General features: G+C 40.2%; 3 protein-coding genes across 5 annotated transcripts; 2 read left to right on the top strand and 1 right to left on the bottom strand.

Annotated features, from left to right (window-relative positions):
- Positions 1-61,631: 61,631 nt before the first annotated feature.
- Positions 61,632-70,704, top strand: LDHB (lactate dehydrogenase B). The gene is made up of 8 exons (XM_030469347.1): positions 61,632-61,753; positions 62,593-62,724; positions 64,412-64,529; positions 65,042-65,215; positions 67,347-67,520; positions 68,662-68,779; positions 69,455-69,578; positions 70,355-70,704. The coding sequence occupies exons 2-8, from the start codon at positions 62,599-62,601 to the stop codon at positions 70,520-70,522; spliced, it is 1,002 nt and encodes a 333-aa protein (XP_030325207.1). The 5' UTR covers positions 61,632-61,753; positions 62,593-62,598; the 3' UTR covers positions 70,523-70,704.
- Positions 70,705-82,817: 12,113 nt separating this feature from the next.
- On the top strand, positions 82,818-120,156 carry GYS2 (glycogen synthase 2). Of its 3 annotated transcripts, XM_030459168.1 has the most exons (17): positions 82,818-82,974; positions 83,115-83,339; positions 90,155-90,336; positions 93,330-93,521; positions 94,326-94,511; positions 102,534-102,678; positions 107,389-107,506; positions 107,909-108,029; positions 108,246-108,352; positions 110,520-110,579; positions 111,151-111,229; positions 111,857-111,970; positions 114,060-114,186; positions 115,217-115,312; positions 116,747-116,910; positions 118,095-118,175; positions 119,230-120,156. In XM_030459168.1, the coding sequence occupies exons 2-17, from the start codon at positions 83,219-83,221 to the stop codon at positions 119,449-119,451; spliced, it is 2,115 nt and encodes a 704-aa protein (XP_030315028.1). In that variant the 5' UTR covers positions 82,818-82,974; positions 83,115-83,218; the 3' UTR covers positions 119,452-120,156. The 3 variants fall into 3 exon arrangements, with proteins under 3 accessions (XP_030315028.1, XP_008488437.1, XP_030315036.1); XM_008490215.2 differs by having other exon boundaries at positions 82,818-83,339; XM_030459176.1 differs by lacking the exons at positions 82,818-82,974; positions 90,155-90,336 and having other exon boundaries at positions 83,270-83,339.
- Positions 120,157-123,592: 3,436 nt separating this feature from the next.
- Positions 123,593-129,326, bottom strand: SPX (spexin hormone). Its single transcript, XM_030444940.1, has 6 exons — positions 129,321-129,326; positions 128,315-128,395; positions 128,130-128,187; positions 126,626-126,688; positions 125,894-125,980; positions 123,593-123,651 (listed from the first exon to the last, which is right to left on the bottom strand). The coding sequence occupies exons 1-6, from the start codon at positions 129,324-129,326 to the stop codon at positions 123,593-123,595; spliced, it is 354 nt and encodes a 117-aa protein (XP_030300800.1).
- Positions 129,327-139,223: the final 9,897 nt, after the last annotated feature.

Below are 139,223 nucleotides of genomic sequence, written 5' to 3'. Positions count from 1 at the left end.
ATATTAATAATGCTTCTCAGCCCTATCTCTCTGAATTATGTTTCCTACTTCCCCTTAAGAATTCTCTGAGCTTGGACACACACACACAAAAAAAGATTTCTCATGTGATAACTGGATAGTAAATACAAAATATGTTCCTACATTACTTATTGGATAGCATTGGGAGATTTAGCCTGCAGAGATGAGATCAGTGCTGTCCAAGAGAAATACCCACTAAGACTGAGGCACTCACAGTCAGGACACATCACCAGGGGGCTTGAATAAAAAGAAATATTTAAAAATATGTTTTTGGTAGGTTTCTGGATGAGGACACTCCCTTCAGACAACTGATGAGTTATCATTTAGCAGTGAAGGGAGTACACTTGGACCATCAAGACATGTCTCTGAGGATAATTTGTAAAAATTAGGGTATCTTATTACAGGAGTTATTTTGCTTCCTACAGTTTTTAAATTTGGGCTTCTTAGCAAGGATGAGAATGACAACTTTTGTGGGGGTCAAAGTGAAATGGTATTTCTTGGGTTTTATGGTCTGAGGTCTAAGTCTGAGGTAAAGATCATTATATTGAGAAATGGCACTGGTTCAGTGTCTTCCTCACCCAGGGAACATCACTGCTCTCCTCAACTGTTAGGTCTTTGATTCTGGTTGATCCAGGTTGGTTTGTCAAAAAGAGGTTGCTTCTGCTGATTGTCATGGTTTTCAGATTCAGTAAAGAGGCAGGACATAAAGAAATAATTGGAGGGTTGCAACACTCAGGACAAGAAACTTGGCTGAGTCTGAGCAAGAGCAAGTGATAATTGTTAGCCCCTTGGGTGGTCAGCTCTGCATCTCCCAGTATTTCAGAAATATATTTAATAAAAAAAAATGTTCCATGCTCAGCCTTAGCTAGTGTTTCAAATTAAGTTATAAACAGATACTATTCCTGGACGATTAGATTAAGTTGTTTCTGATGTTCTGGTTTTTTCCATATACAAAATCTCACCGTATTCTCTAAATCTTTTGTGTTAAATTAAGTGACTAATAAGATTTCTGAACTGAAACTCTGCTTATAGTCAGCCCCTTTATGCTGTCTGTATATCAACCTGTTAAATGGAATATAGGTCTGAATATTCTTGAAATACTTGATTTAACCTAATTTTAAAGACACAAGTATCCTTCAGTTTATATTATTATTAAGTCTGTAATTATCAGTTATGTGGGGTTTTTTCCTTCCGGAACAATAATCTGTTCAAATATAAATTCTGATCTTCTGGTTGATGATAAAAAGTAAAAGGCAATGAGGAAAGATTAAGTTTACATTTTGATCAGTGACTCAAATTCAGTGAAATTTCTTATGATACTGCATCATGTTTTTGTGAGGGTTTGTAGTAAACCATGTGACTCAGGTCAAGTTTTACAGTGTGTCCTTTTTCAGGGATTTAAAAAAAAAAAAAGAAAGTCCTTCACAATCCATTTTATTATGGTATGTCCTGAGGAATGATTACAAAAAAACCTATAGTTGGGCAAGACTACATTTACCACTGAGGTCCAGCTCAGCACTTCAGCTTCTGCTCAATTTTGAAGGACAGCTGAGCCATCACTGAGTGCATAAAGCTAAGTCTAATATCAAAACTATGTTTATTTTTTGCTTGAAAAAAAAAGTTTCACCAGAGGCCAGAAAATCCCTGAAAAGAAGCATTATTATGGAGTAAGAGATTGCCATCTTTCCCATAGAGGCATGGGTATGAAACAGTGACCCAACCTCACACTGTAAATCTTTATTGTCTGCAGGCCAGGGTTAACTTGCACAGAACTTCAAGATAATGCTCAGATGCTTTGTTCAGTCACAGCCTTAGTTATGAATGTCAGGACAAGAGAGAAAACATATATATCTCCCTTAAGACATTCAGAGAATTAATTAGGAGTAGTAAAATGACCACATGAAGCCACAAAGCATCTGACACCAGTAGAGCTACATGACCTGTTCTTGTACCCTTTCTGTAAATGCAGACTCCAGGCAAAATGGCCATTTTTTTTCCCCTTTTTTATACTCTCCCTCTTTTTTTCCCCCCTCGATTCAGTTCCATTCACCCCTGTTTATTTAAACTGCGAAACAGTGCAACCCAAATCATGCACAAACCCCTGAAACTTTTCATCACAGTAGTTTAAAACCTTTCATGTTTATAAGTAATGGAAAATCCTACAATTATAATGCAAAGGACTACACTGGACAATTCTTTCAGGGAGAGCTGGAGAAAGTCCAGAGCTAATCTTCTTCAGTCATATCAATTCCTAGAGTAAAGCAGTAGGCACAAAACCAGAGAAATGTGAAGTTAAGATGTCTAAAATTAAGATTTTTCTGGCCATGCACTGAGTAGCCAGTGGAGCAGTCTTCAAAGCAGAAACTTTATTGGAGGTTTTTAAAGTGAGACCATACACAGATATGTACAAGCACAATAATTCAGCATGGAAAGATGGAGACTGAGTCAACCCTATCTTTCTCATTTCAGATATCAACATCTGAACACTCACTCGTGGAGATGCTGCTAGCAACGTCCGCAAAATTGAGGATCATCTTAAGTGAGTAACAACACCTTGCACAGTGCTTGAAATTCACTGCAAATCACACAGCTACAAGCTAGTGATAAATCCTTGTGTCTTTCCAACAGAATACATCTGTGTATATGAATACATTCTTTCCTATTGCACTTCAGGCGCAGGTCTATTAATTCATCAGTAAATTCCTTGAACTTAAGTTCCTCTTGTATACATTATCAAATCAAAGGAGAAAAGCTTCCTTGGTATTTGTATAAATAGGTGTGTGTATATATATGTGTGTGTATATATATATACACACACCAAGGTAATTGTTTGCACTTTCAGATTTGAAAGTAGGCATTCTACAGGTTATTGCTACTTTGGTTTTCTAGCCAAAGATTCCATTTAAACCTTAGTCTCTAGCCACACACAAATTATATATATATATATATATGTGTGTGTGTATATATGTGTATATATTTATATATGTGTATATATGTATGTGCACATATATATATATATATCAGGATACCAGGAATCCTTATGTCTCAGAGACCACCTCATGTATTTTAGAGACGAAAAGGCCATCACTGTGATGGACTTCTCTCCTGTCCAGGGCCTCAACAAACCACACTGACCTCTGAGCAAAGCTACCAGTTCCATCTGCTCTGGCAGACATTAAGGAAGGTCCAACACAGCAGAAGATGCATTTTTTTTTGTTCTGGAGAACAAGATGTGAAGAAGGAATTTTCCTCCTTATTAGGACAACCTAACAGTGATTAATCTGACATGATGTCACAGGAGAAGCACTGGTTTTGAGATTGATTTTTGTTTGTAACTCCTCACAATGTGTTGGTTTAGATTTCTGTCAAGTGTTTCAGAGAGTCTCAAATGACCACTTTCCTCTTATTAGTTTTCAACTTGACTTACATATGTATGCAGTGGTGGAGAAGGACTGGTCCATGCCAGTGTGCCATCTGGACAGAAAATGAGGCAGGATAGTTGCAAAGTGAAATTTATTTTTATTTTATTTATTTTATTTTTTCTTCCCCCATTAGATTTTCAGGCATTTCCTATGGGTACTTCAGAAACGCTCGTTGGAGTATTATACAGGAGAAATAAACTGTAATGGAAAAATGTGTTTTTGCAAGCCTGGGTGTTTATGTTTTGTTCCTGAGCTTCTTTTGTGAAAAAGAAAGGATTTATTTTTTTTTAGTAGAGACAGATTTCAGACCACCCTTTGAAAAACTTGCTTATAGAACTTTGGCACACTAAATCATCAAGAGGCTGTGGTGGTGCAACTCATTCAAATTGCTGAAAGTAGGGACCCATCTGCCCAGCAGCATCAGCCACAAAAGAGGCCACAAATGTACCTTTCAAGGGGCAAAATATTTATCAGGAAAGCCACAGCAGGTCTATTCAATGGCTTCAGATGGTTTTGAAGGCTGACTCTGACTCTCAGTTCCCACTCTTGGCCTTGGGGAGCTCCACAGGCACTCAGAGCCAGAGATGATGCTGTACGGAGAGCACATGGCAGAGGGGATGTGCTTCCAGGCATGGAAAGCTGTAGCAACCACACAGCTACGTGCCTCCCCCCTCACATCAGGCAGGGACTCACTTCCAGCTGGGTCACACGCCGTGGCCAGGCGAACTTTATTGCAGCAGCCAGGAGCAGCCCCGGATCTCCTTGGTCTCCAAAGCACGTGTGCCTCATCTTCCCTGGGGGAGGTTTGCTTGAAGCTGCCAGAGCACAGTTCAAAGTCCTGTGAAAGGCAAAAGCAGATTGCTGATTCTCTTCCATGGCTTCTGCTTTTGCTAACCAGTTAATTACTGCACATAAAGGGTCTTGCACACTCCCTGAATCAGAAAAGCTGCTTGTGTCCTCTGACTGACCAGCATTGATCTGTGTATCTGTAACAAACACTGGAGAGTGAAAACTGCACCAGTCCTTATGGTGTCAGCTGTTCCAGAATGGTGGAGCTTTTGAGGACTTGACAGAAGACAAGAAATTACAGTAGTCAACAAGTTGGCATTTACTGGAGTTAATCTGTAATCTGATCAGTCATTAATATCAGAAGACCAAGTCATCTAACCTCCCAGAAAACCATTCTAAGCATTTAACTATTGAATCACCCTTGGGAACCTCATGGCTTTTGTTCAAATGCAGATATTGGTGCCATTTTCTTTCCATAACTCACTTCCTGGCAACATTATATTATCGAATAATTCAAAGATTGCCAACATTGCAAGTACTAGAGAATTCTACAGGATATGTCACCACATCTCTCTTCTGGAAAGTCTAAAGGAAGCAACTGTTTTCTCCCCATTCTTTTTCTATCTGATTAAATCTTCTGTGGGAACTGACTCTGAAAAACTAGAAGTGGAACAGATTAGAAAAAAACTTCACCCAAAATTGTTGAGATCCATTTATAGTATGATCTAAGCTTGTATGCTATCAGTTTCATCCCTCACTCTTTTGGGTCTAGTGTCAATTTTGTATCAGTCTTAGGTAGGCTGAGACATATGTTCCATTCAAAAATGAAAAAAATCAATAAAAAAATAACGCAAAGGCAGCAGCAAAGGGCTGCTGGGCAAAGGAAAGAGCAAAATCAAGAAAGGTAGAAAACAAAACAAAGCAAACATCTTCAGCACACATGGAGTATTGTAGAGAGCCAAGTCCAGGAATACCAGAGACCAAACTACTCGAGCAGACTTGAGGGAACATGTTGTCCAAGGGAAGAGAACCAGGCTCCTCCAGGGAACCAGGCTAGTGTGGGAATACACTGAAGAAGTCAAGGGATGGCAGGCTTTTAAGGAAAGCAGAAGTGAATGTCAGCTGTTCATTGCTTTAAAAATATCTCTTACTGAATGGATGATTCTTTTTGGTAAAGTAAAAGTGCTTTATTTCAGATCAAAGACTTCTGAAAGGGAGGTCTGCAAGTACTGGATTCCACTTGCTGGGCTGGGTTGGGCAAGATAACACACAGGTAGCTAATAAAGCATGAACTACAGATTATTGTCTGCCAAAATGTATAAATGTGAACAGAATTTAAACACTGGAGATGCCACTGAGATAGACAGAAACACCTAAGCACCTCTGAAACCCTAAACAGTTCAGCAGTTTCTGTACCTTTGCTTAAGTCCCCTCCGAATTTGGAGAACTCTCAAGGAAGACTCTGAAGTTAAATACATATGTTTAAGAGTCCAGAGTTCAGGCAGAAAGAACAGAGTGAAAAGTGTCAGGGTCTCCAGAGCACAAATCTGTCCAGCAGCAGAGCTTTCCTCATCCTGAAGCAGCCCTGCTCAGGTAGTGTGGGTCTGTGCCCTCCAGCCCCAGAGAGTGATTAAACCCTAAACTTCCCAACAAACACAAGCATCTTTGTTTAGACATTTCAAAGCAACCTCCAGTGGAAAAGAAATTGTCAGTAAGGTTCTATCTGACCTTTCCATATAGCAGCAATGTACTTTTGTGTCATAGGTTTCTGGTAAAAAAAGGAAGATTATGTTGTGACAGGAACTCAATTAATAGTGAATAAAAAAACATAAGTAACCAAGTAAATGAACAAGATTTGTTTTTACCTATTTTATACCCCATGTTTCAGTACTACTTTTAAAAACATTGTCTTCATTTTGATAGAGACAGAACTTCAGACACTGGAGGACAGACAGTGTTTGAAATGACAGATGTTAAAACTGTACAGTGAAAATAAATTTAAATATGCCATTTGGACCACCTGTGTGCATTTCTTAGATCTGTCCTTCCTGTGAGTCTGCAAAGAGCCTTCAAAATATTGTGACTGCAGGGAGCTCATATCAAAAAAGTATCAAGTAGAGAGCAGAGGTTTTGGTTAGCTAAAATTTGTGATTAGTTATCATATAAACTGACCATAACCTGAATTTTTCTAATATAACTCCTGAGTGGGACAATGTGGTTTTTTGAAGACTTTAGGTTTTCCAGATGCAGTTCACACATATTTTACAAGCATTATTCATACTAACTATGCTGCATTTCCAGAAGACAGAACAAATACACATTTTCATTTTATAAATAAAGCAGAATTTGTTTCTGATTCAGTGGTGTAGTAAGTCCAGTGTAGTTACAGCAGGCACAAATCGTCACTGACTCCTTATGCCATGGGTGCTGCCCTGAAGTTTACACTGAGGTTTGCTGGCTCTGGACCTCAAAAATGGGAGTCCAGAGAATGGGAGAATATATGAAAGCAGTGCTGGACAATGGCTCAGTACTGAACAGGGATTTTTTGAGCTCACCATGCTATCTGCCACCAAGATCCATCCAACCTGGCCTTGAACACTTCCAAGGATGAGGTTGTCAATGTACCACCACTGGAAATGCTCCAGGCCAGGCTGGATGGGGCTTTGAGAACCCTGGCCTAGCAGGAGGTCTCTCTACCAATGCAAGGTGGTCTTTGGGTCCCTTCCAACCCAAGCCATTCTGTGATTCTAAGATGCAGCCAAAGTAGCTCAGTCCAGCTCAGTCTTGCTCAGAAAAGCAGTGAGAGGACAGATCCCTGTATATCTGCAATCATAAGCCAGGTTCCCCTGGTGCATAAAGGAAAGAGCATACAGTTACATAATTACATGTATTACTTGAAGTCAGGGAAAGAAAAATTACTTCTTTCAGCTGAGCAAAGGCCCAATAATCACTTGAGAAATAAAATGTCAAGGAAGAAGAATCTCCAGGGTACTGAGCATTCCCAGAGGAGCGAGAGACACATTTCTTCTCAGGAGATTTTTCCCACCGAGTGAAAGCAAGGCCATCACACAGTTTACATAACATTTAAAGCAGAAGAGCCAGGATTGCAATGCAAAATCTCATCAATATCAAAAGCAGACTGCAGTGCCCACATCCCCCTCTAATGTACATTGATGTATTACATGGGAGAAATTGGAAAACTTGATAAGGTTGTAATAACTTCATTCACAGGAATTGGTTTCCTGCTGAATTCTCCTCTAGAACCAAGGTACAGAAAAGAGAGGTTCTCTAGTGCTTTGTCCACCAGCCAAAACTGGATTTTTCACAAAAATTGAGAAATACTGGGATACTCAAAATAGATGCCTTAATTTTCTATAACTTTTTTTACTGAATGCTAAACTCCAACATTCTAAGAAGGAAGATGATTCGTTGTTTTCTCTGCATCATAAAGTGAAGCTGTGGAAAATTACTTTTCTTTCTTCAGCCTAGTTCTAAGTTTTTGTTACCCCCAATGTTACCACAGTGCTTCATGGTGACCCAGAACTGTCACTGTTTTCTGGTGATCATTCTGGTAAACTAAAAGATCAGAGATGTAATTGAATTGAAAGAAATATTAAAAATAAAATACTACTGAGAAGCCACAGTCTGAGAAAAGACAGAGGAGATAAGATTTGAATTCCATGTATTATGTCTTTCACTATTCAGGTCTCCAGGATCACAGGGTTTGGGTTTATTTCTCTCTGGGATAGGAATGTCTGATCACATCCAGAATGCTCTTCTTTTGCACATTCAATTGTGTCTTGAAATTTGGCTTTTTGTTTCTTTAGATCTAAAGACTTAACCCAGTTTTAATGTCATGGAAAGACACCACTGTGAAACTTTTCATACTTGTGTTTCTACCTGAAAGGAATCACAGAAGTTGAGACATAGATATTTTACATTTGTCTTTCTCTTAATGACATCTTTCATTTCATTCATGCCAAATCTTGCTGGAAATGTGTTTATCACACCAACCAAAACAGCCAAGCTATTTCTGACAGACTATAAAATAGGATGAAATTATAGCAATAGGAACCAATTTTTATTAGTGATCAAGGCTGATTATTAGGCTGGCTTAAGAAGAAACCAAACCATGGAAACCTTCAGTCTGCTGACCTCTGCTGCACCACTGCCTAGATGGAAGAGGGTGCAGAGCAGATCAGGACCCATGTGAGAAATGGAATATATTCTTCCTGATAGAACAGCCTTAAGAAATAAGCCCCTGAGACAGTAAGTCATCCTCCAGTGTTAAGAAACTATTAGATCACACTTCATTCAGAAGACAAGGAATATTGCAGCATATTTCTCATTGAACTCATCAGTAAGAAGGACCATTAGTTCACCAGATATTTTTGCAACCCGTTTGCTGAATTTCCTGGCAAGCGTATTGTTCCATAACTCAGCAGTGTCCCACATCTATGGCCATTTCTCTTCCTGCAAGATATGGGACAGCAGTCAGATGAAACTAATTTGCCTTCCTCGTGCTTTTCTCCCTGTTTTGGAAAAGGATGCAGAGTCAGTCAGAGGCAGAGGTATTAAACAAACACACCCATCATTTGGTTTGACAAAGAGAAAAATGGTGGATGGATGAACAAACTTCCTCTTCTATTAAGGGTAGCTGGGAGCACTGCATTCTTCAGTATCACTGGCCTGTCACCTTGGGGAGTTCATTTCCACATAAATCAAACATTAACCAGACAGGGTAGAACTGTTCTCACTGTTACAAAGAAGGCAGCTGGCCAGCTCAGAAGGACTAAATCTCTATTCCTCTGGGATGTATGGAAACGGTCATTAGAAGACAATATTTATTTATAAACACACTTGGCCCCGTCAATTCGGCATGAATTTATACAGGAATGGAGCTTATTAGTAAGATGAAGCTTTCCCATGACCTATAGAGAACACTGCATAGGGACCACAGATGTTCCGTATTAGAAAAGCTGGAAAATTTTTGTCAATGGCCACGAAAATCTCAGTTTGAAAATAAATAAATAAATACATAAGGAGGTCACCAGCAAAGACAAGGTTAAGGACACTGGAAAATGGGTCTCCCGGAATAACTAACCTTTATTTATTTCATTAAGTGGAACAGATACTGGCCTCAACTACATGTGTCTCTCCTGAGAGACTCTGCTAAAGTTACCAGAATTATTCTGGATTTGCAGCAGTGCAGAGCCAGGCAGACAACAGCTTCTCTGGCAGCTGGGCTGTCAGGCAGGTCAATACACACACACACACACGCACACACACACAGGGCATTCCTTGGGAGTGGATTTCACACAAGCAGTGTTAGCAAAGGGCCAGGGAAGAACTCTTTGTCTGAAGTCAATCCATACCACTTTCTGATGCAGATAGAGAAAAGTCTCTGTCCCTGTCAGATAAACTCTTAAGAACTTATTTTCAGCAGCATCACTTAAATCACAGCCCTCCTTAGTACAGAATGTGTAGCCTATTTTAAGATGGAAAGCTAGAAAACCAACACAAAACCATCACGACCTGATTCTATTTATATTTAGCAGAGCCAGGTCCTTCAGGTTGTGCATGTTGGCCTGTCTAAGCCCGTGGATCATCTCTGTTTTCACCAGCTCTGAATCTGTCCCTGACCAGATGCAAACTGTATCACAACCTGGCTGACCTGAAGCCCTGATTCAAGGGTTTTGTGTGTCTGTCCAGCTCATGCAGGGCAGTGAACTCAGGTTGATGTTGTTTGCACAGCTGCAGGTTCACTGTACACCTGTGTTCTGCCTCACATCTCCTCCTGCTTCTCAGCCGTTCCTTCTTCCACCATGACATGGAGCAAACAGACAAGCATCTCCTCATCTATCTGTATGGAAAAAGGACCTTTTTAGTCACACACGAGCTCCTAGGGCAGTCTTGCCCCCCCCCCATCTATCAGAGAATGCTGGCCTGGCTAGTTACCTTCCAGCAGAGACTTCTGAGAGACAGCCAGCATGGACTGCTGTTTTTTCCAAGCCATGGAAAAAATGGCCTTCTCATGTACTAGGCCACTCACTGATGGAGCAGGAACTAGAAAAAAAGCCCCTTCTTTTTCCTGGTAAGGACTGAGAGAGGGCCTATTAATCCACAGGAATGGGAGTGAGGCCATAGAACACCTGGGGTGGTGAAACACCTTCCCAACCCCAGTTCTGTAATGAAAATGCTACAGCAGACCCATGGCTGAAAGAACCATAGATGTGGGAATGATGTACCAAACATCATCAGATAACTGGAGTCGAAGTTCTTCTAAACCCTTACAGTGATGCAGGAGGCTTCCAGCTGTTCCTTACTTCAGAAGGCCAGGTAAGCATTCACACAAGTACAAAAGTATGGGTGCACCTCTCCTTCCAGTTTGCCTCACTTTCTATTTTTCCCCAAGCACACCACCTCCCAGATATCCCCCCTGTTGTCCACAGGAAAGAAGGAAATGATGTCCTTAGACAGATCCTAACAGAGGACTGGGCCCAGGCCACCATATTCCCATTCTTCTGGGAGCTACTGGTGCCAATATTCCCAGCAACACAGAGCTACCTGGATTGCACTCTGGTGGATTTCATGTTGGGTGAGAGCAATAGACCTGAGACCAGGGCTTTCATCCTACCCATCTACACCCCACCCCCTACCCCCTGCTTCTCAGGTGAGGCGATGGAGGAGCAGAGAACTATGAGCATCCCAAAAATTTGAGCAGGTGGACATCTAGTAAAGATTTGAAACCACTGTGCTGAAAAAAAGCAACCAAATCACATGGCAGTTTGGCATTTTTAGTATTGTTTCCCATGGTAGGATAGATATAAAATATCCATCTAATTACTGCAGCTCTGGCAGGATTTATTGCAAGGGTAATTACTGAAGAAATATTTTTTTCTTTTCCTATGAGCTTGGTATGGTTTACAGAGAGAAAAAAAAATCCCACAGGCATTTTCCTTATTTGTTCTGTTTCACTATTTGTTCTGTTTCAAATTTTCTAGGATTTTTTTAGAGTGGTTAAGAAGAAACAAAACACATGAAGTATATATAACCATTCGACTGATGAGAAATCAAGTGATTTCTGCTACTTTTCAATGCCAAAGGGAAAATTTTCATCTGGAGTGAAATTCTACCTGCAATATGGACTTTGTTGGGTATGGTATGTTCAGTCTTTGAATCTTCATTGGGATTTTAGGAAAGGAAAGTAAACCAGAATCCACGATAATTTATTATTTCCAATAATACAAGGAAGTAATCAACACTTTTAGCAGCTTTAGTATCATCACTTTCATAGCACATCACCCCTGATGATTACCAAATGTCTCACAAATAGGAACTACAAACATTTCTGTAGACAATTGAGAATCTTGTCAGTTCTTTGACTCTCCTTTGCCATCCTTCTTCCCCTCAAATTCATTTGAAATTTTCTCACTGGTTAATGAAAAATTACACACTTGTAGTGTATCATGGTCCTCACAAAATCCTACAATACGAGACAGAATCACTGAGGTTGGAGGTTGGAAATAATTTCTGCAGATTAACTAGTCTAAAGCCTGCATTTAAAGCAAGGTCAACTACAGCAGGTTGCCCAGTACTGTGTCCAGTTGGGTTCTGAATATCTCCAAGGATTCAGGCTCCACAACTTCTCTGGGAAACCTGTTTCGGAGTTCAGTCACTTTCACTATAAAAAAAAAAAAAAAACAAAACCAAAAACTAATGGGGTTTTCTTATGATTAAGAGGATTTAATTCTATTTCAGTTTGTGCCTATTGTCTCTTATCCAGTTACAGGGCATCACTGAAAAGGGTCTGGCTCCCTCTTATGCACCCTCTCCTATGGGGAGAGGGTGTATATCCATTTATATACATGGATAAGATGCCCCAAAACTTTCTCTTCTCCAGGCTGAACAGTCCCAAATCTCTCAGCCTTTCCCAATATAAAATATGCTCCAGTCTGTTGACTATATTCATGTCTCTTCACTGGACTTGCTCCAGTGTGTCCATGTAGCTCTTGTACTGAGAAGTAGAGACCTTAACCCAGCACCCAAGGTATGTTCTACCAGGGCTGAGGAGAGAAGAAGGGTAATCCCCTCAACCTGCTGGCAATGAGCTACCTAAAGCAGCCCAGAATGCTGTGGCCCAGGGCACATTGCTGGTTCCTGGTCAACTTCTCACTACCACCCTCAGCTTCTTTTCTACAGAGCTGGTCTCTAGCCAGTCAGTCCCCAGAATGAATTGGAGCATGGGGTTGTTTCTTCCCAAGGGCAGGGCTTTGCATCTCCCTTTGTTGAACTTCATGAGATTCCATTCCTTCCAACGCTCCAGCCTGTTGAGGACCCTCTGAATGGCAGCACAATGATCTGGTCTATCAACCACTCCTACCAGCTCTAAATTGTCTGCAGATCTGCTGAGGGTGACACCACTGTGCCATGTATATAAATAAATATATATAAATATAAATCTTATATAAATATATATATAAATATAAACATCCAGTTTTCAGCTCACCTCACTATCCAGCTACCTAAACCATACTTTATTGGTTTGTCTGTGTGGATGTTATGGGATAGAGTGTCATATGCTTTGCTGAGGTCAAGATACTGATCTTTTCTCATCTACTAAACAGGTCATCTCATCACAAAAGGTCATGAGGTTGGTCAGGCATGATTTCCCCTTTGTAAATCTGTGCTGACTATTCCTAATCACCCTCTTGTCCTTAATAGGTCTGGAAATTATTTCCAGGATTAGTTGCTCTGTCGCCTTCCCAGGGACTAAGGTGAGGCTAGCTGGCCAGTATTTTCTGAGGTGGTCCTTCTTGCCCCTCCTGAAGATAGAGGTGATTTTTTATTTCTTCCAGTCTTCAGGAGCTTCCACTGATTGCCACAACTTTTCAAAGATGGCCTCACAATGGCATTGACCAGATCTTGTTGGAGCAACCCATTGGGCCCTATGGACTTGTCTTTGTCCTTCTGTATTTAAAGAGTTTGTTTAAATGTCAGTGTTTCTCCTTAAAGAAGGAAAATACTGACATTTACTCATTTTTTTCATTGTTTTTTGACTCATTGCTTTGTTTTACTTCTAGAAACACTGGCACTGACTTTGTTATGTCACAGTTTGCAATTTTTGGAGTTCACCATCACCCCATTATTGGAGTCAGAGACTTCACTTCTTCCACAATCCTTTTTTCACTCTCTGCTGTATTCCACAAGGTACTCTATTTTCCAGACATGAAGAACGTGAGATAAAACCACTTTACTCTTGTTTTTTAGTTTTGACTGCAATGAGAGCCCAGGGCCTGTCTGTGTGCACTACTTACTCTTGGTGCCCTTGAAACAACCAGCAATGTTTCTTGCTCTCTGTTTTGACACTAACCACTCCAATTCTCACAGAGGTTGTTCTGTGTGGAATTAGAAACACTGACTCATCCCAATTACTCTGTGCACAGAGCTGTTTCTCCTCTTCCCATGTGAGACTCTGAGTAACCCATGAAGGGAAAAGTACTATCACAAAGCAACCTTTCTTTCCAAACGCTCTGCTGTCCCTGGATAACACGGGAACACATTTCAACTACAGTAGGGACACAGATATTTATTTTGATTTATGCTTTCCTATCTGCTTCCCCTTAGCCACAAGAAGCTGATCTCCAAGTAGATGCATCATCTCTGCGTATCTCTGCCCCAACCAGAAAGTGACCTATTTCAGAAGTCAAACTGAGATCAAATGTTACTTTTTGGTTCATGGGTAAAAAAATTTTGAATCACAAGAGGAACTAGAGGAAAAAGAGGTTCATCCTGCACACTGCTGTGTTCACAGTACGGTCGGTTCCTTTCCCACACATCTTTACTGTTTATTTGTTTTTTGATTAAGCTAACATGCATCTCAACAGCTGGATCCTTGAGAGTTTTAAAACATATCAAGAAGTGGGCTAACCAGTTAACAAGAAAACAGGACTGGGAGAAAGAAAGATTGTAACCTGTCAGATGCTGAAGCTTGTTTTTCTCCTTGTGGTTCCATGTCCTCAAGGAGGTGGTGAGGCAAATGTGTGTGGGAACATTTCACAAAGCACAGAAATGACAACAGTGTGAGCTGATCTGGTTAAAAATGTTACATCAAGAAGGAAAAGCAGAAGGCCAAGGAGACAGAGAAATAAAATGCAAAGGAGAAGGCAAAGGAGACAGATAAAGAAAAGAAAGATGAAAATGAAGATTAAAAGGAAAAGGAAAATTAAAAGGGAAACAAAAAAGAGATAAAAGGCCCCAGCCCATACTCCTTGTTTCAGATAATTACAGTTATAGCCATTGACCATAAATGAGCCAGTTACATGCTTGGGTGTGAGTCTCAGAATTTCTCCTCATGAAGCTCATGGTCAGACCTTTTAATTCAAGGTACAGAAATACCACAACAGCAGAGCCCTGCTATATTTCAGGGTATTTACACTTGAACTCTGTAACCTCAGCTGCTTGCCACATCTCCTTTCCTTGTCTGTTACACCATTAACACTTCAAGGTTTTTATGGGTTTTGTGGTGTATAAAGTCTATGAACAAAAATGATTTTCTGCACTCCAAAACCACTGGCCAAAGTAATCAAACCATAAATTTGTATTTGTGCAATATGTCGTCAAAGCATATATTAAATAACCTTGGTTTCTTTTTATGTTCCTTACAGAAATAATGAAGGACTTTGCCTTAACAAAAACGGATTAAATACAACACCTCTATGGTTTGTTGTTTGCATCACTTGTTTTATAAACCAGGTCTGAGAGTTATTTGTCTTAGATTGGTGAACCTTTAAAAAATGGGTAAAAAAAAGATAGGATCTGGCTCAGAATTAAGTAAACTCCTAGTACTTAAGCTTGATTAATACAAATCTTCTTTGTTTTTTATGTCTGCTCATGGTATGGTTACTGTTGCTGGTATCAAGTCACTTGGTAACAGGAGCTCAATCTGATTCCAACAGAAATAAAAGGAAAGAGGGCCGAGAAATACCCATGTGAAAGGCTCCACTTTATTTTGAAACACTGCACTAGCACTATCATTTGGTCTCTTTAAAGAGCAGTGGAGACAGGAAGAACATAAAAGAAAATATGGTTCTATGGATAGAGGCACAGTTATTTCCAAACAACTGAAAGATAACATTGCGAAGTGCAGTTACAAGGTTGACTTGCCTGTTAAACACAACAGGGTTGAAAAGGACATGGATAGGGATAGGGATAGGGATAGGGATAGGGATAGGGATAGGGAAGGGAGAATAAAAAGGAAAAGGAAAAGATCTTGATCTTATCCTTGAAACCTCTACCCTTTGTTGTTGATAGTAGCCAAAGGATCCAAAGATTACTATGGATAAAGAATAAAGAGACACACGTGTGCTCAGTGGTTGCATTAGCTTTGTTTTCATTTGCAAAAACTCTTTAACATAGTTCAGGAAGTTAAAAGAAATATGATTTTCAAGTTTTTTTTTCTTTTTTGATCCGGGAAAAAAAGTGGAAGAAAGGATAAAAATCAGCTTCATGCTTGGAAAGACCAAGTGACCTGGGACTAAGATAACACGCAAAAAAAATAATTATTTACAAATAACAGAAACAATATACTCAGGAAGAGAAGAATGTGTCAGGCCATAGTAAGGCTGAAGGCTCTGTCCTGCTTTCCCAAACCTATGAGTACAGGGTCCCTTGCAGGTACAAAGCTGGGGAATGCTTTGGGCCAAATCTCCCTGCAGGGACCTTCAGTCTACATGTGTGGGGACCACAACTGTTGAGTTTGCTTCTGTGGGTAATCACTGTCATCACCAGGGATCCTGGCTTTAGTTCTCACTTGACTCTCTGTTTCTTTAACACCAGCCCTTGTTCTGGCTTTGTCAGATTGAAGAGTATTTTAATGTAATCATTGACTATTTTTCTCTCAGAAACTACTTGTATGATGCCTTTTAAGGTCACACCTTAATAAATGGAACAGATTTGAGTTTTCCTGAAGCTCACCATTTTCTTTAGCACTACATCAATTTTTTGTGACACTGGTTCAATCAGCCTAGTTTTTCAGGTTTGGTGTTTTGTGGCTTTTTTTGTTTGTTTTTTTTTTTAGGAGCAATCAGTACAATGCTCTGACTTATTCCTATGTCAGGCTCAAGAACTGCTACATCCCACCACAGCTGTAGCTCCTTGCTGGTACTTACTCAATCCCCTTTTCTGTGGCTGTGGCTCATTGTTTGTCCTTTTACTGTGGTGTCGGATGCCATTCAGGTTTTGTCGTCACTGACTTCAGCATTTGGCAAGGCCTTGCAGTGTCTCCTTTATCTGCTTTTCTATTTATCCTTTCCTGCTGTGACTTTGGGCATAACTTGGTGGCCAGGAGCTTTGAGTAACAAAACATAAGGGCAGGGTGAAAGAACAAAAGGTCATATGTACTCAGTCAGAGCAAATGTACCTCTAACTTTGTAGGTTAGAGGAGGTTATGGTCAAATGTAGTATCTCTTCCTAATGGCTTAACACAAGAGATGCTTGTTGTGAGGACTTGTTATTGAAAGGTTTTGTTGAGCTGGGAGACATACCTACACTGCCAATTTATTAAGCAATAGTAGACTGGCCCTTTTCCAGAGAAAAATGTCCCAAAGTGGCTAATAAATGGTGGTGTGTAGGGAGTGGATAATGGCACAGTCCCTAAGAAAGGCCTACCAGCACCCATATTTTGCTGTCCAAAGGCCTTCTGAGGCACAGGTGTGGCCTTTCAACCCCAGTCCTACACAGATTTCTGTTCTCTATCAAATCATGTTTTAAATATACACACATTAGTAGCATCCACCAGATGCTACAGCAAAAAATGACAGCTGAAGTATATTTTTTGAAGGATCACATAATCACAGAACACTGAGGTTGGAAGGAACCTCTGGAAGTCATCTTGTCCAACCCCACTGCTCAAGCAGGGCAACACAGAGCCAGTTTCCCAGGCTTGAGTCCAGAAAGCTTTTGAACATCTCCAATGGTGGAGACTCCACAACCTCCCTGGGTACCTATTCTAAAACTTGCTCACCCCTACAGTGAAAAATTGTTTTCTAATGTGCAGACAGAACCTCCTGTGTTTCAGTCTGGGTGCATTGCCCCTGGTGCTGTCACTGGACACCATTGAAAAGAACCTGGTTCCATCCTCTTTGCAACCTTCCTTCAGGTGTTTATGTACATTAAGTTTTCCCCCTTGACCCTTCTCCTCTCTAGGCTGAACAGAACCAGATCTCTCAACCTTTCTCACATCTGTTTGTTTTGAATCTCTTCTGGCAGTGTGAGGTGAAGCCCCTTGGCTTGCATTGAAGAAACAGTAAGAATCAGGTTTTTTCCCAGCCAACACACAGCTTCTGAACATCTGTCATATGCTCCTTTGAGCTCCATTTTTCCAGGCTCAGGGGTCCTACTTCCTTTAGTCCTTCTACTGTACTGACCATCCTGGCTGTGTTTCTGAACCTTTCAGTTCTACCAGGTATTTTCTGAATTGAGAGGACCAGAACAGTACACAGAGTTCAAGATACCTGATGGACATCATGATGCTCCCTGTTTTCTTTGGTTTTTTTTTCCTAGTGATTCTTAGCATCCAGGTGCCAGGAAGTGTCTAAAGCAGAGGTCTCCAGGAAGGATGCTGCAGCCTGTTCCTGAAATGACAGTCACAAGGAGTGAGGATTTATCAAGTTATAAGTATCCTTTCCCATCAAGATTCTGAGTGGCAGATGATTAACAGAAAATTCAAACTCTCTTTTTATCTTTAAAACCCTGAGTTCAGGTTCAAATGACCCATGAAGCAAGACAGATTTCAGGTTTTCAAACCCTCACTACTGGCCTACCAACATCATTAGGTACTTACAGAATCACAGAATCATATTATCGAAGAATGTTATGTTGGAAGGGGCCTCAAGGATCATCTGGTCCAACCTTTTTACTCAAAGAGTTAAAGCCTGGATCTGATAGTTTTGAATAAAATCTACAGAGAAAATGTAATTAAACCTATGCTTTTTACTTCCATGCAAGTCAGAGTCAGGGCAAAATGACACACAGTGGATTGAGCTGACTGAATCACTTTCTGCAGCTTTCACCTGACAGTGTGGTAAGCTAAAAGGCAAAGGGTGATTTCTCTAAAAGAGCAGGAGAGAAGGGGACCTTTCTGCCCAGTTTATCAGCCTGAGCAGCTCCAGGAGGAATGGAACAGAGCAGAAGGAACAGCAGCAGGCAGGCACCAGCCTCACTGCACAGCCTGACTTCATCTCCAGAGGGCTGCAGGGCATGCTAAGGGGTCCTGTGCTACTCACTCATACCCAGGTGTTTTGGCCCCACAACCTCTTATCTCTCAAAAGACTTGCAGCAGAGGGATGGCCCTCCGTGGTTATTAAACCTGCAAATTCCCTGTCAGCTTGTAGAGCTGGATCTCTTGAGATAAAACCTAATTTACCTGGCAAATGCAATGGCAGATAATAAATCTTCAGTGTACTCTGGCTTGTTTGTTACTCACTGTAGTGCAAATGTTCTAGGAAAAAAAAGTTCAATACATCCATTAGCTAATAAAATGGCTTTTTCAGATGTATTTACAGGAAGGCTTTGTTTCCTTTGTGTGAGTTTGCTTTGACGTTATTGGAAGATGTTTTGTGGCAGATATTTACACTCAGCTGAATTCCTGTGGCATCCTCCAAGCACATTTGAGACAGGCTTGGGGCCCAGGCTGCCAGAAGACGAAAGAGCACTTTGCACAGCACCTTATCTATTTGTTGTGCTGTCTGACTGGTGTGATTACTTTTCCATGGCCGGGAGGGCTGGCTAACCCCCTCTGAACCATTAATCTCAGGACAGTTTGAACTAAGAGAGATTTTTGTAAAAACAGACCACAAAGAATGCATCAGAGAGGAGAGACTTTGCGTCTTTTACAGCTTCTTGACCTCTTCAGGGTGGATGATTTTTTTTTTTTTTCCTAATGGGAAGGATTAAACAGAATATCCTGGTGCCTCAGTGCAAGGCAGTGACCGATTTGCACAGCTGTTCTTAGTCATGTCTCTGGACAGCGTGGCTGCTTGGGCTTTGCTATTGAGCACACAAAATAAGAGCCTGACTCCTTGCTGCTTCAACTCAGTTTCTGACCAGTAGCTCAGTTTTTTCAGGTTTTCAGGTCTCTAACTCAGTCCTGACTTATGCTTTTTTTTTTTTTTTTTTTTTTTTTTTTTTTTTTTTTTTTTTTAGCTTGGTTTCACTGGAAGCATGCTGGAGAAAAAATGGAAAGAAAAGGGAAAGGAGAGATCATCTGAGAAGACTGCTATTTTCCTAGCATGTAACATTTGTCTAGTTGGTGATGAGTCGTGGTGAAAAAAATCAAGTTATTAAGTAATCATTGTACACACAGTGAAGTATGTGCAAGGATATGTATGTATGATTTATGACAATAAAATAAATGCATGTTAATGCAACATATCCTATGACCACTAGAAGCTGAAGTGCACAGGGAATGGAACAATTTATCTCAAAATGATAAAAAAAGCCTCTTGCTTTTTAAAACTGTACTTGTAACACAGGGTTACTTCTTTTGTCGATTTTATCTGCTACTGCAAAATAGAATATGGCTATTACATTGTGGGAGAAATGTACTTCTCTTACCACAGGACTCTTGGAAGTCTTCATAAATTTAAGAACTGGAGTAGTAAAGATAGGAGAACATGGAACTGGTTCTTTAACCAGGATTCATTTTGTAAGAGCAATATTCAAGTAAGTCTTCATTCATAGGTTACAATTAAGCATATATCAATGTAAGTCCCTTTCTATTCATATTCCTTTAGCTACAACATCAAACTAAGTGTTACGTGGAATAAACATGTAAGTAGTTGTGCTAGGGGAAGTGGTAACACCAGCAGATATATGTGCTGATTTAGACACAGAGAATTCATATTTTACATTGCAGTATGATTTTTGTGTGTATGTAAACCTAATTGCACTATGGTTGTTGGTGTGCTGCCTGTGCAAAGGATTGGGCTGCAAAGGTGAAGAAAACACTTATGTAGTGCAATGTTTGGATATTGGTTGAATGGCCACATTTTCATTTTCTTGATTTGGTGAATTTTCTTTTTGAAAAACCAAAGGTGTTAAGTAATGAAAGAACAGGGGATTGGTCAGGATATATATGAACGTTCATTATCTTAAATTTTTTCCATTGTAATTGAATGAATGTCTAGCAGCAGTCTTATGGCCCCAAGCTGCAGACATATAAATATTTAAGCAAACAGTAAGAGAGATCCTTATTTTATCCCCTATAATAACTTGTACTTAATGCCATTTTAAAAACCAAACCAAAAAGAAAAACCCCAAATATCAAAAAACCAAGCACAAACAAAACAAAAAAAACAGCCCAAGCACATAAACAAGAAAGGAATTTTGGTTGGGCTTTTAGGTATTAAATCTTACACCAGCTCCAAAACCGCTGCAGCATGAACCTTGCAACACGTGGATGTTAACACAAACGTGGGTACTAGTGCAAAAATGGGAAATTAACTATGAATATAAATCTTCTAGCCTTTAAATACAAAAAGAATTTTAAAAGTAAGCCTGTAGAAAGCAAGAAAAAAGACCCCTTCCCCTTACAGTCATTAGCAGTATGTAACTGTAGTTAGCAGTATCTCCTTTCTCTCCAGTTTCTGAAGCTGAGCTGTTTGTAGCTGTGTCTGGGGGAGCCACGTTCTTTTTTACTGCTGGACAATGAGCCCCTGGTTTCCATTTCACATCTAAAGACTGACAAGTGCTTCATCATCACCATCTAATAAACTGTTCATTTAGTGTCATGAACACATGATACTGTCAGCACTCTCCGCAAAATAAAAAATCCCAAACTACCAAGAAATTGTGTTGTTACCACCACCTGGTGGTGGTCTTTATAGATACGCAGCAAGCACTTTTACTGCTTAAAAACTACTTCAGAAAAAGGCTATGTGCACATGATTTACATCACCTTACCTTAGATTCGTGCCTCTTTGGTGTGGATACAAAAGGCTCACTCATTTTTCCACTTGTGTTGCTTTCAACTTGTCCTTAATGATTCAGGATACTGACAAGGTCTCAGGAAATTAGCTAAAAGCATTCTTCGAATAATTTAAAGTCAAATCTGTAAAGAGGCCAAATAAAAATGCACAAACTTTTATAGTCATTGTTGTATGTATACTTTAATGTCTATCCCTCCATGGTTATTTTGGTGGCTTTTAGTAGCCAGCACACCCTTGGTGAAAATGAATGGAGTCTCAAAGACTGAGAGCCAACTCATTTCTAAACGCCAGTAAAGAGAAATAAAAAATTTTCTCCATATGGAGGCAGCCTATTGCAGTCCTGACTCTCCTATAAACTGTCCTGGCCTCACATGATCAACATCACAGAATCAGAGGTTGGAAAAGATCTCTAAGATCACCATGTCCAACCATCAACATCCCCCACCAGAAAAACAAACAAATAAATAAAAAAAAAAAGGCAAGCAACCTTATACTTATATTTATATTTATATATCATCATGCCCACTAGATCATGTCCTGAAGTGCCTCATCTACATGATTTTAAAAACCTACAGCAATGGTGACTCCACAACCACACTGGGCAGCCCATTCCAGCACCTGACTACTTTCTCAGTAAAGAAATTCTTCCTAATATCTAGTCTAAACCTCTCCTGGTGCAACTTCAGCCTTCCGGCTCTTCCCATAACTTCCAGGAGAGGAAGTACAGCATAGCCCATCCCATAGGCTGGGATGTGATGTGACTTCAGAATAGGAGTTAGGAGTAAAGAGCATGTAGTATGCAGCCAAAGAGTAGGTTTGTAGGAAATGGGGTTTCTTCAGTTTTCCAGCACGCTCCTCAAATCCTCTCCAGCTAGGTGTTAAGTCTACAGTGTTTAAAAGAGAAGCTTTCACAGCTTCAAACACATGGCAAGGAATTCAGGCATATGCTCTCAATGAAAGATGCCAGGTTTGTCTCTCATGCCTTTATCACAAAATATCTCAAAGTCAAGTGCTTGGAAGGAAATAAGTCGATGAATCAGGATTCACTTACAGAGATGATGAGGGCATTGACCAAGAGCTCTTGTAATTCAATACCTCCAATGATTAAATCTACAATTGGATTTTATTGAGGGTGACATAATTATAATCCATCCCTATCACTAGAAGGACAAGGGAAAAAGCTTAGTAGGGAAAATACTACATAATATCATATTTTAATTCACATTTTATGGCCAGCCTTCCACAAACAAATTATCAGGTGCACTTTTTAAGGTTTGGAGCAGGAATTTCTGCCCAACCCTCTACTCCCTGACCTGCTTGTCTGCCATCACCTCCAAGTAAGAAACATTTAGGTTTCTAACCACTAGTGAGCGAAGCATATGTAGGTTTGTGGGGGTATTTTTGCCGCCAGAGGTCAGCGTACACCTCAATAAAAAGCAGCTATTCTTAGTTACTATAATCTAAATGAAGGGGAAAAGTTCTAGGCATCCCTGGACTCTGAGAGGCCACTCTTCAAGGACACATATTATCATGGTTATCACAAACAGAGCTGAAATCCTCTGAAAGGGGGGGAAGATTTTCTGTGCAAACCAGACAGTTCAGTCAGGGGTTGGGATTATTCATTAGTACATAAGAAGCTTCCCCTCCCCACTGGTGGAATGATACCTACATAACTTTATTGTGCAAATTAAATTAGGAACAAGCCTGGAGTTTAAGATCATTTTGTGATAGCCACAGAAGTGTGGTACCATCAATCTGGACTTCACTGATGTTTTTCATCCCTGCCTGGAACCATTTTTTCACATATGGTGGTTTCCTTCCTCCTCTTTGGGAACTATTTTCAAGATACTCAATACTTGCTCCCTCTTTCCCAACAAAAGTCCAAGCACAACATCTAAGCACTGTGCAATGACAGTCATAAAATGCAAACTAAATTGTATTGCTTTACAGATGAAGTCTGTAAATAAATATTTTTGAAAATATGGTGCCTTGTAATGGCACAAACTTTTCCTCATCTTTTTGGATGTTTTTTGTCTCATGAGCTTATCTCTATATATTTAAAGGTGTCAAAGACAGAGTGCCATGAGAGTTATTGGGTTTTTGCTGGAGCAGTCTGGCAGTGTAGCATGAAATATTTATTCTTTGACCTAAGCTTGTTAATTTCAAAATAGGTATATAGGCATATATTCTCTTTACACTGAGGAAAGTCTTCCTTACACAATTCCAGGAAGCTCAGAGCCCAAAGACTTTTTTTTCTGTGGGCACTCCTTTCAGACTGATGCCTTGCTTCTGCCTCAGGCACCAGCACAAGCTGCTGCACAGCTCTGTGCCCCTGCAACAGGGAGAACTCACAGCAAACAGGGCTTAGTTCTTCTGCACTGTGTACCTAGGGATGGGTCTTTACTGTTTGCAGTCTTCAGGGTTTGGAAAGCATCTTGGCAGAGCCTGGCATAAGCATATCTACCCATCAATTTTAACAAGGACTGTTATTTGGTGGTTGTTTGTTTATTCATTTATTTGTTATTTTTTTATTCCAGGACTTGCCTTGAAGGAAACAGGAGCAATAAATGAATAGCAGACATTATGAACAGAAAGAGGTCTGGCAGACTCATGACAGAAAGAAGGATCAGAGTAGTCAAGCTATTCACGTTACTAGATGATATAGCAAAGGGGGTTGAGTGCTTGTTTTACTTGTTTATTGTTATGTAATGAAGTGATAAGTAGTAGACTCAAAATTATATAGAAAAAAGACATTTCTACAAGTATCTTATTTCTTGTTTAATTCTTTACTGAGCAGATAATTAAACGATGTGTTATACAACTACAGAAACTTTTGCAACTTCCAGGTAGGTTTTAGGAGAAAAAAACTTGTAATATTTAGGTTTTGGAACAGGTAAAACTCATTACCAGGTAGGCATGTTATAGTATACTTGGCCCACTAGTATACTAAATGTTTTCTTAACTCTTCTGAAATATTTGGGATGCACTTCAGTCAGAAAAGGGCTAGTGGGCTTTATTGACCCATGTTGTGCTATTACTGACTTTGACATGGAACCTAGGAGAAAACTTTGCTACTTGCATGTGGAATGTCCTCCACAACCTATTTATTTACCAACACACAAGAAAGAGACATGCATCTGACTAAAACTGGATCAGATACTTATTCTGCCTTTATTAGCCCATGCAAGTTTTGCCAATGCCTTCTTGGGACTCAGTTTCCTGGGAGGAACAGGGTGAACTTGGCAACAACACCTGGGTGATGCTGGCAGTGGACTTTCTGCTTAGCTTTGGTGATAGAAATTCTCTAACTACATGCTACATATCTGGATGTGTGCCAGTGAACAAGAGGAAGATCCAAATTTTGCTACCAGCTCTTCCTCTTACCATTAAAATGCACAGCTAAGCATGATTCCCATCTGATAATGATGTGTTTTTTTATTTGGTCAGTAGATGTCAGTGATACGCAGTCATGCGTATGCGTGGACAAATTCTGAAACTAGAATACTTCAAGAAAAAAAAGGCAACATTTTTTTTTCTCCCTGGTGTCAAGATGCAGCAGCTGGAAAAGAGGTGAAATGAATGTACTTCAGAGGAAGAATGTTCCCGAAAAATATCTGAGATTCCTGTGACCTACTTCTGAATATGATGAAACAGCAAAACTGGGTAGTGGCAATTTCCAAAATGACATGCACAATTTCAGTGTGATTTCTGGAAAGCTTTTATTCATTCTTTATGAAAACATGCATTATCACCTCAGTTTTTCAGACTACTTCCTCCTGCATTACTTCAAGAGTTAAAAAGCGTACTATGTTTAAGTTGGTAGGCTAGTCATAAATATTTCTCTACTGAAAGCTATTTAAAAGGACTGATTAACTACATCTGTTGTGACACACATCTCCAAGAAGGGCTGGAAGGAGAATCCAGGGAATTCTCAGTCTGACCTTGGTGCCGGGTGAGGCTATGGAGCAGATCATCCTGAGTGCCATCACATGGCACATGCAAAACAGCCAGGTGATCAGGCCTCATCAACATGGGTTTATGAAAGGCAGGTCCTGTTGATAAACATCATCTCCTCCTGTGACAAGGTGAGCCACCTTGTTGATGGGGGAAATGCTATGGATGTTGTCTGCCTAGACTTTTAGTAAAGTCTTTGACAGTTTCCCACAGCACTGCCCTGGAGAAACTGTCTGTTTGTGGCTTGGATGGGTGTATGCTTTGTTGGGTAAAAACCTGGCAGGATGGCCAGGCCTAAAGAGTTGTGGTGAAGGGAGTTAAATCCAGCTGGAGGACTGTCACAAGTGGTGTTCCCCAAGGCTCACTATCAGGGTCAGTTCTCTTTAATATCTGTCTCAATGATCTAGATGAGGGGATTGAGTGCACCCTAAGTGAGTTTGCAGACAACACCAAGTTGGGTGGGAGTGTTGATCTGCCTGAAGGTAGGAAGGCTCTACAGAGGAACCTGGACAGGCTGGATTGATGAGCCATGGCCATTTGTATGACAAGGCCAAATGCCTTGGCCAAATGCCAGGTCCTGTACTTGGGTCACAACAACCTCTGCAGTGCCACGAGCTTGGGGAAGATTGTCTGGAAAGCTGCCCAGAGGAAAAGGAACAGGGAGTGCTGGTTGACACCCAGCTGAACACAAGCCAGCAGTGTGCACAGGTGGCCAGCAAGGCCAATGGAATCCCTGCTTGTGGAATATTGTGTCCAGCAGGACTAGGGAAGTGACTGTCCCCCCGTGCTCAGCATTGGTGAGGCCACCCCTGGAGTACAGTGTTCAGTTTTGGGCCCCTCATTATAAGAAAGGAATTGAGGGGCTGGACTGCATCCTAAAAGGACAACAGAGGTGTGAAAGGGTCTGTAGAACAAGTCCTATGGGAAGAGCCTGAGGAAACTGGGATTGTTTAGTTTGGAGGAGACTGAGGGGGGACCTTATTGCTCTCTACAGCTAACTGAAAGGAGGTTGTAAAAAGGTGGGGGAATCGACTCCTCCCGAGTAGCAGGGTACAGAACAAAAGGAAATGGCCTCAAGTTGTGCCAGGGGAGGTTGGGATTGGACATTAGGAAAAATGTCTTCACATTTCCCTGAGGAAAGGGCTCTCAGGCACTGGAACACGCTGCCAAAAAAAGGTATGGAGTCACCATCCCTAGAGGTATTTAAAAGATGTGTGGATGCGGATCTGAGGGACAGGGTTTAGTGGTTGACTTGGCAGTGAGCTCAGTTATCAGTTGGACTTGATAATTTTAAAGGTCTTTTCCAACCAAAAAACTATTATTTCAGCCTGATTTAAAGTACATTTTATCAACACTGTGGTTTATTTTGCTAGCACTGTAAATCAGGAGGGCAAAACAGAACACCTTATTCAGGAATAAAATGTGGCTGCACATTTAAGCCTGCAGAATCTTCACAGCTTACTGCATTGCTACACATTACAGCAAAACTCTCCAAAAATCAGCAGACCAGCCCAGAAAGTCCTAGATTAATCATTTGACATCCCCCTTTGTGCAGCAAGTGAAGCACCTGATACCAGTGAATGTCCCAAATGCCAAAGAAGTCCTTGACAGCCCACTGAGAGCCTTTGCCTGCCCAGTGGCCACAGCTGTAAGTCCCTCAACTCTGACTCTCCCTCTTACCCCCAAACACACTCTTGCACTTTTTAGGAAATGGAGGTAGAAGCATTTTAAGCTAAAGTTGAGAAAAACCCATACCCAAACCCAAAAAAGATTGGTCAAATGTTTCCAGCAAATTAATCAAGGGGAAATCATGCATTATGAATAAAAGTATAATGTATATAGATTAAAGAAGGAATTATTAGAGGGTAGGGTGTTTTTAATTGGTCATTGTGAAGGAAGAGTGTGAGATAATTACTATCTAAACTACCTTTGGCCTAAAACTCATTTGTAGGTCCCACCCCAGCTTTGGATGGGGACATGAATGCTGCACCTCTAACCACAACTTCCTCATCCAATATACATAGCCGAGGCACAAATCAAAGTAATTTTGAATCCTTTGAATCCTCTGGTGTGACCAAAGGGGCTGCCTGAATGCAGGGAACCAAGTTACAGCACCTGTAACCCTCAGCACCTAGAATTGCTGGGATATTTTTTCTCACTTGCTTTTGTTATTCATGGTTCCCTCAGGCAAAGAGAGTAAGTAAGAGGAGAAGTGTTCCTGGTAGCACCAGCTACCACTCACCATCAATACAAAGCAGCAGAAGTGAATATTTTATTATGATCCACTGTAAATTTGGTATTTGCTTTTAGGAATTGTTTCACATGACCACAATGGCCACCTGTGTTCCAGGCAACTAAGCCTGTTAATTGCATAAAGCATGCAAAGCCCAGAACATGCATTTAACCCAGCAATCCTTGAAGACCTTATGTCTGAAAATTTTCTGGTTTTTTTTTTTTTTTTTCTCCTCAGGTAATTTAATAAAAGAGAGCACAACTCACTGCAAGCCTTGTACATAAAGTGACGCTCCACAGAGTATTTCTAATGTCAGCATTAATATATACAAGAGGCCTCCCATAGCACGCAGGGGTTACTAACCATTCATTTGCACTGGAGTTATGTTGAATGCTTCCCAGCTATGAATATGCTTATCAGAAAGAAAGAGAAAGTTGATGTAAACTTGCTAATAAGTGCAATACTCTTTTTTTGGTTTATCCTTGCCTTCTACCTGACTCACTGTATTACTGAATTCCTCAGCAGCCTAAGGATGCCACATGGGAATTTTGTGTGCTTACAGATTGGAACCATGGGAGAAATTGGGACCAGAGGAAAAACATTAATTAGCACCATGCAGACTTCAGAAGCCTGACTAGGAGTAAAAGGTACTTCAAAAATCTTGAGCTGAACATCTGACAGGCAGAACACGAAGCCATAAACTGCCAGCAGTCTATGTACATCTCCATTAGTTCTTTTTTTGGCTTTATTCCAAGGAGACCTTACCACAAATGAATTGACTTTCCAATTATTATTTTTTCTAAAATCCTGGCCCACCTGAGAAAACTAAAGGAAGATCAAATTGGCCCAGAGCCCTTGCAGCTTCCAAACTTTTTCAATACACAAACCAGTAAAAAGTCAGTGAAAGTATTGACTCTTTTCCACAAGCAAGCCAACCAAACAGCCTTCCTGTGCTTGCTTTTTTTAGTTGTTGATACACCCACATACATGTCTGCACAGACAGGCATAGAGCCACAGATTCCAGTTCGAAAACCAGTTTTCCTAAAAGCATTGCTGGAAGGTAGTCATTGTCCAACCTTTCAGAAGTATAAAAAAGACATGAATCAAGGAAGCTCCTTAATAATCTGATGCAGTTATAAAATGACTTATTCTTATGAATGAAAGCATATCTTTCTCTTACCCCTTTACTTGCTGTAGTGTAAAAGTAAATACCAGCCAAGTATGCCAAGTCCTTTCCAACCTCCCCTTGCATCCTGACCTCTTTAAACACTTCAGTATGTAAAACCAGCACCCCACAGGCTGACTATGTCCAGACCCAGCAATTGTTCTTTCTGTGAGTTTTTATTTGCCTGTATTTTGTTTGTTCACCTAACTCAGAAACACCTTGGAAACACTTCATTTAGAAGAAAGAAAACAAATCTGTTAAATTGTGAGAGGATGTGAAAGGAAAGGACATACACAGAGATGAGGGAGAAAGGAAAGCTGTGCCATCAGACAGTATTCAAGCCTATTCCCCTGCCCATTTTGAAGAGCCAGCCTCTTTAAAACCCATCTTGCTTGCTAACTATAGCACAGACAAATAAGATGAAGCACTTACAAGTCAAGTGCTCATATCCTTGCCTTTTTTCTAACCACCTTCCCTATAGGAATTTTTCTTGTTTAAAGGGATTTCATCTTGTGACACCCAAATTTAAGCAGCAGCCTTGCAGAACTGGAGGCAGCTGAGTCATCCCAGAGGATGCAGGTTAGCTATAAAAAGAGGTTTTGAATTTAAGGAAAAGGAGGTTGGGGAGTGTTCTCAGTAAAGTTATGGAACAAATGATTTATGAGCAGGGAAGGTGCTGTAAGTCCCCAGCAGTACTTTTTATTTTTAATCTTCTTGGTAGTCTGATCAGTTCCTGGTGTTTGAAGTCATTAAGCAGTCTTCTGTTCTTGAAATCCTGCAATTCTGTTAAGGCTGGATGTTTTCTGTTGTCTCCCCTGGTTTGTCTCTTAATAAAATTCATCTGGGCATTCATTAGGTTTTCTCCTTTCCCTTGCAGAGGGAGGGAGTCTATGAATTGCCTCTTCAAAATGGAATCTGGGACTGTGCCCTATTTGGGTAATTCAAAGAAAGGGGGGAAAAGGGAGGTTCTACAAAAACTTTTATCCCCTTGTGAGGATTGGCAATGGTTTCATCTTAGGTGGAGTCTCCTTTTCTCTTCCTTCTCTGTCATTTTTAACTCCAGGACAGTAACCTGATTTTGATTGCAGGTGTTTATTTTTCCTTTGCCTACACAGTTGCTGGGTGGAGAAGGGGCACAAGACAAGATGATTGCTTAGTGCTGGATGTTTAAAATATAGGATTAAATTGTTGCTGTGCTTTCCCCTCATTTTGTTATATGACTCCCTGGGGTGTTTAGAGAGCATTTTCTTGTTTTTTCTGAGCTCTTGCGCAACTGCAGAAGCAGAAAAGAGGACAAAACAGGAAAGCAAACAAAAATAGAACTAGAAACCTTTTCTGGAAACCCCTTATTCTGCTACTACCTATTTTCTGCCTCTCTTCAGCACTTTTTGCAGATGTATCAATTGTATACTGCTAAACAGAAGACCCATAAGGGATAAAGATCTTTATTATCAGTAAAATAGACCCAACGAATTGAAAAGCATACTGCTTTTTTTTCCCCCCCATTTGACTCCTGCAGTGCTTTACCTTTAATGTTGTATTTGCCTGATGCAGCTAATTGCATCAGCAATTAATCCAAAGCTTTTGTCCTTTTTCTGTTTGTAAGCTAACTAACTTTGTAAGCATTTCTATGCTGAAAGTACCATACCAATGGTATATATACTTCAGCATTTTTTTTTTACAACATTTGCCCTTTGCTATTTATGCTGTGCAGTCAGCCATGTGGGTAATGAATTTTATTTTCTTTCTGCACATGGGTGACTGAATTGTTATAAAGCATGTGCGTTCCTCAGGCCTGAGCAGCTAATTTGCTGGAAATGTCCCAGTTCATTTGTGACTGTGGTGTTCAGACCCAGCAGAGCCATGCCTCATGTTCACAGGAACCTTTACCTGGTTGTGTGAAGGACTGAGGGACTGAACAGTGTAGAAATATTATGTTATTTTCTGTAGGGTTTCCCCTCAAAAATAACCCAAACAAACAAAACAAAACAATACAGAATGAGCAGACTGAGACAAAAAAACCCTGCAGCTTATCTCTTTTTTTTTTTTTTTAAATATCTTAAAATCATAGAACATTTAGGTTTGAAGAGACCTCCAAGATCATCCAGTCCAACCTTTGACCAACACCATAATCTAACTACTAAACCATGTCCCTCAGGACCAGGTCCAAATGCCTTTTAAATGCATACTAAAAGTTTAAAAGAAAGACCATTTTTTTCCCTTTTTCTAGTCTTCTGGAAATTACCGTAGCTTTGTTGCTACAGAAATAAACAGTAACAGAAGCCTCAGCACCCACATGCAACTATAAGAGCATCACATCCAGGCACAGTTCAAAAGCTCACTGGAGGCTGAGACCTGAGCAAGGTCTTTGGGGTCTTTTTACAGTGGGTAGATTGACTTTAGGTGAGACCCCTAGTTCTTTCAGAAAGAGCTGCTCATTTGTGCTGCCTCTGTTTGGAGCCACAGTAGTGTGGTGAGCAGCCCCAACCCAAACAAATTCAGCACAGCAATGAAAACCAGACTTTTCCTGCTCTGGTTTTGTAAGATAACAGCCATAGCTAATTTTTTTTATTATTATTTGGTCATTGTTATCTGGCAATACGTAATACTACATACCTCAGAAGGTGCAGTGAGGCACAAGTCATCTGTTTGCAAAGCACTCCAAGGCACTTGACTGAAAACCAGAGGAAAGTGTCACCCCTGACTACCAGTGGAGCTAGGATCTACACAAGAGCTTAGCTTTAGAAGCAATAATTTCTGTATAATGACATGCCAATCATCACTGATTATCTCTCAGAGCAGGGAGCTATCTCTATGAGGCCCATGCCCTTGGAGTGGCAATCTGACACCTATTTGCTCACAGAGGTTTTATCAGCTGTAAAGGTGATAGCAGCAGCAGCAGGGTCCTGAATGAGGTAGTAACCTTCCACTCTGAAAAATGTCAGAAGTGGCTGCTCTGAGGGATCACCAGGCCCAAAGCACATCTTGGATATCCCCCCTCTTATTTCCACGTGTGCCCAAAACTCCTACAAGCACCTAGGCAGACCAGGACCCCATTACATCAGGGACTGTCTGTAGGCAGAACAGAGGCAGCAGTGGTGCAGACAGCTTCTTATCTTGGACTGTAGGCAACAGATGGGTGTAGGTCAAATGGAAAATAGAAGGAAACAAGGACACAGTATCAGACAGTACAAGGTATGTCAGCCTGCAATCTTAACTGTTTTTCCAAGCTTTTGCTGGCATCCTTGTTTCTCTGAATGTGTTTCTCTGAATGCTCCTCAGTAAGCTGGGCAGCTCACATTGCAGCTGAGGGGCATAATTCCTGGCTTCTGTTCAGGGTGAATAAAACTAGGAGCAGGTAGACAGTCTTTGACCCACAGAGGAGAAACAATAGAAAAGGCACGGAAGGCAGCAAAAAATACTAGGAGACTTAAAAAAAGGTTCAGAATAATGGCATCTTCTCCACTTTTCTTCCCCAGATTCTCCTGTGCCTGGGCCTTTTGCTATACAGTCTCTATAAATTAGCTGAACTGTATCAAATAAATATTTTATTCTGTCATTTGTTTTTCCCTCAAACGGAGACAGCTTGTGGCCTCTGAATACTGGAATACTGGCTGCCTGCTTGAGCTGCAGAACTGCATATGCTAGAGCAGAGGCAGGGTACAGAGGGGATGCTTTTCTACACAGTCCCAGAAGAGCTGATATCATCAACCTTTCCTTGACACTTTCTGTGAGGATTAAAAAAAAAACAACAAAACAAGCCACAAACAATTTTTCTGCTTTCTTACCTTTGCTCTGAGTTTAGTAATTTTTGGAAGAAGATGCAAAATTAAGTTTGCATAAGTTTTGAATGAAAACATGTCTTTGTGTCCTGTAAAACAGTGACCTGAGAACAGGAACATGCTAACCCATCATAACCAGCTCTTCAGTTTATCTCAGCACTTAGTGTCTCCTTCTTGCTTATTCTCCTCCACAAATAAGATGTTAAAGTTGGCACAAAGCCCACCCAAATCCACATCAAGACTCTTAAAGCCAGAAACTCACTGCCCTTGCTCTCGTTGTGAGTGTCCAGCCAACTGGGCCCCCACTGCACTGTGTCAGACTGATGGCAGAAATCAGAGCTGCAAGGAGCATCATTAGTTGTTGAAATGTCATTCTAATAATCCCAAGAGACTGCAGAAGTATAACATTTAATTCAGCATACTTTTACTGTACTGTTGGAAGCTGCCATACCAATGATCAGAATTAGCCTGTCTTTGATGATAAAATGATAACATTCACTAGGATTGAAATGAGTTTTGGCGTCAGACTAGAACATGACAGATATGAGTAAACATGCTGCTTTTCTGCACATGCACTGCTCTCTGTGCTCTTTAAATTTCTTGTATGTGTATAAACACAATACTTTAAAATACACACACACACAGGTAGATATACTGGTGGACAGGGGAAATACACACTTAAATTTTCACAAAATGTTCTTTTTAGGTAATTATGCAAAGCCATTCACTGCTCAGTAGGTTGGTTTCCTTACAGAAGGGTTTGACTTGTGGGTTAGAACATACCAGTTAAGAAGACAAAGAAACAGAGTTCTGCTTCATAAATTGGCTAATTACTATGAAAACTTGCAACTTGGAAAGTCAGTCTGAACTGTTCTGCAATGAACAGTATATAAGAAAAAGTTATAAATTGAAGCTTCTGATGCCCTTGGCAGGAAAACATCTATATTAACTGCAGCTCTGCTTTAGGTTTGTTACAAAAGCCAGCTATATACTTATCAAAATTTTTAAAGCAGTGAGCACATGTATTGTGTTATGACATTCTGAATGAAATTTGGGTCTTACTGTGTCTCCAGTGTTTTAGAGGGATAGTGAAAAAGGGGGAAAGACAGTTTCCCTGGATAAGGGCACTTGCTAGATATAGGAAGGAAAAAGCAAGCTTAGACTGCCTGCATCAAAACACGTGCCAGTGTTTTATCTTAAAAGTTCATTGGAAAACCATTTGGTATCTTCATGTTCCAAAGCTTACAGAGGGCTCTGAACTCTTGCATGAAGAGCAAAATTTGCACTGAGAGCCCTGGATGAATGCAGGGATCTTCTGACCAAGCCTGGGGAGTTCCAGGGGGATTTGGCACACCCAGTTTCTCCCATTGACATCCAGTCCTGGCTGCTGCCACTCAGGAATCCACTTCACTCTTCCTGCAAGTCTTCCAGGCAGCCCCAGAGCTGAGCTTAATGCAGTCAATTCTGTTACTCACAGGCACTGTCACACTGAGCCTGCTAGCAGCCAAATGATGGGCTTCTGAAAATGTCACTCTCTTGTCTCTATCCACTGCCTGTTCTCTTTGTCTGTCATAGAATCAGCTGGGTTGGAAGGGACCTCTGAGATCATCAAGTCCAACCCTTGATCCACTGCCACTGTGGTTACCAGACCATGACACTGAGTACCACATCCAGTCTCTTTTTAAATATCTCCAGGGACAGAGAATCCACTACTTACCTGGGCAGCCTGTAGTGAAATGAGTCAACCAGGTGCTTTACCAGGTAGTGGACATGAGCTTGTGTTAAGCCCACCTGTGCCTGATTAGGGTGGGCCCTAACTGTGCATGAGCAGGACCAGGGGGCCAATAAAAGGTGAGTCCTGAAGCATAGGCTCAGTTCAGTCCTGAGCTAGCCAGCAGAGAGGTCAGTTGCTCTTGGAGCAACAGCACTGATCTGGGCTGGTCAACTCTGAGAGCCAAAGGCTTAGAGCATTGCTCGTGAGTCTCTGCTGGAACACCTGGTTGGACCTTGAAGTGCCGTTCCCTAAAAGAGGTTCGTCTTGCTACAGCAGCCCATTCCAATGTCTTATCACCCTCTTCATCAAGAAATTCTTTCTGATATCCAACCTAAACCTCCCTTGGCACAACTTGAGACTGTGCCCTCTTGTGTTGCTGAGAGTTGCCTGGGAAAAGAGACCAACCCCCACCTGGCTACACCCTCCTTTCAGGGAGTTGTAGAGAGTGATGAGGTCTCCTCTGAGCCTCCTCTTCTGCCTGAGTCCCTTCACCAGCCTAGTTGCCCTCATTTGGACCTGCTCCAGGTCCTTGCTATCTATCTTGTCACACTGCCCTTGCAGGCTGCCTCTCCTCCTCCTTCTCTGCTCCTGTGTGATTGATTTCCCCTGAATTCCCACCTTATCCATGGATTCAGGCAGAGATTAATTCACTCCACAAACAGCAGATACTGAAAGCATCTGGAGTCACTATTGAAAATCCTTTTACACCAGAGCTCCTGAGGACCAATAAAAAACTTCTGAAGCACTTCCTCTTTCCTAAATTTTATATGCACATGAGGAGGCATATCGACAAGTGGGAAAGAACCACTGCAAGGTGCAAGTTGCTACTGCCAGCCTGGAGGTACCTGGGGCAAGAGCAAATGGCAATAGCTCCCTTACAGGAATTACACCTGTTTCCACCACTGTGAAGTTGGATGGCTTGCTCCATTCTCATTCTGCAATGAAAAAAAAAAAAAACCAGTAAGTCTCTATCTCCTTATTTTAAATGCTGAGACACTATTTTTCTTCTGGCTTGGTTTCTTTAAAGTAGAGTGGGGTCATCTGCTTTCCTCAGGCTTTAGGTTACATTATTTTCTCATACAGTCACATAATATCAGGTGCTGTGGACTTTAACACATATATATTACTATTTATATCCTGTAACTTGGGGTAAAATCACAGGAGGTGGCACCATTGCCTCTTGGAGTACCTGCATTCCTTGTCCTGTGAGAACAAAGCATTATGTCCCTTGTCTTTGATTTCACTCCAAACACAATTTCTCCTTTGTTGGTCACAGAAGTGAATAACCACAGCCTGTTCAGCATGTCCCTTATTTTCATCGAAAGGAGCTTAGTCAGTTCATAAATGAGATCTTGGCTCCTAAAATCAGTTCACTAAAAGTTTAAATGCAGCCTCTGCCATAGGAATAATAATGGAAAAGATTGAAGACCTCTGGTCTTGTTATATTCAGATACCTGCTGTCAGATCTCATCATCCATGGTATAGCAGCAAAATAGGAAATGTAAGCATGCATTTTTTGTCTTGAGTGCCATCAGGAGTATCAGAATAGAGCCTTTCATCATAACAAACTAAGTAGAAATAGGCCACAGGAGTCACAAAACAGCTAAAAAGAAAAGACTACTAGAGAGTCTTATCAAGAAAAGCACTTTAGAAGAGCTAAAAGTGATTACTGCTCCCTAAAGAGAATCAAAGAGTACCTTGTTGTGGGTATATTGTCAAGCTACATCAAAGATTAGAAGTCAGGTAGTTATTGAGGGCAAAAAGACACAAGTCTGTGCCCCTATAACTGAGATGTCCAATTAAGAGCATAGGCAATGGACTGAGAAGATCTTCCATGGAACAAATCATAAATCAGATGGTATCATAAATCAGATGCCGGGGCCAGCATCATCAAAAGAGATGTATCTCTCATGTCTGCACCTCCAGCTCAGTATGTGACCTTCACACATAGCCCTAGTTAGCCTGTTTCAGTCAGGGATACCACTCAAGTCATTGCAGTCACACCTGTAAAGAGGTGCTTGCTGTGGTATGTTTCAGTCATCTTTGCATCTTACAAACTCAGCTAATACAGGGTAATCTTATACTATGACATCTGCTCTCACATTTTGAGTAGCACCACTGGAGTTATGTAGCTCTGTTTTTACATCCTGTCTGAGCAATGTATGATGTGTTAGGTCATGATATAAGGAGAGAAAACCTTGCCTGACTTCTACTGGCAGGTGTGACACTGAGCTGATAGCTTGACAATCACTCTTGGTGCACTTCTCTCCTGGAGCTGATTTCATAGCTCATGACAAGAGCTCAAGCAGGAAAATGCTTTGCTGAGAACTTTTAAAACTCCTTCAGAACTTACTTTATGGCTCTTAACATTCCATCCAAATGGTTCTTACTGAGCCAGAAAGGCCAAGCTTGCACCTGCCCTCCTCAAGCAGGTCTCAAAAGGAGATGAAGGCATCCTCACAGTAGCCAGCAGCAGGCCCGGGGCTGACACATCTGAATCTGCTTGCAAAACACTGATAAGGAAAGGCACAGCACCCTGGCAGAAAGCCCAGGCTGGGCTGGCTTTGACAGGCCACTGGGGTTAGTTCTTTGAGATTTATACTGTCAAGACCAACTCATCATGGAGGAGGAAATGAAAAGAAAAGCTGCCAAGGACAAGGTCACCATCTGTGCCAGCAGCAAAGGCAGAAAGAGGAACAATCCTCTCTTCTGTCCCAACACCATAACTATTCTGAGTAACATTATATCTGAATGTCATTAGGACACACATGGGCAAAAATTATGAGAATTAAAAGACAATAACTACTGGAATATAAAGTGGAGGCATTATAGAACAAAGTTTTCAGGAAATTACAAGTTTAAAGGTAGGGGAAACAGGAGGCTGGGCAGGAACTAATCATACTTCTAAGACCAGAATCATTATGAAAAAAAACCTGCAAGAAAGGATATGTTAGATAAATGACTCATTCGTTACTCGTTTCAGGCATGGGAAATAACAGTCTGAGAGAGAACTGGTTGGCCACTTCTCCTGCTCCACAGCAGCCTGAAATCTGAATGCCATGGCTGCAGCTCATCAAGAGAGCCCAGGTTGCTGGAGAGCTGTGATTGTCCTGAAGCTCTGGAAGTGTAGCTCCTGCACATGAGGGACTTTGAATCCTAAAATCATAGAACTGTTTGGTTAGAAAAGACCTTAAAGATCATTGAGATCTGACCCCCTGCATGGACAGGGATTCCTCCCACTAGACCAGCTTGCCCGAAGTCGTGTCCAACCTGGCCTTGAGCACTTCCAGGAAGGGGGAATCCACAGCTTCATTGGGAAACTTGTTCCATCCATGATAGAGCCCAAAACACTTGGCATAATCTGTGGTACATGAGTATCATGAAGTGAAAATCAAGAGTGATCAGGAGGTGCAGCAACAAATGCACAACTGAAATGTCAACAAGTGGCACTAAATCTGCAGTACATAAAAGAAGCAGAGCCAAGAGAGTGGGGGAAAGGTACACCTCTCCTCTCCTTCCCTCAGGAGGAGACTAAAGGATGGTGCAAGTTTCTCTGAGGTTATGGGGAATAGCTGTGTGTTGTTAGTGAGCCCCAAGGCTTGCTGGTCTAGGCAGTCACTCTCCTATCTCTGGTTCAGCTAATATTCAACCACTGAATAAACAACGCCATGCGACTCGTGTAGATTTTTATTTGATGAGGGAATCATTAGCAAGTGTATGTCTTCCCAAGGCCTCTCTTAGCTGCAAAGCCACTTGGAGGTTGTGAGAGGGATGCATTTGTATATCTTGCTTAATAAAATGTCTCCCACACCTCTTGAGTGGCCAAGAGTACTAAATAGTCCCCAATTTAGCAGTGCTTTAATTATCTGCTTATGAAGAACATAACAATCTACCACTAGCAGATACAAGAGGTTTTGATAAACAACCTGTTTCTCTTTCTTTTAATCTTTGCAGGAGGACATAAAGAAAAATGCTATGTTTCTCTTCGGTGCATTTATAGAAAAGCACAGTCTGGTAAAATTGTAAAGGCTTCATTCACTGATGTGCTCTCTATTGGTTTGCTAATACCCCTTTTGCTTCAAAAAGCAGGAAAGGAAGCTTCACCATCAGTATTTTACAAAAGAGCTGGGGTTAACAGGCATTAATACAAGTCATGACCAACTATTGAATTGCTTTGTCTGGCATCAGACAGCTTATGCCAGATAGAACTCTCTTTCTTTTCTTTAAAATCCACATTGTTTCACATATGCATGAAGTGTAATTTAAATTCTAGCTCATAATTAACACACAAACCCCTTCCTAAATTAGAAACATACCATAAAACTAATGGAGAACACTGTCCAGCCATTTAAAGGACACTCCTGGGGTTCTTCACTCACGCAATTCTTAACAATGTCCCTTCTTATTGCTGCTGCTGCTTCTAAACAAAGTCAACTGTTTCATATGGTGTGTGCTTACATGTCTGATGCCATTGCCTCTGCCTGCCATCACAGCAAAGGAAGGGTTAAGGATGCTGTCCCAGGAAGCAGCAGCACCACCACTCCCCATTAACTGGGGACAGACAGGAGAGGGGATTGATGGGGCAAGAGATGTGGCAGATTCCTGAGAGATTTCCTCCTCAGGAGCAGAAGACAGGGGCTGGCAGAGGGACTGAGGAGCCAAGAGCACTTCTAGGCAAGGCCATCCCACCCTGGCACTGAACTGAACTTGCAGCATCCCATCCCTAGGTTGGAAAAGCCTCAAAATAAGTTTTTATGCTTCTGTGGCCACATTCCTGTTTCTGAAATTACTTGCCCCTTTCTTATTTTGCTAAAGTCTGGCCTACCTCTTGGTGCTCTCCCACTGCCTCCTCTTGTACTTCAGAATCTGAATTTTTTAACTAACCCTTAAACTGAAATTTCCTTTTTTGCAGATCTCCTACGTTTGTAGGTGGAAGCCAGCAACTAAACACTTTTTCTGGTAGCAGTGAGGCTGTTTTGCAACTCACAAAGGCTTACAGGAACACGAAGCACAGGGACATGTTTATCATTCTCTAATAGCATATAAGCTATTTAAAGTGACATAATGCTTTATAGAAATTAGCTACTATAGTGGGGAAGGGACTTTAATAAGAGTTTCATGGACTTTGTCTCAACTCAGAAAGTTTCTCTTAGTCCCCGCAAGCAAAAGTCAACTATTAAAACCACCAGAGCAAAAGCTTAGTCTACATTTCATTGTCTGCACTTTAAGCAAAGGTTCTGTATAGTCTGTAATCACAGTGAGCTTCATCCTCTCTCAAATAATTATGGTGACAAGGAGAATTTTCTGGAAGATTTTATAAGACACATCCAAGCTGAGTAAAACACATGGCTATAGTTTGTGTATACCACTAATTTGTGCTGACACAATCAGAAAGATGAAGCAACACACTGTGAACATGAATTATCTCTAAGAAACTTCTGCAAGAAGCAGAATAGACATATTTGTGCTGTAGGCAAGGACTGCCATTACTATTTACTCCCACTTGTGTTTCACAGGTTTCACATGTGTTCCTTTGATAAGGATCTGCACTTAGTAATTCTGCACTGTCTGCCTAGTATGGAAAAATTCCAGGAACTTAGTCCTAAATCTGTAGGAATCAAAAAATATTATCTCAGTGGTAATTTATCAAGGTCTTGGTGTAAGGTACAAAACATAGTGTGGACAAGGATGACAGAGTAAATGAAGGCTATAGAAATGCAAGACTTCATTAAAGCTAAAGAAAAAAAAAAAAAGAAAAAAAAAGAAACAAAATTTGATCTTTCATTTTGGAACCTAAAACTAAAAATTACTCCAAAAAGCTTAAAAACATGCAGAAAAATATAAGCACTTGACAGCATGCTCTAACATGCATTTTTTCCTCCAGTAATAAAGTAATTGTTTTCAGTAAAGAACAAGAGCTATTAATGATCTCCTACACTTCTTTTTTGTACTATCTGTGGTTCCAGCCTTTATCATGCATGAATAGGAAATTGAAGTGCTAAACTAATTCTTCACTGGGAATAAAAGAAGCATGCTAGTGTAAACAAGGGTCTTTCCCTATTTAACAAACACATTCCAATTATGTACAAAATAGGACTTACACTCAGCTAACTACACATGCAATGGCAATTCAGGTTATTGACATGAAATACTATATAATAATTGCACAGCAAATCCAAAGGGGTCCTTAGTAACTTTCACCCTAAAAAGTTACAGCTTTTTAAACTTCATACATCTCCTCTGAAAGTTTTACACTTCATTATAAAAACATGCCTGCTTTTTTGACTGTTTGCTTGGGGCTTTTTTTGTTTTTTCCTGTTACTTGCCTGGTGTGTGCATCTTGGTGTGAAAATGTTACATTTCTTGTATGAGTTTGCAAAGCTCAGGCATTGCTGCTGCCCACCAGAACAGCCTTTTGTTCCCCAGTAACAGTACTGCTCTTTTTTAGCTCAGATACCAAATTCCAGAGGGTGAGAAAAGAAATCCTCTGACATCCTCCCAAAGACACTGCTGTACCAACATTGATGAATTCTGAACACCAACACAGCACAAAACCACCCAGTAGAAGCATGAAATCACATAGAAGAATGGGCATTTGCAGCTGCTTCAGTGTTTGGGGCATTTTTTAAATGCCAGGAACATAACTTCTGGAGCTGTTGTAATTTCAGCTTCTGAAATTCTGAATTTCAGCCACCACTCTACAGGGCAACAAAGCTGTAGTAGAAACTGCAGAATGTAAATCATTCCTGTGGGATTCTTTTTTTTTTTTTTTTTTCCTCAGCCTGGAATTTCCCTTTTGGTGAGTGCAAGCAGGACAATAAGACTATTAAGCAGTCTGGCTTTGTTTTGCATGCTATGGAAACCCTAATTCCCTCCTGGGAGAGGATCTCTGTAAGAGGAGAAGCTGCTATTAACATCTGTAATCAAGCAGGGCAGCCAGAGAAATAAACTGCCTCTTCAAGGAATAGCCTTGCATCCTCTGTTTTGCACTGCTCAGCCCAAGCAGCTTCTGATTCTTAACCTAAAGTCTGGCTTTAGTTACATGGAGCAAAGCCAACTCTGTCTGCATGCAGAGAAAATATTTTACTTACTAAGACAATCAGTTGTACTTTCCAAATTCTCTGCCCTTTTTTTCTTCCTGCCCTCACTGTGTTAAATCTAACAAAAATTATTGTGAAATACATATTAAGTGAAAAGCAAATCAAAAAGGTTAGGATATGAAAAACATGCCCTGCTGCAAAATCAAAGGACATGACTCGCCAAGTGTATAACAAATGTTTTGAAAAGCACTGAGTCAGGCTTAGTGGCCAAATGAAAACAAGGTCTGGGCAATACATCCAGCGTTTTTCTGACTTGCATTCAAGCCCCATGCTGGATGTTCCCAGCCCAGCTCTGACTTCAGACAAGGGTCACCAACCTGCTGCCTGCCGGGGACTACCAAAAATTATTCTTTGCCAAAGTGTCTGGTTTCATAATATTGAGTAATAAGTGGATTTTGTGTGTGGGGGGGGGATTGGGTTGTGGGGTGGTTTTTTTGTTGTTGTTGTTTTGTTGTTTGGTTTTTTTAAATTCTATTGTCTACTAAGGAATGTTGAACAGCAGCCCAGCTGGAATAATGCGATTTAGACAGTCAAATCCCTCTCCAGTCTCAGAGGAGAGGGATTCCTGCGCTTCTGCACGAGCACACCAAAGGCCACAGGGAAACAACCAACAAGTGTTCTACACCTGCCTGGTAAAAGACAAGCAGACTCCAGCCTCGGAACCAGGCCATCATTAACCACAACCTGATTCATTCATTGCTGTGTGTGATTGCATCTCTGGTGCTTGTCCTATATCTTTTTGTTTACTGTCCCCTTATTTGGACAAAAGGTGACTCCCAGCCCCATACTTCTTCTCCTGTATAAAAGCAGGAGTCACAGGGCTGGTGGAGGGATGGTTTCTACTGGGAGGCTTGCTAGCCCTGACCCTCTTGTTCTGCATATGGGTCTGATCACAGACATAGGCTGTCCCTCAGGTGGTTTTCAGAGCCAAGGGGATGCAAGGGCTAATTCATTATGTCCAGGCTCTCTCAGGCACACAACCTTGCCTCATACACCCCTTCCTCTCAAACCTAGCTTGAGTTATAAAGAGCTAAACACCTTCAGGCACTGCAAAGAGAAAAACTGAGAGAAAGCCTCAACACGTTTAAATGTGTCATCCCTCCGCAGATAAGAGAGATGCCTCACTAATGGGCCACACAGGAATCCTGGAGCTACACCTCCCTCAGCATTGCCACCTCTGAACTCACAACTTTGCCACCCATCTTAGCCCACACTTGCCTCTGAAATAGGTTTTCACTGATAACTCCTAACACAGGTGCTAAATCATCTCCCTTAGAGGAGAGGAAGTCTCTGAATGCTGCTGGGTGGGTTACTTGGAAGCTATCATCTGTTGCATCCAGTCTGTTGCATCAAACCAGGTTGCTATGGTGTTGATCCTCCTAATTATATTTTTACACTTGTCAGGCATAACCATCTAGCTGGAATTGGCACAGGAACATCAAACTCAAAAGGAGTAAAGATAAAGCCATTAAGGGACAAATACAAATTATTAATAAGCTTTCCACAATGCTGGCATGTAACAGCTGGCATGAAATGAGAAGTTCAGGTTGCTTCAGCTTAAAACAAGTGGGGTTGTGGGTTGGATTTTTTGTCAGTGTTAATACTAGCATCATAGTATAAGGAACAAATCCCTGGAAAATAAACCCTAAAATGCTAATTGGAATATCCAACTCTTAATCCAGATAATGAGGTTTTTCAGCTTGTGACCTGAGGGAAGAAAGTCTAAGGAGGATCACTCTGTCTACTCCAGCCTGGTTTAATCTTCTCCTTCCTCCTCTTTCCAACCGCTGGACCGTTCCAACCAACCTGAGAGAAGACAGAGACATGAGGTTCCCAGAAATTTCATGAGACAGGGACTGGGTAGAGGGGCAAGGCCTTGTAAAACTGCAAGCAATGGAAAAATTGATTGTCACCTTGTACTAGACACCTGAGAATCCACAGATGACACAGCCATTAGAATTGAAACCTATCACTTGTCCTATTCCTAGAAGAACTTTTTTTCTTGAAGCATAGTCCCTGTCATGTCAATCTTGGTAAAAGTTTTTATTAACATATTTTAACTGGAGCTGTTAGCCAGCTACAGCTTCCTGACCTGTGCATCCCTGTGCAGCACAGCAATCTCAGTATACAGTGCTCCACCCTTATGGCAGATCCCAGAAATCACCTTCACATTTTTCTAGGCCCTCAACACTACAGAAGTGAAGCAAATATCATGTGATAATATTGAGTAGTGGAATTAATTCTGTCTCTTGCTACTGAGACTTTATTCTGTTTTCCCAGTGCTAGTTTCTTTATCATCTCTGTGCACTGCACAAATCACAGAAAGCCCCTGACTGGGTAACACTGACCTTTAGTTTGGTAACTTGGGCACAGACCATCCATTCTTATGGAAAAGCAGGATCAAGGTGATTTAAAGATAAAAGACTGTATCTCAGTTACTAACCTCTTCTGGTCATCTGGCTTTCTGATCAGGTACTGAGTCCAGAAATAAAAAAAACAAAAATTAAAATATACTCTGACACTATTAGCTCTTTCATTTCATCCTTAAGAAAAGAAGAATTCATTTTGAATGCAAAATTCATTTTGAATTGCAAAGCCTAACACAGTATTTTCTTGGGGGGATACAAATGTCTAGAAAAAACTTTATAATAAAAGTGCTTAAAGAACAAAGGGTATTTTTTACATTTGGTTTGTCCACCCATCAGAGGCACACATACTGGTACATATATGTACTAATTAACATCTTGGATTTGCAGATAAGTGGTTTTACAAATTTTACAGCATCTCCATCATGGCACACAAGTTCACTGCAGTTCACATATCCCAAGGAAAGACAGTGATTTTGCGGTAAGTTTTTACTGGAACCAAAGGACCAAGCAGCCTTATCTTTGCTTGCTGGCTACTTACCTGATTCTCCTAGTACCCAGCACCTTGCATATCCCTCACTATTTAGTAGAGTCCTGCTCCTTGCACTAACAAGTTAGTGGTTCCTTATATATCAAACGGTATCCTTTTGTTTAAACATCCTCTGGGGAAAATTTTGCACTGGTTGATTTGTTTTGGAGATATTTTCCTGAGTGCTTTTTGCAGTGTGTGTGTTTTGTGCTTTGCATCTGCTGGACTACAAAGAAGTATTGTTTATCCCAGTTTGTACAAAATCCCATCTTCTAGCCCAAGTGTTAGAGAGTCCACATCTTCATCCATGCTGGGTCATAAAAGAGAACATTTACAATATGGTTTACAAACAGTATAAAAGAGGAGAATTTGACACCATCACTGAAACTTTAAAATTTTTAGACAGTTGTGCCACTCTCAAGAAAGAAACCAAAAAACAAGTGAAAAAAATCAGAACAGAGTATTTTAATGCTCGTGCCTTTTTTCTCCTAGTCCACTGAGTCCGTGGCCATAGCAGAACAAGAGGGTGACAAAGTCATCCCACTGGGACTGTGGCAGCTTCCAACGAGCAGAAGATGCAGTGAGTGTAACCTAGGTGTCTATATCTACTACCATTCAACTCATACTAGGCCTCATATCTGCAATAACATTTCATCTGCATAACCTGCCCGGACACATTCTGACCGTGTAGTATAACACACTTAGAGATACTCTGTTTTGTCACTTCTTCAGGGTTCTCTCTCCCCTGTCTCACCGAGGTATTTCCCCCAACCACATGCTGCCATGGGCATGATTTCACCTCACTAAACCTCACCCTGCCTAAGGGCAGAAGCTATTTTTTTTCCAATTTACTTCTAGAAGCCAATCCATCTTAGAAGTGCTGAATGAGGTACAGCAAAGCTGCTTATCCACTACACAGACAGATGGCAGATGGGTGTGAAAACATGAAGTGAGGATGAATTCACCTTGCTGAACATATGTTCATGCTGAAGGCCCTCACATTCAGGCTCAGGTCTTATCAGGCAATCCAGATGTTCTGGGACCCCCTACATTCTAGCTGAGGTTAGATGGTGTGAACATGAACAAGATCTAAGAGCTGTCTCCTCCAGTGCAGAGCATTCCCAAGTGCTAGTTCTCCACATGGGATTATCTCTCTCAGGCCACTGTCACAGCCTCTATGCCACTATTTGACCCCCTGCCTCCATCCACACCATGCACCTTCACACCCTGCTTGGACAGGACAAGCAGTTCTGGCACTGGGAGCCCCAGTATAGCTGAGATTGATTGCTGCTGCCCTTGAGGTCCCGTTTCAAGGGGCTCAGTCCTGGCTCCTTTAGATAGCTCCAGGAGCCAGATGTGCTCCTCAGCACGTCCCCAGGCACAGCCCCCTGTCCCATGCTGAGAAAGAAGATACTGGAGAGGGCTTAGTGAAATGCAAATTTAGCTGGTTCGAAAAGAAAATGAAAGTCAGAGGGTTTGCACAGGAAACAGCTTGGGGGTGGGGAAAGGAGACTGAATGCTTTTCACTGAAATGCAAAGTGAAAATTTTTCTTCTCAGAATGAGCAAAAACGCCCTCAGGGTGATGAGGGGTTTTTTTTTTGGTTGGTTGGTTTTGGGGTTTTGTGGGGTTTTTTGGTTTTTTTGTTTGGTTGGTTAGTTGGGTTTTTTTGGGGGGGGTGTTTTTTGTTGGGTTTTTTTGTTGTTGTTTTGTTTTTTGTTGGGGTTTTGTTTTGTTTGTTTGGGTTTTTTTAAGGGAGCAGGAGAGTAACCGGTAGCAAAGCCTATGCTAGGCTGGTCCTGAGAAGTGCTACATAAAATGCATTCCTTGTGTATTGTTGCAGATGCCGGATACTTTACAAATGCATGCTACCTGCTGCATAATACTTTCTGGTTTTGTTGTCACTGCTGGTTTTGAAAACTTGGGGGAAGAAAAAGCCCGTCAAAACTTAAGGAGAGTAGAAATGATGCAAACAGGAATACACCCAAACTGATAGCAGTGTGGCCCAAACACATCAAGCAGTGAGGATCTGCCCAAGTTCCCTGTCACCTTCAGTCATCTCTCTTCAGCTGCCTGTGCTGTGCTGCTTCGTGGTGGCAGAACATTTTGCATACAAAACTGACAAATGCAGAGGCCCCTACTGCAGAACTCATGGGTGGCTGCTTCACCCTATTTTGCCATCCTTAGAAGCTTTTTTAGCATTGTCAGGTTGTGTTTGAGTGGGTTTGTCTTACCCAGCGGATGAGGAAAAAAGGAAAAAAAATAAAAAAGGCGGGAACAGGTTTGTCAAGCAGAAACAAAAGATGATTTGGCTTAGTCTGAAAAAGAGATGCACTGGTACAGGTAACAGAGAGTGTTAGCTGGCAGAGGGTGCAGCTAAGAGGAAGGTGCCTTGAAGAGGCCACTGAATTGAGCAGCAAAGGAACCCAATGGTCTGTATTTGCACATTTGCCAGCAAAGGAGGCACAATTCTTAGGGCCCACTCTTTGGTGTTATGTCTCGTAGAGCACTTGTACTTCTCTTCCAGACTCACTTGGTCTCTAGCCACTGCTGTTAGTGCACTAATTGGTGATGCATCTTCACAAATCAGCCCTACCTCCTGGTTCTTGTCCTCAAAGTTTGGTTTTACCTCTGCCCCGACCACCCTTCTGTGCGGCACTGGCATTACACAACAGCCTTTCCTGTTCCATCAGAGCCCTGCCTCAGCTAAAGGACAAAGAAAACAAGCTGTGTGGGCAATGATTTTTTGACTAATTAACAAACTGGTATTTTTTTACATAGTCTCTTTTGTATTTCACAGCCACCCAGTTTCTGCTTCCACTGCATGCTTCTGACTGTGCGTGCGTGCTGACCCACACCTAACTCTTTATCCAGTTCCTGTGAGAGCACCATTGCTGTCCTGCAGGGACAGAAGTGACAAAATCTGCTGATTCTTTTATTCTAGATTATTCTGATGACTGAGCACATTAAACAATGCTACAAGCTGCAGAAAGAATGAAGTCTATTTGCCAACGTATCTCTACTATATGGATTCTCTAATGTCCGTGAAAAAAGTAAGGTCATTAACTATCCTCTGAGCAAGAAAGCAGGAAAAATTCTCTCCTTTCCTTGCCTCCTTTCACTGAATGTGTAGAAAGTTTGTGGTTTTGAGAACCCAGCTCCTCTCCCATGTGCTACTGAAATTGCCCAGGGCTTACCCTGTAGTTGTCAGGAGTGAACAGAGCAGTAGACACACACCATTAGAGCCTGTAAAAATAATCAGGCTTGGTGCTGTGTTAGCTTTTAGGAGACAGAGCAGGAAAAAAACACATAAGTACCCTAGGAGAGGAGGAAGAAATTACTGGAATTTTGTGACTCCACAGCTCTTGTCCAGAGGGCTGACCAGAGGGGTTGGTACCCTACTCTGTTCCCTGGAGGATACAGGGCTTTGGGCAAACAGCTTCAGCATTGGGTTTCTGTTGAGTCCATTAAGTATAGCAGTGACAACTGTCCCCTTAAATGCTGGAGATTAATATTATTTCCAGTATAACTGGAGGCAACAAGCACAGAGAGTGCTTGTTTGCAAAGCAGAGAACTGAACAAACTCACTACAGACTTTGAGGAAACACAAAGGCACTTCAGATTTTGTGTGCTAAATTGAGGCTTCTGGTAAAATTTCTGGTAAAAATTTAACCTAGCCTTTCTCCAACTATTTGCTTTTAGATAAAAAATCTGTGTGTATCTATGTGAAGAAGGAAACAGAAATTTCCAGAAGAAAATTTAAAATATACATAATGGGGTTTTTTTCCAACTTGCATTTTATGCAGATGAAGAAACAAATCCAAGTCCGGCAGGTCTAACTGGGAGGTGTCTTATGTGTATGGGAAATATAAAACCTGAGTAAATCCCATGCTTTATCTTTTTTTCCTCTACTACTGTCTTTAATTTATGTTTCAGACTCTCATTCTTCCCTGAAGAAGGCTCAGTCTATGCAACTGACCAAGTTGCAAAGACCAAGTCTATGCAACATTCCTGTGTAGCTGTGTACATGGAACAACCTATTAAGAATAAATGTCAATTGTAAGCACTTAATAATTGGGGTTACATATTTATGGATTCCAAATCTTTGTGGATTCACTCTTTTTATAACAGAATACCTGAACAGAGAGTGCTGTCTTCTAAACACTGTTGATCATTTCTTCTTCTTTTGGGATGCTGCTTTGACAGCCTTTCACTGGCTTCAGTTGACACAGACTCTGAAGAGGAGGAACACTGCTTTGTGCAGTTGCTTTTTCTTTTGAATTTCCTTGCTAGAACCACCTGGGAGCTGGCAGAGTATCTAAATGGATGGCCCCTGGCAAAATGTAAGTATCTGACATTCTGCTTGAGGGACAAGTTATTTTAACAGTGAAAACAAGCAAACACCTGTCTAAACAACACTGTAACTTCCTTGAAGAAGAAATTAAAACTAGATATGAAATGGTTTTTGTCTGTTAAAGAAATTTCTTAGTATTAATTTTAAGAAGAACTAATAGAAGCACTACCAACAATAATATTTTCTTTTCACATTGCTAGCTTCCACAGCAGGGGCCAAAGGACTGTCTTGTTTAGGGCAGATTATGATGCCCATATCAGTCCTGCCTGCTTTGCAAGAAATCCTATTGAGGTAAATGGAACTAAATAAGGAGCAAGGTGCTATCCAAGGTAAAGAAGTTTACAAGCCTTTGAGGTAACAAGGTTGCAGAAATGGGACCTTTGTCCTTGTGAAGGGTCATGTGAGCTGAGGAAGATGGTTTTATCTTCCAGAGGGCTAGATTATGGAAAGTTGAAGCAAACATGTTTCATACAACTCTCTTAACCTGTAACGTAGAATTACTACAAAGCAGACATAGTTGCAAGTGGAAAGATTTTCCACTGAGGAGTAAGATTGGATTGAATATCCCTGGTGCTTTCCATTCTCCGGCTCCAGAACTGAAGTGCTCTGAACGTGGCTGGTTTAAGCCTGGGGTTTTGTACTAGAGCTCCTTCTGAAACAAGTGTGGCCATGTGTCCCTAAGATTTAACAACTCTCCCTTCCTATTTCTGATGTAGATCCAGGAGACTCCTTTTCAGGTGTTGTTAGCACTTCACTGTTGTGAATTCCAACAAAAGAGAGATTGAACAACCAACTCCATCTCTAAACCACCGCTTGCTAGGAGATAGGAGGGCATACCAGAGAAAAAATCCTTTTAGTATGTGTCATGCTTCTCGTATTCCTTTTTCACTACAAAGGGTGTCAGGATATGGGACTAATTGACCCATTGATCTGAGCCAATATTTCAGTCCTTAAAAAACTATTCAGTGCAGGAGCCTCCTTGTTTTCTGCAAGTCTCAACGTGCTTTACAAGAAGTGGAGACCCAAAAGTAAGTCTCAAGAGAAGTGAAAGGATGACACCAAACTCTGAGCAGACATTTCCTATCACTCAGGAACAGCACACAGATCTCCTTAGTTAATTTGTGGCATTTCTTTCTCTTTTGTGTCTCTTTCTAATTTTGCTCTCATAAAGCTCTTAGTTTATGTTTTTGTTGGTGGTATTTGTAACCTGCTTAATCATTCTGGTAAGTTCAGCAGCCCTATAAGATCTAATATTATCTGGCATGCGCTCTCAGCTTTATCTGTTCTCCAGCTCTATGATTACCACCCTTCCCTTCTCTTCTTTATTTGCTTGTCTTGCTATAACATGAAAGGCAGGGGAAATTAACAGTAACAGAGTTTGTCATTCACAGCACTAATTATGCAGTAAGTTCTTTAGAGGTCCTGAAGTTTTGCTTCATGATAGCAGTTTTATTTTCTTCCTAACTTGGGAGCAAACCCAATTACATATAAATTATAAACTCCGAGGCCTTGACACAACCTTCACAGCCCCTTTTCTATTTTGTCTTGATACTGCAGTCTCCCAGATGGCTACTCCTATCTGAAGCTATTTGCTGCAGGATTACATGGTTGCTGTCAAATGCTGCATTCCCTCAGTCAGAGATCTCAAGCTCCAGCTATAAGTTTGTGCTTTTGGACCACAAAGCCTGTAAAATAATTTACTTATGGATTTGTGTTCTTCTGCACCTAAAAATTAAAAGCACCCATACATTTTCAGAGAGTACTTAGATAAGCTAAGAAAAACATTTGGAGCCAAGAGGAAAATTAAAGATAAGTCAGTGTCTGGGTAAGGTTTCCTAAAGTTTCTCAGGCTGAGAAGTGATGACCTTGAAGGCTGGACCAAAGGGCATTCAAGCCTGTATACACCAGGTATCATTAGAGACAATACAGATTACTAACACTATGACTGAAAGACAAATCTGCTTCATGGTCAGAAGTTTAACTGGATAATAGAAAAAAAAAACATGCAAAGAAATTATCTGCCATGAGGTGATCATTACAAATATTTTGGAGTTGAGTATACAAAGCACACAATTATTACCCTGATATGGAATTCAGAACACAGTAGATTTCACCAAAAACAGGGCTGAAACATAACTTTGCAAATGTGCAGACAAGACAGGCAGGGTGGAGGCAGATGCAACAGGCTGTGAGACACCAAGACATAGTATTGCTTGTGCTATGATTGTGCCTGGAAATCTGAATCAGTGTGATCCCTGACCATAAAATACCACACCAACTACTCAAAGGTAGTTCCCTCAAAAACCTTTAAATCTCCTTAAAATCACTAATGCTTTTTGTTCCAGTTGGAGTCTCCACTGACTGTCAGCCTGAAGCTCCAAGTAGAGCATAGAGCAAAAGATACCAATCAGGAGAATAAATATTATCCTGGCACTGCCTGGGCTGGCTAGCTAACAAGTTGGTCCCTACAGAGCCCAAACCAGAACATTGAACTTCAAAGAGAGATGCCAAGAAAGGCATCCAACTGTATGGCTCTGATCTTAATTTTCCACCTGAAGGAAACCATAGATCAGTAGAAACTGAGCCATCTACACTGTGTTTTCCAGTCTTCAGACCAGTTGGAAAGGGATCAGAGTCAGCAGATGAGGAGTGGCAGTAATAAAGTGCTTATACAAAACTCACTTTGCAGGAAAGAACCTTTTATTTCCTGACCCAGATATCTGAAATAGGTGAGGGTTATACTCAGGCAGTAAGGGCAGAGAAATGTAAACATCAGAGATACAGATGTGATTAGTTACATAATTAGACAACCTCAGTGGCTTCTGACACACGTCACAACTGCCTATTTAAAAGATGTTGCTATGACCTTGCTGTTTGAGGTATGGAAATACCCATATAAACTTTTGCAATACCAAATGCAACCTCCTAAGACATTTCATCACTGGCCAAAATAATATAAAACTGTCAGAATCAGTACCTCTGAGGCCCTTTAAACCCAGAAGCACTTAGATTTTTCTCTTCTGCTATTTCTTCTGCTATTCTGGGATGACAGCACTGGTAACAATTTACATCCTGAACTGCCGCGAGTTCCCTGAGGACGTGGCCAACCCCACAGTAACCCAATCTGATTTCTTTTTTTTTTTTTTTTTGTCTGCTAATGAGATCATGACAGAATTCATTGTAGCTGTAAAGCAGCACATGAATGGCAGAGGAATGTGAGCTGGAGGTTGTGTTCCTAGGCCTGCTCATTTTCCTTGTGTTAGTTTCAGCTGGGCACTGAACTCTGCTTAATGGCACTGCCTTGCTGCTATAAATACACAGGCAGTCACTTGACCTTGGCTGATGCTTTGGCTAAAATAATTCTGCTTTGAAGCTGGCAGGGGCACAATAGGAGCAGATGCCAGCCGTCTCCTGCAACCCAGCACTCAGCTGGAATGAAAGACCTCTGTCTGGTTCTGGAGGCACAGCTTCCCCTCTGCCTAATGCTGAGCTAAGAGGGGCTGGTACCAAGACAGTGACTCTGCCTCCTCCTTTTCCTCTGCTATATCTCCCTACCTGGTTTTCTTGTGCCATTGATCAGATTGCAAAATAATTGTTTTCCTTTTCCCTCAATGATTCAGCCTAATTTTGTAGTGAAGGGAAAGAAAAATGCACCTCTAGGATTCAATGTACTTTTCTCCGTAACAGACATCTGGATTAGAGCAGATGAATCAAAGTAACTTCTCTTTTCCCTCTCCCTGTAAGGTGACTAGACAGCCATAAGCCTATGTTCTGTTTATATTAAGGTAGATGAGAAAAATCCCATGATTAAAGTGTGGATTCATCTCTCCCTCATTTCCCAGTTGAGAAGTTTTCTAAACCAGCTGACCAGAACACTTTACAGTCCTAACAAAGGGTACACAACCCAATAGGCACTTCATCCTCTTAGCTTGTATTTTAGGATTAGTCAAATTGCCTTCAGGATCAAGTGTCAGGTGCTGATATTCTGTCATTAATGTCTGTAAGGTCTGTATTTTGTCCAGTTACATTCCCTAGGTCAACAGTTCATTACTGAGCAAGCCCAGGATAGCCTCTGTCACATCAGATTTCAATCAGATTTCAGAATCAAGGTGTCAGCATCATGCCAGACAGATCCTTCAGTGATATGTTTTCCTTTGCTAAGCAGCCATCCATGGAAGAAAAGTTTGTGCAAGCCCTGTGTCCAAGAGCATTTCTCATGGGAGAGAATAAAAAAAGTAAAAAAAAAAAAAAAAGTGGAAGACAGGGCTCTTTCTGTGTATTTTTATGCATTCCTCTAATAGCTAACATCCTATAACTGATACTTACATAGTACTGCAGTTCACAAATGTACATTAAAAAGCAACTAAGAAATTGCTCAGAAGTCACAACTATGTATTTTGACATTTACTACACCAAAAATAAAGACTTTTTAGAAGCACTGCTGCAATAACATCAGTTTGAAAGCTGTCAGAATGCTACACTGCACCACTATCACTTACTATATGGAATAATGTAATGATACTATAGTATAACTATTCTCTACCAGCACATACCCACACACACTCCAGATGCCAAAGGTGGGTTGGTTGGTACAGCACACTTTAAATGCAGAGGTGACATAATCTGTCCCAGAAACAGGCTCTTGCCCAACAGGATAAACTGCACTGAGACAACTGCCTGGCACACTTTCATACTCTGACTGCACAGCCAAGTCCTTTTAGGAGTGAGAAAGTCTTAGCATTGGTGGAACTAGAAAAGAGTTTGTCCAAAGAGTAACAGCAGCAAGCAATAGACCAAGATAAACATCTCTCCTCCTGCAGCTCATCTGGTTGCTATTTAGGACTCATGAGAGCAAACAATTACTTTATACAAACAGAAACATATGTTGAACTCTGTCATTACATGAAATCATGATCAGGGATGTGGGGATTTAAATGTCCTTTTAGTATACTTCTTATCATTCAGCAAGGCAACTTAATTATGTTGTGTACAATGATGAAACAAATAAGACAAAGTGGAATGTAATCACTTTCCTGTATTTATTTGATTTGAAAGGTAAGAAACACATCCATAAGTACGCACAACAGCTGCAACAATAGTGAAATCATTTGTGTAATGAAACAGTCAGATACAATTGGAAATGCACTAAGCAGTATAACATTCCAGCTATAACTGAGTGACTACAAGGTGCATCAGCTGCACTGAGAAAAAAATAATAAGTTTAGGACAACACATAAGGGCTTTAAAGCTCACAGACTGTCCTGCTAAAGATAGAAATGAGTAGAGACACAACCTAAGTAAAAGAATAGTTTGGAAAAAATGGAGGGTTGATAACATAACATAATGTTAATTAATTTATTATTATCTTTTTCCATAACATTTTTTCTTCTGTTCTATTAAATTTTCAAAATACCTAGGATAAGACTCTCCACAGTCACACAAAATACAGTTTTTACATGTTTTCAGAATGGTTTTCATGCAAAATATTTCCCTTTTCTTTAAACTTTGAAAATAAACCACTTGGTAAACCAAAAGCCCAGAGTCTCACATGTACTCTTTTAAATCTATTAATTTTAATTACTATTCTAAGACCTGATCAAAAAAACTAAAATCCAGGCAGGGTTAAGTTTTACCTACTTTTCATAAAGTGCTAAAAAAACAAATCCACAAATTATAAGGAGCCTGTGACAAATTATAAGGAGCCTGTGACTTTCTGAATCTATCAAATCTCCTGATGCCCACATGCATATGTCTCAACATCAGCTAATATATTTACAACAAAACAGAAGCTTCAAGAGTACAAGCTAAATGTTCACAGAACATCTCTGGCACACTTGAAGCAAAAAAATTCAGGCTTATCTAGGCTGGGCTGATTATGCCATTCAAGATAATTTAGAATAGCTTATGTGCATGAGTTATTTTTTATAAGATGCATTGGAATTACAACACCAGGTACTGGAAAAGCTATTCACATAGACTAAATTTAGCCAAGTGAAGCTAATCCCCATTCCCAGCCTCTTCTGTAGTTTATGGAAATGTAAACTTCTCTAGAAGGCAGCTCAGAGCAGCAACTTAATTTAGGCCAAAGGTACAGGAGAGTCTGGTAGAAGATTTACTGCTTCTCAGCCAAAACCAAGGGAAGGGACTCTCTGTGCACCTGCTCAGCCTGGCCTTTCCTGGACCGTCTCTGGCATTTTCTGGACTCTTCACTACACCCAGTCAGCTGTCTAACAAACAGCAAACTACTTCAAGGAAAGGAAAGCAGTAGTCTTCAGCTGAGTTAATGAGCTGAACAGGCTCAGGATGAAATCAGAGAAGCCTCTAAGCTGAGGGGTGCTAGGGATGAGCAGGGGTGGAGGGCAGTGCTTTGTGGCTGGGCTATTCCTGAAGTGCTGAGCTGATCCTCTGGGTAACTTCAGCCTTGTCTGCTCTGTCAGTGAAGAGCTTTCATGGTGGAAGTGGCTTCAAGGAATCCCTGTGCCCCCCACTCCTGTTCTCACACAGCTGTCACTGTCATGGGGCTGCATAAACAAACTGATAGGAATTATCTTCCTGAAAATTTGCTTTGGAGCCAGTGCAATCACAGCAGTACAGGTAAGACAGAAGCACACAGTGATGCAGACCTGCAGGTTGCCAGTATGGGGCAAAAAGGCCAGCAGCTGGCTTAGCTTCTGAAGCCAGCATCTCTTGCTTAAGCTGCTTTGGGAGCAGAGTTCCTGTTGACTGTGGTGATGGGGTGGATTAAAATACCTTCCCCAAGCAAGGAAAAGCATTTGGCAGCAACCCCCCAGAAGGCTCCATTTACTCACTCATCATGGCACAAGGGGTTCAAGTCCTCTCCTGCAGGCATCTTGACCAGGTACAAGTCAGACGGTCAAAGCTGGGAGTCAGCCTTGCATGCAGGCAGCAGCGTGTGTCTGTAGTGTGTGAGAGGTGTCTGGAGGAGGTGGCATGAGCAATGATAACATGAGCTACATCTTAAATTTGCCCTGGGGGTGACCTGTAGAACTGAGGAACAGTTTCTCTGTTTCTTTGGTTAGAAGAGAAGGGTATCAATATCAAAAATAACGTATAGAGGCAGGGAGTCAGAAAGCAACATATTCTGACCTCTGCTGGTTTGAGCCAGCTTTGGAGCACTGAGTTTGCATTGAAATCCTCCAGGTCACATTATTAAATTCCAGCCATAAAGTATTTCACTAGCTCCTCCTTCAGTATATAGTAACAGTGTAACCCTAATGGAAACAACAGTTCCTCACAATAATTCAAAAGAATCATAAAAATTATAAGTGGGCAGCTGTTAAATACAAATCAAAGATATTTCTTACAGTTGTCCTAAAGCCCATGGCTCACTTTGCTTTGCCTACAGCATTACAAACCAAAGTGGAAGCTTGATTGGTTGAATAACTGGGATATTTCATGTTTTGAAGGAGACGATTTAATGTGTCCATGGATGCCCTACCTGAACTTTGTGTATCACCCTCCAAGACCACTAGTGCAAAACGTAACCATACTCACCTCATGTGGGACTTGTGTCCATCCACACTTTCAGCAATGATTTTTTTCCCTGGCAAAACCCTCTAATGAGGGGAACAGATTAGCAGAGTCAAAGGGACTCTGGACTCACAGCGTAACCCTTATTCTCAGCATGCCACCATGCGTGACATTATGGGCAACAAATTCTATTTGCAGATTTTAGAAACTCCTTCAAAAGAAATATAGGAAATGTTTCAACAAGCTCAGCCTGGCATACCATGCTCTCTCCAGGGAGAAGCCTGTTTTGGCAGTGTTGCTGCCACTTGCTGCTTCTCAGGACACTCATACACTGGTCAGGAGAAGTATGCTGTGACTGAGCATGCTCCAGGAATCTCCCTGGAATTCAGGTAAATGCTGATGCATCTGCCAACAGTTCTCTTCCCCCTTTCCATAGAGCCAACAGCATTAAGGCTAGGATGCTCCCCTGCATCAGCTTGATGCCAACTTCCATCAGCAAATCCCCACTACTGTGACCAGTCCATGGTTTCAGTGTGTTTCCTTCCCAGACTTCACGTAGGACTTGGCTGTAGCAATGGAGCCTAAAATTCCTCAGTACTGGGAAGTATGTTAAATAATGCTCACTGGAAGCTCAGATGTGTTCACAGTATTTTCCACAAAGCTTGCAGAGCTGAGCAATATGGGTTCAGAGTGCAATATAGCAAAGTTTAGTTAAGATATCAATAGCCTCTTCCCAAAAAAGGAGGGTGGTCGATCAACCTTGACCCTTAACATCAGCAATCTGCTTCAAAGGCAGAGGCTGGAAGCCTTTTACTGTACCAGAGAGCATGGGCAAAAGTGTGTTCCTGTAATAATGCATTCAGTCTGTCTTCAGAATTACGATGATATTTAACAAGGTAAACTGTGAGATCATGTAAGTGAATGTCTAGGTGGAAGAAGGTGGGAGAGATTAATTTGTTCTTTAGAAAAAATTCGGTGTAAGCAACGCCCAGAGAGGGGAGATTCAAATAGTATAGTACCTTCTCTGAGTATGACATGCATATGAGGACACCTGTAACCAACTCCTAAAGAGGTGGTAATGTTCTGCATTGTGGAACTACTTCAGAAGTCAGTGAAGAGTCTACATGTGTTTCAACAAGAAGCACTACTGAAAAACCTACTGTAATATAACACATTGTACTATACAGCAGTATTATAAAAGTCTTTGTACCAAGATAATTGCAGTGGCACACATCACTCTTCAGGCAAATAGCTACAGGGTCATTGAAGGGGGTGATTTCACCAATGTGAAAAACTCTTCAGCCCAAATACGGCCTTGCACTCGTGTCTGGTGAGGTGTTAAGGTGAAAAAGCTATACTTACTTCTTCATACATACAATAAACTAAAATTATACATTAAAATCTTAGGACTACTAAATTTTCTGTACAGTTAACCAGTTCAGAGAACTGAAATCAGCCTTAGTATATGGGAATTAATCTACTGCTAAAAATCACTGTCAGTATGTCAAACAAACTTTCAATTCTATGTATTTTTGTTTGCATTTGGAAGGCACGAGCTGAATGATCCTTGTGGAAGACAGACTTCTATTCATCCGTGGATGGGGTACAAATTGGATTGTAACAGAGTAGGAAAAGTTTCAAAGTATTTATTTGGTAACTTAAAGACGAAATTAGAAAGGACACTTGACAAAAGTCGTTTAGGATATTTTTTCTTTCCTTTTTTCTTTTTCTTTAAGATTGTATTTCACCAGGGTGGTGGAAGAGGTCCTATGAGGCCTTCACAACAGTTACAATGGCATAGTAGGAAGAAGGGGGAACCATGGTGCAAGGATATGAAGACTCTTTAAGGGCATGAGAGGGACCTTTCTCCTGAACTCTTTATTGAGCCAAAACTATTAATATGGGGTAGTTTTTTCTTAGGTAATTATAAATATTAACCATTTGTTTCCTCTGACATAAAATCATTAAATGAGATGACCACAAATCACTCCTACTACACTACAGTCCCAAACACTACAGTCCCAAACACTGAAACTAAGACCCCAATCCATCACGTTTGCAGGAAGAAGTCTCATTTGTTCACTTGCCATATATATATATATATATATGTATATACATATATCCCAGATATGCTTTCTTGCTCAGCATCTGCATGCTTGTGCACGCAGCTGGAGATATTGGGGGTACCTCCATGCACAAGGTGCCCCATCTTAGAGCATAAATCAAGACTATCTTAAAAATGTGGGCTAGAATGATGAGTTAATAGGAAAGTTTAATTTAAAGAGGAAAAAGTTTGTCTCTCACCAAGAACTTCAGTATCAGGCAATCACTGTGCAACTTGTGCACACATGCAGGCAATGTATATTTGCCTTTTTTACTAATTACATTGTAAAACACTTAACTACTATGAATGTGTTATCTGTATAACACTGTATAATATTTAAGCAAAGTTTAAACAGAGACTGGGCCTACTGCCAAAAATAAGGAACCATCCCTTCAAATAAAAGTGGGCTAAAAGAAGCTTGCAGAACTGCCACTCCATGATAATTTTTCTTTATTGTGTGATGTATTTTCCCTTTGAATGGAAAATCCAGATGAACAAGCACAGAATGAAAACATAGGTGGACCAGAATTTTAATTCAGCATCTGACAGCATTGTGTGTGTCAGCACTTCGTGATTTCCAGTGGATTAATTCAGTTCTATGTATTTTACAAAGCTGGACAACTAATTCTTTTTTCTCTGTTACAGCTATGTGAAATAATGCTTAGCACATATCCATCCTGCAGTCTGATGACCTGATCCACCAGGTCTCACCCAGTGACAGAAGATCACTTTTTACCTTATGTTCTCCTGCCACCAGGTCCACAAGCCATGTTCCTGCAGTCTAATAATGGGTTCCTTCCCTTCCTGGGTTATATTCTTCATGATGTTTTTACTATATTAAGACGACAGCTATCATCAGACCATCAACATTTTCTGTGGGAAACAGTTTCATTAATACGAGTTTTTCGAGTCATATCTCTAACCAGGTTTAATTGCAGTTTGGAGAAAAAGAAACAATGGGGAAATCCTACCTACTTTCCTGTGTTTTGGGGAAGACTATGGGACAGATGCAGGTCATGAAGTATATCAGACCTATCTACTTACACACTGTGTATACGAACCAAAAGTTAAACATGATTAAAATGTAGACACAAAAAGTGATGTAACTGTATAAAGGTTTGCCGACAAATTTATTTAGACTGTGTCCCTTAACACCAGGGTTTGTTCTTCTGTACAGCTGAGCTTCATCAAAAATGCCAGCATTGCCAAACTAGAGTTGAACTTTGGAACTGTGACCTGTCACCAAGAGACTTCCCCTGTGACCTCGGGGAGATCTTTTCACCTCTCAGTGCCTCAGTCCTCTATCATCTGGAATAATAAATAAGTAAATAACTAAGAGCAGGAAGAGGGAATAATTGTCTTTCTTCTCACATCCTGTACCTGCCTTGCCTATTTAGATCACAAGTGTTTCAGGGAGGAGATTGAATATCCTGTGGATTAACACTGCAAGGAAAATGAAACCTGATCTACATGAGGGCCCACGAGAGCTGTTGTAATGTGGTTAGCAATCCAGTTTGCCTTTAAGAGCTCTAAGATCTTGCAGAAAGGAAATTGGCATTTTCCTCTCTACTTAATTACCAATGCTACTGTAATTGATTGCTGAATGCTTATAAGGAGAGAGAAGGATCCTGTCCAAAGACATAATGCAGCAGTGGACCTTCCTCACAACAGGCACTGGCAGGACAAAGACAGTCCCTTGGTTCAGGAATGAAAAAACCTTGCTCTGATCCTTCCCCTAACCTCTGCTGTACCTTTTCCCTTCTCCCTTATTTTCTTAAAGTTCAACTGTGTGTGTTGCCTTTTTGATTAGACAGATTTTTCTAACCCTTACATTTCATTGTGTCATTATTACTTCCTTCCAGATCCCATTTCAGCTGCAGCTACCATAGCATTCTTATAGCAAGCTGCTACCTAAAGTGTCACGTGGATGGCTTCACTAATTTTTTCCCTCCAGAGGACCTTTTGCAATGTCAAACCATGTAAAGATGCAAAGTAGGCCATGGTTAGACGGTCATTTAAAGCCAGCATTAATTGGAACTGCAGCCCAGAAAAGCAGGCTTCACCCTTTCTTTACCACTCATGCTCTCCCCCTCTCTCCTGCTGGCAACAGCCTTTGTGTGGCTGCTTGGTGAGCCAGAGGGAATCAATCCAGTTACTGCTAACCAGGCAAAATACCTGGCAAAAATCAATAAAACCATAAAACTGGCCACAACAACAGAATAAAAGGTAAACATAGTATTTGGCAGGGATAGGATCTCTGTTTAGTCACATTTAACCCAGTGATTTATTTAGGACCCTGGAATCTATGGCTATTTTCCCTCTTGTGAGAGAGTTAATCACATGTGATAAGAACACTGAAGCTTTCTTTTACTCCCCAATAAAACTTATTTTTCCCCAGTGTTCAGCCTCTGCTTTCCCCATTGACAGCTGGAAAGAAGTAATGTGACAACACTAGGGGAAAATATTCCTCTTCTTTCCTATTTAGCACCCGCTGGTCCCGCAGGAATTTGTACAATTGCCTTCCTTCTCTGCTTAGCAACAGTGACAAATGCTGTGCCCAAACTTTCACTTCATCTCTTCCATAGGTGAGAGAAAAGGCATGTCAGATCATCTGATTTTTACTGTTACTTACGGTGACTGATGTGCTCATTACTTTAACAAGGCACAAAACTCTATTCACGCTCCCATTCCACAGGGAATGAAGGGATGCTCTCTAGGGATGTGGGGAAAGAGCAAGAGAGCGTGTTATGGATGGGGCCCTCAGTAGCTGTAGAAGCAGGCGGAGGGGGCGGAGGGGAGGCTGTGGCACTGCATCACGGTATGTTCCTTCTTGCCAGGGCATTTGAGCGTGACTCCAGTCCTGCCATTCTCCCGTCGGGATTTGTTTAAGCACAAATTATTCAACAGAAGTCACCTGCAGGGCAAAAATCAGAGAGCCTAAAAGTCTCCGACTTATAGCAACTTTGCCCCGAAATTAAACCGCGTAAAAACGCTTAATTTTCGCACACCTTCTAGCTTGCATTCCTCTGCACCTTCCTTCTGCCCTGCGACACAGAGGTAGCCCCTTCCTCACCGTGTCAGCGAACTGAGAAGGGAAAACTCGGAGACGCTTCTGAAGGAGCCCCGGGCTCTCTGACTGCCACCAGGGGAGCAGTGCCCAGGGTCACAGCACTGACCCACTGCAGCCGCCCTGGCCCGGCCCGGCCCAGCCAAAGCTGCACGACTGCCGGCTCAGCCCACCCCGCCGGCTCAGCCCGCCCCGGTTGCTGACACCACCGCTTCACCCTCCTGGGCACCCTCCCGCCGTCAGCAGAAAAAAAGGGTCGAGCCAGCGTTTCCCATCCCCGGGGGGCGGCCCTGAAGCCCCCTCGCAGCCACACTGAGTAACCCACACCCCCCAGCCCCCTCGTCCCGGCGACGGGGAGGGGTGAGCGGGGAAGGGCAGGGGGGGGAGACAGAGGGGGAGGCGGGGCGGCACCACCCTTGAGCCTCGGTCCTTTGCGGGGATTGAGCGCGGCGGCCACCGCCTCCCCAATGGCACCGGGGAACGCCCCGGGGGGCGCGGCGGGGGGCGGCTCAGGCCGGCCCGCCGGACCCGCCCCTTCCGCTGCGGAGCCCTCATTGCCCGAGCCCCCGAGTGCTGCGGTCGTGCTTCTCTCGCCTCTCACCGATCTGAGCATTGCTGGTGGGTACGGGGAGAGCGAAGCGAGCGGAGTTTCCCCTCTCCGGGATGCTGGAGGATTCGCTCAGCCTTCCCTTCTTCGGGCGGCTCGGTCCGAGCATCCCTGCGTAGCGGGAGGATGGTGCCTGGGACCGGGGGGCTAGGGTGGCGGTAGGGTGGGTTGCCGGTGACCGGAGACAGGCTGAGCGTCTGGGTGGGATGACGGCTCCTGGCTCGGCTCCGGGCCGTCAGCAGAAGCCCGCTGTGTGACCTCGTGTGCCGGCCCTCCGCTGGCCTGCGCCTGGCGGCGTGGGGGCTGTACGGAAGCATGTGCGGAAAGGGACGGTCGGAGACACGGGATGGGTTGTAGGCAGGCAGCCTTGGGGCTGAATGGAAACGATCCGGGGAAATCCCAGCGGGCTCATTGCTCACAGCCTGGTTCGTGGGTCTGTTACCAGCCCCGCAGCCCTGATGTGCGCCCTGAGGGGAGGTGAGTGCCAAGGAGCCCTTAAGGCGGGAGCTGTTTCTGCTTTCTGCTTGGGGAGGCTGTGGAAGCTCTGCGAACAGAAGGGTATTGTGCTGCTAAAAGAGTCCCTGTGGCCTTCCAGCCTTTCGCAGGGCACTAGCGAATGCCAGGAGGGATGGGAGCCAGAGTCCTGCGGCCAAGGAGGCACGGGTGGGCGGATAAACCAGCCTCGGTTTGCCGGGGCACTGCTGCTTCTTATATAAGACGCTCTTTAGCGCTTCCATCGGCGAAGTTCCCGTCTGCGCCAGGTGACCGCTTCGGTTCGGAGCCTGGGTTTCGGTTTCCCGGTGGCTTGCTTTGACTCAGACTTTTTTTTCTTTTTTCTCTCTCCCTGGAGAACACCATGGCTACTCTCAAGGAAAAGCTGATGACCACCGTTGGCGCGGGACCCACAGTCCCGAACAACAAGATCACGGTCGTGGGGGTCGGACAGGTTGGGATGGCCTGTGCTATCAGCGTCCTTGGAAAGGTACGGCCCAAGGACGGGGCGGTGCGGGAGCTCCCGCTGCTGCAATCTTCTGCGCCGCCTCTTTCGTCTTAGCCGAGTGATGGGGAGTTTGGTAGCTTGGTACAGGAATGAATCATTGGCAGCCCGTGTAAGCAAGCAGTGACCTACACCCTTCATGCAAGGCTGACCTCCCCATTCAGTTTCTCTTTGTTCTCTCACCTCTCCCTCTGTGCTCAGCAATAAATCTCTCATTAGATAGTTATTTTGCAGGCTGCTGGGAAAACGTGGTGAGCAGTGGCTCCAAAGCCCCTGCCAGACTCCCTTTCTCTTTTAAATGTCCTTATTCTTCCAAAACAAAGCTGGAGTTCACCGGGTGGTAGAGCTCTGCTGGGCAAAGAATGCAAAAAGAGTAGCAATCCGTGTGAAAAATGGGAGAGGAGTTAGAAATATGAGTGTTTGCTTTTTACTCTTTAACGCGTATATATATTGTAACAATTGAAAACACTGCAGTTCCCTAGAACAGGCTTCTTTGTTTCTGTCAAGCCCTTACTGCTTAGGAGACTTTGTTTCCAGAGATATCTTGGCTAGTTTTCAGAAAACAAAACCAGAGGGCTGGAATTCAAGGTTATGCTGACTTTTATCTGTTATTGCTTATACTGCTGCAGTGTAAACCATTTTTACAACAAGCCCATCTGATTCTTGTCACTGAATTAGATGTGGCTGTGAGTTGTGCAAGATGATTGGCTCCCCAGATGACTTTTTGTTAAACTACAGCATATTTTTAAACTGGATTTTTCTATACTTTAATATTTAGATGCAGCTGTTTTAGGTGGCTTTGGATTTTATAAAGTTAAACAGTGCAGTAATACCGATTTCAGTTTACTGGAGTTGTATTTACTATTAATTTGAATGACACTAAAACTCCCACTTGGTTATTTTTAGTTACTTGGAGTTAGAAATGTAACTGATGTTGCCATACTGTTTTTGAAATGACTGCAGTCACGAGTCAGTTCTGTTCAATGAGAGTAGTTTAAGCAGCATTTTGTGATTGTGTAGACTTGATTCCAGTGTGTGGTAACAATGAGCTGAATTATTCTCTAGGCAACAATGATGCAAATTCATGAAATTAGTCATTGGCATTATTCCACATCCCTTCTGTTTCAGTGACACCTGGCCCATTGAAGCTGCTGAGTCTTGAATGCTGTTTTCAAGGTCTAGACTGAAAGTCCCCTAGTATTAGACTGTGTGTATAAAAATCTGTATTTAATCACACATGTGCACACATTTTTTTGAATTCTGCTTACACTTAGTTTAACACCAGGGACTTCAGTTAAGGATATTTTTTCATTGATTGAAGGAATGTTATAAGAGAGAATTTTAGATGCAGCTTTTATCCTAAGGTAAATCATGAAGTGCCTGACTACTTCATGGCTGTGCACTACATAGGCTGTGCACACAGACTCCCCACAAATATCTTTTTTTAGGGAAGTCTGAATGAGTTTTATGAACCTGTGTTGTAGAAGCCTCTGACTTTTTTACTGAGACAAACCGAAACACTAAGATAGTGCTTTTCTGCTGCTTTACCTTTGGAGAATAGATATTTTCAGATGTGTGATTTGTTACTTCAAAATAGAACACAGCTCAACTTAAGGGTAACTTTAAAATGCAATTTCACTGCTTCATTGACTTTGAATTTTGTTCTTATCAGGGTCTTTGTGATGAGCTGGCTCTGGTTGATGTTTTGGAAGACAAACTGAAAGGAGAAATGATGGATCTGCAGCATGGGAGCTTGTTCCTTCACACTCACAAGATTGTAGCAGACAAAGGTGAACCTCAGTTACTTTTTTACTACTGATATTCTGTGAATTTACTTAACTGTGGAAAAGTAGTTGTATAATCCTCAAGAACTCTTAAGGATTTGCTGTTCAGAAGTTAAAGTGTGTGATGTGGGGAGAGTTTGTATGACTGCCATAACAATGGTGGTGGTTCTTAATCTAAGATTTTGCTTACATTGCTAATGGCCACTTTACAGTTTTGGCCTTGTTGAGCAAAAATTATTTTAATGAAACTCTAGAACCTCTTTGTAGAAGAAATAGTATTGTTATTTAGATAGTAGAAATGAGAGTACAATCAAGGCCTCAATCTCAAGATCCACATACTAATATATATTGTGACAATGTAGAAGATAGTGCTGGATTTAATACTGATACCTTTTGGGTTTGAATGTATGCACAGTTGAGAAGCCCCCCATACTATCTGTATGAACACAATGCTATTGAAATTAGTGACAGCTCTGTTTTAACACATTCTGTACTTTCTCCCCCATGCTCTTCTATAGACTATGCTGTCACAGCCAACTCCAAGATTGTGGTAGTAACTGCAGGAGTTCGTCAGCAAGAGGGTGAGAGTCGTCTCAACCTGGTCCAAAGGAATGTGAATGTCTTCAAATTCATCATCCCTCAGATCATGAAATACAGCCCCAACTGCACCATCCTGGTGGTTTCCAACCCAGGTAAGGTCATCTTTTCCTAGAACACTTAAAAATTGTTTGTCAGAGAACTAGTGTTTTGTTTTTATCAGTCTTAAATACAAATTGGATATGGGAAGTTAATAGCTTTGTGGGGACGTCTGCCATGTAGCTGCTAATAGCAGAATACAAATAGTGTGAATACAGAGCATCAGAAAGTACAACTTCCCACGGTGTCTGTATTTTAAAGGTATTCCTCCTAGTAATACTTGAGTTCTTTAAATGCTTCAGCTTAAGCAGTTTAATATTTTTATCTCTAAGGGAAACGTCTGTTTTACTTGTAAATGTTTATGAATTGACTCTTTTTGTGTCTGGATATGGCCTTATTTCAGGATGAAGAACTTGCCCTAGAGACTTGGCTATATTTTTAGGAAAAAGAATTTGCATGCTGAAGCCTATGATGAAGGAAAGGCCAACTGTACTACACAGTTCAGTTAGATTACAAAAGACTTGGTTCTAACCGATTTATAGATACTTGCATGCTCATTTGCAAGCATCTAATTAAATTGAGACAGCTTCAAGACTTGGGTGGCTAAAGCTGACTGTAGACATCCTGACAGGCTTTGCAGGGTGCCTCTGTAGGACTGTCTGTGTTTGATTCAACATTTGAGTGGAGCCATTACTACAAAGCCCTGGCAATGAAGTGACACTGCTCTTAAGGATAACTTGGCAGAGTCAAAACAGTGTATGTTAAGGTAGCATCTCAGCTGGTAGCTGAGTAATTAGCTGGTCTACAATTGGTACTAGTAAATAGTAGTCTACTGAGCAAGTGGCTGCTGTACAAGTACAGTAACTTAGGGCAATTTTAAACACTTAAAAATTGAACTGAGTCAAAGATAAAATTGTGCTTGTGTTACCAAGGCTGACATCAAATTATAGACCTTTCTGGCAGAGTAGCTCCAGGAGGAGAACTAAAAACAATTCTGAAAAAGCAATGTGTATCATGCTTTTTCTCAAAAAAGGTGGAGTTTTGTCCACCAGCCTTGCATAGTGGAAGTTTAACTGTGAGCCCATTAGAAGGGACTTCAGGGGTGCTGGTGCATCAAGGATGCTCACTGCATGTGTGTTGGTGTGTGATGTTCATGTCCTTCCCTGTTTAACTTCCCTGCTTCTGTCTGGACTCAGAGCACTGTCTGCAGCCTGTCCTGAGTGGGAAAACTTACTGCAGGCAAACAATGAGATGAAAAAGCTGTGCTCAAAAAGCCTGGGTGCATGTGTTGGTACCTGGAAGACAAGACTGTCCCGAGCAATTGTAGCTGTTTGATAGGAGGGTTCTGTGTAGTCTCTACAGATTACTGTAATTTACAGGAACTGCTCCAGCTGAAACTGTAGGATAGCCATGCCTGGTCAGCATGCAGTTTGTATCAGCAAAGTGTGAACTGTACTGAGATGACATGCTTTTGGTGTCTGAGTAGAGCAAATTGTATTTCTGATCCATATGCACATATGTTCCCTTCTGAAAACTGGCTGGCTTTTGAGAGTTTTTGGGTCATAACTGCAGCCTGTTTGCTTTGAGCTATGGGTTAGTTTTTCTCTCCTTAATACCCACCTGTCTGGCCCAAACTAGGTTTCTTTTCCTAAAATTGTATTATTAGATACACACACGCTTAAAACATGTTGCTTATCTGGCTTCTCACACTAGAGGTAAAAAATGTAGAAACTGCTTAATGCAAAAATTTGTTTAAGAAATTAAACTGAAGTAGTTACAAACTAAAAACAGATTATGAAAATGTGAACCATATTTGATTGTAAATTACTTTTCCTCATATTGTGGTCATGAAGTGGAGATAACATCAATTCAAGAAATTGCTTGAATTTGTTAGCTGCATAAGTTCAGTCCTAATTTCAGATATCCTAGGGATTTAGCTGTGAAAAAACATGTCCCTAGCTGGTAGGGTACTAATCTCCAAAGACCTTCTTTGAATAGTAGCTCCATGGATCCTAAATTTCAAGCAGTCATCATATTTATTTTAATCCCCCAGGCCCTCAGACCTAAAATACTTCAACCAGGGGGCACAACTGTCCTCCTTATTGCCCTACTACTTGCAGTAAAGTAATTGAAGCATTCTTGGTGTATGTGAGTGGTTTAATTTACTGTGCATGTTTTTCTCTTCAGTGGATATATTAACCTATGTCACATGGAAGCTGAGTGGCCTGCCAAAGCACCGTGTGATTGGAAGTGGCTGCAATCTAGACACAGCCAGATTCCGCTATCTAATTGCTGAGAGACTTGGGCTCCACCCAAGCAGCTGCCATGGCTGGATCTTGGGAGAACACGGTGATTCCAGTGGTAAGGAGCAGTTCTGACCTCCTTGAGAATAACCATTGTGTTTAGAGGCTGAGGCCTAAGGGGTGTAACAAAGTTGTGAAAGAACATGTGCAGCTGAGCTCAAATGTTATACTTCACTGTATGTTTAATGAAGATAAGAGTTGGGACAAGCCTGGGAAACCTAGCTACACTCTTACTAAAAAAGTGATTGTGGCTGTATGATTAAACTCTAAAATGAAAAGACCAATTTTGTTAGCCAAAGTTGAGTTCTAAAGGCTACAGCTTAACTGCTTCTGTTTATTCCTTAGTTTTTGGAGTATTGTAACATAGCCCTGTAGCACAGTTCTCCTCTGAAGGCAGTATTGGTTCTTATTACATCAATGGCAGAGCTTGAAGCAAGTAATAGAAAAAGCTGGCAATCCAGATTCAGGCTAACAAAATTATATGTTACCTTTTTTGTATTTTCCTTTATAAAAATCATGGAGAAGATGGTTTAAAACCATGTAAAATCAAAGCAGCTTATTTATCTTGATTCACTTCATATATTTGAAGTCTGAAATGACACAGCAGAACATATTGGTACTGCTTTATATTTTACTGCTGTGTATTTCTAAGGGAGCCACCTTTTCAATGTCTTGTTGCGTTTGATCAAAGTACAGTGTCTGAACAACAGTATTTACTGAAGCCAGCCCTAGGTTGTAATGAAAGCAGAGCTTGTCTGAGCTTATGTGGAGCTCATCTTCCTTCAGTGTTACAGCTTTTTTTTGAAGTAACCTAGAAATTTCCTACTTATTTCACAGGAATGGAGAAGGAGTCTGCCTGTAAGATTCTGATATGAAGGGAGACGTGCAATTAAAAGAAAAAAAAAATTAGAAAAAACTCCACAGCTAGGATCTGATTTTTCTGGTAGAATTTGAGGTTTGACATCCAAAGTAGCTGTCTGCACCTTCAAGGGACTAAAGTTGTTCATGAGTTGTAACTGACTTGTTGAAATACCAGTACTAAAATAGTCTCTATTTGACCCCCAGAGTTCTCTAACTGTAGATAAATGAAACTTAAAATCTGCCTCAAATTTGTTATTCTACTTCTGGCTACTACTTTGTTTCTAGTTATCATAGACAGGAAAAATGCTGTTGAACCTTATGTCTCCTCTCTGTTACAGTGCCTGTTTGGAGTGGAGTTAATGTGGCAGGTGTTAGTCTCCAGGAGCTGAATCCTGCCCTGGGAACTGACAAAGACAGTGAGAACTGGAAGGATATCCACAAGCAAGTAGTTGAAAGGTACAGTGACTTGAGGAATAAGGTGATGCATATGATGCTGAAAATAGTCAGGCTGCTTCCTTGTCACAGCCTCTGCATTCTGCTCTGTGTTGTTCTCTCTCAAGTAGCTTCTTAAAGGGTATAATACTAAGAAAAGGTAGCATCTTCTGTAAGCAGATCATTGGAGTTTATTTGGGGGAACTTGTTCATTGATTTAGGAAAATATATCTAGAGGTAATTATACATGTGGCTAAATCACTTGTCTCAATTGTGAAATAAGGACTATGCTGGTATAAAGTATATGCAGATGTTGGTTAAAAAACCAGCTGACTTATGTTACCTATTCCAAATGCACTCAAGAATGACTGCCACTGATTTGGATAGAGAACTTGTTCAGTTGTAGGTGTCTGAGCTGCTTAAGAACTCATAGATAGAAGCTATTTACCTTTTCAGATAATCTTATGAGCACAATAGGGTCCCTTCTGTATACCTATGGGATAATGGCAGCCTTATACTATATCCTGTAATGCTGAAATACATAATTTTTGCTTTAATGTCTTGATTTCAAAACTTATGTGTATCACAGGAGTTTTAAGATTTTTTAAATGGGAAACATTAATTTTTAATGACTTCGGACTTGGCATTCACACAGTGTCTTGAAGTCATTTTAATGCAACTGTATCTCTATTTCCTTAGTGCCTACGAGGTAATCAGACTTAAGGGATACACAAACTGGGCTATTGGCCTTAGTGTTGCTGAGATCTGTGAGACCATGCTGAAGAACTTGTGCCGTATTCATTCAGTCTCAACACTGGTAAAGGTAAGCAGTGCTGGGTAGTTTGTTGCTCTTCTTTTTCTTTTTTTTTTTTTCTTTATGGAAAAGCTAAATAGTGTCAATTAATAAGGTGCTGAAAAAAGGAAGCTTGTAAAGTACTGATTTGAATTTAAAATGGGCATTTACTGTTGCATGTTTTGATATTTTTGGTATCTTTGCCTCCCTGCCTCATGGAGCTGGAGCAAAGTTCTCTGTGATCTACCCGATGTTGTGCTGTCCTTGGGTAAAGTTAGCCATGTGTGGCATGCAGCTTTGTTAGAAGGAAGCTGCAATGCAAAAATGGGAAACTTAATGGAGGCCCAGCTGCAATTTAATGATCCCCTGCCTAGCAAAGGTGCCAGGGAAGAGAGCTGTGTCCTTTTATACCTGGTGTTAACTGGAAGCATCTGGTCTGTACCAGCTGTATATAACCTCAGGTGCAGCATGGACTCAGAGCAGGCTGAACTTACAGCTCCCTCTGTGGTCAGACAAAAACCTGCTATAATACTGTCTTGGAATTTTATCAGCTACATGCTGCACATATATGAAGGTTTGAGGTGAGCTTTTTGAAATAAACCATCTTGCTATTGCCAATCACTTGGTGGTCTAAAACAGCTTTGCACTTTTTAGTTTAGTTTAGTTTCCAGTTATGACTGGAAATAGAATTTTCTGCAGGCTGCATGATGATGAGCTCTGCTCTCAGAAGGCTTCCTGCTATATATAAACTAAAAGCATATCTGGGGTGATGGATCTGTGTCTGAGTGATCTCTTGTTTGTGGCAGGGCATGTATGGTGTTGAGAATGATGTCTTCTTGAGCCTTCCTGCTGTCCTAAGTGCCACTGGATTGACAAGTGTCATCAACCAAAAGCTGAAGGATGAGGAGGTGGCTCAGCTGAAGAAGAGCGCGGATACATTGTGGAACATTCAGAAAGATCTCAAAGATCTGTAACTTGGGAATGTTAGATTCCAGCAATAGAAAAAGTGTGTTGTGTGCAAATGTGGGCTCTACTCACTATTCATCTCTATGATTAACATTTAATGCTCTTCCAGACTGAGTTTTGTCCACAGTAGCTAAACTTATGCTTGCTGTAACGCACAGACCTTATGAACAAATAAAGCAACTTTCAGGCATGTTTTGTTGTCCTACTGACTTATTTTCAATATTTAAACTGGCTCCTAACGTTAACATTTTCCTCTAATGTTTACCAGACTATGGAACTGTAGATGCACGTCCTTTTTAAAAGTTAGAAACAATGTAGTAATCACCTGTGGAGGGATTTCACCAATACAACCTTACTGGAATCCTTTTCTGCATTGTTCAGTTTCAGTTTGAATGCTGTCTTAGTATTGTACATTCCCAGACTTGTTTCTGACATAGTAATTTCTGCTTTTTACTGAGGAGTAGAGGAAATTGAGTGGGGATTTGCCTCTGGGTGACCTGCCAAAAAATACAACACTTTTTATGCCATTGGCCTAGAAAAATGGTCCTGCAGATCCTTCTTTCCTAGATTTAATTATTTGCCTGTTATTGGTGTCTAGTTTTCATAATGTTCAGAACAAACAAGATTCTTTATTTGATTTCCAAAATCCAAGTTTTTTTAAGTTGAACCGAAGTCCCATGGTATACAGCAAATTTGATCTTTAAAATTTCAGCATGATAGTTTCATAGGTCCTTATACACTAGGGGGTTGGAGGGAAAGAACTATAAAACAAAAAATCATGACTGATTAAGAAAAAACTTCAGATTTATAGAGATACTAGCCATAGCTAGTACTTCCTTGACACACAGAGATGTGCTCACCCTAATGTCCAGGGGACAAAGAGTATGGAAAGCCATCTTACCTTGTACCAAATTTCAGATACAAGTGTCTGAGACTAAATTAGAACAATTTAAAGGCCTTTCCTAGCTTCATTAAAACAATCTCAGTAGTGGACTAAAACACTTTCACAAGTGAATAGCTTAGTTTTTGTAGCAGTTTATGCTTTCAGAACTTGCTGGGAACATCTTAGTGGAAGGCATTCCCTAGATAGAGTACCTGGACAGATCATGTTAAGAACAGTTCATATCAGCTGTCATGAGGTGAATGGCATAAACTGTTCCTGTTTGAAGGACACATCCATTAGCAATTTCCACCTGAGCACATATAGATGGTTATCTCCCTCAGTTCCTTCCTGGCTTTGTTCCTATGTAGATCTCACTTAATGATGTATTTAAAAACAATTTTGTGGGACATCTAGTGGGATTCTTGACTGATGTGTATGAAGAGGCATCAGTTGTCTTAGAGGACACAGAGTGGGCTCTTTTCCCTTCTGATAGCGAATCTTTAATTTTAAAGGGGTCTTTACAGTCAAGGGGTCCTTGATAGTATGAGTGTGCACTCCTCACCCAGTTAAGGGTAGGGTCATACCTTGTTCTGTGGCCCACAGAAGGCTGGGACACCCTGGAAGGAATGTGGTAAACAGTACTGAGCTGGGAAGCTACTGTCACCTTGTGTCTGGCAGCTGCTCCTGCAACCCCTGCTGAGTCCCCAGAGCCTGGTGTTCTGTTAGTGATCATAGATTGAAGAACAGGACAAATTCTGTGCCTAGATATTAAGCAAGCAGAGAGCTAATGCTCACCTCTGCTACAAAAAAAGGGGTCTGTTATAAAAAAAGGGTGACCAGATACATATGAAGCAGGGAACAGAAGGAACGAGGAACAAATATTGGTTTGCCTGATAAGTACTCTGCAAATCAGCAGGCTCCCTGCACTAATCTCTACTTTTGAGGAGATGAGATAATGAAGGAAAATTTAAGAAATTTAAACGACACTGAAGTGGCTTTGCTTTGAGGGATTAGTTCAGAATTTTAGGTGGAAATAAGTATCTTAGGCTAGTGGATTTTGAGATTTTATAAACAGGCTCTGATGCAAGTACTGTAATTTTATTGCAATTATTTTTAGTAGGAGTCACATAATCTTGTATCCTACTTTCAGTGCAGTCACATGGCTATGGAATAGCTTCCTTATCTATGCTTGTGCAACACCAGCCTATCACTTTCTGTCACTTGGGAGTCTATCCATAATATAGTTTATATCATCTATATAAATTCCTTAATAACTTTTTGCCATAGTATTTTATCTCTAAAAGATAAGTGTGGTGTTGTTTTCTGAATATAATAGACTCATGTCTATCTTTTATATGCTTTGTTTGTACAGTACATTGATAGATGAACTTTGTTCTCATTTTATCCCATGAAAGACAATATAGGTTTTGACCACATTCCTATGTATCAAGAGGTCCCTCTGTCACCCCATGGTCTAACAGAAACCACTGTGGTGCTGCTGGACAGAGTGGTACAGCCAGTAAGGAGCAGCACAGCAGAACACTTCAGAAAGTGGTGAGGACAACTTGCTCTGCTAACATAAGGTAAGACCAGTAATGTTATTTTCATTGCTGTAAAGACCTAGATCCCCTTGGATTTGCAGGGTGTAGAGGTACCGTCTAGAGAACAGAAAGCCAGTCTTGCTACTCTGCGAATGTCAGTCAAGAGACAGGCAGATATTGACAGGCAACAGAGGTGAGATGGGTACTACTGGTATGGTTGTGCCAGCTGACTGGAATGCAGTCCTCTGAGTTATGCTTAGTGCCAGGTATATGCTATTACTGCTGGTTTGGTATCAAAAATTTACAAAGAAATGTATGTGAAGGGCAGAGAGCTTGAGTTTTCCACCTGTGCATCTAGAACTCTGGGAGAAATAAGTAGTATCCTTTGCTTTAATTGTCAGTCTGCATAGCAAATGTGGGCAAGCTTAGTAAAACAACAGTGCTGTCAGTGGTCGTCAGCCAGTACCCAAGCAAGAGCTGGGCTTGTTCTGAGCTCAGATGTGGTGTCAGATCAGCTGCTTTTTTTTAGTAGTCAATAAAAATGAGGCAGGGAATCAAAGGCAGGTTTGAAGAGTGAAATTCTGTTCAAAAGAACATGATGGTGTAAAAGCTATGGAAATGTTTTATATGTGTGTTTTGGTACAATAGTAATGCTTAAATGACTTTCATACTAGCTAACTTAAAACTATGTAAGAGACTTGTGTTTAAATTGCCCACAGAGTTCCTGTTATCATTGTGTTTATGCACTTCATGTCAGCCTTCTGATGGAAAAAAAAAAAAAAAAGCCATTTTTCTCAATTTACAGGTATAGATCAGAACACTTAAGCCATAAATTCCCAGTGGAATGTAGATGCTGAACTCTCACTGGTGTCAGCATGATCAGGAGCCCCAAAACACTTAAGAGTCAGATCCTTATATTGTGTCCAGAATGACACAATGCTGTAGCCTCATTGTCTCAATGCCTAATGTGGGGCTTTTCTTTCTTCTATGATCAGTTGTTCTCCACTGCATATCTGTGAATCCAGCCTTAAGTCAAAACTGTCAAAGCTTTTCAGAGATTACAGTAGTCAGGGTCTTCCTAAAATCCACACCAGTCATTGTGCTATGCTACAATTTTATAAACCATTCCTAAAATACCATTGCTATGTTAGTTACTGTTTTGCGTCAGCAAAGGAGTTGTGCAAATAATTAACTTAGATTGGTCTATTGGAGAGATCAGACTCTGGAGAGCTGGATTTGCTCAGTGTCTGAAATGAATAATTCACCTGCAAACAGAAGCAACAACGCAAAGTCTGGCCCAGGCAGTGGCAATGCAGCATAAGATTTTTGAGTTAATATTTTCTCCCTTACAGTCTCCTTTGACATTATTTAGATGTGTTTACACATTCAATATATGAGATTAACAAAAAATAACATGAAGGTGGATTCCTACCAGCATTGATTTCTTGAAAGAAATATTAATAATTCTTGCTTTGTGAGATGGGTTAAATGAAAATGCAAAGGGAAGAATAAAGACATTTTGCCTTAGATAGTTTTCTCTGTGCTGATAATTCTGTATTTCAGACAAGAAGACAGAAATGCAGTGATTTCCAAACTGTTCATTCAGTAATCTACACCAGTAGTAGATACTGGAGAACTCTCACAGTATCTCCTGGGAATTAGGAATGATTACCATGGCTGAGAATCAAATCAAACCCATTTTCCTACCCATATATAACAATAGTTTAGTCTCTGATGTTCTTAGACTGAAGATCATTCTAGAAGAGTATTTGTTTACCTGCTGTTCATTTTGCTGAGTTTGTTTTTCCCATTAAAATTGTTGGGCAATAGAAGGAAACAGAATTTTTAAATTACTTTTATACCGGGCCGATTCTGAATGCTGTATTTTTTTTGTTGTTTTTTTAATTATTATTTTAAAGATAAAAGAATAAACAAACACCTCTTTCAACATGCTTCAAGGGCATTCAAAGCCAGTAGAGTGGTTCTCAGACAGAAAAAAAGATCACAATCACCTTAGACCAAGTACCTATATTCTTCTGAATAGGATTTATGCTGAAGTTGTGTGTTGAACGGAGTGAAATTTCAACATGTTAAATTCCAATCTTAATACTGATCGTGGGATAATCTGTTTTTTATTAAGTCCTTACTCTCCTGAAAGTCCCCACTATACTCACATAGCTGAATGAATGGAAATGCCTCTTTCAGCACTCCACCTTTCAGTTTGCAGCATAGTCTTTCAAAGCATAGAAACCTTTGTTTGCTGTCAGAGAAGTAAAATGATGCAGCCCTGGCTCCTTGAGGAGATGCAGATAAGCTCTGTGAACCTGAACTGCCAACCCTGGTAACAATTCCTCCAAGGTCACACAAGGTAAGAGATGTACTAAGAATTCATTCCTAGCCTAAATTTTTGGCATTTCTATCAAAAAAAAAAAACCCAAAAAACCACCACAAAACCCACAAACAAACAATCTCTGTTAGTATAACAGAAAGGAAGAGTAATTATGAAAAAGAGAAAGTTCCAGAATATTAGGCAAATGGGATTTAAGTCTTTCTGTGATTACAACTTGCTGTTAAGAGGATACCACAAGATGCACCAACACACTGACAAATCCCCATGCTGAATATGATAGAAACACTGTGCTGACCACAGGAAAAACAAATACAAAGCACATATGCACGTGTGTATCCATGAAAGTCTTCCTGTCTTTGTACATTTGTCTGAATTATAGGTGGGGCCATGGCACTGTAAGATAGAAAAGACAGACAAAACAGTGTATTAGTCTTGTATTTTACTTTAACAAGCTACAGCCATACCAAACATCACACAGAAAAACTTGGTGTTTCTCAGAAATTGTGTTTGTGTGTGCCTGTGCATTTATTTCCCAAGTAATTAGTGGGATTTTTTCAGTACCTAGTGCCTGGCTGGAGATACAGAAAGGGAGACAGCTCTCAGAAAATGTTGACTCTATTTCTTTCCATCCTTTGTGATGAGATCATTTCATGTGCCTGGCATGAGGGGGCTTAAAAATGAGATCATTCCCAAATCTCTAGTCACACTGGAAAACTGTATATATAATTTGTAGTATAGCTTTTATGCATTTAACAGTTTGGTCCCTCAGAGGGATACTTGGTCATCAGAGCATGAGTGGACTCCATGACACACCAAACAAGAGACATCCATTTCAGGTGGTCTGAGAGGCTGGCTCCCCCAGCTCTGCAGAGCACTCTGACTGCTGCTGCTTCCTCCAGGAGGGTAAGCACAAGAGTTAGCCTTCAAGCAGGGATCAGTTCTCCTGGGCAAGTTAATCCTTTTGGATTTGGTTTTGAAAAGAGAATGCCAGGGTACCTTGGGCACTCAGCGGGATCCTACAACTTGGGTAAGCATCAGAATGTTATTTAAAGTCTTTTGTTTGGTGTGTCATGGAGTCCACTCTTTCAATGCCATTTTGGGACTAAGCATAGATGTTACTGAGAAAAGTTAATTGTGTCACATCACTCCCCACAACTGAAAATGTTTCATAGCTTCTTCTCCCTGTTGCCCATCTCAGAGTCACTGTAGAGCCATCTTCTAACTGGAAGGAACAATTATCCACTCGTGTGAGATTTGGAGCATTTTTTGGACTTGCACAAAGCAGGGGTGAAGGCCGTTTCTTCACAGCTGGAATGCTCTGAACTGGATTCAGGCAGGCAATTAGGGCTGGCCCTAGAACATTTCTGAACAACTCCCTGATATTCCCTAAACTCTGCAGTGACCCTAAATGACCAATGTGCTAGAAAAATGAGCTATTCTCTCAATGAGCTGTTTTCCCTGCACACAGCTTTGTCCTCCAGCAGCTTCCTAGTGTGCTGCTAACAATGCCAGGGAACTCTCAGCTGACCACTCAGCCAGCCTCACTTCTCATGATATTTGCACAGCAGATCCAGAGGCTCAGGAGAGCCCTGTCAGTAAAGATGGAAATGGCAGCAAAAAGGAACAGTCTAGCTGATGGGGTCTGATTCCCCAGCAGCTGAGGCCCATATGATCAGGCCTGAAGGTGCCAGCCATTGCAAAAAGAGTGGTCAGCAACACTTCTAGGGGATCATTTGCTATTTTGAAGCATGAATTCCTTTTACTTTCATAGGTACTCTGCTGGCAGGAAAATTTGTTTAGCTATTTGTCATGCCACACAACTGCTATTAACTTTTCATCAGTAATTACAGTTTTGAACGGGCAGTTTTCTCTCTAAAACTAAATTATTCCTTTCATGGCAGCCCAAATGCCATGAATACATGGATATTTTTATTATTATTTTAACATATATATACAAAATAATTTGTACTGCTGATATAAATTGATGTCTATCATTCTGTGGCTTTAAGTGGTGTATAAGCATAAACAATTATCCTTGATACATTTGGGATGTGGAATTAAGGAAGTCTGTACCCATTAGGGAGTATCCTCAGCCAGGGATTTCTCAACAACCATTTGCCCCAGAAAACAGGGTTTTGAGGTTGAGTTGGAGGCTCGTCTTCTACCAAGTTGAAGTGTTTAATAATACATTATTTTCTAGCCTACAAGATTAGGAAAGTGAGATCAGGTTGATAAACACAATCCATCAGTATATCTGAAAAATCAACTAACTGGCAAGGGGGTATACATCCCCATCAACAGATTTTTCTAGATTTCCCTTGAGTAAGCAATTTACTTTGCATATTGAATGGAGCAAAATTATAGCTATGTCTCAACTAGAGAAAGAGAAGTAGGTAGTTGAGCAAACAGATGTGTCCTCCACACGTGTCCTGTTTTTATCAGCTACCAGGACCTGTATGTAAAGCTCACAGAGGTTTTTCCCAGACACTTTTACAACAAATTTGACTGTGCTTCAACAGTAAAGACCCTCAATATTTCAAGTTATCTTACCCATACCTGTACACTCTGACATTTCTTAAGTATTATATATCAGGGAAAGTGTGTCCATCATAATCCAGTTCTCCCACTGGGTTTCAGACTACATGACAGCTTGGCAGCTGGTGGGCTGCTGGTTGGCATCACAAAGCCCCTTTAGAAAAGGAGGAGGATGCTCAGGAACACTCTAGACACATCACTTAGGCAGTTTATTCCAATTTTTTTACCACTTTGGGATTTATAGTGAGGTTTACTAGATTTGCTAGAGGTATATTAGATAATGAGGTTTACTAAACACTGGCTTAAGAGTTTACCCTTTGTCTTTAGAAAGTTAAAAACAAGTGTGGCTGACATTTTACTGTGGTTGTATAACACAAAACTAAACCACAGAAAATAGAAATTTCCTACCTTAAAATTCTGGATATTTTTCCCACTTAAGTAAAAATCTGAGGGTTTTTTTTTCTGTAATACTTCTAGGGAGGGGCCTTTCAATGGAGTCAAAGTGACACATATCACATGGAGATCAAAGGAACACCTTTAAAAGTTAGGTAACTGATACAGGAAATACCACAATGAAGTTCAGAAGGGGAAAAGAAAGATGGGAATAAAAACCTGAAGTGGGAAAAAATCCTACTGCTTTTTTTTTTTAAGTCAACAGCATCCTCAGCAAACAAATGTCTGCAATGTGTCCCTTTAGAAAAGAGTGGATATTATTTTTAGGGGTACAAGATAAAGCTTAGCCTTGAAGTTCTTTTAAGTTTCTTCATAAGGGTTACTCTGGCCTTGGCAGCCCACACTGCAGAGTGCTCAGAGCTCATTTTACTGAGGTTCCTGTCTTTGCTCTTCTTTTCCTGCCATCCCTGCGTTTCTCAGCCTGAGGCACCGGCTTTTCTTATAGGTGGAGATTCCCTCATTTTGCTAATGGTGTTGTAATTCTCTTTCCACAGGCTTTATAAAGCTAAGGATTGTTATAAACTAGGATTTAGTGAGAGAGATAAAGGAGATTTTTGGCGAAACAAAGCAACAGACGCAGGAGAACTCGTGTGTATCACCAGAGCCACCTGCTGCTGAATTTCGAAAGTGCGGTGTGTTTTATCAGTAATTGCTACAAACCATCGTAGTTTCCTCCTTTAAAATTGGATTCAGTGTTTATGAGCATTTTTCACATCTATGCCTTTCTTCTTTTGTTTTTTCTTTTTCTTCTCCTTACAGTTAAGCAGGCAAAGCTTGCAAATGCAGTTATGTTCAGAGCAAGCCAGACCTAGACATTTGTGTCATTATGAACTCCCACACGTTCAGAGCCTTTCTTCCCCTAACATGCACTTTTCTGGTTTGCAGCTGGGGAGGCTGAAGTCGATTTTCCATCAGAAAAAACTGTCTGAAGTGGTTCTTCTGGAGAGACTGTGGTGTGAAGACAATATCCATGACTCACTTCCTGGGGTGATGCGCTGAGTTAGTGTTTGCAGAAAACTTGGCTCTACCAAAGCAGAGGGTGTTAGATCAAAGTGTGCAGAGAAGATAACATCCTGGCAGGTAACAGTTTAAAAAAGAGCTTTATGTAGAGGAGAATGCATAGCATTGTCCTGGCATTGCTGCTTCCAGAGAACTGTAGGAAATTTGGGTTAACAGTACACATTTTGTATGATTTGTATGATCTCTTCAAAGACCTTGCAGACTCAGCCTTCTTGTTGCTCAGTACCTTTGCAAGTGACATTATTTTGCTTCCTTGTATTTTGCTTCCTTGGGCTGAAAAAAACTTTGATGGGATAACAAATGTTGTCAGGTATAATTGACTCACACTGAATAATGCATTACCAGAGGGCATTTATATACTTTGGTGATATAAGCAACATGGGAACATGGACAGGCCAGACTCACAGCTAGTTTTACAGGTTTCTGGATTTCTGGAAAATATTTTAATCAATGCTGTAATTTAAAACCCACTATTTTGGCTAGCTTTCCATCTTCCCACTTCAGCTGTTGCCCTCTGTTTTGCTGAAAAGGAACATACAATTATAGTCACAACCTTTCCCTGTCTCTGTGACAAAAATGACACATTCTGGTGTTAGCAGAGTGTCCCTCTCACCACTTGCACTTCACATGGAGGACAGTGAGTGGCTGCCCTTCTGTTTTTAATGTCAGAATATAGCTTTTCTCCCAGAGAGCTCATTTTGCTGTAAGTGCACAGCTTTAGGCATTACCTCCTTTATGACAGTAGACATGGACACCTCCATGTGCATCACAGAGCTCCCACACTTCAACCTGGCAGGCCATAAATGTAATGAATAAGTTCTTTGTTCTCTAGCAACTAAGAACATTTTCAGGGATAAAAGTTTTTATACTGGCTGTTGGATCTAATCTTTCAAATGCTTTTCCCCCACTAATAACAAAAAAGCAGGAATCTGGGATGTCACTGTGTGAAAAAAGGCTTCTTTAAGAAATGTAGATTGGATAAAGTGAGCAGTACTCAGAATATGAAGGAGCACTAATATTTATAGGGTTATGGAGCATTTTTTATCAGATCAGAAACACTTAAAAAGACCCGTGAATATTATCTACAACCCCCAACAGACGAGTTACATGAGTTGCCCAGGTCCACCCAATGATGGTGTTACCAGTGCTTGTGAAATTATCTTGTGGTATCTAACAATTCTTTCAAACCCATTCCCAAGGTTTAACATGCTACATCGTCTGTTCTCAAATATAAAAAGTAAACCAAGTATCCTCTTACTACAGAAGCTGGAAAAATGTGACACCCAAGAATCTGAGAACCACAGACTATATAAGGACCTGACAAAATTATTATTATTACAGCTTCAATTGATTGTGCTAGAAGTGTTTGTATATTTTTTTAGGCTTTTGATGGTTAGGGAAAGTGGTACATTAGTGAGCCAGTGCCACTGTTTAGCTGGCATCAGTATTAGAGGTTTGCTTGTTATCAACACTGTTAGTCTGGAGAAGAGGCTCAGGGGAAACCTCATCACTCTCTACAACTCCCTGAAAGGAGGGTGTAGCCAGGGGGAAGTCGGTCTCTTCTCCCAAGAAGCTACCAGTAAGACAAGAGGGCATGGACTTCAGCTCTGTCAGGGGAGGTTTAGGTTGGATATTAGGAAAAAAATCTTTCCAGAGAGGGTGATCGGGCATTGGAATGGACTGCCCAGAGAGGTGGTGGATTCTCCATCCCTGGAGGTTTTTATGAAAAGAGACTGAATGTGGCACTCAATGCCATGGTCTGGGAACCACAGTGGTAGTGGATAAAGGGTTGGACTTGATGATCTCAGAGGTCCTTCCCAACCTGGATGATTCTGTTATCCCTGGTGAGGCACTTGGTGAGGGCAGTTTGACTTCAGCACCTTGAATGAGGTTCTACATGGACCACCACCAACAACCGCAGGGCCTCTCCCCGGACACCTCACTAGCCGTGCCGCCAGGGCACCAGGGGAGGCGGGGGAGGTGCGGCCTGGCACGGGAGGCGCTCGGCGGCCTCCCCTGGTGGCACAAAGGCGGAGCGGCAGAGGGGGGGCCCGGTCTGGTGATGGGGCTGCCCGTGAGGTTGTCGGACCTGCCGTCTCCTTAAAAAAATTCCCGGTTTCGCAATGTGCCCGTTGAGGCAGGGGTGATGAAACCCCCTCTGAGTAGGAGGGGTTTTCGGGCTGCTTTGTTTTATCTTCCCGGCTCGTCAACTGAGATGGGCTTTGCGGGACGGGTGGCTGCTAGCCCTGTCCTCAGGGTTGCCAGGGAAAATGTGACTCGGTCAGATCTGATGGTTCAGAAAAGAAGTGAGACTTAGAATACTACTGTTTTTTATTTTAGGTGACAGGATTTTTAACCTATAGGATAATATATCTTCCTACCTACTCCCAAGTAGTAAAAGGCACAGCAGGTCCAAAAATAATGGGAAGTGTAAGTGACAGAGCAAGTGACTGTCTCTCCTGGAGGATAGTTAGCCATTAAGGTAGGCTAAGAGGCTTCTGTGCAGATGGACTGCATGTCTTCCAAACCACTTGCCTTGGACTTGGCTTTTTTATAGACTCAGAATGGTTTGGTTGGAAGGGACCTTAAAGATCATCTATTTCCAGCCCTACTCTGCATGGGTAAAGACACCTCCAGCTAGACCAGATTGCTCAAAGCCCTGCCCAACCTGGCCTTCAGCACTTACAGGGTCTTCAGTTAGCTCAGATCCTTTTCCTCCATGCTACTATGTAGCTCCTGACTGCTGATGCAGTGTTGTTCTCCATAGTGCCAGAGATGCCCTGGATTTTACCTGGAGATTTGCTCACTGCTGAACTTAAGTTGTGCTCTAAGCTTAGAAACGGACTCAACTTACACAGCCATCCCAGAAGCATTGGTTTATCAACCAGACACATTAAGCACATAAGCATCTTCTAACCATGCAGCTCCTCTGTGGAGCTTTGAGGTTCTCAGGTTGTGAGTTAGGACCAACATCTCTGCAGCTGTGTGTACACTGCCTGTGGCATCCCAGCTCCATGCTGGGGCAAGACGGACATACTATTCCCCAGTTTATGACTCACTGGTTTCCCTGGGCAGGGGACATGGGACCAGAGGCCTGAAAAGAGGATTGGCATAGAAAAAGAGAAGTCAGGCAGAAAATCAGGGACCAGAACTGCAAGAACATCCAAACTATGTGCCAAAGTAGGGATAGAATCTTTGTAGTTCTGTTTATAAGAGCTCTCTGGGCTGCTCAAGAGCAGAATGAAGCCAACAGCTTGTGTAGAGCCCTGGGAACACAGATGGCATTAATTGTAGAAGGGTATGAGGTAAGCTAAGACCAATGAACTGAGCAAGAATTGGTAACAGCATTTAACTTGGCAATTAATCTAAGACATTCATGGAGAATGAGTCTACTAACCCAGCTGGTAAGTGGCCACCAGCTAGAGAAAGTCCTCGGCTGTAAATGGGAGGGTGTAGCTTGAGGGGAGGACTTAGAGGCTGGACTCAGATAGGTGGTGAATCAAAAGAGTCCTCCTTTGGAGTTTGCTCAGGGCAGTACTGAATTTACAACTGCTGAGTTTCAGTTGTCCCTGAGGTGGCAGGTAGTGAGAGTTGTGGCTGAGGACCTCAAACCCAATTTTTATCTCTCTCTAAGAGAAGAAAGAATCCTGGCCCTAAACCAGTCAAGACCTTTCTCAGGTCAGTCTTAGATTCTTACCTTTACCAGCAGCTGCTTCTCAAGCCCTGAGGATTTCATTGAGCCAATTTAATGCAGGTGGTCAGACAGTTTAAACTCATTAGCTCCCAGCTATCTGAATAATTTTCTTCTTGGAGCACAGAACGCCAGCAGACTGCTCTAACCAGAACTGCGGAGAACTTGCCACGTTAACTGGACATTTGCTGACTGCTGTGGTCGGTGGTGAGCATTCAAGGGCTGAAGATAATGCCCCTGGCTAGATCACTATCCATGACCTCTCTTAATGGGCTTCCTCAGTGGGAGGATGAAGAGCTACCAGTGGAGGATTTGTTGCTCTTTGAAGTTTCTTGGGAAGTTACCAACAAAGGTTTGTACAACACTCCTAGGGGTTAATTTTGCTGGCTTTGTGGGAGCAGAGGGAGGTGTGAAGGGCTTTGTTAAGGAGGGCATTAAGGGGAGATTGGGGAAAAGTGGGCTGCAAAATTGTTGTACTGGAAGGAGTGCACGTGGCATCTGTGTGTAATTGTGTGTGCTGGGCATGGGCTGCATCTGCCTGTGCTTGTCTGGAATGAGCCTCTAACAGGGACCTCTGTGTCTTTACATGTTTCAACACCATTTATGTTGTTTAAACAAACATCTAAATGTTATTCCTGGATGTGCTGGTGTATAGATTTATAGATGTTGCTTTGTAAATATTTGTATTTTACTTGCCATACATGAAAATGCATGAAACAGACATTAGACCTGGAGCAGTTTAGCAGTCTCCCTCAGCCTTCTAGAGCAGTGTGGAGAGGAGGCCAAATTTGAAACATAGAAATAAGCATAGCTGAATTGAAGCCACTGATCAAAAACCAGAGGTCAATGACCAGCTGAAACCCTTTTTGACTGGCCTTTGCAAACACAGGTGGGGCCTGACAAGGGACTTCATGCTCTGTGCACGTGTACAGATAGAAAATCCATTCACTGCAGGAAGTTTGTCAGGCTAAGTGCATGCTGCTTTTTATGCAAAAATCTTTCTGGTTCCATTTCTAATTCATCAGATGCTAGGTGCTGTTCACCAAGGGGTGATCTGCTCCATTTTTGCCAGGAAAGTGAGTCAATACAAGTAAATGATTGACCTCATCTGTCTTACTTTGCTGACAGATAAATAGATTAGTCAGGAGAGAGGATCTATAATCTGTTAAGATTTTAACTCTAAAGGGGAAATGTGTGTGAAAGGAACAGACAGTGATAGGGTTTAGCCCCAAGGTGAAACTGAAATTCATATTCTGTGGTAGCTTCTGTTATTTAAGCTGCGGGATTTTACATTCCTTTTCACAGGTGGAGTGGGTATTATCAGTACACAGAGGTAGTACAGAGTAACTTTTGCACTTCAAATCCCTGTGGGTTAATTTTTCAGTAGCTTCAGTCAAACTTTTTGAGGGACTTTACTATGATCAGAATTGGGAGCATGCAGCATTTAGTTTTGCAGTGTGCATGGTAACTTAAGGCACTGGCAAGCAGATGGCAGTAGGAATCTAGAAAATTAAGGTGTTCTTGTCTACATCTCTGAACTATATATTTCTGAGTCATCCGGACTCACTGGTTACAGATATCTTGCAATACTTCTGTGCAAAAACTCTCTAATAAGCCTATTTCAGATTATTTTTTCTGGTAAATTCTTGATACTGACAGGTTTTTTTTCTGTATTTTCCAGGCAATTGAATAACTAAATCACATGTTGAGATACTGCTTCCTGGTGACCTAACTTTTTTAAACAGTTTTTGGAAAATGTTAGGGCCCTGTGTTACTTAGGAGAGAGACTAGCTAACAAAATACAGAAGGATATACATCCCAGAAGATCTATAGGCTTAGGAAATAATAGCTTACACTGTGTTTTTCCTGCCTTCTTTAGCAGAAGAACCATTTATTTGACTAAGGCTGACCTCACAAAGATTTAGTACTGCTAGTGTGGTTTTAGTGTTAATGTTGCCATGTATTCCTAATACAGAGGAAAAGATAAGCATTAGCTGGGTATATGGCCTGACAGGCTACTTTTGAGTGCTTAACATGAAAGTGCTTAACATGAAGGTTTCTTTCTTCCTTTCTGGCAATGGAAAGGTGCAGGACGGTAGTTCAGCTGCTGCTAAAGTGGTGCAAAGCTGCTGTTGTCTTTCTATTAATTTTTTGTGCCATGCCAGGAGCTTGGCTAAGGGTTCATTTCCTTGTTGAACCATGCTGCTTCTTACTGGTTCCTCCATTTCTCTGTGACAGTGACCATAAGGCTGAATGTCATCTTCCCTGGCAGAGCTCAGAGATGGCTATCTATGCCCACACCTGTAAATAGTGCATTTTACAAGTGCTGAGATATCTTCTGAACCTCTCAAATATATTCTGCTTCAGAGACTGAGGAATTATTATTATGTATTGTGAGAGAATCTTCATGTGTCAGGCTGCCCATGCAGAGCTAGCATTTACTGGGATTTCCTTGAGCTGGAGATGGTTCTAGTTGGTGTTAAGGCATGAGGGAAAGACAAGTCAGTTGTATAAATTCAGTTCTCAGAGAGCAACAAGGTATCCATCATTCTCAGTCTCATCACTTCTTTCCCAGCAGCTGGCATGGTGGAGGTGCCCTGGCCATCTCTGACATACCTGTTGGAAAGGACTGGCAGCTCTTTTCTTAATCTGGAGTAAGGAAAGTCAAGGTAGCTGAAGGAGAGAATGAGAAATAAAATGATCCATTTGCTGGTGCCACTCTCCTTGTTAAAAGGAACTTGCCACCTAAATCAAAAACAATACTGAAATAATTTTGCATTGAAAGTAGCCCTCCAAAGAAATTAGAAAAATGTTTGTTTTGCAAGATTTTCCTCACTGTGTTTGACTCTTCACTGATGAACAAGACCCATACTGTGTGTTTCTGTAGCAGGAGAAAAAAAGCAGGCAGACACAGGACTAGTGAACTGCAGTGCCACATGATCTGATAGTAGTCTTGGGGCAGCTTAGCTTTTTTTCACCCTTTTCCTTCTCTCCTGGCCACTGTGCTACAGTAAACCAGGTCTTCTTGTCTGTCTGTGCATGTTGGAAAGGAAGACTGGTTTTCTTTCCCCCATAACATGAAGATCAATAAAAACTTTAAGGACAGGAGCACAAACCAAGTGGCTACAAGTTTATGTCCAAAGCCTCACAGGTAGAAATTGTCAACAGGTAGCAGCCAAAGGTCATTGCAGGAATAATGGCAGCAGTCCTGGACATCTTTCCCACTGAAAATTTAGATATTTAATCTGAGTATGGGGGAGAAGTCTTAATTTTCTAAGTTACAATTACGGTTAGTTATCTGTAGCTTAGTGGGTTGACTGATAAATTAATGAGAAGGGCTGAACATGTTCAAAGTCTGGTCTGTGCTCTATAAAGATGTCTTTAAAATTATTCCAGTAATATTTAGATGAGTATCTCCTGCTGTAATTCTTGCAGATTTTGGATAGAAAATAGAAGAATGCTTAAAAAGGCTGGGCAAACAGCCAGTTCATATCAGCATTCAGCTGTGAACAGATTGGCTCTAGAGACAATGGTATGAGTCTTAAATGTTTTTTCCATGCCTGCTGAAATGAAGGCTGCTAAAACCAAACCTATGTTCAGTTTTCCCAGGGGAAGAGTTCTATATACAGTTTCTTTGTTAAAAATCTGGACTCTTGGAAATTAAACCCTGAATCTACTGAAGTCAGTAGGACCAGCATTTCACCCCCTCTGCATTAAACATCCTTCCATGATGAGAGCTTATTGGGAGAAGGTGAATCATGTAACCTGACACACCTGAACTAACACACCTCATAAAGTAGGGATGTGCTGGCATAAACTTGGCATAAACACAGCATGAAAGCCTTGTGCATCTCCAGAGTGGATCCCTGTGTAAAGTCAATCTCAAATGAAATCTTCAGCATTGAGGGTGATGCACAGAGAAATAGCTTCTGTATTGTGGACATCTGTCATAAATTTCACAATGTCATTATTGTTTCAGACTAAATTTGGAATGCCTGAATTTCACAGAATTCAGAGAACTTCTGTCTTCTGAGGAATACTGGCCACAAATGTAGTGAAAAGACATGGAAAACATGAAAGTGCTATCTGAAGGTGCTGAGTTTTTTTTTCACCTGGCACATTTTACAACCTTACTCTAAAAATGGTTTCTAGATACTTTACCAGGCAAGCAATAAACAAAATTCCAACCAAACATTAGAAAAAAAAAAAATTCAAGCCCAATTTTGTCCCATCTCTATAGACATTCTGAGGAGAAGAGGTGACAGGATAGTTGCTATAGCCAATAATTGTGGCAATGAAGTCAGTTTTAATCCTGGACCTGGGGTCCCACTGCTCTATTGGATTCCATGGTAGTCATGGTCCTCTGGAAATCTTTAGTTCTTTCAAGAGTGTCCTGGTCAGGCCATAGCAAAGAAGCTGAAGAGCCCCAGGAGCACCTTAATCCTCTTTCTCATTAGCAAAGGTGTGTGAGGAGGAGCTCTTGCACCAATCACTGAAAGTCTCCTCTTATACATGTCTGGCTTGTATAACTTCACTTTCTATCACTCTCCTTTTGGTTTCTGCTGTGCCTTCTCTCTGACCCTCTGCAATGTCAGCTGGGTGGGAGAACAAGTTAAATGAACAATGAGTGTCTCAGGCAGTTTTGAGATGGCAATTCCATGCTCAAAGGGCTGCCCTTCCAGAAGACATTTTTTGCCAGCAGATTTCCTGTGTTATCCTGTAATTGTCAGAAAAAACAAAACCCAAAAAACAAAAAAACATTGGCAATTAATCTTTCCATATAAATGTTTTCAGCAGAAAGAGCTGTAGTCTGCAAACATCTCCAGCTGCATCATTAAATTTCCAGTTTGACCTAAGGTTGTCCTCAGTAGTGGTATGGCATTGGGAGACTGTTCTTAACTCACAGACTTTTTATTTATTTGGATAGTTCTGATAGCTCTTAGAGCTTCAGGAGGGCTCTAACTGCTACTTGGATTTTAAATATACAAAAGAAATAGTGCATCAGGACTTAAAATGATGAAAGAAGAGAATGGCTGGGGAGATGCAGATTACCACTACTACAAATTTGTCTAAAGAAGCTATGTGTATGAAAACAGTCAAACTTGTAAAAATAGTTCTGTGAAATATTTTTTGAGAAAAGATTTTGTTTTCAACTTCTTTTTTTTTAAAGAGGTCACTAAAGAGTCAAACTTCTCTACAATGAACAAAATCCTATCCAAAATGTTTTAGTCCTCTCTCCCATGCCAGCTTGTTTTTCCCTGGAAGCAGAGGGGGAGTGTAAAGGAATTAAATGGGGGAAAAGATTTGCTGTTGATTTCCTTTTTAACTATTTTCTTTATTCTAGTGGAAATGAGAATAAGTTTTTAAAAGAAATAATATATTTTTTTCTCTTTCAAGGATATTTTAAAATTAGTAAAACTTAAAATTTAAAAATCTTGATTTGTGAGCTTAGAGGAACATGCACGTATAAGATTCTTGCCACCTTGGGTCTTGACTTACTATATAGGGTAATAGTTTATCATAATAATTCCGCTTAGCAAGCTGAGAGATTGGAACTGCATTTGTTTTTCTTTGTAAAATATCTAGAATCCTGAGACATTTTGACATAGAAATAGTAGGGCTAGGGACCCTTCAAGCATGGAAAACCAATAGGACCTTTCTAAAGAAAAGGATTTTAAGTGCACAATTTCGTTTCTATGACCTCAACTAAAAACATAGTTCTGTCATCCAGTTCCTCAGGCCTGCAAGGTACCAGGCTTGGCAGGAGGCTTTCTGCAGTTGTCAGAGGACAGTTTAATTCCAAATGCTGGGTAACTTCAACTGCTTTACTCTAAATGGTGGTCATTTGCTGCATATTTTTAAGGACAGTCAGGTAACCTCTGAAGATTTGTACCCTGTGCAGTTGGATGCAGTGCATTGGCAGCTCTGGGTGCCTCAGTACCTTTAAAAATGTAAGCCTGGAGTACTTGCTGACAGTCACTGGCAACTTGCAGTGCTGATTTCTTGTGTCATCTTCATGTCACCACTGCAGGCATAGCACAGCCTTCATGCCTGGAGTGTTACCAGATGTTTTCTGATTCAGTGGTGGGTGAAATTGCTAAGTAGGAACACTGTTTCCCTTCCTGTTGCTTCCTTTGTTGATTGCTTGTAGATGTTGAGCTTCATTTATATTCCTATGCTTTAAAATCACTGGAGCTATGCTATATTTCTGATGTACAGTAGCTGTCTAACCCCTGATTTTCTTTTCCCTTACCTTCTCTTGCACTTGCTGAATTCAAGCATGCACTGTTGTTCTTCTGAATTTGTGGTGGTAGAATTCCCACTGTCTGGCATCATGGGTCCTATGGCAAAGGGGGTTTTGCAATGCTGCCCTGCCAATGGGTGATTGTGGGGCCATCTATGGAAAACTGTTAGGAAGAGCAGCCAGGTGAATCCTGCATACCTTTGGCTTTAAGGATGTTTGGTTTAAAACATTTTTATAGTCAGTGAAATCTATCAGTTCCTCACCTTCTCTTTAATTTAGTTTGCTTGTGTGAAACAAGTTGGAAGTACCAGCTTAGTTCTCTCCACAGGTATTTCCACACCACAAAAAATATGCTTGAAAATTATATCTGCAGCAATAGAAAAGCAGAAGATTGTAGTTAGGATGCAGTAGAATCAAGATCAGTCATGGAAGAGTGGAAGCATGAGCCCCAGGTTTTGAAACTCACAGTTTGAATGTGAAAATTTCAAGTAAAAAGAAAAAGGAAATAATAGGATGAAGCAGTACATTGGTTGAACGCTTGTGGTGTGACTTCAAACACCTAAAGTAAATTTTTAAAAATCACAGATTAGATAAATATAACAGTTAAGGATACAAAGCTTCTATTTGAGACTAGAGGGAGAAATTGATGGAAGCTATATCCAGTCACCCAGCAGTAAGCAGTGATAAATTGTCATTGAAGAATGATCTGCTCACAGTGCATACTCCTAGATTGTTTGGTGAAGCTCTAGTCCCATTTAAGAGTCTGAACTTCTGTTTATTTGATAGAGTCTGGGTTTCAATTAAAATCTGAGTATGTGAAGTGATTTAATTGGAGTTGTATCTGATTCACCAGTGGGATGGAGCTTATTACAGAGCTTTGTGGCCCTTTACTACTTTTTGTTCTTTGTGATCTTCTTTTGCAGTGGGAGGCATTTACACTGTGATCCAGACAAAAGCCAAAATTACAGCAGATGAATGGGGTGAAAATTATTTTCTGCTTGGTCCCTACTTTGAACACAATTTGAAGACTCAGGTGGAAGTATGTGAGCCTCCAAATCCTGCAGTTAAGAAGGCAATGGACACCATGAAAAGCCAAGGGTGTCAGGTAAATAAGATGTGCTACTTCCTCCCAGGGCAGCAAAGCTGACTCTGAGGAGATTACAGTTTTGGTTAATGCTCTTGCAGTTCCCCTTGACACAGCAGTCCTGGTCAATGTCACAAAGGGAAAGGCTCAGAATCCACTGTTAGAACAGCAGAGTCGATTCATTAAAGGTTATTTTTGAGGAAGAATGCAGTTTATCCAATTACAGGTGTTAACAGTTGTTTATCTGCAAGCCAACTTAATTGGATTAATGACTTTATCCAGTCTAAATACAGTGAGATTTTAGTAGGTATCATATGGCCTTACTTTGACAGAACCTTTATGTTACATTTGGCATCCTTGTGCTGGAGAAGGAAAAGCATTCCACTAGCTCACAGGTTTTCTTATGTAGCATTATACTGGATTGAAAGCCAGAGAGGGACAAACCACAGGTGGACTTGATGAAAACACCCAACTGATGAATAATCTGATTCCTCAGATCAATGCAATTTACCTGTCTGTCCCCTAGAAACAAAGGTTAAACCATGGTACAAGGAGTGAGTTCATCTGTGTTTCCTACACAGTTTTTGAACGTTTTTTTGTGTGTGATCTCAGTCAGACCCCATAGCCTCTTTGTGGCTCAGTTTCTCCAGTAATAAACTAGGAATAAACTTCTTCCTATAAAGGTGATCTGCTGAAAGGGATAGAATCTACTGTGTTGATGGGCAAGCTACTAAGGTGCAAGCAGCTGCAGCCTTTGCAGCAATTGATTACAGAAAAATGTAGGGAATATAACACATGCTGATTCTGACCTTTCTTGGAAGTGTTTGTCAGAGGCAGCAGCAAGGAAGCATTTGTACAAGCTTCTATTACTGAGGAGCAATAGAAGGACATTTTAATGGAGAAATAAATAAACTTGGACAGCTACTGGCTGTAGCACTGGTGATGTGTTATCTCCCTTTTAACAGCAGTTCTGCTTTTATTAGGATATAATGCCCTATTGCTTATTTTGTGAAAGTGTGTTGTTGGGTGTATACGTGCCACAGCTTGGGAAAGTAACTTTGGACAGTAACATTGTGTGATGTTTGCATTATTCAGGCTGAAGTTCAAACTAAAAGGTCTACTCTGCCATTTCTTATTTCTAATCAGATTTTCATAAGTGATTGATCCAAGTTTTCCACGTTGCCCCTGTGGCTTACAAAAAGATATCTTTGCAAACTGTGTAACACTCCTTTGGAAAACAGCTCAAGATCTGTGAGGCAGATTAATGGCAATGCTATATCTATACACTTCATAGTGTTCTAGCAAGATATTAAATTTAGTCAGCCAACTTTGCCAGCCTATCATGCATTGTGCTGCTAGATTATTCATATATAGCAGTAAAAGCAGTAAATCTGTCCCAGGTACGTCAAGTGTAGTTGTGATCTCTAATAATGACGCTCTGGTCTCCAGGAGCTCTGCTTATCCTATTAACATTTATGTCTGGATTTTGCTTATGCATCACAATGGATCCCTTTAAACCAGGGGACCTAGGAATGCTTCCAAACTTCTCAGGTCAGGTGTGTTCCTTGCTACAGCCTGTCTCCAAATTCGGATGAAGTCTGGCTTCCCACAAACTCCCTGCTCTTAAACCACATTTTCCTAAATAAGAAAACTGGATAGCCTGAAATGAGTATGTAAGGAGCTGAATGTCCTTCGCATAGCTGTCTTGGTTATACCCTGAGTTGTTGGGGGTTTTTTGCTTCGTTTGTGTTTTGGATTTTTTTGTTTGTTTGTTGTTTGGTTGGTTTGATTTTGGTTTTTTTGTGCAAATGGGTCCATGAGCTTGTGTAGTGAAGTGAGGCAACCAGGTGCCACTAATTACCAGGTAGTGAGCATGAGCTTGTGTTAAGCCCACCTGTGCCTGATTAGGGTGGGCCCCAACTGGGCATGAGCAGGATTAGGGGGCCAATAGCTCATGCCCACTACCTGGTAATTAGTGGCACCTGGTTGCCTCGTTTCACTACAGGCTTTCATTTCATTGTTTGCAATACTTCGCCTTTTTTCAGTCCATTCAAGTGTCAGGGCTGGGCTCAACCCCTGGGGTTGATGAATGAAAAGAGATTGAACAATGACATAGGAGGTTCTTCTACATGGGGTATAAACTCCACTAGCCTTCCTGTATTAACTCCGTCTTTTCCTATGTCTTTTTTTTTTTTTTTTTTTTGATGGTGTAATTAATGTAAAATAATTTGACAATTATTTTTGTACAATCTGTACAGATTTGTACACTGTAAATCTGCAGTGTGGGCCCAGCTGTGTTGTATTGCCTTATGGCAGTTCAACCCACTCCCCTAGCTGGGCAGGTAGGTTATATCAACGGAGCTCTTAGAGACATTTAACTACACCAGTGCAGGAAAGCAGTATTTTTAGGCTATTATTACATCTTCTAATTTATTCTTCCACTCTGCCAGAGGGCATCAACTGCACTGCTTGGGCAGAATGATGAAAAGTCATGATAGATGCGATGCTTAGGGATTTGGTTTAGTTGTGGCTTGACAGTGCTAGGTTAGTGGTTGGACTTGATGATTTTAAAGGTCTTTTCTGACAAAAAAAATACTATGACCCAGATGCCAAACACTAAAAATCTGTCACCACTATTTTAGTATAAATGGTGAAAGATGGATGATAAATCTGACTGAAGGAAAATAAAAAATTTAAAATAAGAATAAAAATGGCATAGGTACTTCAATAAGAACATAAGACCTCATTATTCAACTAAGTAGAGTCTTAAGCTTTTTTCATGAAAAAAAGTTAATATTGCAATGAAAATCTAAAATGGGAATCTTAAAAACAAAATGTTCCTAGTGATTGTAGTTTCCTTTTACTTCTGCATCTGATCCAGAGTACTTTGCAAGGAAACCCACAAATTCTGCTGTGATCTTATACTTTTTGTAAAAAAATTAAAATTTGATGGATGGAACACCTTTGCATACACTTTAGAACTTTCTGCTTCTCTCCTTGCTTCTTTCCCACAGGTCTTCTTTGGAAGATGGCTGATAGAGGGCAGCCCATATGTCTTACTGTTTGATATAGGATCAGCAGCTTGCAATCTGGACAAGTGGAAAGGTGAATTTTGGGAGGTCAGCAACATAGGGATCCCTTTTCATGACCGAGAAGCCAACGATGCTGTGATTTTTGGATCATTAACAGCCTGCTTTTTAAAAGAGGTACAGTTTATAAATCTAGAGATTTTCAAATTTCAATCTTGTCATCAGGACAAAAATCTTTGAAATGTTGTTCTTATTCTCCAGTTTGAAAACTAGGGTTTAAGAAAGTTGATACCTGGTGATCAAATTTGCATTTAGAACTTAAGTGGTCATTCAGCTAAATTTTTCTGGGAGAAAGGAGGAGAGTGCCCAATAGGAAATCTGCTGTGTCTTTACTGTCACCTTCCTCCTCTGCTTCTTCTCAATTCCCTTATTTGTCACTGGATGCTCTTCATGTGTGATCTCAAACTCCTTTTCTCTCTGTTATGATAGCAGAGTCATTACATTCACAAACTGTCCTTAAAGCCAGTCAAGCCATATCTCAGCAATTAGATACTACCTTGCACAGAGAACATAGACAAAAAGAATTAATGATAGCAGTGTGACTTCACATGTCAGTCTACCACAGCCTGCCTGAAGAGAGAGATCTTAATCTGCAGAACCATCTCTGTCATATGGTTTCCTTAGCCAAACAAGAATTCCAACAGCAGAAGAGCAATGTACAAGAAAGAAGAGTGCCTGTGCTTGCCAGAGCTCCCCAGCACTCTAAAAAGGATATTTCTCTGAAGCACTAGTGAGGAACATGTGCTTCTTGGGATAAAGGCTGATGGGAGTCAAGACACAACCACTTAAAATGCTGTAACTGCTTTGCCATATGAAAGAAAGAGAGCACACAGAAGCAGTCATGTGCAAGTTGGTTTCTGGGGCTGGGATGATGGGCAGGACAATGTGTGTATCATATATGTTGTTTCTAATTATTTTCAGCTTTCCTCTCAGTTTGACAACAAGCCCAACATAATTGCTCACTTCCATGAGTGGCAGGCAGGAGTGGGTTTAATATTGTCTCGATCTCAGAAATTGCCTGTTGCCACAATTTTTACTACCCATGCGACTCTACTTGGGAGATACCTGTGTGCAGCCAGTATAGATTTTTACAACAACCTTGACCAGGTAAGGAACATTTTTTTTATTCCTTCCTTCCTTTTCTTTTTTTCAACTAATCAGCTCCTGGCTCCTTTTCTGTTTACTGTGCTACACCATATATTGTATTTTCTGTGATAGACCCACATCTAAGTGATAGGTTGTCAGTTCCAGAGCATAAGAAATTGTATCTGGAATACCCTGAGGTGTCTTGGCATGAACACCTTTGTTTTGGTGTCATATGACAAGTGTTAGAGCTCAGTGAGGTCTAGAATACTTGCACTGCCTTCAGAGAACTTTGATTTATCAGATTTGCACTACAGAGTACAGGAACTAGTTCAGCTTTCTGTCAGGTCAGTATCTTAATCCAATCCACTGATATGCAGACTAAACTTGTAGCAGTGTTGGAATTCCAACTGAGATTCTTAAGCTTATTTTCAATGGTCTAAAATATTTTTCAAAATCAAGGTCAGTCATGAGCCCAGACTTTAATGCAAGTCAAGCGTGCTTGAGAATCTTTGCCTTCATGTTCAGAAAAGGTATCCATTTCTTGAGTTGATAGCTATGGTTTGGGAGTTACTATTGGCAATGTAACCAGTGAATATAAAACCTGTTCAGATGTAGTAATCATCTGACACTTCAGGTATAGATTCACAACACTTTTTCATAATGAAAGGCAGTAGAAAAAATAGCCAGTAGCCCTCTTGCTGAAATTACACTGGAATTGTAATAAATGTTTTATTTTTCATTTCCTCATCTTATTTCTTAATTCTTCCAAATTATAATAAATCCTTCTACTTTGAAGTTTTTCAGGATAGGCTTAATCTGTAACTGGTGAATGTAAGAAGTATTTTATAAGTTCAAAAGACCCACATCTGTTTCTTGGAATTTCTGTAATCTAGTGGTTTTAGTTTTCACTGGTCTCTTTCTACTCAAAGCACAACACAAACCAACATTTCAAGAAACCAGATGTCTTTAGCACTGCCTTCAGCAGAGGTACTTTACATGGTCTGGGCTTTCTAATATGCTTACACCTGAGTTTGAGACGTTTTTGAATTCTAGCACTTGCCAAAGGCAGAGATAGTTGAAAGGATAAAACCACTGCCTTATTCACTGTCCATGCATTTCTTTGGCTAAAATCCTTGAAAAAAAAAAATCAATTGGCAATTTTAAGTTGAATGATTAACACATGAAACACTGTGGATGTGTCTTCTGAAGACAAAGACCAAGAAGTAGTGTGCTAGTGACTATATTCAGAAGTGCAGAATATATCCCCTTGTATTCCAAAGAAGGTGTCTTTCACCATAGTTGTCTTATTTCTTAATTTTCCACCAAAGGCAATTACTGAATGTACTGACCATGCTAAGAGTAAAAGACTAAGTCCTCTCATTTATTCATGTGCATGTAGGTTGCAGCTTTCTAGGGTTCTCTCTGCCCAATATGTGGTTACTAACACAAGTCCAAGGCTCTCTGTATCATCAGTGGAACTCCACTGGCCTCTTCATGATCAGTGTAATGCAAACATCTTCAGCTTACCATCTGAAAGATCTGTCTCCATCTATCACTTAGGAAAGCTGACCTCCCATATATGTTAATGAAGTAGTGTGAATAACCCAGTTATGCTGTCAGACCCCAGTTTCAGGAGTCCAGATATTTCTACTCCCTCATGTTCTCCTTATAGATATGCAAAATCGAACTATAACATCACATGAAATTATTTTTCTCTGGACTGAGCTAGATTAAAAGACTTAAACCCATGCAGCTTCAGGTTTAACACTTGAGAAAGTGGGGACTTTTCAGCAGTAAATTTATTAATTCAACTTTGCATTCTTATTCAGAATTTTTAAAGTAAGGAAACTATAGTTTAAAAAAAAGAAGAGGCATTTAAAATGAGAAATAATAATAAAATCATGCTGATTGTTTTACAAACTGCTGTTAAAAATACTATGTCAGAGCCTTGCCTTCCTTTTGTGAAGGAAATTCTAAAAATTTTGTTTTGTTTTTTATTTTATTTAGTTTGAGCTACAAGTAGTCTGGCTAAATAGTCTGGTTTTCTCAAAAGCAGCCATTTTCCCCCTTCATTATAACTCTGGGCCCTCACCTTTGTTGGTGTACTCAAAAGGAAAAGCAATGATCTTACTGCTGTAAACAATATTTAAGAGAGGAAACTTGAGGTTTTCTATACCTTAATGCTTTACATGCTATGTTGGTAGATTGATATTTAAAGGTACTAATAGAGATAATTATGCCAAGCTTTTATGCTACTATTTAACATGCTTATAGTGTGCTAAAGCTCTTCCTGACAAAGTTAAATTTTAATGAGAGATCAGGTGTCCTAATAAGGGCTCCTTTGGCTATAAAAAGGTCAACCACCTGAAAGTCCATTGAGAAACACAAAAAGATTGTCCTGGAGTACAGGAATTAAATAATACAAGTAGGTAACTCCTCAGAGGCTTTTCTTGTTGCTCTCTTCTAAAAGTTAACTATTGAAGTCAATCAACCATTTTATCCACTTAGAAAAGATTCTTCTTGAATGCTTAATGTTTAATCCATAAATGGGACAATATATTTTTTGGATGTGTCATCCCCTCCCATCAAGGTAGAATCGCTGGTTTCCTGTTTCTACTGCATGCTTTTCTGCTTTTAAGCACAGTAGTAGTTGACTTGATGTTCTCACTTTTGATAAGCATCTTTTAGTGAAAATGCAATTTCCACCAGGTTTAAGCAGAGGAGCTGAGATGGGTGTGAAATGTGCAGCTATAGTGTGTGCTGTGCCAGCTATCACAGACAAATGGTTGCAGTGCCGAGAAGGAAAGGTCATGGCCTAATTGTGCCTAGAGCAGATCAAGCATTCACAACTTCTTTAGCAGAAACCTCACATTCCCTTTTCCAGTTCCCAACACAGGCTGCAAAAAGCTGACTTGGAACACCTGCTAGGGACAGCTCTACTCAGCCTTCAGTGGCCAAGTGCTTTTCTGCAGTGTTGAAGGATTTAACAGTGGGATCCACAGGCAAAACCATGACATGACATGGCATTACTGATAAAAGATATTTGCCTGACATCTTCACCATCTTTTCTCTCTCTTTCCTTTCACAGTGACCTTGGTGTGTGTGACTCGTGCTGTTCCTCACCATAATGTTCCCTCTTAGTCCTGGCACTGTTAGACATTTGCAGTTTGTTCTACACTGTCCATCAGCCCTGCTTGCTCTGCACACCCACTGCATGTGCCCTCTTCCATGTCAGTGTTAAAACACCTCTGTAGATAAGGAGTAACAGGAGATACAAGATGAGGTGAAAGATCTCTTATGAAAAATAAGGGATCATAAAGATGCTTTCCACTGTGGAATCCAGAGGAGAAAAAAAATACACTTAATTCACCTTCCTGGCAAACCCAGTAGGTTCCGTTTGGCACAAGTTTACAAAGTTCAAACATATCCTCTGAAGCAAGCCAGTGAGGTCAGTAGCTTTAGATCAGAGAAGATTTTGGCCCAAGTCCCAAGCTGTTTGGAGTGAACATCAATATCAGTCATTAGGCAAAGGGCTGTTCAGTGCAGGGATGTTTTTTTTCTAGCACTTCTTTGAGCAAAGAACTGGAGTCACCAGCCCCTGTCAGGTGGTAAAACCGGAAAGGAAGGCTCAATGTGGCCTTCTGTCAGTCCTCACAAACACTGGACTCATGAAAACTTGACCTTGAGGCTTACTAGTTTTTTTGGGGAAAAGTTAAGAATGACTTAGTGAAAGGTTATCACACTGTGATGGGTGTATCTTTATGGACTCTTTAAATCATGTAAAGGCCTCAACTGGAGGCTACCAGAACTTTTTGTTTTGTGAGCTGGGGGTATATGTCAACCTGTGAAGTGCAAGAGGACATTTTCTGGGGGAATGAAAATCTAGTTGACCCAGTAAATTAGAGTCATAGATGACTGGAGGAGGTTGCTCTATGCCTTTAATGTCTGTAATGTTGCCTGACTCCTGACCTCTTCCTGAGCCATCTGCTCTTTGCCTCAGAGACAGGATCCTGTTCTTATACAGTATTACTGTATGAGATTATACAAGTCTTATATTCTTGCAGTCTTATTTCATCTGTCCTGGGAGAAATTTAGCTGCCTCTGCTTCAGTGGAAACCTGGGTGTTAAGCTCTAACAGTGTGCACAGGAACACAGGGAACACCACAAGTAATGCTGTTGTGTCGTAACCAGCATGTAACAAACACCAGAGCTCCTGAAGCAGTAGCCATCTAACAATTATTCAGTGTACATTTTAGTTCCTAAATTCATTTAAATCACTATTATTCTGTAGGAAGGGATAGAGGGAGGGAAAACATAAAGAACAAACAGAAGGTGACTTGCATGGTAACTGATTGTGTGTGATATTTTATACACTTATAAGCATCTGAAGAACCCTGGGTAAAAGGCTGCTAAGCCTGCCTATAGGTTACTGGCTTCTTACTTCTGCTTACTTAACTCTTCCAGTTAACCCTTTGTAATTTCAGTATCAAGCAAGGAATATTATAAGCTTAATTCCCAACAGAGATATTATCAACTATGCTCAAGAAGTTTTGCAGATCTAAGTAGTCCAACTAACGATGCATTTTTTTCCCATTATCCCCATATCCAGTATTGCTTTTACACTGGTACAAGTAAGGTTATATTTGTTGCTAAGATAAACTGAACCAAAAGAGCTAATTCAGATGGTAGGATATTAATCTTTCACTGTTTACCCCACAGTTTAAGTGAACTGGCCTATTTAGGGTATTTTGGGGTTGGTTGGTTATTGCTTTGTGGTTTGCTTTCTTTTGTCTCATTTCACCCCTCTATAGTTTTAAATAAACCACCTTTTTTCAAAAATTGACTGAGACACTGATAATCCAGGCTAGTTCATAGATGAATAGATAGTCTGTATCAGGAGCAGCCTATTTGGAAAATAATCTAGTCTGGAATTTGACTTGAAAGGTGATCTTCTGAAATGATTTTGTGGACCTAAACAGACATAATGGAGAAGTTTGTAATCTTCAGCTTCAGATGCTTCTTACTAAAAAATGAACTTGATTTATAATGGAAGAAGTTCTGTAAGGATAAAAAAAAGAAACTAGTGTCATTCTTCATGGCATTTTTCCTTATATAAGGTTTCCCTGCCTATGTGTAACACCTTCATTTAGACAAAGCAACATTTTACATTTGGCCCAAACAAGCTCAACATCACCTACTTTGCAAACAGGTGAAGAATTCTATCCCAAGAGGTATAAAAGGAAAAGTACTAAAAATCCCAATGAATATTAATAGTAAAGAGCTTTTATGCTGACACTAGGGGTGCACAAGCTCACATTGCACTTAGTACAGCACTGTCAGGGCTGTCACTGAGCTCGGTGTTACGCAAAGCTGATCCACTTTGTTAGTAAAGCAGTGACTGGAAATCTGACTTAAGCCAGGAAGTGTAAATTTCATTCTTATTTGGCATGGCAGAGCTGTACCAGAATGAAAGTTGAATTTGATGTAAAGTTGGTTTTGAAAAGAGTAATACTGACATAATTAAGATCATGGCAGCCTGTGTACAGATTGGACTCAAGTGAAGATCTTTCCATTCTACCTTTTGGTAGATAAAGACTTTGGACTTCACACCTATCTCTGCCTGTTCCTGATTTCACTGCAGAATCACCTTCTGAACTATGTGCCCCTCCTTTTAAAGACTAGAAGAGAGAGTTTCGTTTTCTGCCTAAAATCTTCAACTAAAAATTCATGCATCAAACCTGTACCTTTTAATAGAGATACAAACTACTAAGAAAAATGTTATCCACTCTTGAGGGTAAGGTTCAAGTGGTAAGGAGAATCTATGTTATCTATATTATTTTTGCAAAGATGTCACAAGGTTATAAAAACTATGTATTTTAATTCCAGTTTGAATTTGTCTTAGTTTACTTTCATTAACTTTCATCATACTTTTTTTTTTTATGAAAGAATAGTATAGAATCAGTATCTAGAGATTGTATGTAGACTATGACAAATAATTTATGTCTTTCAGAGAAGCTTTTACATAGCTAGTAGAGTCCTTCTTTTCCACTAAAATAATTTTTCTAGTACTTTTGCAAATCCTTTGCAATTTGTCATAAGTTTGAAGTAGGAATGTCTACTTTGGATTACTTCTTTTTCTTACTTCTCTGACTGTTCACTGTTTCCAAGAAAAACACAAAGCTCATATCCTATAACTGGTGTTATCTTCTTTTAGTTGTCTTAACAAGACTGTCATGCTGAGAGTTTCATTGATTACTTACTGTGCCCTGTAACATCTTCAAATTTAAGACATGAATGAAATATTATGCTCATTGTTATATAAAGAACAAAAATTAGCTGAAATTTTTCCTCAGAATTGTGTTGCAACAAATTCAAATTTATTTCTAACAGTCAGGGTAGGAGGGAATTTTCACTGGGAGCAGTGGAATATTTACAGATAAGTGGATATTGAAATAATTAATCTTTAAAAGTAAGAGGGAAGAAATGGTTGGACTTATGATCTTAAGAGTATTTTCCAGCCTAATGATTCCATAAAGAGTTAATCTGGCTTGGAATCTGGCTTTTTCTTTATTGATGCAGCTTTTGGTTCTGGCTTTGCTAGTGTTCCCTCCTGCTGATAACAGCAAACAAACAAAAGTGAACGTGATGCAACTCACAGATATTTTGTTTTGAAAGTGAACACTGCAGAACATAGTTCAGAGGTACCTGGGAGAGGGCAGGCAAGCATTTGGGCAGCAGAGCCAACTGCTGAGCAGAAACATCGGTTTGGGTGTGAAGAGCAAATTAGCTGCACTGGTGTTCTGCTGCATGACCATGTGTTGGCTTAATATAGTGCCATGCACAATTATACCTCTAATTCTGGAGCTAATACTGTCACCGTAAGCTCAGCTGTCTTTGTATGGTACTGTGTGGACTAACTTGGTCTCCTGCACTGTCTCGTCAATTACTTTGCATTTAACCTGCCCTTCAACTTGTCTAAGGCTTATTTTCTGAAGTCAGCCTCTTTTTCTTTTTTTTCCCCCCCCTCACTCACCCGGCCTGTTCAGAAGTGCACAGTGAGGTTTCTCACTCCACTCTATAAGTGAAGTCAAAGGTCAAGATCTTGCTTTACCACCTCCAAGTTGGTGGAGGAAACTGCTGCAAAATATGAGCAAAGGAAATATGACAACTCTGAAATTTATATTTGCTAATAGACATGGATATTTGCTAATAGACATGGAAATGTCTTTTTGAAAAAAACATGCCAAAAGTCATGTGAACAAGTGCAGACTAAATTTTCCATTTCCAGAGATGAAAAAAAAAATAGCAGTGAAGAAATAAGCATCAGTGTCTGTATGTGTTAAATATGTTACATGCTTTCATGCAAAGAAATAAAAGCTCCCAATAAATAAGCTCTAGTGCTTTGAACAATCCTTTAATGGACCATTCTCTGTGTAATTTCTTTTTAAGGGTGTGAATATACAGTTAGTGAGTATGTCCTAAATTTTTTTTTAGGCATATTTAATAAAGAATTCATTCTTAGTGAGAAGGAGAAAAGAGAACAATATTTTGTAAAATTGGGCCAGGTATTTATTTGCTAGCAATTTAAAAAATACTCTTAATACAAAGACAGGTGTATTTGAAAAAAACTTGTATGGATTTGACTGTGCAGTGGTACCCCATTCCCATGTTTGCCCAATATGCTAAAGACTTGCCCCACCTTTGGTACACAGAATAATTGAACAATCATAATGATTTTTTGTTCTGTTATTGTTCAAAATGTAGCTTTCTACCTTATTCATCATGTGTAATTAAGATTTCTGCTCTGAAAAACATGTGTGATTTTCGTAAGAGCTGTTTTTCGTGCAGGAACTGAGACTGCTCTTGCTCCCTTAAGTCTTTGAAGTTGATAAAGTGGTTCAAAACAGAAAGACAAACCAATAGCATAATCACATGGGTTTTATTCCCTGGGGAAATCATACTTAACATGAGAGACCTTCTTTGTGGCAATAAGTCTGATGTGCATTGTTACACAGGTGTCTTTTTTGTTTTATTTTTCACCAGTTTGATATTGACAAGGAAGCAGGAGAGAGACAGATTTACCATCGGTACTGCATGGAACGGGCCTCTGTACATTGTGCCCATGTGTTCACCACAGTCTCAGAGATAACAGCTATAGAAGCAGAACATATGCTTAAAAGAAATCCTGGTAAGACCTGTATTGTGTTCTTATTGTATTTCCTCTGAGTACCTACATCTTTTCAGACTGTATAAAAATAACAGTGACAGCTGTTACAAACATGAAAAGCAAGGACACACGCATAGGTATATCTGACCACACTACAGAGAAAAAACAATTTTTGAAAAGATAAGTGCAGGTAATATCACTTAAAACACATCCTATTAGCATATGTAATTCAGAAGAAGTCAAGTTCAGTATCATTTAATAACTCCTTTCAGTACCATTTCAAGAGACTATTTGTTTAGGCCCATGAATGTTGGGCTTTCTTTGCAATGACATCTCAGCTTCAGTAGTTTTTCCTATAGTAGGGTTTCCAGTGATTGTAATATATTAAGGTCAGCTGATGAAAAGAGAATCTGGAACCATTGTAATAAATTTCACCAGCTTTTTAAAATGTAAGGTTTCTTGCTTTGCTAGAGGTGAGTGATGCGTTCTTTTAGAAAATAAGGAAAACAGTATGTTAGAAGAGTTTTGTTTTCCAGTGCTAATGCTCTTTTTCTTAATATTGGAAGAGATGAAAAGGCAAAAACCAAACCTGAGTCAATGCAGTTCACTTTCCTGTATCTCTCACAGCTGGGAGTTGCAGTATGGTTGTGGCTGTGATGATCTTAGGACCTAACCATGATAAATTTTTACAGATAGGTATAATGTTTTCTAATAGACCAACCAGTACAGTCTGAAAAAATAGTTGAGATGTGTGCCCAACAGTTTGTCTGGTTTTCCCCTTTATATCAGTCTATTAAAAGACAGAACTTTCAAAAAAAAAAATTATCATGTTCCATGCATGGCATTTGAATGAAGTTGCAGTCCCAATTTGATGTGTCATTAAAGTTCTCTATAAGACAGCACAGTGCTTTATAAGGACAAGTCTCAATACTCCACCTGCAGGTAAGCATCATGGGGGCAAAAACTGCAAAATATTTTGAGACTATTTAGCAGGTGTGTTCACATCTTAGCTCATTATTTTAAGTATAGCAATGCTCAAATGACGTGGAGGATTTTTTTCTTTGCTTATTCTTTGTAGATTTTTTTTTAGGTGAATTGCAAATTATAGTTTGGGACCATTATCCCTGTTAACTTCAATGCTTCAAGCCACATTAGAGTTCATGCATCAGGATAAAAGAGAAGTTGCTGAATCCTTTAGCTCATTACTGACAAACCATCAATAGGATGGTGAACTTAAAAGATTTTTCCTTTTTATTTTATACATGACAGGCATGTCTTGAAAGTAATTTTAAGTATTCAGTCATCTAATCTGGAATAGCTCTGAAAGGTCTTGTTTTTAAAAAAATGCAGAGCACTTGACCTCAGAAAATCAAACTTTTGAAGCTTTTTTATAGTTGGCATGAGGCTTCTCTCCATAACAGCTACTCCTGAAAATCATAGTTTATATTTTGAAATTGTCGGAGACTGAAACTGAAGTTGTCAGTTGGAACAGAAGAGAATTCCATGTGCAGAGATTCACAGACTTGAGCTTTTTTAGATTATTCTTGCAACTTTGAAGAAACCAAGTAAATATATTTAGTGTTAGAGTTAAAAAATTGTTGATATACATCATATTTCATGTTGACAGAGCTAGAAAGAAATTCAGTAGGAACTGGTGCCCCAAATCTTACAAGACAATAATAAGTGGCAAATAGGTTCTGATGAGAATATTGAATAGTTTATCTGAATATTAAACCAAAAATAACTGTATAGGAGTCTACTCTAGTATTACTTTTTCAATCTGAAGTTATGAAATCAGTATAGGCACTGTTTGTTCATAAAGGTCAGCAGTTCTTCAGGAGATAATTAAGCTTGAATGTGAATACTCAATGAATTTGTACACTTTCTCAAGCCACTATAAGACAAACTATTAGAAGAGGGATGCAAAATTGGCAAAATTATTTTTTTCTTCATTTGAATTTTTCAATCTATGTAACAAAGTTGTAATTAAAAATAACTGAGGAAATGTGGTAAATAAAACAGTTTCTACTACTTTTCATTAAGTGTAAACTTGGATTATAATTTAAGATATAAATCTCATCAGTTGAAAAGGCCCATTTAAAATTCAGTAGATTCCATAGAGAGAGCCTTGCACCCGGACAAAAGCCAATTTCCAGTTGAAACCTGGCAGAATGCTTGCGTTATGCTGATTTCATTTGCTGCTGTTATTTGACCAATTTGTGAAACCACATTCTAATGTTGAATCTGTTCTCTATGACATACCATATGAGATTCTGTCAGAGATTATAACTTATATTCCCATTATTTGAAAACTGATATGAGATTTCTAATATTTTCATTCAGGTATGAAACAGATGAAACTTATTTCTCATTAGCAGTAGAGAAGACTTTGAATTAAAATTCAGACATAGAATGTCAATTCTATGACATAGACATAGGTATGACATAGGTACCAATTAACATCTCAATCTAGACTTCATATCTGTATATATTTGATCAAGAACATAAAAGTAAACTCTGAAAAAGTATGAATCAACCCTGAATCTTAGTGACTTATCAACAGAAAACTACTGTTTCCTGTGCTACTGTTACTTAAATTACAGTTTCTTTCCCATAATTGCAGGAGTAAAATCATTGATTTGACCTACTGGGGAGAATTTAAAAACAAAAATGGCTTTAATTCCTTTAGTCAAGTATTCTTACTTTATAGAGACGTATTTGAAGTGGTTGCAGCCTCAAAGCTGCATGAGCCAGTTCTCCCATGTTGAAAAAGAAACAGGTCAGAAGAAGGAAGAGACTGCACAGTATTGACAAACAGAAGCAGAGGATGTTTCTGCTCTGCTGACCCCTCACTTTTATGAGGCCACACAGTTTTGCTGAGAGCATCAGTGCTGGGGCAGCAGAAGATAACACCAGTGTCTCTGTCAGGTCCAACAAGACTCTTCTTTCTTGTCACTAAGAGCTAAATCCCAAATACCTAACAAGTAAAATTTATTACTAAAAGCTGGTCTTCAGTTTCAAATGTAGTATTTCAGGACAGAGCCATCAAAATTCTTGGTTATTGTGAGGTTACTAATAGAGGTTATATTTTTATCTACTGATGTGTAACCTCAGGGGCCTCAAAACACTTTACAAGAGAAAAAGTCATCAGAGATTACTTGCCTGGCAGAGAAATACGTATACTACTAAAGCAGACTGTACTTTTCAAGGAAGTAATTAAAAATAGCATGGCATTTGTATGAAAAAATGTCAAACAAGTATACTGGGCAGTGTATGAAGAATCGATTTTACTTATTTTGAGATCATCTTGATTTGTAATCAACAAAGGAGCCATAGATGTTGTAATGATGTCTCCCTAAGTCTCTCTGGAAATGAGACAGTTTTGTATTAGGTCAGATGCTTAATGCTAGACATACAAACTTCTCCTTTTTAGAGAAGGGAACAGGAAACCCTGAATGTCAGGCATCCTTGACTACAGTAGAAGTACTGTCCAAGCCCTGTGTCAGTGGCAAGCAATAGACTGTCCTGTTATCATTAACCCTGATGGTTGAGGAGCAGTTAACCATGTGCACTGAGAGCAAAGGAGATGCTGTTTTGTTTGCATGGTGGGGAATTAGATCTTATTGAAGGTTCTTTGGATGATGCACAGACCTTTTGAAATTGCTCCAGTTAATGGCTGTGGTTACTAGATACCTGATAACATTTGCCAGGGGAACAAGTACGAAATTGGCACCAGTGCATCTTCTAATAATTAGCACTTCTTCCTTCTTTGAAGATTCTTTGTAGCTAAAAAATCTCTGGTACAAGTTACTATAAGTCTACTGAAGTCAGCTGAATTACTGTGAAATATATCTGCTGAGGAACTGGCCTACCTTTTCATTTCCATGCACAGCTTTCATAAGCCAACTCAAAGAAAAGGAAATGGCATTCTTTCCATTTTCTTCAACTAGATTTAGGGCAAGCCTTTGAACATCTGTGCTCTACCAGAAGGGTGAAGCATGACTGAATTCCAGGGTTGGTTGAAACAAGCTATACCTATCCTTATAACTCTGTATATCCTAAAACAGTCTTAGAAGATACTGAAAATTAACAATTTTAATTACTCTATACTTAATATGGGGTATTAAAAACTCCATAAAAGTATAAATCATACTATTCGGTGGTTATTCTTATGAGAAATTCAACAAGTTACTGAAAGATGGTCTGTTTAGAAGGTTTTCTTGTATTCTTCCTTTTCTGATAAATCCTCAGAAGTCTTGACAGAACATACCCTCTTGCATGCAGTAGAAAGTGCATGATATTGCACAATTTCTGCTTTCAAGAGCTTTCAATCTATAGTGATGAAACAGGCAACAGTGATATCAAGAATAAAGAGGTAAATGGCATCTTGCAAAAAAATCCCATATGGCTAAATGGAGGCATTACTTAAGTCCTGACAGGACAAAAAGGCATGGGGAGACCTCACTGTTCAGCAGAGTCTATGCTGATGTTGAGTCCAGGTCAAAATGGTACAAAACCACTTCAGTGCTATAGAGTCCAGAGCCACATGCAATAGCTTGGTGGAGTAAGATGGGGGAGACCATTGTGTTAGACACTGCTGTGCCCTGTCTGTGAGCAATAAGAGTACATAACCAGTTCACATACTGACAGCTGAAAGGCACATTGGTTCTTTCCTTAAAGGTTTCTTTGACTCTGAAGATGTCTACCTCTACCTTTTCTCTGCTTTTCCAGATGTTGTCACCCCAAATGGCTTGAACATTAAGAAATTTTCAGCAATGCATGAGTTTCAGAATTTGCATTCCATGTACAAGGCTAGGATCCAAGAGTTCATTCGAGGTCATTTCTATGGGTATGCTTTTCCTTTTCAAAATTAGCAGTGGTTTTCCAACACTGTTGAAAGCAAAGAACCAAAGTAGGAAAACTAACAAGTATTTCATGAAATGTTACCAACTTACTCACATAGCTGTCTGGGATTTCTCAGTCAGAGGCTAAAAGAATTTTAAACACCAGTTCTAACTGCTTAAAGCATTGTGAGATTCAGGCCAAAGGTCCTGGATTTTGTTGTTGTTTTGGGTTTTTTTGTTGTTGTTTTTTTATTTACCCAGATTTTAGATTAAGATAATTTAAAGAACATCAAAAGATCCTCACTTCCTTTATTTTATTGGGATATTTTCTCCCAGAATAGAAAGCTGTTGCGTGTTTGATTATATCATGAGAAATACTTTGTGGTTGCCTGTTTGCTTGGTTTCAGCCACCTTGATTTCAGCCTTGAGAACACCTTATTTTTCTTCATTGCTGGGAGATACGAGTTTTCCAACAAAGGAGCGGATATGTTTCTAGAAGCCTTATCAAGATTAAACTTTTTGCTGAGGGTAAGAATGCTTCTGCAAATATAAATAATATAGAGACTATGATGAAACAATACTGTGGAAATCACCTGCAATTCCAATTATCTGTGTCTATGCTCAGCTATATCTCTGACTAGACAAAAAAACACAGCTAAAGGGAGAGGTATAAGATAGGAGTGGTTGGCTGTGATACCTTGTAGTAAGATTAATTTTCTTTCTCTCCACCTTATGTCCATGTAGGTTCACAAGGCTGATGTTACAGTTGTTGTGTTCTTCATCATGCCAGCAAAGACAAACAATTTCAATGTGGAAACCCTGAAAGGACAAGCAGTCCGGAAGCAGCTCTGGTAATTGCCATTCTCACTGAGGGCCCTGTCCAGTTAATTGAGACATGCAAAAGTTTCTAATGAAGAATAATGCTCTTTTTGCTCAGCTAAAATTGAGGGTTCTGGGTAACCAGAATGTATTTGTGGAGATGAAAGAGATGGGAATGATAAAAAAGGGAAAATTTGTCTTTTTTTTTTTCCTAGGTAATTTTTTGTAAATTTGCTTTTGTAACAAGTTAGCAAATAGTACTTGTTTTGCAGTGACAAAGTCAAAGGTCACAGAAAGGTTTTGTTCTGGATGTCTTCTGACTTCTTGTAATACTCCCTCTGGACACCTCATTGAGCTCCCATGAAATAAGTACCACCGGCTAATTTATCAGAGTGAACTTCTCTGCCACCACTGGGAAACAGAACTTAAATACACGTCCTCTTTTATTTAGGAATAGGAAAATAGTACTTTCTAATCCAGCAGAAAAACAGTTGAGAACAATTGTGTGTAATTTTCTATATAACCTAAAATAAACTGTGAAAGCTACAGTTAAAAAGGGAGAACTGTCACAGCCCTTCTCAGTTTAACAGTTTCCATTTCACAGCTTCCTTAAAAAAAAAACAAAGCAGGAACAGGCTTAACCTTCACCTACCTTTATCTGCTGTGTGATCCTGCATCGGAAAAGACATGTGAGATACTTCTGAACTGAGGGATGTGGCAAAACTTAAGGTCCAAATTCATAAATAAAAACAGTGGTGGTTTACCAAGGATGAAGTTTGTTTAAAAAAGTGAAAAATGCCATTTCACTCAATGTATTTGCAGGTTAATTATCTTAGCAGGGAAGCAGAAATATGCATCTTGTCAGGTGGTTAGAGCAGTTAAATTCTTCTGCAGAAATAAGGAAGGTGATCTTAAAGCTGAGGGACTAAAACCCACAAGACCCTGGTTCTGCTTTTATGCCTATGTTTCACTGTGCTTAACTTCTTTCTGATGCCAGGTCTACATTTATAAAATGATAGAAATCTAAATTGCTTAGATATCTATAGATGAAAGGCACTCTAAGAGAAGGATACTATTTTTCTTGCTGTCACATTAACTGCCTCCAGCAGATGATCTCTGGCTCAGTTTCTCAGTATCAGCAATCAAGATGAACTCTTTGATTAATGGATACTAAACCTGCATAAAACCAGTGACAAAAATAGCTTAATGAGGTTCACTGAAATAACTTAGCTTTTGCCATATCTGGAAAAGAAGACAGAGATGAAAAACCATCTACTCCCTAGATTAAAAAACCATCGACTCCCTAGATTACCTCTAAAGTCATCACACAGCAAGTTCTTAGAACTTACTGGAAACATTCTCTCTGATAACCACTCTGACAACAAGTACCACAGATGTGGAGGCTGGATTTAATAGTCCAACTCTGGCTTCCTGAAAGTAATGCAGCAGAACTGCCTTCAGTGCCAGTGAAGAGTGTTGATTCACTCCAAATGATGTTTTAACCTCAACCACTTAGGGAAGTGTCTAAGATCAATGAAGTGAATCATCATTTGAAACAGACTGTCTACCTCTGTATGGAGGTTCAGTGCAACAAGCTTAAACTGTAGATGGCTAAAGGAGTGTGACACAGCCAGAGTTTTTAATGAGAACTCTGTACATAGTAACTGTAGGAAAATAATGGGAGTGCAGTGAGAAACAACCATGCTTACAACAAGTTCTTATGTTATCTTTTGTCTTTGATCTTTCTTTAAAGTATTAAAGTATTCTTTAAAGTATTAAGGCTTTCTTTAAAGTATTTATTTATTTGACCCTTTTTATCTTACATTTTTCTACTGGATCAAGTTAAAGTGGAGAACTCTCAGTCTTGACTAGAGTCCAATGTTAAATTAATTTTTTTTTTTTTACATAAAGTCTTCTATATGCCCTCTTTTTCATAGCTGAAATGATCAGAGCAAACTTTTGGAAGTTATCACTGGTGAGGTCTGCTCCTGGCTTTCATCTTTGCGTGTAGGTCATATTGAAAACTGTCAGTATGGCTGCTGGCTGGATAAAAAGGCTTTGGGAACCAGATCTTTGCTGCTGAATTCCCTCTTTGATTGGTATACATGAAAGCAGAATTTAATTTCCATCAGCAGGAATCTTTTCTCTTCTTTGTTCTGGATTCTCCTGTTTTATACCTGTACTTCTTTATTTTCACAGGGACACTGCACAATCTGTGAAAGAAAAGTTTGGAAAGAAACTCTACAATGCCCTGCTGAAGTGAGTGTATAGGTTACTTGGCTCTGCCTTGCAGACCCACATACACAGCTGGCTTACCTGTGAGGTTTCTGTGCTTCCACTCTTAGTGCAAGAAATTTGTAGGAGGGACACAGGAGACACAGGAGGGACACAGGAGAAGGGCATGGAACCCTCTGTTCCACACAGGGGAAGAGACATGGGGGGGATGTCCAATTAATACAAAACTTACTGTCAAAAATGAACTACTTCAGCTGAAGAACACCAGAAGTACAGCAATATGTCTTAGCTGCTTAGACATATTCTTTCAAAAGACAGCTGGAGTGGATGACCCAGCACACAGGTGAGATGACTGGAACTTCAGGAAAAAAAAAGTGTCTGAAAAACAGGAAAAAAAAGAATTATTCTGCTTTCTTGAAAGATAATTGGGAGGTCAGCAAGTGTATGGGAGAGCAAAGTATGTGGAATATAGAAGGGCTGTGAAAAAAAGAGAAGATTCACATTGACATCAGCAATTTGTTTGCCATTTCTTCATTGCCTTTATATAAATGATAATAAGTCATTTGGTAAAATAGGCTCTGTGTTGCCTCTGCAGAGGAGAAATTCCAGACTTGAACAAGATTCTTGACCGAGATGATATAACCATTATGAAAAGAGCCATCTTTTCAACTCAGGTCAGATAATGTATTATATACACAAACACTGAGAATGAATGTTAAACATGACTGTGTACAGGGATTGTGTACAACATATTGTGATATGCATGCACTGAAATTTTTTTGTCAAATATACTTCTCATCAGTAACTTTTAAAATTCAGCTGTGGTTGTTTTTAATGAGAGTATGACCCAAACTAATTCTTTTGGGGAATCCATGGCAATTCCTCCAGTCACATACACCCCACCAAAATTCCTTTGTACCTTTGTCAATTTTGTATTGTTTCTGAAACCTTTATTTCTCAATTTTTATTAAATATGTAAATTAATCTCTTGAGGAGACAAAACATTGACTAAAACCATTTAAAATTAAATGGTAAACCTTTCTAAAAGTTAGTACAAATACATTTGAGGTAAATGAAACACGTTCTAAGACAGATTTTATAGTCTTATTTATGGCCTTAATTATATAGAAGACAACATTATATAACCATAACTTCTCTTTCTTATCTTAAAACGAAAGGGTAAAATCCTACCTACAGTGATGACAAAATCTCCCACTGTCTTCCACTAACCTTAGAAAATGGTAACAGGTCTCTTTGCAAAGAGTATTTTCTGGCTTATGGATGAGTTTTTCTCTCTTTAGCGACACTGCCTGCCTCCAGTGACCACCCACAACATGATTGATGATGGCAATGACCCAATTCTCAACACCATCCGACGCATCGGCCTTTTCAATAACCGGACAGACAGAGTAAAGGTACATTCTGTCATTTTCATTTTAGATATAAATTGGATTTCTTTAAACAGTCTCAGTCTGGATCATTAGCATGGGTAGTGCAGTCAAATTCTTGATAGGCAGTATTATACTAATAAAGTATTTCTTCCCTCTTCCTCCCTTTCCAGGAATAACAACTAGTCACTTCACAGATATCTTCAGTTGCTGTTTAACCAAGTTAATTTCAAGTTAGAAATCTGATGTTGCAGACTTGTTTTCATTGCTTCCTCCTGTATTAAATGAGGAACTACTGCTCCCTTCCATCAAAACTGGGATATCCAGACTTGAGCAAAGCTGGGGAGAGACTTTTTACAAGTTCATGTACCAGTAAGACAAGTGGTAATGGCTTTAAATTGGAAGAGAGTAGATTTAGTTTAGACATTAGGAAGAAATTCTTTGCTCCACAGGTGGTGAGACACTGGAACAGGTTGCCAAGAGAAGTGTTCAAGGCCTGGTTGGATGGGGCTTTGAGCAACCTGGTCCAGTGGAAGGTCCCCCTGCCCATGCTAGGGGAGTTGGAACTAGATTATTTTTAAGGTCCCTTCCAACCCAAGCCATTCTGTGATTCCATGAAATCCAGAAGGTACCGCAGGTCATTTGAACTCAAATGTAAAACTCTGTAATAGATCAATTTGTCTAAAACCTGAGGGCCAGAGTTTGAGCACAGACATTACTGGAATATTGGTTCTCTTAAGAACAGCATCCTAACATTCAACCTTTGCTGTTCAAGGTAACCAGGGCTTTGAATCTGAGCAGGCATACTTCTTGTTCATGCTGAGCTCATGTTTATGTCAACTGTTGAAGCTAAATGTATGTAAATGAATACTTTCTTTCCATGCTAGACCACAGAAATTAGCAGCTTCCACTTTCACAAGTCTGACAAAAACATTTTTTTGTTCTGGAAATCTCTGGCATTCTCTCTGTTAACTATAAATCTTATCATCTATCTATTTGAAGTGAAACCTAAAATAGTAAATTCTTCCTATTCCAAAGTTTCTTTTTAAAGCCAGATCTGTAGTATCTCTGACAATGGCATCTCACTTGTTATCAGCATTTTGGCTTTTAAACTGACAGTAAGTGAGTAAATGTTTTTTTAAAAAAAAGTAAAGGTTTTTTTTATGGCTTAAGGTTTGCTAAGCTTGTGTCCAATGAGCTCTGAGTACATAATATGGTGATAATATACTCGATGTAACAAAGCTAGGATGCAGTGCATGTAAATGTAATAAAAAATTCCTCAGAATTAACTGTTAGTAGAAAGCAGGTAGCAAATAACATTGCAGACAACCCTTCCTGCTTCTCAGTAGACTTGGTTGGTGTTTTTATGTCAAATTTGTACAATTTTTTACCACTGGAAAATTGCCTGCTGCATGTATAGGCTTAATACTTAGTAAGCTAAATGTCATGGACCATCATTCTATAAACATCAAATGGGAAGTCGTTTTGAGAGATGTATAACATTGTGAATAATGTTATTGCCATGTGAAAAATGGCCTCAGCAATGCCATTGGAAAATCTTACTTGATTCATTTGGCTTACATAATTAATTTATAGGCTATTTACTGATTGAATGCATTCAAGTCTTGGTTTAAGTGAGAGAGTAGTGTGATTATTTTATTGAGTGAGAATAAAACCATATCCTTGACATGGAATAATGGCTGCACTCTGTTTATGTGGGGAAAAAATCCCAGAGAAGGTTGAGACCTTCCCTCATTCTTCTCCCTCCCACAACTGAGTGGACAGCATACCCAAGGCACCACTCTACATGGAATATGGGGCAGTGACCCCAAGCCCTGCAGAGTCATGCAGATAAATTAGCTTGGGTCCCAGAAGTGAGGCATTACCATGTTATTAAGTTTTTCTTTCAGCAAGTTTAGTTAGCCTAGGCATAGGGTTGTGACACTGCGTCTACAGTATGTCTGGTTTCAAAATTTTCTCAGTTTTTGGGAGATCCATTGGGTACCAGAAGCATTCCTATATTTCAGTTGGGTGCTGTGAACTCAGAAGTGCTGTATCCTCCTGATGTGTTGATGATGGTTTTCTTTCACCTCTAATGTAAGTTTTCAATACCCAGGTGATCCTACATCCAGAGTTTCTTTCTTCGACGAGCCCGTTGCTGCCCTTGGACTATGAGGAGTTTGTTAGAGGCTGCCACCTTGGTGTATTTCCATCATACTATGAACCCTGGGGTTACACTCCAGGTAGGCAATCTGTACACTTAAGAGGTATCAGAAGATGAATACCCATTCTGTTGATGCAAAATAGCTTTGCAGACAGTTTCTTATGGAGTGCTGAAAAAAATTTTCTGGCTCTGTTTCCTGCAAAGGTTTTACAAAGGTCTGGCAAAAACTGGGGGCCAGGTGGTATAAAATGGCATCTGCTGACTGACAACTACTCACATTTGTCACTGTGCTGGACTCTTTCCCATACTAACATGTAATCTTTTGATTTGTTGTGGCTTTAAAAAAAAAAGTAATTTTTTAAAACTTAATTCTTAATTTGGTTCAAGGATTTTAAAAAGATTCAGAGGAATTCAAGAAATCTGATTCTGCCAGCCAGCATACTTCAGTGGATTTAATTCAAGATAACAATTAAGTTTGATGGAATTTTCTAACACTGTATCTAAGCTATTTACCAAAAATATATGCAGTTTTAGAGAACCTTACAGAATTAAATGAAAGTTTCTAAAGCTACACAGAGCATGTAGTTTCTGACTTAAAAAAATTTCTCCCAGATTTAGAAAAGGCACTTAAAACTTGATGAAATCAGTGTAAGCTATGAACTTGAATGCATGTGAAGTTCAAAGCCTAGGAATCTGGTGGTTTTGTGTACCCCAAAATACCTTCTCACATCTTGAAAGCTGGGGTACCACTCTGAGGAGAGTTTGTTGTGAGCCAATGAACTGGAAATTTTGCGAACTTAGTCCTTCAACAGAGATATTTCTCTTTAAGTAAAAAAGCTCAGTTTGAAGTAAGACATCTGTCGTGCATTCCAGCAATTTCTCTTCATGTTCTAAACTCAACTAAAGGTATAAATAAAGTAAATATAAAGTAAACAAGTCAATAAATAAAGGGGTGATTTTAAAGTGAACGTTAATGTCAACCTGGAAATATTAGAGCAGTTCTAGTGTTACAGGACCTTCTGCCTGCCTGTTTCTATTTCATTGTTCTCTCAAGGTGAAACCCTTTGAAGCATATTGCCCTGAAATGGTTTTTGTCTTTCTTTTGGCAGCTGAATGTACAGTGATGGGCATCCCTAGTGTAACCACAAACCTGTCTGGATTTGGCTGTTTCATGCAGGAGCATGTTGCTGACCCAGCGGCTTATGGTAAAATTTTTAACACCATCTCAAAATATGCCTTTGAGTTAGGAAAGCAAAGACCAGAGCAACAAAGTTGTTACTTCTCAATTTCAAGGTTTCAATAGTAAAATGGAGTTCAATGGAGAATATATCCAGTGTTCTGAGTATCTTGTTAAGCTGAACACACTCAGCACTCCTCAAACCTACTCAGGGTATTCTCTGCAATTCATAGAATCATAGAATTGGCTGGGTTGGAAGGGACCTCAAAGATCATCGAGTCCAACCCAAATTCCCTTCAGTGCTTCTGGGTACAGAGGTAACTCTTTGAGCAGTTCAAAAGAAACAATGAAAATTTGCTTCTCTTGAACAGTCTGAGAAGGATGTACAGAGATCTCAAGTTCAGTGAAACTTATCCCCACCAACCAAAGAGTAAATATGTGCACTAAAAAGTAAACCTGTGAAAATTAAAGCAACACACAAATAAGAATCTGCTCGTACAGGTGTAGAAATGGTTTGTGATTGGAGTCTGGGAAGTATGAGGGTAGCCAGCTCCTGGTATGTCAAAGCAATATTGAAAATGAGCCCAAACTAGCGCCTCTTTCTAAGTACCTTGGCTCATCGGCACAAGCAGGCAATGACAGCTCCTCTCTAGTGCCAGATATACACTTATCTATCTAGGGACAGGGGCAGAACCAGTTGCAAAATATAGCTATGCCTGCCTGGGTAGACATCTCTTTGAGACCTTCAGAAAGGTCACAGACCAAGACAACAGGTCACTTGCTCTTTTTTTCCATAGCATAGATGTCAGTGTTGACATAACAGTTGAGCACTTCATTTAAAATGGTTGTGCATCTGTCTTGTCCATTATGAGAGCTGAAGTCCAATACCCTCTTCTTCCTAACACCCTGGTGTAAGGAAGGTGGCAAGTATAAAGTATTTATCTCAATAGACTACACAGAGGCAAAATTTACCTCAGCCCTCTCTCTGCCAGAGTTGTGTATCAACTAATGTATGTGAGTTAGCTATCTCTATGGTAACACTTGTATTTCTACAGAAAACACAGCCTCTCTCCTACAGGATGTTTCTGACCATTCACACTTCTAAATTTTACTGCAAACTTGGAAAGCACTAGATTATTTTTTTAAGCAGTCCACGTTTTTAATATTATGGGAGATAAAAATGATGCATCTCTCTCCAGAAAGTCTTGAATCCTTCTAGACATATGTACAGAACAACAAGGCCCCCGAGTTTTGAATAATTTGCTGAATTTCAGCCTGAAAAGTAAAAAAAGTTAAAATTTAAAAGGACATATTTCTCTGCAGCTATCAGAATAGTAACAAATGTTCCAGTTGCATTCTAACATTAAATGAACATATGTAAGACTATGTGGTAGAGTGGAAATGTAAGAGGTCAGATCCCATTTTCACTTCCAGTCATCTTCACCTTTTTTGTGTCCCTCAGGCATCTACATAGTTGACAGGAGGTTCCGCTCACCCGAGGAATCCTGCAACCAGCTGACTCAGTTCCTCTATGGATTCTGTCAGCAGTCCCGGCGCCAGAGGATCATCCAAAGGAACCGAACTGAGAGGCTCTCGGATCTGTTGGACTGGAGATACCTAGGCAGGGTGTGTGAAACTATGTAATAGAGGTATTAAAAATTCCAGACACACAGATATAATTAGCAGTCCTCAGCATCGTGCTACAATGCAAGGAGACATCCTTGCTCTGCAAAACACCTCCCAAAGGTCTTAAAGGCAAAGCCTGCCTTTGCATTTTAGTGTAATGATGCCATTCTCCAGTGGTAAGGAGAGACATGACTGAACTGAGTAAGTTAGAGCAGAAGCCAGTCATGCTGAGGTCTTTGTACTCCTTGTGCTAAAGACAATGTAAAAGGCTTGTGTTTCTGAAAGTACTGGCAACCCTACACTAAGTAGGATTTGTACTCAAAAGGCTCTTTCAAAAATCCTACCTGTTCTTCCTAAAGTGCTGCTGGACCTTGAGGCTCCTTAACACTTCTAAAATACATCTGTGCCTTAAAGGCAAACTATTTTTTTTAAATTGACATAGAAAACACCACCTACTAAAAAGACAGCATTCTAAATTCTATACTAAAAAGAAGTATTCTGAGGTCCACAGGAGCAAAGAAATGGATATGCATATTTCAGTTTTGTAACTATTTTGGACCTTGTAACTATTTTGGTCCTGCTCTGATCCCTGTGTTACAACCTTTCTGTATACATGGTTGCCAACACAGCATAAGACCCTGACACAAGTTAGTTTTTCACTGCATGTGATCAAGACTTATGAATACAGTGGATCCAAAAATAGTTTTGACATCTTAAATACCAGGCCTCAGTAAACTCATAGAAGCTACTTCTCTGTAACTCTTATATACTCTTCCTGTGCAAGGATGTGTCCAAAGTTTATGTGTATACATGTACACACTTAAAGATGCACATTTTTCTGCTTAAAAAAGCCATCTCTGTCTTGAGGGATAAAGAATGCCTTTTGCTCAACAAGGACTGCACTAAGACAAATACTTGTTTCCATCTTGAGACATCTTACAGAAACCTTTTACAGCTCTGTTCTAGGCTCTGCTTCAGTGTGAATCTAAGATATATGGGTCACTGCTTCACAGCAATATATTCATTACAAGCAGAGATATCAAATGGATTCTTCTTAGCTGAAAACATCTTTAGCTGTTGTTCTGCATTATGTTTTAGAAGATGATCATTTTATGTTCCTTCATTTCCTGCTTAAGTCAACCCAAGACTTCCTGACTTGTAAAGTCCTCTCTTTTATGTTGCAGTACTATATGCATGCCAGACACCTGGCCCTCAGCAGAACATTCCCAGATAAATTTGAGATGGAACCCAGTGCTCCACCAAAGGTAAAGTCTGCTTTTGGAGAGATGAGTTCATGTCCAAACTGGGAGGAGGGAGGGAGGTGGGAGGAGCGTGACAGGAAGAGCAAAGGGTTATAACTGAAGGGATATAAGAACTCATAGTTTGAAAGCTCAGAAAGGTACAAACCAAGCTCCAGTCAGGAGTTATAATGGAATCAGATGGAAGCACTAGGGGTATCAGATGAAATACAGGAACAGTTCTCCAAGCACTTTAGAGTAACCTGGATGGGACTGTGCCACTTTAGAGCAGCTGAGGAACTGGCCCTTAAAATTTCTTTTAGAAGAATGGCAGATTCTAGTTTTGCTTCTGATCAATGCCATGGAAGTGTTCTGCACAAACCAAATAGAGGGGGTTCTGAGAAAGGATGTTCTAGAGAAAGCAAGCCTAAGTATGGGCTTCATCTAAAGATGGTGGGAGATGGCGGATGGAACTGCAAGGAGTGAGTTTAAAAGCACACTTTCAAACAGGTCTTGTATAGTACATACTAGCATTAGTTTGAGAAGGTGGGCTGCTTAGATCCAGAGGAAGAACTCTATTATTTGAAACCAAATCTCCATAGGCCTGTAGAGAGGAATTCACTTTTTAAATAAAAAGGAAACAGGAGGCTCAGGCCAAAACCCTTGCTTGGTTCTGGTTTTGCAAATACTGCCATTTTAACTAGAAAACTCTTTTAAAACTTGAGACTGAATTCTGAATTTCAATAAACATATTCTGTGAACTGAATACACAAGGATTTCATGTTGTGGTGACAGTTTTAAGAGTCATTAAAGATAGCAATGTTTTTCAAAAAGCAGTGATGGAAGGGCGGCATATTGGTTATGGTACAGGAAAAAAAAATCACTGGCATAGAATGAAGTACTTACTGGTAGAGAAGGACTGAGGGGATATGGGCTCAAGGGAGTTTAGTTTTGGAGAGTACACCAGGTCTATCTTACAACTCACATTGGTTTCCTTTGAAGTGTTGATAGCCTTAAATTTCTGTATAAAACCAACTGAGGAAAACTGTGATAATCATCAACTTGCTTCTCTCTCTGTCAGACGGAAGGCTTCAGGTACCCCAGGCCTTCATCAGTGCCACCATCACCTTCTGTCTCTCAGCATTCCAGCCCTCACCATAGTGAAGGTGAAGATGAAAATGAGGATGAAAGATATGATGAGGATGAGGAAGCTGAAAGGGATAGGCAAAATATCAAGTCTCCCTTTTCGCTTGGAGTATTGCCAGAAGGGAAAAAGAAGCAGCATGGAGAATACAGGAACTGAATTTACTGCTCTCACTCTGGCTGGATCTCTCCATTCATTCAACAGTTTCTCCTGTAGGCTTGGCAAGCTTTGTGTTAAGGACAGTGTGATATAATTAGGGGAATCTTAAATGTTACTTGAGCTACACTGTTGGAAGGCCTAATATTATTTCACCTTGAAAGTAGTTTAAATTAATATTCTTCTGTGCCCCTTTGATGTAGAAGAGGTTTTCTCAAGCTTAATAAACTTAGAGAATGTGACAATCCCCTCAGGAGTTCATAAAAATTGCAGATCATACCTTTGTCTACATAATCATCTATATTAATCATAGCCTATGCTGATAGCTCCATTGTGAGTGTCCCAAATGTATTCCTGCTTTACTTATGTTCCCCCTCCCTCCCTCTAAACTAACGTGAATTTCAAGGCAGAGTTAAACAAAACAACATTTAGAAAAAAGTGTTACACTGGGGAAACCTTGACAGAGTTAAAAAAGATACACTGAAAAGAAAATGGTCTTTCTTTTTCCTTATGCTGTTTATTGTAAGCTTACATTGTTTAAGACATTTTTTACAGCACACAGAAGTGTCTTGATCCAGTGGTGAAACTTACTTCCTGTGGAACAATATAAAGTATTATGCAGTGGATATTTGAATTTTAGAAACAAAGGAAATCATCTTTCTGAAGTCATTTAGACCCACAATAAACAGCAGACCGTTTATTTTCCGATTCCTCTGGTATGTCTCTTTCATTGTTTACATCTTGTGTTAGACTTAAGTTTGTTGACAAACTAGTTTGGGAGGAAATTAATGTGACAGCTACAGAGAATGATGAAAATTCCCTAATACTGTCTCATGCTGACAAACCTACGTGCCACAGAACAATGTGGCAACATTAAAAGATGAGTAACTCTAGTTCTTCCATCTACCCTGTTAGTCCATGGTCTACTTCACTTTCAGAAGAGACCTAGTAATGAGAAATAATGTTAGAAGAATTCCAAGAACACATGCCCCCACAGCACCAGAAACTTCGAAGTATTTGGGGAATAATTGAACCTCACAACGAGAACCAGACATTTCATTTGCCTTTCAGAAAGCTTCCTAAAGGATTTAAATTCCTAGAGATGCAGGGAGGGCCTGAACATGCTCTTCAGAAGTACATCTTGACATGAAGACATAAAGGAGATTCACCTTTTAGTTTAGAAGGTCGTGCATCAAGAATTTCTCGTGCTGTTCAAGAAGAGGCATTTCCAGGAATTCTTTCAACCTTGTCTTCAGCAGGTAGGATAATGTAACATTTGGAGGCATTTACCTCCACTGTCAATCTCAGGAAGAGCCTAGATGTCCAACTTTGATTAGAGAGCTACATTTCAAATACTTAACCAATATTTGATGATGTGGTTCTTACTATAGGCAATACAGAGTAAAAGTGTTTAGGGGCCAATTTGTAATTTTGACCACATAAAATCAGTTTTAAAATTTGGTTACCTGAATAAATAACTATTCTCAGAAGACAGGTCCAGGTTTTTATGGCAAAAAACTTAATTGTATTTAAAAGGAGTAACTAATTTTTAGCCATCTTAAAAATAATTTAAATAATGAGTAGTTATTTTTCATACAAAAGTGGCACAAGTAAAGCACTGCAAGTATTTTCCTTCATGCAGGTTACTAAATAGAGAACAACTTCATTATTTTGAGTTTGGAAATGTATATTCTTCTCCAAAGCACTTTGATTAAAAATTCCCTTGTGGAGTCAAAGAATGGAATGGCTGAGCATCCCAACAGAACATTTAAAGAGCACAATGATTGGAAGCTAATGTTCTTTATATAGTCAAGAAATCTGACATTATTGCTTGTATTTCAGTGCACTGTTGTACTGAAAAAAGCATTTCACTCCAAATTCCATGTCATCAAAACTGCTTTAGTCTCAACTGAGAGTGATGCAGCACATCCTTTGTTGCCTAGTAGCCACAGGCTGATGAATATATATTTGCCACCATTTCAGCCCCAGCTTCATTGCAGTGTTGAAAGATGTGATCACTGCACACATACTGTAAATATTGCTAAATGGTGGAAGAGAGCACAGAGTGGAAAGGTTTTGCTAGGGTCTCATTAAGACAGCACAGGGAAAAATAAGTAACATGGATGAGCCAGGCTGCAGGTTCTCCTGGAAGAGCAGAGAATTGACATGACAAAAACTTACACAAATTCACCTGTGTTTGCTTCAGCATGGTGGCATCTCTGAGCACCTGCCCAGTGACACAATGTGCACAGCTTTGGGATATGATTAATGTGAATTCTATGCCCCTTCTTCTCATAAATGGTCCTGCAGTGGCCCTAGGCTCATTTTAGTTCTGACTTCAATGCTAGGAGTAGCTGTCAGTAGCCAGGCAGTTTAACTACAGCAAAGTATTTCTGCCTTTTGAATTTGCAGTGTTAGAAGGACTGGCTTTTCATTCAGTCAGGGTGCCAGATTGCTCAGCTTAAATGCCATACACTTCCAACAGTTACTGGCATCTGACAAGCTTGGCAGCAGCTCTCTGTTGCATAAGTGATTATCTGCCAGATTGAAATTATTAGGGTTTCAGAAAGAAGCTCACTAACCAGGCAGAATGTTTATTGTATTTCATGATATCTTTAAAGAGTTGTTGAAGTTAATGAGATTATATCAGGAATGCATACAAGAATCAGTCAACTGGGAAGGTGATTAGTACAATTTTTGTATCTCCTGGACATTTATAGGCTTATGAATTTCATTAAAATAGCAAACCGAAGGATGTATAAGCTTTCTTTTTATCTAAGCACTGAATGATCATACTGTAAAATATGCTGAAAAATAACCTACATGCACCTGAAATATTCAGTGTATACTTGAAACAAAGATAAATTAAATTAATGAAAACGTATTCTGGTCATTGGGTGAAGTTCACTGTGAATGCATTCTGTCATACAGCACCTATTGTTATTGAAAGGTATATTAGTGCTTAAAAATGAACAAACAAGGACATTTTGATTTCTGTGAAGTTCCTGCATGAAACTATATGGATTATAAACAACTACTGAAAGTGCCTATAGTCCCATGACAGAAATTAATTCCTGTTTCTTCAGCTGCATTTCTTTGTGTCAAGGAGGAACAACATTAGATCTAGTATGAGCTAACAAAATTAATGAGAAGTTCCATGAGAAAGATCAGAGGGATGCAGCATTAAAAAGTGAAGAGCACAACTAGGGTTGAAGGTTAAAAAAATAAAACATAGTTGCTTGGACACAAGAATCACATGGCTGCTCTTTAATTACATGAGAACTACAGAGGGCTTTCCAGTAAGACCACAAAACCACATAAGTAGTGTTAAATTTATCCTTATCAGCATGGAATGATAAATAACTAATTTATGTGTAATTCCAGTTTTGAAACTCAAAAACCAGGCCAACAAAACAGTGCAATAACAACATCATTCTGTATGACTGCTGTCATGTGTGACACTGGATTTGTACCCAGCACTGCACCTCCTGGCAGCACTGGGGCTCTATACCATAGCCTGATCCCATAAGACTTATCCCCATACTGTCTTTAAGTGGTGGGATTTGCTCAGGATTTTTCAGAGTATACATTTCTGCATGGGAGTAACTGATGTCTAAGTGCTGTTGCCTATTCTGTGTAGTAACTGATATCTGAAAAAATAATTTTTAAAAATCACCTGTTTTGCAGTCAAACATAGCTGGATTGTTTTAATATCTCACTGACCATCAGCAGCTTATAGAGCCAACAGTGAAGTGGTGAAGGTATCTACCTCTATCAGGAACAAAAAGGCTTCAATATACAGCTGGGAGGAAGGCAGTAAAATATTGCCCAAAGGCTACTGAACAATTGTTTTTAATGAAGTGGTTATCCAAAAAGACAGTTTTGATAATCTTTTCAGGTGAGATGGTACTCTATATTTTAAATTTTGAGTGGGACATCCAAAATAGTCTAAAGAAGACAGGAACTTTACAGATTATTTCCTTATCTGAACTAGTAACTTCTAATCAAGTTGCATTCAAAATGTAGCAATGAATATATATGTCAGCCTTTGGGAAATTAAGTGAGGATGGATGAAATACTCCGATTACAGAAATAATTATTGCAGAGTATATGCAATATAAATGTTAAAGAAATTGGAAATATTTCACCAGTTTGATAGATGATCTGTCAAGTAGCCACGGTGATCACCGTTCTCTTCTTCAACTGTAAGATAAGACACAATGGGGAAAATTAAGGTGTAGATAAAGGATACTGCAGTCAGCCAAAGTTTTCACAAATGATATGGATCAGGCATACACCTAGTGTAATGTGACTTAGATAAAAAGTACAGGAGTCTGCAGAAATAATCTTATCTTCTCTCATTTTAAATGCAGGAAATACTATATTTGTTGAGAAGCAAAGATATAAACCATGTCCAGAGTGATATCTTAGTACAAGATGCAAATTTTTCAAGCAGAAGAAAATAATGTAATTGTTCTTTATTTGCATGTTTCTGTCAGCCAAGATGATTCTAAAATCACTTGAACGTGATCTTCTGAAAGTTCAGGGCTTACCAAGGCTTGACTGTGTTGTTATACCCAACTATGATAATAAGATGATAACCTTATTCCACATAGTATTTTATAAACAAATTGCCAGTTCTGCTTAGCTTTCTCAGAGATGTCTCCTTCTTAGGTGGCTATTGCTGCCCTCTGTCTCCTCTGGAACAGTAACAGCAGGCAGGAAAATACCACTGAAATTTTTGGATCATCAGCTTTAGAAGATTTTTCTCTTTTTGTTAGCACACAAATGACACTTTCACTGATTTATCTGTAGAACATCTCACATATTTTGTCCAAAGCACTATGCTATTTTTTCATTCTGCCTTTCTCAGTCAAAATGCCACTGATTTTGTTTGTTGGTTTGGTTGGGTTTTTTGGTTTGTTTGTTAGTTTGTTTGGGTTTTGTTAGCTTAGCACTGTATGACACACAGTGGACATAGAGAAGGCAGGAATGATTCCAGCATATCTAAACATACGCCAGCTTAATTTTGTCAGGTGTTTCTCACACTCTCTTTTCATTTCAGGAAAGCTTCATACTTTAGGTAACCAAGGAGAGGTGATACTGACATGATGACAAGGCAGTTATTCAATACACACTGTTGATGATGTCAAAGGCATTTAGGCAATAAAAGATCTGTCTTACCACTCATTTGTGTGAAAGGTAAAAAACTACTTCTTATTTTACTAGAGTTTTCCTTCACATTTCCTAATTCAAGTACAGCACTTTTTCTTCCTGTCACAGTGACAGAAATTAAGAGTCTGAAGGAGGAACACACAGCCAGGATAATAAGAAAAAAAGGTAGTTTCTAGCCACCTTCTCTTCCTCCCTGCTCTGAACCAAGGAGGGGAAGTCCTGGGTTTGTAAATGCTACAAGAACCCCCCTGGCACCCAAGGGCCAGAGCAGAGCACAGACCCTTCACAGCACTGTAGGGTGTATCCTGATTTTCCAAGCTCCCTGTCTCCAGCTCCATTTCTGAAATACAGCCCATGTACCTGGAGAGGTGAAAGGTAGAAAGACACAGGATGTGGGTAGTGCTGATTTAGGGTCTCAGCCTGTGGAGCTGTAGGTATGCATCAGGTGATGAAGGGTTCACCATGATGGCTTTGCAGAAAAGCTGTTCTAGAGAGGAAAAGGTGAACTATATATCTGGGGAACATAGAACAGGGGTCCTCAACTAAGGGGGTGCAATGTACGTGAAGGAGATGAGGAAACACAAGTTGTTTCAGCCTGACTCAGTAGCTGGGTTTTGCTGGGGGTGCTGAGGAAGAGAGATGCGGGTTCTGAGGTGCTGAAGTGAGAAGTGGAAGCAGGTAGCAGGTGCTGAGGGGACTGACATGAGAGGGTTAGACAATATCTCTGGGAGGGTAGGAACACATGGATGAATTAGGAGATTTTTCAGGATATTTCAGGTCTCTGTCTTCAAATATCACTGGGACCTCTTGTCAACTGTGCCAGTGACAGAGCTCTTGAAAGCCAGGAACCCTACAGCTCCTCTGCTGGGGCTTTCTAGGATTCTTTTAAGCCTTTCCACTGGGACATGAGAGCAATTGAAGAAATGCAAATTTCGCAGCCAAACAATATTCTGCAGAAAAAAAGGAGCCCCAGTAGATGTCTGTTTTGGAAGATTAAATTGAAAATAGCCATTCCTTTGAATCTGAACCAATAAAAATCTGAAAAGCAAATTAAAAGAAGAATATAAAAAAGTGTAGCTACTGTAGTTTTTCTGATTCATGTTCTATTCTGCATAATTTTACCCTCTAATGCAATGCACTCTGTGGAATAATATCTCATTCCAAACAAGGCCTTTTAGGTAAGTTAAATAATTACTTAATAGCTCAATTACTGGCAAGGAAGTATTGATAGACCCCTTCTTAAAAGTCAAAATACAAAACAGGTAGTTACCTTCTTCTTGTGCTTTCCATAAGGAACTAAGGAACAGAGCTGCGGCTTCAGAAAGAGACAAAGGATTTGTGGTTTGGCTGCGTGTTTCTGGAATTATAAAATCAGAGGTGCAAGGTTTGTGATTGTTTACTGGTATTTATTTCTTTTGTTCTTTGATTTTTTATGTCTGCATCTGGACACCCAAAGAAAAACAATACTGTTGTTTTCTTTTTTCTATAATATTCTCTGCACAAAACCAGCCTGAGAAGTAGCTAACATAGGAGAGACTAGCAATCTTTATAAAATAGTGGCTGTTTTAAAGTCCCTTAGAAGATAAAAAACATTTTCTTTTTTCACATGCTCATTATTCTGCTACAATATTCTGTTTCCTGTGGAAACATTGTCTAGGATGAATTAATCTACGTTTGATATTTGCCAGCTCAGCATAATTAAGAACTTGATTTGTATTTTCCATTGGAAAAAGAAAGTCAAAGGCACTGATGATAATCCCACTTAAATGCCAGGTGAGTCTGGGACATAATTTATGTGAATGAAGCCAAACTGGTACACAAGAGAGAAAAGTTAGACAGTTTTTATCATGTACTTTTCGGAATGAAGAAACTAACAAAAGGGAGTCTAATTGCTCCCTTGAATGTATTTCCAGGAAAGTAAAACCCCTCCAGTTTCCACAGATTTCTCCCATGATCTGAGAACTGACTGATGTGTTACACACATCTGTGCACAGGTACTTACCAAACTGCATTCTGTCATACAGACCCTTTCCATGTCTCTCCTCTGAGATGAATCGACGTCCCTCTACAAAAGCAGTGGGAAAGGGTGAAAACAACCTCCCAAATCTCTTGTAATACCCACTTTACAAATCCAATGTAGCTTTTCAATATACAAAATTACAGCAATCCCTCTGCAAACCTAAAATGGGAGGCATAAACCCATCTCCAAGTCTTTCCAAGTCAGCAAAAGCCCATCCTAAAGTGGAACACTCAAGATGTGCTTTATTCTATAGAGCTGGAATTCCACCACCTTTCATTCTTGTATGTAAACTGCTGGAGGGACTGCACTTAATGAGAAATTTACTGTATTGTCCTCACTTTTTTTCTTGACTGCTGTATGGTCAAGAGCTTTCAGTCTTTCTGATGGACTATAACATACTGCCCTTTAAAGAGATATTATATTTTTTTGTTTTTTAAAAATTAAAACCCTAAAAAAATAAAACACAGTAGTTCCTATGCATCAATAAGAATGATACACAGGTTGGCATAGAAGTAACACAGTGCATTATTCAGTTGGAAGAGTTGCACTCAACAAAAAAAGCCAAATTCTTTGCTTTATTAATAGAAAATAATGTTATTTGTGTCACTAGAACTTCTTTTAGGTACAGTTTTTTTGAAGTCTGCGTATTTTGTAGGGTTACTATTTGTATCGTGTCCCTTCTGCATTTCTCTCAGGATTATGAGCTTCAAGGTTTTTTTTTTTAATTTCAAGGAAGCTATTTTTCTAGTTCTCTTACTATCTATGCTACCTGATAGTTTTAATTCTGAAACAACTACTCAGAAGAGAATTTCTGAAAATATGAATATTTCTGTTAAATTTTGTGGATTTGCTTTAAAGGACAAAATCCCTCCCTGGTTCTAAATTTTACCTTTATATTTAATGCTTCTTTAATTCTGGACAAGCAATAAAAACTCAAAAGTCATTTACAGAACCTTAGCACCACAATATTGATAACACTGATACCCAGGTTCTCTTTAGAAGAGGTAAATCACAAATAGGTGCTTGTGGTCTTAATACCAACCATAATGCAAGATTCTTGTGTGTTCTCCTATTGCTTGAGAGGTTATAAGAAAGCCTGAGTGAGAATAAGGAATGATTACTATATTCAGTGTGTCTTAATCCTCCTTAAAGATTACTTTGGACAAGGAAACTGCTTTTCCAATAGGTTTTACAATCAAGCTTCAAACTGTATACATTTTTGGTACTTTGTTTTGCTTGTCTTCTAATACTTGCTTTCTTCAATTTATTATTAATAATAATATAATAATAATAATGACAACGAGGATAACAGTAATGTCACTATTTCAGAGACAAGAAATAACACTTATCACATCCCTGCAGGCCTCAGAATTCTCCCTCCCCATCATTCTTAGCAATTTACTGTTTGTGGGGAGGCAAGCAGATTAGGAACAAATCATGGATAGAGAAAATTACCGCCTCAAAACAGAAAGATCTTGGGACTTACGTGCACCCTTCAAATAGAGCATAGCTTGAGGAGTCCAGTTCCTCCTTTGGAAATGAGCCTTTATGCCAAAAAAAGAAGAGGTGTGTCAAGATTGCATACCATTGCCAACTAATACAAATATCTGGATGGCCCCAAATCTGTGAGATTCACAGATGCTTCACATTCAGCCTGAGTGAGCTGCTTACCTGAGGTGCACTCCAGGAGAAAGACAGGAAGGATGCTGCCAAGAGCAGTGCCATTGCAGATGCTGTCAGCTTACACAGCCCCTGTGCACAATAGAGAACCACAAGGTACAGGAAAAGCCTTTCAGATCTATAGATCCTCTTAACTTCCCATCTAAATGTGAGGGTATTTCCAGTCCCTCCTTTCTCCCTGTCTTGCTGCCAAACCTCCTCTTGCTCAGTGGCTATTTCAGCTTAATACACAGTGATCTGATGGGCAGACAAATGTTAAATTAAACATAATTTATTCTCCTTACCCATATTAATTATAAAGGTTCCATACTGGTGAGAACTGGCATTGAAACAAGCACCTTTTGTGCTCTCATTTACAAGGATATTAGATCATCCAGAAATGAGAAAAAGGTACAAACTAAGGGGGAAAGATGATATAAAGTCTTATCTTGATTTTAATAAACGTTGTACATGTACACAAGAAGAAATGTTTGCCATTCCAAACCAACCAACCAGCCACCCAACCAGGAGTGTGAATCACAACTTCATCTGGAAAAGAAAGTTTTAAGAATCCTGTTTGCATCAGTCATGATTACAGACATGTCACGAGAGAAGCTTGTTTGATTCTTGGAGTTTGTTCACGGGTGCAGCACATGCAGATGAAATGAGCATGAATCCTCTGTGAACAGGTTGCATCTCCACTTGTTTGCACAGACCATGTTGCTTGTTATTCATGCACTGGTAACAGTGATGGACAACATAGTGCATTAAACATTATGATTCCCGGTGATTTATTACATCCTGGTTTTGAGAGCAAGTTGTGCTATCAGTGCTTGGGTTTTTTTTTTAAAATACACTTCTTCAAGCACACAGAATATAATTGTGTCTATATGCCCCTCACATTATTTTAAAGTTAAAATTATTAAGCCCCCACTGCAGTTTCTATATACTGTACTCATAGGAAAAAGCATAAATTGCAAGCTAAATCTTTCCCACACACCCAAAGATTCTCACTCACCTTCATAATTAGTTCAGTGGCAAATCTTCAGTCTTCTTTACTTCCAAGGGTGTGTCTCAGGATCTCCTACAGGTTTGGGGGTCCCTTTTTAAATCTTCAGAGTCAATGTATCCTCCCCTTCCATAGCAAGGCGGAGGAGTCTAAAGGGATCTCTTGTCAGCCTTGTAGATGGAGAAGTAGAAGGTCTGATGACTCCTGAGGGAAACCTGTAGTCTTGCAGGAAGCCAGAGAAATGATTGAAAGATGGATACGCATGGAGATGCACCCCATTAGCCAGGTGAATACCTTCTGAATACATTGGCATGAGCCCTCTGCATTTGCATTTCATCACCTTCTTGCTAGATGATCAATAACCACAGCCAGAAGCAGGTATTAATATGGATGATGAGTGTTTACCTAGGATAATTCAAGATATCAGATTGCTATCTATTGTAGGAGGTGGAGAAGTTAGTAAATTACTCTCCAGTCATAACATACCAGCCTAAGAAAAAGGTGACACCCAGTGTCACTGGCTTGAGTTATTCCTAGCATACATTCAGAGGATGCAATTTCTTGTTGGGGTCTCTTAAAATCTCTTGCATCTTGTTTTCTTATGCACAAGTAAAAATACAAAGCTGGAAAAAAAACCCAACAAACAACAAAACAACCCCCCCCAAAAAACTAACCAACCAACCAAAAAAATACCTACTCCTAATAGTCAGAAACACTTTTCTGTGTCATGGATTCATTGGAGTAAAAGCCCAGATCATGGGCTTGAACAGGTCAAGCAATGGAGCAACAAATAGAAAAAAAGGTAGGGAACAGGAAGCAGAGAAGCCATTTCCAGAAGCTACTGGTTGTCACCACAGCCATGTATATTGGATTTGGTCCTCAGGCCAATCATACTTGAAGTCTAGTCTTGCTGGCTCTGTAGTTAGGGCTTTTATCTGTCCTCCTTCATTTGTTTCCTTTGTGAAAAGGGAGAGGGGAGCAGAAGGAAGAGCTGAGAGCAGGAGGGAGAGCTAAGCAAACGGGGAGTTAGAAATTTGATAGTTGCAAGATTGGCCCACAGAAAATTTCCAGCCACAGCTTCACAAACAGGACCAAGCTGTGGTGTAATAAAAATACAGGCCAGCCTACATGTGTGACCAAAGACATGCTCTTTGTGGGGTCTGAGGGAGGAATGTCCAGACAGGCACTGCTAAGGCTTGGGAAGAGCTTTTCTCTGATGGAATCATCAGTGGAGACTGCTCTGAAGCACACTGTTAGTGAAGGTGCAATTGATGTCTTGCTTTTGGGGGGACAATGCTCTGCTCACTGCTCAAGGCAGACAGAATTGCTTATTGAATATACAGAACTGTCATTAGCAGCTCACTTTGGTATAGATGCAAGAAATAAGAGGGAAGTTAAGGTTTTGGCCTCATGCAGCTCTTGTGATGCCTGGGAGCTCCTATCATGCCTCTATCACTTTAAAAAGGCCATGCCATGATGCACCCTAGCTTGGAGAAGGGATTCTACTAGGATCTACTTCACTGTGAAGTTTACATTTTCCCTCCTTTATGCTTCTTGCTCTGACAGATCAGAGACCTTTCTTGGTGATCCTTAACCCTTAGCCCTAGAAGGGGGCTATGCTTTGCATACAGGGGACATTTAACAAACAGAGACTTGAGAAAGAGAAAGCTCCTCGCTTATTCCTTTCTGGAGTAACTTCAAAGCCTCTCTCTACACACAGACCACAGGGAGAGAATCAAAACATACAAGTGAGTCTGTGAAAATCAACACTCTACCTTTGGTATTGGTCAACATAAAGTATATTCTCTTCGCAGTGATTCTCCTTATGATTGAAAAACCTCAATGTGTTCAGCACTGAAAATCAACTCTGGTTCCTCTGCCACTGGAATGAGGATTCTCCTGCCACTGCAGTGAGACAAGTTAACACAAAGACAGCCTGCTCAGCCCCTTCTCTTGGAACTGGGGAGGAGGAGTAGATAATAGGAGGCATGGAAAAAGATTTATATTGTTATCACACAGCTTTTTTTACCTTGTGACCACTTTTGCAAAGTCTGAACTCCTCGCAAGTGGTGTTACTGGAGTCTCACTCTTCCAAATCTGGCAGTATTGCTGGAGTCCCACTCAGCTCCCTGTGGAGTCTGGGGCTTGTTTGAGGCTGCCCAGAGGGCAGCAGGAAGCTGAACTGGACAGATCAAAACCTGAATTGGCTTATTGTAGTAGCATCAGGCAGCATATCTTTACATTAAATGGTTTTAGTGTTGTACCATCAGATGTCTCCGTGGCGTTAAGATATCTAAAACTGAGGTGTTTAGTTTCAACAGGAACGAGAGACAGGCTACAGTGCATAAACACCATGCAGATACACACATGAAACTGCTACTGACCCAGCCCTTGTAGAGAAGCAGCTGAAGGGCAGGGACGATCCCCAGGGCACCTAAAATGTCACTATTTGCTTTTGACTAGGAACAATGTCCTACAGAGTGGAGGGAAGCAAGACTTCAAAGAACAGCCTCTGATCACAGAGTGTGGGGTACTAGGATAAAAGGACAGAATTCCACTCTGCACATGTCAATGTCTCTTCATTGACTTTAGACAGCATTTTACACTGACAATATCAGGTGAAATGAACACAACCCCAACCTGAATTTCCATAGTGTTTTGTGTTTTTCCCAAAAGGTTTATATTTTTCCCTTATATTCTCTGTGTCTTTGTGACTTAGGCTCCTAAATCACTTTGCTTTTACATCACCAGAGATTCTAAGTCATTTGGGTGTTTCAAAATGCATACATTTCAAAACCACTTCCCTGGAAATCTCTAAGAAATCTTCATGCAGAACAAAAGCTCCATGTTTGCCAATTCTACTGTGGTTACTAAAGTTTAAAAGACTCTTCTCCCTTCACAGCTCTTTCTTGTCACGATCCTATGAGAAAGTGGTCATGTCACTCTTCTCACAAATACAACCACTTCTAAGATGTCATATGGGACATGATTTATTTGCAAACAGCAAGAGGAAGCAATACTGTGGGAAGTAAATGCATGTATTTAAAGTGTTTGCATTCAGAAATAAAATAAAATAAAATAAAAAAAAGTGGATGTATGGGCATCTGTAAGTAGCCTATAACTGGGTTATGGATCATAACACATAAAAAACCTGCAGCTCTTCAGGAAGATGAGCTGTACACGAAACACTCATTATCAGTCCTGCCATTTCTCAGCTGATTCACATAGATGAGGAAGTTGCTTTGGCATGTAATCAATACCCTAAGTGAGGGAAGTAGACTGAAGCTTGCTGTACCAGCAGGACCCCTTGTTAGAAAGAACATAACCTATTCTTATTCTTAAAGACAACCTAAAGGGCATAGACCGCTTATCCTGACACTGTAAATGATAAAAAGCCAATGTCTGGGATTGAAATTCAGTGCTGAGGTGGGTGAAAAGTTCTCATATGGTGGAGCTGGGTCAAACACACGTCACTGATTTGGCGTCATGACTGTGTGCATTCCCAAATCTTTTCCTAAAAATATAGGCTGCAGTAATTGTGCTTGTCTATTTTCAAACTTCTGGTAATGACACCAGTGACCCGTTGCTTCCTCTTGAGTAAAAGGTGTAGCTGCTGTGTGTAGGTGGTCAGTAGGTACGTCAGCAAATATGGTATTCTGATCATCTCCTGGGGTTTATTACCTTTGTTTCTTATGCTTATTCTCATTTCCTTTGTGCTTTCTTGCTGGTTTGTTAGATCTTTGTTGGAAGTGCATCTTACTTCTGACTGGCATCTGAACCGCCCCAAGCACAGTGTAGTTCTGGTTCATCCATGCTAAACATCTTGAAAGTCCATCTTGAAAGGCTATGAAATGTCATGGCAGAGTCTGCAAAGTAGGAAAATGCAAACAAATAATTTTGTGTTTATTTTGCAATAAGGGTATTTAAATAGTAAGGAAAGCTTTCTAACTGTAGCATAGTGACCTAGAAATAGATTGCTGTAGAAGGCTCTGGATCTTTTATTACATAGAAACACAGAGAATAGATTAGCCCGTCCTCTCTTAGGACTCACTGGTAAATTGAGTCTGCCCAGAAACATGGTAATGTTTCTTAACATCTTTAGGGCTTGTTTTTTGTGTTTCTGTGATCTTTTCAAGCTAACTCTAGGCTTTCATAGAATCATAGAATGTTAGGGGTTGGGAGGGACCTCTAGAGATCATCTGGTCTAACCCCCAGTACATCCCACCCACACTAGGAGGAACTTGGACACAAAGCTCTGTATTCTCCTTATGAAACCTGCTGGAGCAAACATGATCTGCAACCTATCAATACATTTTATGCCAGCCATTTCATGTCACACAAACATGATTTCAACAATATTTTTCAAAATAGGCCCCAATTTGCAGAATCATTAAATAGTTTGGGTTGGAAGAGACCTTTAAAGGTCGTCCAGTCCAAGTCCCCTGCAATGAGTAGGGACATCTTCAGCTTCTCTGGGAAGTTGTATTCCATGGTACAGCTCTGAACTGAAGAGGTACTCTCAACTTTAAACCCAGGTGTAACCCAGATTACAGAGGTCATTAGTTGCTGGCCCAAAATTTAACTATTTATGTTGCAAATTTAGTACCATAATCTTTTTGGGTCTGATTCCAGTACTACTGCATAGTTACTAGATTTGCTTTTCTTCTTTCTTCTTGTCTACATGAGAAGAACTGTGCTAAAAACTACTTGAGGTACAGAACAAGCAGAAGAAAGGTCAAGCTGGTAGGGATTGTGTAAATGCCTCACACAACAGAGGTACAAGAGCCTTTTTTGAGGATTTCAGTGTGATCAGTGCTACAGTCAGGTCAAGGCACTACTGTTCTCAGAAGTGTGCTGATGAGAGAGAAGAAAATTCAAGCTATACTGTAAGTAAAAGTGAAATAGCTTATGTGGGGGTGAGGGACGTTCAAAAGTATCAGATAGGAGTAGAAATCCACAAATATTGAAAGGTTTGAATGTCACAAGAAAAGGCATTACTTCTGAAGTTCAATGAACAATAGGATAAAACTTTTTTTTTAAGGTGATAAACAAGTCTAGGACAAACACCAGGAGAAAAAGACCAGCTAAAAAAGAGTTGTGTTTCATTGGCAAGCTGGACAAGAGACCTGACCATCTAAGTATAGGCATTGACAAAGAATGTTAGCAGAAGTTGTACAGCTCTTCAGAGAGGCAGATACTACAGGATGTATCTCTCAACAACATACCTCTCTGTAATGACAGAAGCACCAAAGGCCAAGGAGTCATCTGACCTTTACTTCCACCCCCACAAACGTGACAAAGAAGATATTTTCTTTGTCAAGAAGCTACCCAGTGGGCTACAAGCTATGCTGAACATTAGGTGTGTAGTCATCCCCTCTTGGCTGAGCAGCAGGTTTCTCACACAGCCTCCCCTGCTGTCACTGAGTCCCCAGCAGGTACTGAGCAGCTGGAAGCCAACATTTGTTTGTGGACAAAACTGGGAGAGAGGAAAAGAGGGAAGTTACACTGAGAGACTGCATGGCACTCAGCCTGGTGTCAGACACTGAAATAGCTGGATCCATGCTCTTGACAAAGTGCCCAACCTCCGTCACCATGGTCCATAAGATGTGCAGCTTCTTGATCTCATTTTCCTTACCTTCCATGAGGAATGGGAAAAGAATGATACATTCATTTAGAAACACACATAGCTATATCCAAAAAACATAAGTTATGTAAAAGAAAATGTTGGTAAAGGACAAAAAGGAAACCTTGGGGAGTCAAGATAAACCAAGAAATTTAGGAACTCTGCTTCTTTAACATTTGTTGAATTCTGAAACTTTTTGTCTTCAATATTTTCCCATGTTTATTGAACATGAGCTACACTTTCTTCTTGAGTAGCTTGCATTTTAATCCCATGATGTAAAAGAATCCCACTGATGTAAGAGTATTTTTTTATTATTTTAACAACACCATTGTTGTTCGAAACAAAGCTTGGTTCTCTAGGTATTAGTCCACTTTAGGGGAGAATAAATAGCTCTACCTGATGCACCAAATCACCAGACCTGACAGACATTTTGGATAATCCCAAGGTGGGTGGGAAACCATTTCAACCAGGTCTATCAGTGCTCACCTCTCTCAGCCCACAGTGAAGCATCAAGCACTTAGTGGTGATGGGCCATGAGACACATGGACTAATACACACCAGGCAAATGGGGGATGGTGGGATTTTTCTGCTGCCAGATCCCTGAATCCTGATGTCACAGCAAGTTACACATATTTCTTTTTTTAAAAGAAATAAAAGAAAGAGTAAACAAAGTAGATGAAACAGTAAATAAAATAAAATAGCCAAATAAAATAGTGCAAAACCCACAAGCTGATTTGGTTGATGCATGAATCTGTGATAGAGGACCTGCTATTTTATTTTTTTTTTTTAGATTAGCAACTTTATTGTGAGTTTTGTATTGCCAGAGCTTGTACTCAAGACGAGTAATTAACAGCTTAGCTGTTACACATCAACACAACTTTTTATGAAGTCCTGTAGCATTTCTCATATGAATAAGTGTGAGGACGAGGCAGACTATGCTACTGAGACTCTTAGGAGTGTATCAGGCATCTAGTTTATACCTCAGACCCTGGGAATGAAGGCCAGTTTCCTGCGTCCCTACTTTTCTCTCCATCTCTGTCCATTTACACTCTATGTAAGGTGTAAGGTCTATATGTAAGGTGGAAGGTCTATATGTAAGGGGTGTTTGCTCCTGCACCTTTCAGTGCCTACTCTGCTAGCTGTACAGCAGCACAGGTAACGCTGTCACCTGGAGGAGCCTCTCTGAGTAGAGGTCACTTTTATACATCAAGGGATAAAAAAACAGGGGTGCTTTCTTAATGCAGGAGGTTTTATGGCCAAACCAAGAAGTTAAAAATCTTCCCTTACACATAAATCTCTCAAAGATTTTTCTTGAAGACAAAACCGATCCTCAGCTGGATTGGTTTGATCTCAGAAATGCTACCTCTGTATTCTTATCAGCTTTACTACTGGAAGAAATACTGGGTAGTCAAAAACATTTGTGTGCCAATTGAATCAGAACCAATTACATCAGGTCTATAGTCTTTGATAATGCTGCTGGGTGAAAGTGCCAAGTTTTAATTTTTGCTTAACAGTTTTCCCATTAAAAAAAAAAACAAAACAAAACAGGGAAGAGAGATGTCAGCTTACTTCCACATTTTGGATTTTATCACAAAGCACTTGTGAGACCACTTCTTACTTTTTTTTTTCCAGGAGTATTGAAGTGGCCTGTGGTAGATTGGGAGTGTTTGGAGAAGTCTGATAAGCTGTGCAGATACTTTGTACAAGACAGACAGTAGAGTTTCAGAAACATTATTCTATTTCTAGTTATTTGTACAGCACACACCTAAGATCCATGGTGTTAAAATGCAAATCTACTTTGAGAATTCAGTACTGAGTAGAGGGCTTGGCTAACAATTCTAACAAAACTTCTTTGTTGCTCAGAGCACCAGGTGCAGGTCAGATGGTAATAGACTGCTTGAGAGACCATCAGCCTGAGACATTTCAACTTTTGCCTTGCTTTAAAAAATTATAAGATCTGTGACACTCATACGATTTCTGGTTTCTTTGCTCAAACTGTCACAAGAGAAACTAGAAGAGATCTGGTCCTGCCTGAAAGTTTGCAGCAGGTGGGAAAAGTAAGGAAGAAGTGCTAATCAAAGTGAGAAACATCCCAGGTACCTGAGTTTAGACACAGCAGTGAGCTATCTAATTATTGTCCTCACTGTCTTAAAAATAAGGATAGGATAGCACAGAGGCTTCAGGATGCCTTGAAATTCCAAGCAAGTCATTTACCAGCTGCTGGAGAGATGTGAAAAAACAATTAGAAGGGCTGGAGGCTGATGGTTGATTTGCACCTCCTTGCATCCCAGTGCTCCTCTCAGCCTGAGAGCTGAGTGGCTGCCAGCATCAGCTGCACCTTGTAAAGCTGATTTTCCAGCAGATGAGCTCATTTGGGTACCAAAGTTCATTTACTTAGTGCTCCTCAGAGGAACAGTTAAAATAGTTTTTGTCAGTCTGAGCTGTCTTTACCAGAGAGGAATAGAAGGTGGTTTTCTATATGCTGTTGTAAGTATAAGGCCTTGGACTGTGGTGGGTTTTTTGTTGTTCTTTCTTTTCTTTCTTTTCTTTCTTTTCTTTCTTTTCTTTCTTTTCTTTCTTTTCTTTCTTTTCTTTCTTTTCTTTCTTTTCTTTCTTTTCTTTCTTTTCTTTCTTTTCTTTCTTTTCTTTCTTTTCTTTCTTTTCTTTCTTTTCTTTCTTTTCTTTCTTTTCTTTCTTTTCTTTCTTTTCTTTCTTTTCTTTCTTTTCTTTCTTTTCTTTCTTTTCTTTCTTTTCTTGGGGTATTATAAGCAATATTTAAAAACACATAATGGTCAAAAAGACTTTAAGTAACCATTTTTTAAATGTTTATTTGTACTTGCTTGGGGGCTCTAGTGCACTTAGAGAATACACAGACATCTAACTGCAATGTTTTTAAGTTTTTCTTTTAGAAGACATTCTGTATCTCTAACAGGATACTGCTTCAACTTCCTGACAATTTCAGTTGTTTTTTTTTTAAAGAAAATATCTTCAGTCAGTGACAGTAATAAAAAAATGGTCTATTCTTTAACAATATTCTGGGTTTCTTACTATTTTTTGAAGTATTTTTGTGTCTAATGAAGCCTTCATTACAGTAAATGCTACAACCTACAAAACCAAAGGTAGAAAAATAAATTTTAAGATCTTGACTGTGCAGACATAAAGCCAAGCTGCTGCATGCAGGAAGCTTGTAATAAACCAGTTTAAGTAAAACAAGGGCTATTTATGTCTATTTCAATCTGGATTAATAGATACTTAAATAAGATTTTCTTTTTTGCTTTGCAGTACCATAGAAATGACAAGTCTTGTGTTAAATGCTAGTGAAGCATGTTGCTTTTTTTGAAGAAATTACTGATTTTTTTTTTCTACCTGAAAGAAAAACAGGGAGGTAGTTTCTTGGGGAGAGGAGGGTGCTTTAATTTGTTTCCTTATGCCCAGTTTGATTAAACTGGGCCAGTTTTGATTAAAAAGACATGGTTCAGTGAAGTCTATGTCCTTCTGGGAGCAAGTTGGTATCTGTAGTACTGACAGGGGGAAATCCCTCCAAGGGTCAAGGGATTTGGTGTTCTGCTCCCATGGGTAACTCTCTGCTCCTCTCGTGTCCATATACCCTCTGTGAGCTGTACTTATAAAATTATTGTTTCATTTTCTTCCCTTTCTATCCTTATCAGAAGTGTGGGCTGTAAAAGTACTACTCTGAGGGGTTGCTTACAAGTAAAACCCAGTCCTGGAGGATCTGAGGACTGTGGGTGGTGGTCATGTAGGTTATCATGTAACATGCACTGGACTCTTGACTGCTTCTCTTCTTACTTCTATGGAAATGTTGGGGTTTGCATGTGTTTTGGGTTTTGTTTTTTAATGTTGTATGTAGTCTTCTGGCAAGAAGCAAGGTGATTAATTTTCAGAGCTGAGGAGCTAAAAGTGATAGAGTTGTGGAAGGTGGATATATAGCTGCAATGTTGGCTGCAAAGTATCACTTAAAGTCTGATTTGGGGGAGTTTCAGTTGGCTTTATCTGATGCTATTTGTTGTTGTTTGGGTTTCTTAAAATTATGTATCTCTTACAATGACCTAAATGTCATAGCTATCTTTTGAAAGTATTGCTTGTTTCCCTTGCATTTCTTTTCAGTGACCAAGTTTCAGTGAAGGTGCTGTTGACTATCATAGAGCTCTCTCAAAGTCTGATCACACTCATTGGGTCAGACTGGCTGGTCTGTGGTGTTCTCAGTGCTGAGGTTTCAGCAGATGCTGAGGTGAGGAACTGTGAGGAAAGCCCAGAGTAGGGCTACTCAT

Source organism: Calypte anna, chromosome 1, assembly GCF_003957555.1.
Source record: "Calypte anna isolate BGI_N300 chromosome 1, bCalAnn1_v1.p, whole genome shotgun sequence".
In the NCBI taxonomy this organism is placed as follows: Eukaryota; Metazoa; Chordata; class Aves; order Apodiformes; family Trochilidae; genus Calypte; species Calypte anna.
The sequence above is the reverse complement of the archived record's forward strand: the minus strand, read 5'-3'. Positions and strand labels throughout refer to the sequence as shown.

Excerpts from the sequence above, each read along its gene's own strand:
- SPX (XM_030444940.1), bottom strand. Across the intron at positions 128,188-128,314 it reads TCTCCTGGAGTGCACCTCAG|GCTCATTTCCAAAGGAGGAA; the intron begins GTAAGCAGCTCA and ends TTTGGCATAAAG. Across the intron at positions 123,652-125,893 it reads ATGGAAAGCACAAGAAGAAG|TTGAAGAAGAGAACGGTGAT; the intron begins GTAACTACCTGT and ends CTTATCTTACAG.
- LDHB (XM_030469347.1), top strand. The coding sequence starts at position 62,599 with ATGGCTACTCTCAAGGAAAAGCTGATGACCACCGTTGGCGCGGGACCC. Across the intron at positions 67,521-68,661 it reads AGAACACGGTGATTCCAGTG|TGCCTGTTTGGAGTGGAGTT; the intron begins GTAAGGAGCAGT and ends TCTCTGTTACAG. Across the intron at positions 69,579-70,354 it reads CAGTCTCAACACTGGTAAAG|GGCATGTATGGTGTTGAGAA; the intron begins GTAAGCAGTGCT and ends TGTTTGTGGCAG.
- GYS2 (XM_030459168.1), top strand. The coding sequence starts at position 83,219 with ATGCCCCTGGCTAGATCACTATCCATGACCTCTCTTAATGGGCTTCCT. Across the intron at positions 110,580-111,150 it reads CTCTACAATGCCCTGCTGAA|AGGAGAAATTCCAGACTTGA; the intron begins GTGAGTGTATAG and ends TTGCCTCTGCAG. Across the intron at positions 115,313-116,746 it reads TGCTGACCCAGCGGCTTATG|GCATCTACATAGTTGACAGG; the intron begins GTAAAATTTTTA and ends TGTGTCCCTCAG.